Source organism: Pimephales promelas, chromosome 1 (genome assembly GCF_988280905.1).
Source record: "Pimephales promelas chromosome 1, fPimPro1.hap1.1, whole genome shotgun sequence".
Taxonomy (NCBI): Eukaryota; Metazoa; Chordata; class Actinopteri; order Cypriniformes; family Leuciscidae; genus Pimephales; species Pimephales promelas.
The window spans coordinates 52,537,415-52,680,464 of record NC_142769.1 but is presented as its reverse complement, the minus strand read 5'-3'; the positions used below and the strand labels follow the sequence as shown (position 1 = coordinate 52,680,464).

At 40.5% G+C, this 143,050-nt stretch overlaps 3 protein-coding genes across 3 annotated transcripts; 2 read left to right on the top strand and 1 right to left on the bottom strand.

Annotated features, from left to right (window-relative positions):
• Window positions 1–91,678: 91,678 nt before the first annotated feature.
• Window positions 91,679–113,915, top strand: LOC120459384 (uncharacterized). Its single transcript, XM_089127341.1, has 11 exons — window positions 91,679–91,688; window positions 91,967–92,005; window positions 92,283–92,541; window positions 92,618–92,763; window positions 93,129–93,408; window positions 93,496–93,568; window positions 112,437–112,518; window positions 112,844–113,123; window positions 113,211–113,350; window positions 113,465–113,556; window positions 113,811–113,915. Exons 1-11 carry the CDS (start codon window positions 91,679–91,681, stop codon window positions 113,913–113,915), a joined length of 1,506 nt encoding a protein of 501 aa, XP_088983467.1.
• A 2,462-nt stretch (window positions 113,916–116,377) lies between these two features.
• Window positions 116,378–121,188, bottom strand: LOC120461199 (L-selectin-like). Its single transcript, XM_089131777.1, has 4 exons — window positions 121,136–121,188; window positions 118,816–119,163; window positions 117,400–117,485; window positions 116,378–117,280 (listed from the first exon to the last, which is right to left on the bottom strand). Exons 1-4 carry the CDS (start codon window positions 121,170–121,172, stop codon window positions 117,134–117,136), a joined length of 618 nt encoding a protein of 205 aa, XP_088987903.1. The 5' UTR covers window positions 121,173–121,188; the 3' UTR covers window positions 116,378–117,133.
• Window positions 121,189–124,581: 3,393 nt separating this feature from the next.
• LOC148998563 (uncharacterized) lies at window positions 124,582–132,964 on the top strand. The gene is made up of 11 exons (XM_089131775.1): window positions 124,582–124,727; window positions 125,997–126,035; window positions 126,126–126,375; window positions 126,450–126,595; window positions 127,569–127,848; window positions 127,936–128,081; window positions 131,332–131,605; window positions 131,712–131,851; window positions 132,046–132,137; window positions 132,742–132,838; window positions 132,936–132,964. Exons 1-11 carry the CDS (start codon window positions 124,691–124,693, stop codon window positions 132,962–132,964), a joined length of 1,530 nt encoding a protein of 509 aa, XP_088987901.1. The 5' UTR covers window positions 124,582–124,690.
• Window positions 132,965–143,050: the final 10,086 nt, after the last annotated feature.

Sequence of the window (143,050 nt, the reverse complement as noted above, 5' to 3'; positions counted from 1 at the left end):
GCCTCCATTTTTGCACTCAGGTCTAAGTCTCATGGCCCTCTATCAGAATCCAGAGTTTTGGGAAGATTGGAGCAACTTAATTTTTCACCCGAAAAAAAAAACGTAAGGGGTACCACTGTCGTTTTTTTTTCGGGCCGAATTTTTGAGTTTCGATATCTCAGCTCTGGAAGGGGCTAGAGCCTCCATTTTTGCACTCAGGTCTAAGTCTCATGGCCCTCTATCAGAATCCAGAGTTTTGGGAAGATTGGAGAAACTTAATTTTTCACCTGAAAAAAAAAAAACATAAGGGGTACCACTGTCGTTTTTTTTTCGGGCCGAATTTTTGAGTTTCGATATCTCAGCTCTGGAAGGGGCTAGAGCCTCCATTTTTGCACTCAGGTCTAAGTCTCATGGCCCTCTATCACAATCCAGAGTTTTGGGAAGATTGGAGAAACTTAATTTTTCACCTGAAAAAAAAAAAGGAAGGGGTACCACTGTCGTTTTTTTTTCGGGCCGAATTTTTGAGTTTTGATATCTCAGCTCTGGAAGGGGCTAGAGCCTCCATTTTTGCACTCAGGTCTAAGTCTCATGGCCCTCTATCAGAATCCAGAGTTTTGGGAAGATTGGAGAAACTTAATTTTTCGCCCGAAAAAAAAAAACGTAAGGGGTACCACTGTCGGTTTTTTTTTCGGGCCGAATTTTTGAGTTTCGATATCTCAGCTCTGGAAGGGGCTAGAGCCTCCATTTTTGCACTCAGGTCTAAGTCTCATGGCCCTCTATCAGAATCCAGAGTTTTGGGAAGATTGGAGAAACTTAATTTTTCACCCGAAAAAAAAAACGTAAGGGGTACCACTGTCGTTTTTTTTTTCGGGCCGAATTTTTGAGTTTCGATATCTCAGCTCTGGAAGGGGCTAGAGCCTCCATTTTTGCACTCAGGTCTAAGTCTCATGGCCCTCTATCAGAATCCAGAGTTTTGGGAAGATTGGAGAAACTTAATTTTTCACCCGAAAAAAAAAACGTAAGGGGTACCACTGTCGTTTTTTTTTCGGGCCGAATTTTTGAGTTTCGATATCTCAGCTCTGGAAGGGGCTAGAGCCTCCATTTTTGCACTCAGGTCTAAGTCTCATGGCCCTCTATCAGAATCCAGAGTTTTGGGAAGATTGGAGAAACTTAATTTTTCACCCGAAAAAAAAAACGTAAGGGGTACCACTGTCGTTTTTTTTTCGGGCCGAATTTTTGAGTTTCGATATCTCAGCTCTGGAAGGGGCTAGAGCCTCCATTTTTGCACTCAGGTCTAAGTCTCATGGCCCTCTATCAGAATCCAGAGTTTTGGGAAGATTGGAGAAACTTAATTTTTCCCCCGAAAAAAAAAACGTAAGGGGTACCACTGTCGTTTTTTTTTCGGGCCGAATTTTTGAGTTTCGATATCTCAGCTCTGGAAGGGGCTAGAGCCTCCATTTTTGCACTCAGGTCTAAGTCTCATGGCACTCTATCAGAATCCAGAGTTTTGGGAAGATTGGAGAAACTTAATTTTTCATCTGAAAAAAAAAAAGTGTAAGGGGTACCACTGTCGTTTTTTTTTCGGGCCGAATTTTTGAGTTTCGATATCTCAGCTCTGGAAGGGGCTAGAACCTCCATTTTTGCACTCAGGTCTAAGTCTCATGGCCCTCTATCAGAATCCAGAGTTTTGGGAAGATTGGAGAAACTTAATTTTTCGCCCAAAAAAAAAAACGTAAGGGGTACCACTGTCGTTTTTTTTTCGGGCCGAATTTTTGAGTTTCGATATCTCAGCTCTGGAAGGGGCTAGAGCCTCCATTTTTGCACTCAGGTCTAAGTCTCATGGCCCTCTATCAGAATCCAGAGTTTTGGGAAGATTGGAGAAACTTAATTTTTCACCTGAAAAAAAAAACGTAAGGGGTACCACTGTCGTTTTTTTTTCGGGCCGAATTTTTGAGTTTCGATATCTCAGCTCTGGAAGGGGCTAGAGCCTCCATTTTTGCACTCAGGTCTAAGTCTCATGGCCCTCTATCAGAATCCAGAGTTTTGGGAAGATTGGAGAAACTTAATTTTTCACCTGAAAAAAAAAACGTAAGGGGTACCACTGTCGTTTTTTTCGGGCCGAATTTTTGAGTTTCGATATTTCAGCTCTGGAAGGGGCTAGAGCCTCCATTTTTGCACTCAGGTCTAAGTCTCATGGCCCTATATCAGAATCCAGAGATTTGGGAAGATTGGAGAAACTTAATTTTTCGCCCAAAAAAAAAAAAACGTAAGGGGTACCACTGTCGTTTTTTTTTCGGGCCGAATTTTTGAGTTTCGATATCTCAGCCTTGGAAGGGGCTAGAGCCTCCATTTTTGCACTCAGGTCTAAGTCTCATGGCCCTCTGTCAGAATCCAGAGTTTTGGGAAGATTGGAGAACCTTAATTTTTCACCTGAAAAAAAAAAACGTAAGGGGTACCACTGTCGTTTTTTTTTCGGGCCGAATTTTTGAGTTTCGATATCTCAGCTCTGGAAGGGGCTAGAGCCTCCATTTTTGCACTCAGGTCTAAGTCTCATGGCCCTCTATCAGAATCCAGAGTTTTGAGAAGATTGGAGAAACTTAATTTTTCAACTGAAAAAAAAAAAAACGTAAGGGGTACCACTGTCGTTTTTTTTTTCAGGCCGAATTTTTGAGTTTCGATATCTCAGCTCTGGAAGGGGCTAGAGCCTCCATTTTTGCACTCAGGTCTATGTCTCATGGCCCTCTATCAGAATCCAGAGTTTTGGGAAGATTTGAGAAACTTAATTTTTCACCTGAAAAAAAACAAAAAAACGTAAGGGGTACCACTGTCGTTTTTTTTCGGGACGAATTTTTGAGTTTCGATATCTCAGCTCTGGAAGGGGCTAGAGCCTCCATTTTTGCACTCAGGTCTAAGTCTCATGGCCCTCTATCAGAATCCAGAGTTTTGGGAAGATTGGAGAAACTTAATTTTTCCCCCGAAAAAAAAAAACGTAAGGGGTACCACTGTCGTTTTTTTTTCGGGCCGAATTTGTGAGTTTCGATATCTCAGCTCTGGAAGGGGCTAGAGCCTCCATTTTTGCACTCAGGTCTAAGTCTCATGGCCCTCTATCAGAATCCAGAGTTTTGGGAAGATTGGAGAAACTTAATTTTTCGCCCAAAAAAAAAAAACGTAAGGGGTACCACTGTCGTTTTTTTTTTCGGGCCGAATTTTTGAGTTTCGATATCTCAACTCTGGAAGGGGCTAGAGACTCCATTTTTGCACTCAGGTCTAAGTCTCATGGCCCTCTATCAGAATCCAGAGTTTTGGGAAGATTGGAGAAACTTAATTTTTCCCCCGAAAAAAAAAACGTAAGGGGTACCACTGTCGGTTTTTTTTCGGGAAGAATTTTTGAGTTTCGATATCTCAGCTCTGGAAGGGGCTAGATCCTCCATTTTTGCACTCAGGTCTAAGTCTCATGGCCCTCTATCAGAATCCAGAGTTTTGGGAAGATTGGAGAAACTTAATTTTTCGTCCAAAAAAAAAAACGTAAGGGGTACCACTGTCGTTTTTTTTTCGGGCCGAATTTTTGAGTTTCGATATCTCAGCTCTGGAAGGGGCTAGAGCCTCCATTTTTGCACTCAGGTCTAAGTCTCATGGCCCTCTATCAGAATCCAGAGTTTTGGGAAGATTTGAGAAACTTAATTTTTCACCTGAAAAAAAAAAAAAAAAACGTAAGGGGTACCACTGTCGTTTTTTTTCGGGACGAATTTTTGAGTTTCGATATCTCAGCTCTGGAAGGGGCTAGAGCCTCCATTTTTGCACTCAGGTCTAAGTCTCATGGCCCTCTATCAGAATCCAGAGTTTTGGGAAGATTGGAGAAACTTAATTTTTCACCTGAAAAAAAAACGTAAGGGGTACCACTGTCGTTTTTTTTTCGGGCCGAATTTTTGAGTTTCGATATCTCAGCTCTGGAAGGGGCTAGAGCCTCCATTTTTGCACTCAGGTCTAAGTCTCATGGCCCTCTATCAGAATCCAGAGTTTTGGGAAGATTGGAGAAACTTAATTTTTCACCTGAAAAAAAAACGTAAGGGGTACCACTGTCGTTTTTTTTTCGGGCCGAATTTTTGAGTTTTGATATCTCACCTCTGGAAGGGGTTAGAGCCTCCATTTTTGCAATCAGGTCTAAGTCTCATGGCCCTCTATCAGAATCCAGAGTTTTGGGAAGATTTGAGAAACTTAATTTTTCACCTGAAAAAAAAAAAACGTAAGGGGTACCACTGTCGTTTTTTTTTTTCGGGCCGAATTTTTGAGTTTCGATATCTCAGCTCTGGAAGGAGCTAGAGCCTCCATTTTTGCACTCAGGTCTAAGTCTCATGGCCCTCTATCAGAATCCAGAGTTTTGGGAAGATTTGAGAAACTTAATTTTTCACCTGAAAAAAAAAAACAAACGTAAGGGGTACCACTGTCGTTTTTTTTTCGGGCCGAATTTTTGAGTTTCGATATCTCAGCTCTGGAAGGAGCTAGAGCCTCCATTTTTGCACTCAGGTCTAAGTCTCATGGCCCTCTATCAGAATCCAGAGTTTTGGGAAGATTGGAGAAACTTAATTTTTCCCCCGAAAAAAAAAAACGTAAGGGGTACCACTGTCGTTTTTTTTTCGGGACGAATTTTTGAGTTTCAATATCTCAGCTCTGGAAGGGGCTAGAGCCTCCATTTTTGCACTCAGGTCTAAGTCTCATGGCCCTCTATCAGAATCCAGAGTTTTGGGAAGATTTGAGAAACTTAATTTTTCCCCCGAAAAAAAAAAAACGTAAGGGGTACCACTGTCGTTTTTTTTTCGGGACGAATTTTTGAGTTTCGATATCTCAGCTCTGGAAGGGGCTAGAGCCTCCATTTTTGCACTCAGGTCTAAGTCTCATGGCCCTCTATCAGAATCCAGAGTTTTGGGAAGATTGGAGAAACTTAATTTTTCACCTGAAAAAAAAAACGTAAGGGGTACCACTGTCGTTTTTTTTTCGGGCCGAATTTTTGAGTTTCGATATCTCAGCTCTGGAAGGGGCTAGAGCCTCAATTTTTGCACTCAGGTCTAAGTCTCATGGCCCTCTATCAGAATCCAGAGTTTTGGGAAGATTGGAGAAACTTAATTTTTCACCCGAAAAAAAAAAACGTAAGGGGTACCACTGTCGTTTTTTTTTCGGGACGAATTTTTGAGTTTCGATATCTCAGCTCTGGAAGGGGCTAGAGCCTCCATTTTTGCACTCAGGTCTAAGTCTCGTGGCCCTCTATCAGAATCCAGAGTTTTGGGAAGATTGGAGAAACTTAATTTTTCACCTGAAAAAAAAAACGTAAGGGGTACCACTGTCGTTTTTTTTTTTGGGCCGAATTTTTGAGTTTCGATATCTCAGCTCTGGAAGGGGCTAGAGCCTCCATTTTTGCACTCAGGTCTAAGTCTCATGGCCCTCTATCAGAATCCAGAGTTTTGGGAAGATTTGAGAAACTTAATTTTTCACCTGAAAAAAAAAAAAACGTAAGGGGTACCACTGTCGTTTTTTTTTTTCGGGCCGAATTTTTGAGTTTCGATATCTCAGCTCTGGAAGGAGCTAGAGCCTCCATTTTTGCACTCAGGTCTAAGTCTCATGGCCCTCTATCAGAATCCAGAGTTTTGGGAAGATTGGAGAAACTTAATTTTTCCCCCGAAAAAAACAAAACGTAAGGGGTACCACTGTCGTTTTTTTTTTCGGGACGAATTTTTGAGTTTCAATATCTCAGCTCTGGAATGGGCTAGAGCCTCCATTTTTGCACTCAGGTCTAAGTCTCATGGCCCTCTATCAGAATCCAGAGTTTTGGGAAGATTGGAGAAACTTAATTTTTCCCCCGGAAAAAAAAAAACGTAAGGGGTACCACTGTCGTTTTTTTTTCGGGACGAATTTTTGAGTTTCGATATCTCAGCTCTGGAAGGGGCTAGAGCCTCCATTTTTGCACTCAGGTCTAAGTCTCATGGCCCTCTATCAGAATCCAGAGTTTTGGGAAGATTGGAGAAACTTAATTTTTCGCCCAAAAAAAAAAACGTAAGGGGTACCACTGTCGTTTTTTTTTCGGGCCGAATTTTTGAGTTTTGATATCTCACCTCTGGAAGGGGCTAGAGCCTCCATTTTTGCACTCAGGTCTAAGTCTCATGGCCCTCTATCAGAATCCAGAGTTTTGGGAAGATTTGAGAAACTTAATTTTTCACCTGAAAAAAAAAAAACGTAAGGGGTACCACTGTCGTTTTTTTTTTCGGGCCGAATTTTTGAGTTTCGATATCTCAGCTCTGGAAGGAGCTAGAGCCTCCATTTTTGCACTCAGGTCTAAGTCTCATGGCCCTCTATCAGAATCCAGAGTTTTGGGAAGATTGGAGAAACTTAATTTTTCCCCCGAAAAAAAAAAAACGTAAGGGGTACCACTGTCGTTTTTTTTTCAGGACGAATTTTTTAGTTTCAAAATCTCAGCTCTGGAAGGGGCTAGAGCCTCCATTTTTGCACTCAGGTCTAAGTCTCATGGCCCTCTATCAGAATCCAGAGTTTTGGGAAGATTGGAGAAACTTAATTTTTCCCCCGAAAAAAAAAAAAACGTAAGGGGTACCACTGTCGTTTTTTTTTCGGGCCGAATTTTTGAGTTTCGATATCTCAGCTCTGGAAGGGGCTAGAGCCTCCATTTTTGCACTCAGGTCTAAGTCTCATGGCCCTCTATCAGAATCCAGAGTTTTGGGAAGATTGGAGAAACTTAATTTTTCGCCCAAAAAAAAAAAACGTAAGGGGTACCACTGTCGTTTTTTTTTCGGGCCGAATTTTTGAGTTTCGATATCTCAACTCTGGAAGGGGCTAGAGCCTCCATTTTTGCACTCAGGTCTAAGTCTCATGGCCCTCTATCAGAATCCAGAGTTTTGGGAAGATTGGAGAAACTTAATTTTTCCCCCGAAAAAAAAAAACGTAAGGGGTACCACTGTCGGTTTTTTTTCGGGCCGAATTTTTGAGTTTCGATATCTCAGCTCTGGAAGGGGCTAGAGCCTCCATTTTTGCACTCAGGTCTAAGTCTCATGGCCCTCTATCAGAATCCAGAGTTTTGGGAAGATTGGAGAAACTTAATTTTTCCCCCGAAAAAAAAAAACGTAAGGGGTACCACTGTCGTTTTTTTTTCGGGCCGAATTTTTGAGTTTCGATATCTCAGCTCTGGAAGGGGCTAGAGCCTCCATTTTTGCACTCAGGTCTAAGTCTCATGGCCCTCTATCAGAATCCAGAGTTTTGGGAAGATTGGAGAAACTTAATTTTTCCCCCGAAAAAAAAAACGTAAGGGGTACCACTGTCGTTTTTTTTTCGGGCCGAATTTTTGAGTTTCGATATCTCAGCTCTGGAAGGGGCTAGAGCCTCCATTTTTGCACTCAGGTCTAAGTCTCATGGCACTCTATCAGAATCCAGAGTTTTGGGAAGATTGGAGAAACTTAATTTTTCATCTGAAAAAAAAAAAGTGTAAGGGGTACCACTGTCGTTTTTTTTTCGGGCCGAATTTTTGAGTTTCGATATCTCAGCTCTGGAAGGGGCTAGAACCTCCATTTTTGCACTCAGGTCTAAGTCTCATGGCCCTCTATCAGAATCCAGAGTTTTGGGAAGATTGGAGAAACTTAATTTTTCGCCCAAAAAAAAAAACGTAAGGGGTACCACTGTCGTTTTTTTTTCGGGCCGAATTTTTGAGTTTCGATATCTCAGCTCTGGAAGGGGCTAGAGCCTCCATTTTTGCACTCAGGTCTAAGTCTCATGGCCCTCTATCAGAATCCAGAGTTTTGGGAAGATTGGAGAAACTTAATTTTTCACCTGAAAAAAAAAACGTAAGGGGTACCACTGTCGTTTTTTTTTCGGGCCGAATTTTTGAGTTTCGATATCTCAGCTCTGGAAGGGGCTAGAGCCTCCATTTTTGCACTCAGGTCTAAGTCTCATGGCCCTCTATCAGAATCCAGAGTTTTGGGAAGATTGGAGAAACTTAATTTTTCACCTGAAAAAAAAAACGTAAGGGGTACCACTGTCGTTTTTTTCGGGCCGAATTTTTGAGTTTCGATATTTCAGCTCTGGAAGGGGCTAGAGCCTCCATTTTTGCACTCAGGTCTAAGTCTCATGGCCCTATATCAGAATCCAGAGATTTGGGAAGATTGGAGAAACTTAATTTTTCGCCCAAAAAAAAAAAACGTAAGGGGTACCACTGTCGTTTTTTTTTCGGGCCGAATTTTTGAGTTTCGATATCTCAGCCTTGGAAGGGGCTAGAGCCTCCATTTTTGCACTCAGGTCTAAGTCTCATGGCCCTCTGTCAGAATCCAGAGTTTTGGGAAGATTGGAGAACCTTAATTTTTCACCTGAAAAAAAAAAACGTAAGGGGTACCACTGTCGTTTTTTTTTCGGGCCGAATTTTTGAGTTTCGATATCTCAGCTCTGGAAGGGGCTAGAGCCTCCATTTTTGCACTCAGGTCTAAGTCTCATGGCCCTCTATCAGAATCCAGAGTTTTGAGAAGATTGGAGAAACTTAATTTTTCAACTGAAAAAAAAAAAAACGTAAGGGGTACCACTGTCGTTTTTTTTTTCAGGCCGAATTTTTGAGTTTCGATATCTCAGCTCTGGAAGGGGCTAGAGCCTCCATTTTTGCACTCAGGTCTATGTCTCATGGCCCTCTATCAGAATCCAGAGTTTTGGGAAGATTTGAGAAACTTAATTTTTCACCTGAAAAAAAACAAAAAAACGTAAGGGGTACCACTGTCGTTTTTTTTCGGGACGAATTTTTGAGTTTCGATATCTCAGCTCTGGAAGGGGCTAGAGCCTCCATTTTTGCACTCAGGTCTAAGTCTCATGGCCCTCTATCAGAATCCAGAGTTTTGGGAAGATTGGAGAAACTTAATTTTTCCCCCGAAAAAAAAAAACGTAAGGGGTACCACTGTCGTTTTTTTTTCGGGCCGAATTTGTGAGTTTCGATATCTCAGCTCTGGAAGGGGCTAGAGCCTCCATTTTTGCACTCAGGTCTAAGTCTCATGGCCCTCTATCAGAATCCAGAGTTTTGGGAAGATTGGAGAAACTTAATTTTTCGCCCAAAAAAAAAAAACGTAAGGGGTACCACTGTCGTTTTTTTTTTCGGGCCGAATTTTTGAGTTTCGATATCTCAACTCTGGAAGGGGCTAGAGACTCCATTTTTGCACTCAGGTCTAAGTCTCATGGCCCTCTATCAGAATCCAGAGTTTTGGGAAGATTGGAGAAACTTAATTTTTCCCCCGAAAAAAAAAACGTAAGGGGTACCACTGTCGGTTTTTTTTCGGGAAGAATTTTTGAGTTTCGATATCTCAGCTCTGGAAGGGGCTAGATCCTCCATTTTTGCACTCAGGTCTAAGTCTCATGGCCCTCTATCAGAATCCAGAGTTTTGGGAAGATTGGAGAAACTTAATTTTTCGTCCAAAAAAAAAAACGTAAGGGGTACCACTGTCGTTTTTTTTTCGGGCCGAATTTTTGAGTTTCGATATCTCAGCTCTGGAAGGGGCTAGAGCCTCCATTTTTGCACTCAGGTCTAAGTCTCATGGCCCTCTATCAGAATCCAGAGTTTTGGGAAGATTTGAGAAACTTAATTTTTCACCTGAAAAAAAAAAAAAAAACGTAAGGGGTACCACTGTCGTTTTTTTTCGGGACGAATTTTTGAGTTTCGATATCTCAGCTCTGGAAGGGGCTAGAGCCTCCATTTTTGCACTCAGGTCTAAGTCTCATGGCCCTCTATCAGAATCCAGAGTTTTGGGAAGATTGGAGAAACTTAATTTTTCACCTGAAAAAAAAACGTAAGGGGTACCACTGTCGTTTTTTTTTCGGGCCGAATTTTTGAGTTTCGATATCTCAGCTCTGGAAGGGGCTAGAGCCTCCATTTTTGCACTCAGGTCTAAGTCTCATGGCCCTCTATCAGAATCCAGAGTTTTGGGAAGATTGGAGAAACTTAATTTTTCACCTGAAAAAAAAACGTAAGGGGTACCACTGTCGTTTTTTTTTCGGGCCGAATTTTTGAGTTTTGATATCTCACCTCTGGAAGGGGTTAGAGCCTCCATTTTTGCAATCAGGTCTAAGTCTCATGGCCCTCTATCAGAATCCAGAGTTTTGGGAAGATTTGAGAAACTTAATTTTTCACCTGAAAAAAAAAAAACGTAAGGGGTACCACTGTCGTTTTTTTTTTTCGGGCCGAATTTTTGAGTTTCGATATCTCAGCTCTGGAAGGAGCTAGAGCCTCCATTTTTGCACTCAGGTCTAAGTCTCATGGCCCTCTATCAGAATCCAGAGTTTTGGGAAGATTTGAGAAACTTAATTTTTCACCTGAAAAAAAAAAACAAACGTAAGGGGTACCACTGTCGTTTTTTTTTCGGGCCGAATTTTTGAGTTTCGATATCTCAGCTCTGGAAGGAGCTAGAGCCTCCATTTTTGCACTCAGGTCTAAGTCTCATGGCCCTCTATCAGAATCCAGAGTTTTGGGAAGATTGGAGAAACTTAATTTTTCCCCCGAAAAAAAAAAACGTAAGGGGTACCACTGTCGTTTTTTTTTCGGGACGAATTTTTGAGTTTCAATATCTCAGCTCTGGAAGGGGCTAGAGCCTCCATTTTTGCACTCAGGTCTAAGTCTCATGGCCCTCTATCAGAATCCAGAGTTTTGGGAAGATTTGAGAAACTTAATTTTTCCCCCGAAAAAAAAAAAACGTAAGGGGTACCACTGTCGTTTTTTTTTCGGGACGAATTTTTGAGTTTCGATATCTCAGCTCTGGAAGGGGCTAGAGCCTCCATTTTTGCACTCAGGTCTAAGTCTCATGGCCCTCTATCAGAATCCAGAGTTTTGGGAAGATTGGAGAAACTTAATTTTTCACCTGAAAAAAAAAACGTAAGGGGTACCACTGTCGTTTTTTTTTCGGGCCGAATTTTTGAGTTTCGATATCTCAGCTCTGGAAGGGGCTAGAGCCTCAATTTTTGCACTCAGGTCTAAGTCTCATGGCCCTCTATCAGAATCCAGAGTTTTGGGAAGATTGGAGAAACTTAATTTTTCACCCGAAAAAAAAAAACGTAAGGGGTACCACTGTCGTTTTTTTTTCGGGACGAATTTTTGAGTTTCGATATCTCAGCTCTGGAAGGGGCTAGAGCCTCCATTTTTGCACTCAGGTCTAAGTCTCGTGGCCCTCTATCAGAATCCAGAGTTTTGGGAAGATTGGAGAAACTTAATTTTTCACCTGAAAAAAAAAACGTAAGGGGTACCACTGTCGTTTTTTTTTTTGGGCCGAATTTTTGAGTTTCGATATCTCAGCTCTGGAAGGGGCTAGAGCCTCCATTTTTGCACTCAGGTCTAAGTCTCATGGCCCTCTATCAGAATCCAGAGTTTTGGGAAGATTTGAGAAACTTAATTTTTCACCTGAAAAAAAAAAAAACGTAAGGGGTACCACTGTCGTTTTTTTTTTTCGGGCCGAATTTTTGAGTTTCGATATCTCAGCTCTGGAAGGAGCTAGAGCCTCCATTTTTGCACTCAGGTCTAAGTCTCATGGCCCTCTATCAGAATCCAGAGTTTTGGGAAGATTGGAGAAACTTAATTTTTCCCCCGAAAAAAACAAAACGTAAGGGGTACCACTGTCGTTTTTTTTTTCGGGACGAATTTTTGAGTTTCAATATCTCAGCTCTGGAATGGGCTAGAGCCTCCATTTTTGCACTCAGGTCTAAGTCTCATGGCCCTCTATCAGAATCCAGAGTTTTGGGAAGATTGGAGAAACTTAATTTTTCCCCCGGAAAAAAAAAAACGTAAGGGGTACCACTGTCGTTTTTTTTTCGGGACGAATTTTTGAGTTTCGATATCTCAGCTCTGGAAGGGGCTAGAGCCTCCATTTTTGCACTCAGGTCTAAGTCTCATGGCCCTCTATCAGAATCCAGAGTTTTGGGAAGATTGGAGAAACTTAATTTTTCGCCCAAAAAAAAAAACGTAAGGGGTACCACTGTCGTTTTTTTTTCGGGCCGAATTTTTGAGTTTTGATATCTCACCTCTGGAAGGGGCTAGAGCCTCCATTTTTGCACTCAGGTCTAAGTCTCATGGCCCTCTATCAGAATCCAGAGTTTTGGGAAGATTTGAGAAACTTAATTTTTCACCTGAAAAAAAAAAAAACGTAAGGGGTACCACTGTCGTTTTTTTTTTCGGGCCGAATTTTTGAGTTTCGATATCTCAGCTCTGGAAGGAGCTAGAGCCTCCATTTTTGCACTCAGGTCTAAGTCTCATGGCCCTCTATCAGAATCCAGAGTTTTGGGAAGATTGGAGAAACTTAATTTTTCCCCCGAAAAAAAAAAAACGTAAGGGGTACCACTGTCGTTTTTTTTTCAGGACGAATTTTTTAGTTTCAAAATCTCAGCTCTGGAAGGGGCTAGAGCCTCCATTTTTGCACTCAGGTCTAAGTCTCATGGCCCTCTATCAGAATCCAGAGTTTTGGGAAGATTGGAGAAACTTAATTTTTCCCCCGAAAAAAAAAAAAACGTAAGGGGTACCACTGTCGTTTTTTTTTCGGGCCGAATTTTTGAGTTTCGATATCTCAGCTCTGGAAGGGGCTAGAGCCTCCATTTTTGCACTCAGGTCTAAGTCTCATGGCCCTCTATCAGAATCCAGAGTTTTGGGAAGATTGGAGAAACTTAATTTTTCGCCCAAAAAAAAAAAACGTAAGGGGTACCACTGTCGTTTTTTTTTCGGGCCGAATTTTTGAGTTTCGATATCTCAACTCTGGAAGGGGCTAGAGCCTCCATTTTTGCACTCAGGTCTAAGTCTCATGGCCCTCTATCAGAATCCAGAGTTTTGGGAAGATTGGAGAAACTTAATTTTTCCCCCGAAAAAAAAAAACGTAAGGGGTACCACTGTCGGTTTTTTTTCGGGCCGAATTTTTGAGTTTCGATATCTCAGCTCTGGAAGGGGCTAGAGCCTCCATTTTTGCACTCAGGTCTAAGTCTCATGGCCCTCTATCAGAATCCAGAGTTTTGGGAAGATTGGAGAAACTTAATTTTTCACCTGAAAAAAAAAAACATAAGGGGTACCACTGTCGTTTTTTTTTCGGGCCGAATTTTTGAGTTTCGATATCTCAGCTCTGGAAGGGGCTAGAGCCTCCATTTTTTCACTCAGGTCTAAGTCTCATGGCCCTCTATCAGAATCCAGAGTTTTGGGAAGATAGGAGAAACTTAATTTTTCACCCGAAAAAAAAAACGTAAGGGGTACCACTGTCGTTTTTTTTTCGGGCCGAATTTTTGAGTTTCGATATCTCAGCTCTGGAAGGGGCTAGAGCCTCCATTTTTGCACTCAGGTCTAAGTCTCATGGCCCTCTATCAGAATCCAGAGTTTTGGGAAGATTGGAGAAACTTAATTTTTCACCTGAAAAAAAAAAAACATAAGGGGTACCACTGTCGTTTTTTTTTCGGGCCGAATTTTTGAGTTTCGATATCTCAGCTCTGGAAGGGGCTAGAGCCTCCATTTTTGCACTCAGGTCTAAGTCTCATGGCCCTCTATCACAATCCAGAGTTTTGGGAAGATTGGAGAAACTTAATTTTTCACCTGAAAAAAAAAAAGGAAGGGGTACCACTGTCGTTTTTTTTTCGGGCCGAATTTTTGAGTTTTGATATCTCAGCTCTGGAAGGGGCTAGAGCCTCCATTTTTGCACTCAGGTCTAAGTCTCATGGCCCTCTATCAGAATCCAGAGTTTTGGGAAGATTGGAGAAACTTAATTTTTCGCCCGAAAAAAAAAACGTAAGGGGTACCACTGTCGGTTTTTTTTTCGGGCCGAATTTTTGAGTTTCGATATCTCAGCTCTGGAAGGGGCTAGAGCCTCCATTTTTGCACTCAGGTCTAAGTCTCATGGCCCTCTATCAGAATCCAGAGTTTTGGGAAGATTGGAGAAACTTAATTTTTCACCCGAAAAAAAAAACGTAAGGGGTACCACTGTCGTTTTTTTTTTCGGGCCGAATTTTTGAGTTTCGATATCTCAGCTCTGGAAGGGGCTAGAGCCTCCATTTTTGCACTCAGGTCTAAGTCTCATGGCCCTCTATCAGAATCCAGAGTTTTGGGAAGATTGGAGAAACTTAATTTTTCACCCGAAAAAAAAAACGTAAGGGGTACCACTGTCGTTTTTTTTTCGGGCCGAATTTTTGAGTTTCGATATCTCAGCTCTGGAAGGGGCTAGAGCCTCCATTTTTGCACTCAGGTCTAAGTCTCATGGCCCTCTATCAGAATCCAGAGTTTTGGGAAGATTGGAGAAACTTAATTTTTCACCCGAAAAAAAAAACGTAAGGGGTACCACTGTCGTTTTTTTTTCGGGCCGAATTTTTGAGTTTCGATATCTCAGCTCTGGAAGGGGCTAGAGCCTCCATTTTTGCACTCAGGTCTAAGTCTCATGGCCCTCTATCAGAATCCAGAGTTTTGGGAAGATTGGAGAAACTTAATTTTTCCCCCGAAAAAAAAAACGTAAGGGGTACCACTGTCGTTTTTTTTTCGGGCCGAATTTTTGAGTTTCGATATCTCAGCTCTGGAAGGGGCTAGAGCCTCCATTTTTGCACTCAGGTCTAAGTCTCATGGCACTCTATCAGAATCCAGAGTTTTGGGAAGATTGGAGAAACTTAATTTTTCATCTGAAAAAAAAAAAGTGTAAGGGGTACCACTGTCGTTTTTTTTTCGGGCCGAATTTTTGAGTTTCGATATCTCAGCTCTGGAAGGGGCTAGAACCTCCATTTTTGCACTCAGGTCTAAGTCTCATGGCCCTCTATCAGAATCCAGAGTTTTGGGAAGATTGGAGAAACTTAATTTTTCGCCCAAAAAAAAAAACGTAAGGGGTACCACTGTCGTTTTTTTTTCGGGCCGAATTTTTGAGTTTCGATATCTCAGCTCTGGAAGGGGCTAGAGCCTCCATTTTTGCACTCAGGTCTAAGTCTCATGGCCCTCTATCAGAATCCAGAGTTTTGGGAAGATTGGAGAAACTTAATTTTTCACCTGAAAAAAAAAACGTAAGGGGTACCACTGTCGTTTTTTTTTCGGGCCGAATTTTTGAGTTTCGATATCTCAGCTCTGGAAGGGGCTAGAGCCTCCATTTTTGCACTCAGGTCTAAGTCTCATGGCCCTCTATCAGAATCCAGAGTTTTGGGAAGATTGGAGAAACTTAATTTTTCACCTGAAAAAAAAAACGTAAGGGGTACCACTGTCGTTTTTTTCGGGCCGAATTTTTGAGTTTCGATATTTCAGCTCTGGAAGGGGCTAGAGCCTCCATTTTTGCACTCAGGTCTAAGTCTCATGGCCCTATATCAGAATCCAGAGATTTGGGAAGATTGGAGAAACTTAATTTTTCGCCCAAAAAAAAAAAAACGTAAGGGGTACCACTGTCGTTTTTTTTTCGGGCCGAATTTTTGAGTTTCGATATCTCAGCCTTGGAAGGGGCTAGAGCCTCCATTTTTGCACTCAGGTCTAAGTCTCATGGCCCTCTGTCAGAATCCAGAGTTTTGGGAAGATTGGAGAACCTTAATTTTTCACCTGAAAAAAAAAAACGTAAGGGGTACCACTGTCGTTTTTTTTTCGGGCCGAATTTTTGAGTTTCGATATCTCAGCTCTGGAAGGGGCTAGAGCCTCCATTTTTGCACTCAGGTCTAAGTCTCATGGCCCTCTATCAGAATCCAGAGTTTTGAGAAGATTGGAGAAACTTAATTTTTCAACTGAAAAAAAAAAAAACGTAAGGGGTACCACTGTCGTTTTTTTTTTCAGGCCGAATTTTTGAGTTTCGATATCTCAGCTCTGGAAGGGGCTAGAGCCTCCATTTTTGCACTCAGGTCTATGTCTCATGGCCCTCTATCAGAATCCAGAGTTTTGGGAAGATTTGAGAAACTTAATTTTTCACCTGAAAAAAAACAAAAAAACGTAAGGGGTACCACTGTCGTTTTTTTTCGGGACGAATTTTTGAGTTTCGATATCTCAGCTCTGGAAGGGGCTAGAGCCTCCATTTTTGCACTCAGGTCTAAGTCTCATGGCCCTCTATCAGAATCCAGAGTTTTGGGAAGATTGGAGAAACTTAATTTTTCCCCCGAAAAAAAAAAACGTAAGGGGTACCACTGTCGTTTTTTTTTCGGGCCGAATTTGTGAGTTTCGATATCTCAGCTCTGGAAGGGGCTAGAGCCTCCATTTTTGCACTCAGGTCTAAGTCTCATGGCCCTCTATCAGAATCCAGAGTTTTGGGAAGATTGGAGAAACTTAATTTTTCGCCCAAAAAAAAAAAACGTAAGGGGTACCACTGTCGTTTTTTTTTTCGGGCCGAATTTTTGAGTTTCGATATCTCAACTCTGGAAGGGGCTAGAGACTCCATTTTTGCACTCAGGTCTAAGTCTCATGGCCCTCTATCAGAATCCAGAGTTTTGGGAAGATTGGAGAAACTTAATTTTTCCCCCGAAAAAAAAAACGTAAGGGGTACCACTGTCGGTTTTTTTTCGGGAAGAATTTTTGAGTTTCGATATCTCAGCTCTGGAAGGGGCTAGATCCTCCATTTTTGCACTCAGGTCTAAGTCTCATGGCCCTCTATCAGAATCCAGAGTTTTGGGAAGATTGGAGAAACTTAATTTTTCGTCCAAAAAAAAAAACGTAAGGGGTACCACTGTCGTTTTTTTTTCGGGCCGAATTTTTGAGTTTCGATATCTCAGCTCTGGAAGGGGCTAGAGCCTCCATTTTTGCACTCAGGTCTAAGTCTCATGGCCCTCTATCAGAATCCAGAGTTTTGGGAAGATTTGAGAAACTTAATTTTTCACCTGAAAAAAAAAAAAAAAAACGTAAGGGGTACCACTGTCGTTTTTTTTCGGGACGAATTTTTGAGTTTCGATATCTCAGCTCTGGAAGGGGCTAGAGCCTCCATTTTTGCACTCAGGTCTAAGTCTCATGGCCCTCTATCAGAATCCAGAGTTTTGGGAAGATTGGAGAAACTTAATTTTTCACCTGAAAAAAAAACGTAAGGGGTACCACTGTCGTTTTTTTTTCGGGCCGAATTTTTGAGTTTCGATATCTCAGCTCTGGAAGGGGCTAGAGCCTCCATTTTTGCACTCAGGTCTAAGTCTCATGGCCCTCTATCAGAATCCAGAGTTTTGGGAAGATTGGAGAAACTTAATTTTTCACCTGAAAAAAAAACGTAAGGGGTACCACTGTCGTTTTTTTTTCGGGCCGAATTTTTGAGTTTTGATATCTCACCTCTGGAAGGGGTTAGAGCCTCCATTTTTGCAATCAGGTCTAAGTCTCATGGCCCTCTATCAGAATCCAGAGTTTTGGGAAGATTTGAGAAACTTAATTTTTCACCTGAAAAAAAAAAAACGTAAGGGGTACCACTGTCGTTTTTTTTTTTCGGGCCGAATTTTTGAGTTTCGATATCTCAGCTCTGGAAGGAGCTAGAGCCTCCATTTTTGCACTCAGGTCTAAGTCTCATGGCCCTCTATCAGAATCCAGAGTTTTGGGAAGATTTGAGAAACTTAATTTTTCACCTGAAAAAAAAAAACAAACGTAAGGGGTACCACTGTCGTTTTTTTTTCGGGCCGAATTTTTGAGTTTCGATATCTCAGCTCTGGAAGGAGCTAGAGCCTCCATTTTTGCACTCAGGTCTAAGTCTCATGGCCCTCTATCAGAATCCAGAGTTTTGGGAAGATTGGAGAAACTTAATTTTTCCCCCGAAAAAAAAAAACGTAAGGGGTACCACTGTCGTTTTTTTTTCGGGACGAATTTTTGAGTTTCAATATCTCAGCTCTGGAAGGGGCTAGAGCCTCCATTTTTGCACTCAGGTCTAAGTCTCATGGCCCTCTATCAGAATCCAGAGTTTTGGGAAGATTTGAGAAACTTAATTTTTCCCCCGAAAAAAAAAAAACGTAAGGGGTACCACTGTCGTTTTTTTTTCGGGACGAATTTTTGAGTTTCGATATCTCAGCTCTGGAAGGGGCTAGAGCCTCCATTTTTGCACTCAGGTCTAAGTCTCATGGCCCTCTATCAGAATCCAGAGTTTTGGGAAGATTGGAGAAACTTAATTTTTCACCTGAAAAAAAAAACGTAAGGGGTACCACTGTCGTTTTTTTTTCGGGCCGAATTTTTGAGTTTCGATATCTCAGCTCTGGAAGGGGCTAGAGCCTCAATTTTTGCACTCAGGTCTAAGTCTCATGGCCCTCTATCAGAATCCAGAGTTTTGGGAAGATTGGAGAAACTTAATTTTTCACCCGAAAAAAAAAAACGTAAGGGGTACCACTGTCGTTTTTTTTTCGGGACGAATTTTTGAGTTTCGATATCTCAGCTCTGGAAGGGGCTAGAGCCTCCATTTTTGCACTCAGGTCTAAGTCTCGTGGCCCTCTATCAGAATCCAGAGTTTTGGGAAGATTGGAGAAACTTAATTTTTCACCTGAAAAAAAAAACGTAAGGGGTACCACTGTCGTTTTTTTTTTTGGGCCGAATTTTTGAGTTTCGATATCTCAGCTCTGGAAGGGGCTAGAGCCTCCATTTTTGCACTCAGGTCTAAGTCTCATGGCCCTCTATCAGAATCCAGAGTTTTGGGAAGATTTGAGAAACTTAATTTTTCACCTGAAAAAAAAAAAAACGTAAGGGGTACCACTGTCGTTTTTTTTTTTCGGGCCGAATTTTTGAGTTTCGATATCTCAGCTCTGGAAGGAGCTAGAGCCTCCATTTTTGCACTCAGGTCTAAGTCTCATGGCCCTCTATCAGAATCCAGAGTTTTGGGAAGATTGGAGAAACTTAATTTTTCCCCCGAAAAAAACAAAACGTAAGGGGTACCACTGTCGTTTTTTTTTTCGGGACGAATTTTTGAGTTTCAATATCTCAGCTCTGGAATGGGCTAGAGCCTCCATTTTTGCACTCAGGTCTAAGTCTCATGGCCCTCTATCAGAATCCAGAGTTTTGGGAAGATTGGAGAAACTTAATTTTTCCCCCGGAAAAAAAAAAACGTAAGGGGTACCACTGTCGTTTTTTTTTCGGGACGAATTTTTGAGTTTCGATATCTCAGCTCTGGAAGGGGCTAGAGCCTCCATTTTTGCACTCAGGTCTAAGTCTCATGGCCCTCTATCAGAATCCAGAGTTTTGGGAAGATTGGAGAAACTTAATTTTTCGCCCAAAAAAAAAAACGTAAGGGGTACCACTGTCGTTTTTTTTTCGGGCCGAATTTTTGAGTTTTGATATCTCACCTCTGGAAGGGGCTAGAGCCTCCATTTTTGCACTCAGGTCTAAGTCTCATGGCCCTCTATCAGAATCCAGAGTTTTGGGAAGATTTGAGAAACTTAATTTTTCACCTGAAAAAAAAAAAAACGTAAGGGGTACCACTGTCGTTTTTTTTTTCGGGCCGAATTTTTGAGTTTCGATATCTCAGCTCTGGAAGGAGCTAGAGCCTCCATTTTTGCACTCAGGTCTAAGTCTCATGGCCCTCTATCAGAATCCAGAGTTTTGGGAAGATTGGAGAAACTTAATTTTTCCCCCGAAAAAAAAAAAACGTAAGGGGTACCACTGTCGTTTTTTTTTCAGGACGAATTTTTTAGTTTCAAAATCTCAGCTCTGGAAGGGGCTAGAGCCTCCATTTTTGCACTCAGGTCTAAGTCTCATGGCCCTCTATCAGAATCCAGAGTTTTGGGAAGATTGGAGAAACTTAATTTTTCCCCCGAAAAAAAAAAAACGTAAGGGGTACCACTGTCGTTTTTTTTTCGGGCCGAATTTTTGAGTTTCGATATCTCAGCTCTGGAAGGGGCTAGAGCCTCCATTTTTGCACTCAGGTCTAAGTCTCATGGCCCTCTATCAGAATCCAGAGTTTTGGGAAGATTGGAGAAACTTAATTTTTCGCCCAAAAAAAAAAAACGTAAGGGGTACCACTGTCGTTTTTTTTTCGGGCCGAATTTTTGAGTTTCGATATCTCAACTCTGGAAGGGGCTAGAGCCTCCATTTTTGCACTCAGGTCTAAGTCTCATGGCCCTCTATCAGAATCCAGAGTTTTGGGAAGATTGGAGAAACTTAATTTTTCCCCCGAAAAAAAAAAACGTAAGGGGTACCACTGTCGGTTTTTTTTCGGGCCGAATTTTTGAGTTTCGATATCTCAGCTCTGGAAGGGGCTAGAGCCTCCATTTTTGCACTCAGGTCTAAGTCTCATGGCCCTCTATCAGAATCCAGAGTTTTGGGAAGATTGGAGAAACTTAATTTTTCACCTGAAAAAAAAAAACATAAGGGGTACCACTGTCGTTTTTTTTTCGGGCCGAATTTTTGAGTTTCGATATCTCAGCTCTGGAAGGGGCTAGAGCCTCCATTTTTTCACTCAGGTCTAAGTCTCATGGCCCTCTATCAGAATCCAGAGTTTTGGGAAGATAGGAGAAACTTAATTTTTCACCCGAAAAAAAAAAACGTAAGGGGTACCACTGTCGTTTTTTTTTTCGGGCCGAATTTTTGAGTTTCGATATCTCAGCTCTGGAAGGGGCTAGAGCCTCCATTTTTGCACTCAGGTCTAAGTCTCATGGCCCTCTATCAGAATCCAGAGTTTTGGGAAGATTGGAGAAACTTAATTTTTCACCCGAAAAAAAAAACGTAAGGGGTACCACTGTCGTTTTTTTTTTCGGGCCGAATTTTTGAGTTTCGATATCTCAGCTCTGGAAGGGGCTAGAGCCTCCATTTTTGCACTCAGGTCTAAGTCTCATGGCCCTCTATCAGAATCCAGAGTTTTGGGAAGATTGGAGAAACTTAATTTTTCACCCGAAAAAAAAAACGTAAGGGGTACCACTGTCGTTTTTTTTTTCGGGCCGAATTTTTGAGTTTCGATATCTCAGCTCTGGAAGGGGCTAGAGCCTCCATTTTTGCACTCAGGTCTAAGTCTCATGGCCCTCTATCAGAATCCAGAGTTTTGGGAAGATTGGAGAAACTTAATTTTTCCCCCGAAAAAAAAAACGTAAGGGGTACCACTGTCGTTTTTTTTTTCGGGCCGAATTTTTGAGTTTCGATATCTCAGCTCTGGAAGGGGCTAGAGCCTCCATTTTTGCACTCAGGTCTAAGTCTCATGGCCCTCTATCAGAATCCAGAGTTTTGGGAAGATTGGAGAAACTTAATTTTTCACCCGAAAAAAAAAAACGTAAGGGGTACCACTGTCGTTTTTTTTTTCGGGCCGAATTTTTGAGTTTCGATATCTCAGCTCTGGAAGGGGCTAGAGCCTCCATTTTTGCACTCAGGTCTAAGTCTCATGGCCCTCTATCAGAATCCAGAGTTTTGGGAAGATTGGAGAAACTTAATTTTTCACCTGAAAAAAAAAGGAAGGGGTACCACTGTCGTTTTTTTTTCGGGCCGAATTTTTGAGTTTTGATATCTCAGCTCTGGAAGGGGCTAGAGCCTCCATTTTTGCACTCAGGTCTAAGTCTCATGGCCCTCTATCAGAATCCAGAGTTTTGGGAAGATTGGAGAAACTTAATTTTTCGCCCAAAAAAAAAAACGTAAGGGGTACCACTGTCGTTTTTTTTTCGGGCCGAATATTTGAGTTTTGATATCTCAGCTCTGGAAGGGGCTAGAGCCTCCATTTTTGCACTCAGGTCTAAGTCTCATGGCCCTCTATCAGAATCCAGAGTTTTGGGAAGATTGGAGAAACTTAATTTTTCGCCCAAAAAAAAAAAAACGTAAGGGGTACCACTGTCGTTTTTTTTTTGGGCCGAATTTTTGAGTTTCGATATCTCAGCTCTGGAAGGGGCTAGAGCCTCCATTTTTGCACTCAGGTCTAAGTCTCATGGCCCTCTATCAGAATCCAGAGTTTTGGGAAGATTGGAGAAACTTAATTTTTCGCCCAAAAAAAAAACAAAACGTAAGGGGTACCACTGTCGTTTTTTTTTTCGGGCCGAATTTTTGAGTTTCGATATCTCAGCTCTGGAAGGGGCTAGAGCCTCCATTTTTGCACTCAGGTCTAAGTCTCATGGCCCTCTATCAGAATCCAGAGTTTTGGGAAGATTGGAGAAACTTAATTTTTCACCCGAAAAAAAAAACGTAAGGGGTACCACTGTCGTTTTTTTTTTCGGGCCGAATTTTTGAGTTTCGATATCTCAGCTCTGGAAGGGGCTAGAGCCTCCATTTTTGCACTCAGGTCTAAGTCTCATGGCCCTCTATCAGAATCCAGAGTTTTGGGAAGATTGGAGAAACTTAATTTTTCCCCCGAAAAAAAAAACGTAAGGGGTACCACTGTCGTTTTTTTTTTCGGGCCGAATTTTTGAGTTTCGATATCTCAGCTCTGGAAGGGGCTAGAGCCTCCATTTTTGCACTCAGGTCTAAGTCTCATGGCCCTCTATCAGAATCCAGAGTTTTGGGAAGATTGGAGAAACTTAATTTTTCACCCGAAAAAAAAAAACGTAAGGGGTACCACTGTCGTTTTTTTTTTCGGGCCGAATTTTTGAGTTTCGATATCTCAGCTCTGGAAGGGGCTAGAGCCTCCATTTTTGCACTCAGGTCTAAGTCTCATGGCCCTCTATCAGAATCCAGAGTTTTGGGAAGATTGGAGAAACTTAATTTTTCACCTGAAAAAAAAAGGAAGGGGTACCACTGTCGTTTTTTTTTCGGGCCGAATTTTTGAGTTTTGATATCTCAGCTCTGGAAGGGGCTAGAGCCTCCATTTTTGCACTCAGGTCTAAGTCTCATGGCCCTCTATCAGAATCCAGAGTTTTGGGAAGATTGGAGAAACTTAATTTTTCGCCCAAAAAAAAAAACGTAAGGGGTACCACTGTCGTTTTTTTTTCGGGCCGAATATTTGAGTTTTGATATCTCAGCTCTGGAAGGGGCTAGAGCCTCCATTTTTGCACTCAGGTCTAAGTCTCATGGCCCTCTATCAGAATCCAGAGTTTTGGGAAGATTGGAGAAACTTAATTTTTCGCCCAAAAAAAAAAAAACGTAAGGGGTACCACTGTCGTTTTTTTTTTGGGCCGAATTTTTGAGTTTCGATATCTCAGCTCTGGAAGGGGCTAGAGCCTCCATTTTTGCACTCAGGTCTAAGTCTCATGGCCCTCTATCAGAATCCAGAGTTTTGGGAAGATTGGAGAAACTTAATTTTTCGCCCAAAAAAAAAACAAAACGTAAGGGGTACCACTGTCGTTTTTTTTTTCGGGCCGAATTTTTGAGTTTCGATATCTCAGCTCTGGAAGGGGCTAGAGCCTCCATTTTTGCACTCAGGTCTAAGTCTCATGGCCCTCTATCAGAATCCAGAGTTTTGGGAAGATTGGAGAAACTTAATTTTTTACCCGAAAAAAAAAACGTAAGGGGTACCACTGTCGTTTTTTTTTCGGGCCGAATTTTTGAGTTTCGATATCTCAGCTCTGGAAGGGGCTAGAGCCTCCATTTTTGCACTCAGGTCTAAGTCTCATGGCCCTCTATCAGAATCCAGAGTTTTGGGAAGATTGGAGAAACTTAATTTTTCCCCCGAAAAAAAAAACGTAAGGGGTACCACTGTCGTTTTTTTTTCGGGCCGAATTTTTGAGTTTCGATATCTCAGCTCTGGAAGGGACTAGAGCCTCCATTTTTGCACTCAGGTCTAAGTCTCATGGCCCTCTATCAGAATCCAGAGTTTTGGGAAGATTGGAGAAACTTAATTTTTCACCTGAAAAAAAAAAACGTAAGGGGTACCACTGTCGTTTTTTTTTCGGGCCGAATTTTTGAGTTTCGATATCTCAGCTCTGGAAGGGGCTAGAGCCTCCATTTTTGCACTCAGGTCTAAGTCTCATGGCCCTCTATCAGAATCCAGAGTTTTGGGAAGATAGGAGAAACTTAATTTTTCACCCGAAAAAAAAAAACGTAAGGGGTACCACTGTCGTTTTTTTTTCGGGCCGAATTTTTGAGTTTCGATATCTCAGCTCTGGAAGGGGCTAGAGCCTCCATTTTTGCACTCAGGTCTAAGTCTAATGGCCCTCTATCAGAATCCAGAGTTTTGGGAAGATTGGAGAAACTTAATTTTTCACCCGAAAAAAAAAAACGTAAGGGGTACCACTGTCGTTTTTTTTTCGGGCCGAATTTTTGAGTTTCGATATCTCAGCTCTGGAAGGGGCTAGAGCCTCCATTTTTGCACTCAGGTCTAAGTCTCATGGCCCTCTATCAGAATCCAGAGTTTTGGGAAGATTGGAGCAACTTAATTTTTCACCCGAAAAAAAAAACGTAAGGGGTACCACTGTCGTTTTTTTTTCGGGCCGAATTTTTGAGTTTCGATATCTCAGCTCTGGAAGGGGCTAGAGCCTCCATTTTTGCACTCAGGTCTAAGTCTCATGGCCCTCTATCAGAATCCAGAGTTTTGGGAAGATTGGAGAAACTTAATTTTTCACCTGAAAAAAAAAAAAACATAAGGGGTACCACTGTCGTTTTTTTTTCGGGCCGAATTTTTGAGTTTCGATATCTCAGCTCTGGAAGGGGCTAGAGCCTCCATTTTTGCACTCAGGTCTAAGTCTCATGGCCCTCTATCACAATCCAGAGTTTTGGGAAGATTGGAGAAACTTAATTTTTCACCTGAAAAAAAAAAAGGAAGGGGTACCACTGTCGTTTTTTTTTCGGGCCGAATTTTTGAGTTTTGATATCTCAGCTCTGGAAGGGGCTAGAGCCTCCATTTTTGCACTCAGGTCTAAGTCTCATGGCCCTCTATCAGAATCCAGAGTTTTGGGAAGATTGGAGAAACTTAATTTTTCGCCCGAAAAAAAAAAACGTAAGGGGTACCACTGTCGGTTTTTTTTTCGGGCCGAATTTTTGAGTTTCGATATCTCAGCTCTGGAAGGGGCTAGAGCCTCCATTTTTGCACTCAGGTCTAAGTCTCATGGCCCTCTATCAGAATCCAGAGTTTTGGGAAGATTGGAGAAACTTAATTTTTCACCTGAAAAAAAAAACATAAGGGGTACCACTGTCGTTTTTTTTTCGGGCCGAATTTTTGAGTTTCGATATCTCAGCTCTGGAAGGGGCTAGAGCCTCCATTTTTGCACTCAGGTCTAAGTCTCATGGCCCTCTATCAGAATCCAGAGTTTTGGGAAGATTGGAGAAACTTAATTTTTCACCCGAAAAAAAAAACGTAAGGGGTACCACTGTCGTTTTTTTTTTCGGGCCGAATTTTTGAGTTTCGATATCTCAGCTCTGGAAGGGGCTAGAGCCTCCATTTTTGCACTCAGGTCTAAGTCTCATGGCCCTCTATCAGAATCCAGAGTTTTGGGAAGATTGGAGAAACTTAATTTTTCACCCGAAAAAAAAAACGTAAGGGGTACCACTGTCGTTTTTTTTTCGCGCCGAATTTTTGAGTTTCGATATCTCAGCTCTGGAAGGGGCTAGAGCCTCCATTTTTGCACTCAGGTCTAAGTCTCATGGCCCTCTATCAGAATCCAGAGTTTTGGGAAGATTGGAGAAACTTAATTTTTCACCCGAAAAAAAAAACGTAAGGGGTACCACTGTCGTTTTTTTTTCGGGCCGAATTTTTGAGTTTCGATATCTCAGCTCTGGAAGGGGCTAGAGCCTCCATTTTTGCACTCAGGTCTAAGTCTCATGGCCCTCTATCAGAATCCAGAGTTTTGGGAAGATTGGAGAAACTTAATTTTTCCCCCGAAAAAAAAAACGTAAGGGGTACCACTGTCGTTTTTTTTTCGGGCCGAATTTTTGAGTTTCGATATCTCAGCTCTGGAAGGGGCTAGAGCCTCCATTTTTGCACTCAGGTCTAAGTCTCATGGCACTCTATCAGAATCCAGAGTTTTGGGAAGATTGGAGAAACTTAATTTTTCATCTGAAAAAAAAAAACGTAAGGGGTACCACTGTCGTTTTTTTTTCGGGCCGAATTTTTGAGTTTCGATATCTCAGCTCTGGAAGGGGCTAGAGCCTCCATTTTTGCACTCAGGTCTAAGTCTCATGGCCCTCTATCAGAATCCAGAGTTTTGGGAAGATTTGAGAAACTTAATTTTTCACCTGAAAAAAAAAAAAACGTAAGGGGTACCACTGTCGTTTTTTTTTTCGGGCCGAATTTTTGAGTTTCGATATCTCAGCTCTGGAAGGGGCTAGAGCCTCCATTTTTGCACTCAGGTCTAAGTCTCATGGCCCTCTATCAGAATCCAGAGTTTTGGGAAGATTGGAGAAACTTAATTTTTCACCTGAAAAAAAAAGGAAGGGGTACCACTGTCGTTTTTTTTTCGGGCCGAATTTTTGAGTTTTGATATCTCAGCTCTGGAAGGGGCTAGAGCCTCCATTTTTGCACTCAGGTCTAAGTCTCATGGCCCTCTATCAGAATCCAGAGTTTTGGGAAGATTGGAGAAAGTTAATTTTTCGCCCGAAAAAAAAAACGTAAGGGGTACCACTGTCGTTTTTTTTTTCGGGCCGAATTTTTGAGTTTCGATATCTCAGATCTGGAAGGGGCTAGAGCCTCCATTTTTGCACTCAGGTCTAAGTCTCATGGCCCTCTATCAGAATCCAGAGTTTTGGGAAGATTGGAGAAACTTAATTTTTCGCCCAAAAAAAAAAACGTAAGGGGTACCACTGTCGTTTTTTTTTCGGGCCGAATATTTGAGTTTTGATATCTCAGCTCTGGAAGGGGCTAGAGCCTCCATTTTTGCACTCAGGTCTAAGTCTCATGGCCCTCTATCAGAATCCAGAGTTTTGGGAAGATTGGAGAAACTTAATTTTTCGCCCAAAAAAAAAAAACGTAAGGGGTACCACTGTCGTTTTTTTTTTGGGCCGAATTTTTGAGTTTCGATATCTCAGCTCTGGAAGGGGCTAGAGCCTCCATTTTTGCACTCAGGTCTAAGTCTCATGGCCCTCTATCAGAATCCAGAGTTTTGGGAAGATTGGAGAAACTTAATTTTTCGCCCAAAAAAAAAACAAAACGTAAGGGGTACCACTGTCGTTTTTTTTTTCGGGCCGAATTTTTGAGTTTCGATATCTCAGCTCTGGAAGGGGCTAGAGCCTCCATTTTTGCACTCAGGTCTAAGTCTCATGGCCCTCTATCAGAATCCAGAGTTTTGGGAAGATTGGAGAAACTTAATTTTTTACCCGAAAAAAAAAACGTAAGGGGTACCACTGTCGTTTTTTTTTCGGGCCGAATTTTTGAGTTTCGATATCTCAGCTCTGGAAGGGGCTAGAGCCTCCATTTTTGCACTCAGGTCTAAGTCTCATGGCCCTCTATCAGAATCCAGAGTTTTGGGAAGATTGGAGAAACTTAATTTTTCCCCCGAAAAAAAAAACGTAAGGGGTACCACTGTCGTTTTTTTTTCGGGCCGAATTTTTGAGTTTCGATATCTCAGCTCTGGAAGGGACTAGAGCCTCCATTTTTGCACTCAGGTCTAAGTCTCATGGCCCTCTATCAGAATCCAGAGTTTTGGGAAGATTGGAGAAACTTAATTTTTCACCTGAAAAAAAAAAACGTAAGGGGTACCACTGTCGTTTTTTTTTCGGGCCGAATTTTTGAGTTTCGATATCTCAGCTCTGGAAGGGGCTAGAGCCTCCATTTTTGCACTCAGGTCTAAGTCTCATGGCCCTCTATCAGAATCCAGAGTTTTGGGAAGATAGGAGAAACTTAATTTTTCACCCGAAAAAAAAAAACGTAAGGGGTACCACTGTCGTTTTTTTTTCGGGCCGAATTTTTGAGTTTCGATATCTCAGCTCTGGAAGGGGCTAGAGCCTCCATTTTTGCACTCAGGTCTAAGTCTAATGGCCCTCTATCAGAATCCAGAGTTTTGGGAAGATTGGAGAAACTTAATTTTTCACCCGAAAAAAAAAAACGTAAGGGGTACCACTGTCGTTTTTTTTTCGGGCCGAATTTTTGAGTTTCGATATCTCAGCTCTGGAAGGGGCTAGAGCCTCCATTTTTGCACTCAGGTCTAAGTCTCATGGCCCTCTATCAGAATCCAGAGTTTTGGGAAGATTGGAGCAACTTAATTTTTCACCCGAAAAAAAAAACGTAAGGGGTACCACTGTCGTTTTTTTTTCGGGCCGAATTTTTGAGTTTCGATATCTCAGCTCTGGAAGGGGCTAGAGCCTCCATTTTTGCACTCAGGTCTAAGTCTCATGGCCCTCTATCAGAATCCAGAGTTTTGGGAAGATTGGAGAAACTTAATTTTTCACCTGAAAAAAAAAAAAACATAAGGGGTACCACTGTCGTTTTTTTTTCGGGCCGAATTTTTGAGTTTCGATATCTCAGCTCTGGAAGGGGCTAGAGCCTCCATTTTTGCACTCAGGTCTAAGTCTCATGGCCCTCTATCACAATCCAGAGTTTTGGGAAGATTGGAGAAACTTAATTTTTCACCTGAAAAAAAAAAAGGAAGGGGTACCACTGTCGTTTTTTTTTCGGGCCGAATTTTTGAGTTTTGATATCTCAGCTCTGGAAGGGGCTAGAGCCTCCATTTTTGCACTCAGGTCTAAGTCTCATGGCCCTCTATCAGAATCCAGAGTTTTGGGAAGATTGGAGAAACTTAATTTTTCGCCCGAAAAAAAAAAACGTAAGGGGTACCACTGTCGGTTTTTTTTTCGGGCCGAATTTTTGAGTTTCGATATCTCAGCTCTGGAAGGGGCTAGAGCCTCCATTTTTGCACTCAGGTCTAAGTCTCATGGCCCTCTATCAGAATCCAGAGTTTTGGGAAGATTGGAGAAACTTAATTTTTCACCTGAAAAAAAAAACATAAGGGGTACCACTGTCGTTTTTTTTTCGGGCCGAATTTTTGAGTTTCGATATCTCAGCTCTGGAAGGGGCTAGAGCCTCCATTTTTGCACTCAGGTCTAAGTCTCATGGCCCTCTATCAGAATCCAGAGTTTTGGGAAGATTGGAGAAACTTAATTTTTCACCCGAAAAAAAAAACGTAAGGGGTACCACTGTCGTTTTTTTTTTCGGGCCGAATTTTTGAGTTTCGATATCTCAGCTCTGGAAGGGGCTAGAGCCTCCATTTTTGCACTCAGGTCTAAGTCTCATGGCCCTCTATCAGAATCCAGAGTTTTGGGAAGATTGGAGAAACTTAATTTTTCACCCGAAAAAAAAAACGTAAGGGGTACCACTGTCGTTTTTTTTTCGGGCCGAATTTTTGAGTTTCGATATCTCAGCTCTGGAAGGGGCTAGAGCCTCCATTTTTGCACTCAGGTCTAAGTCTCATGGCCCTCTATCAGAATCCAGAGTTTTGGGAAGATTGGAGAAACTTAATTTTTCACCCGAAAAAAAAAACGTAAGGGGTACCACTGTCGTTTTTTTTTCGGGCCGAATTTTTGAGTTTCGATATCTCAGCTCTGGAAGGGGCTAGAGCCTCCATTTTTGCACTCAGGTCTAAGTCTCATGGCCCTCTATCAGAATCCAGAGTTTTGGGAAGATTGGAGAAACTTAATTTTTCCCCCGAAAAAAAAAACGTAAGGGGTACCACTGTCGTTTTTTTTTCGGGCCGAATTTTTGAGTTTCGATATCTCAGCTCTGGAAGGGGCTAGAGCCTCCATTTTTGCACTCAGGTCTAAGTCTCATGGCACTCTATCAGAATCCAGAGTTTTGGGAAGATTGGAGAAACTTAATTTTTCATCTGAAAAAAAAAAACGTAAGGGGTACCACTGTCGTTTTTTTTTCGGGCCGAATTTTTGAGTTTCGATATCTCAGCTCTGGAAGGGGCTAGAGCCTCCATTTTTGCACTCAGGTCTAAGTCTCATGGCCCTCTATCAGAATCCAGAGTTTTGGGAAGATTGGAGAAACTTAATTTTTCACCTGAAAAAAAAAACATAAGGGGTACCACTGTCGTTTTTTTTTCGGGCCGAATTTTTGAGTTTCGATATCTCAGCTCTGGAAGGGGCTAGAACCTCCATTTTTGCACTCAGGTCTAAGTCTCATGGCCCTCTATCAGAATCCAGAGTTTTGGGAAGATTGGAGAAACTTAAATTTTCGCCCAAAAAAAAAAACGTAAGGGGTACCACTGTCGTTTTTTTTTCGGGCCGAATTTTTGAGTTTCGATATCTCAGCTCTGGAAGGGGCTAGAGCCTCCATTTTTGCACTCAGGTCTAAGTCTCATGGCCCTCTATCAGAATCCAGAGTTTTGGGAAGATTGGAGAAACTTAATTTTTCACCTGAAAAAAAAAACGTAAGGGGTACCACTGTCGTTTTTTTTTCGGGCCGAATTTTTGAGTTTCGATATCTCAGCTCTGGAAGGGGCTAGAGCCTCCATTTTTGCACTCAGGTCTAAGTCTCATGGCCCTCTATCAGAATCCAGAGTTTTGGGAAGATTGGAGAAACTTAATTTTTCACCTGAAAAAAAAAACGTAAGGGGTACCACTGTCGTTTTTTTCGGGCCGAATTTTTGAGTTTCGATATTTCAGCTCTGGAAGGGGCTAGAGCCTCCATTTTTGCACTCAGGTCTAAGTCTCATGGCCCTATATCAGAATCCAGAGATTTGGGAAGATTGGAGAAACTTAATTTTTCGCCCAAAAAAAAAAAAACGTAAGGGGTACCACTGTCGTTGTTTTTTCGGGCCGAATTTTTGAGTTTCGATATCTCAGCCTTGGAAGGGGCTAGAGCCTCCATTTTTGCACTCAGGTCTAAGTCTCATGGCCCTCTGTCAGAATCCAGAGTTTTGGGAAGATTGGAGAACCTTAATTTTTCACCTGAAAAAAAAAAACGTAAGGGGTACCACTGTCGTTTTTTTTTCGGGCCGAATTTTTGAGTTTCGATATCTCAGCTCTGGAAGGGGCTAGAGCCTCCATTTTTGCACTCAGGTCTAAGTCTCATGGCCCTCTATCAGAATCCAGAGTTTTGAGAAGATTGGAGAAACTTAATTTTTCAACTGAAAAAAAAAAAAACGTAAGGGGTACCACTGTCGTTTTTTTTTTCAGGCCGAATTTTTGAGTTTCGATATCTCAGCTCTGGAAGGGGCTAGAGCCTCCATTTTTGCACTCAGGTCTATGTCTCATGGCCCTCTATCAGAATCCAGAGTTTTGGGAAGATTTGAGAAACTTAATTTTTCACCTGAAAAAAAACAAAAAAACGTAAGGGGTACCACTGTCGTTTTTTTTTCGGGACGAATTTTTGAGTTTCGATATCTCAGCTCTGGAAGGGGCTAGAGCCTCCATTTTTGCACTCAGGTCTAAGTCTCATGGCCCTCTATCAGAATCCAGAGTTTTGGGAAGATTGGAGAAACTTAATTTTTCCCCCGAAAAAAAAAAAACGTAAGGGGTACCACTGTCGTTTTTTTTTCGGGCCGAATTTGTGAGTTTCGATATCTCAGCTCTGGAAGGGGCTAGAGCCTCCATTTTTGCACTCAGGTCTAAGTCTCATGGCCCTCTATCAGAATCCAGAGTTTTGGGAAGATTGGAGAAACTTAATTTTTCGCCCAAAAAAAAAAAACGTAAGGGGTACCACTGTCGTTTTTTTTTCGGGCCGAATTTTTGAGTTTCGATATCTCAACTCTGGAAGGGGCTAGAGACTCCATTTTTGCACTCAGGTCTAAGTCTCATGGCCCTCTATCAGAATCCAGAGTTTTGGGAAGATTGGAGAAACTTAATTTTTCCCCCGAAAAAAAAAACGTAAGGGGTACCACTGTCGGTTTTTTTTCGGGAAGAATTTTTGAGTTTCGATATCTCAGCTCTGGAAGGGGCTAGATCCTCCATTTTTGCACTCAGGTCTAAGTCTCATGGCCCTCTATCAGAATCCAGAGTTTTGGGAAGATTGGAGAAACTTAATTTTTCGTCCAAAAAAAAAACGTAAGGGGTACCACTGTCGTTTTTTTTTCGGGCCGAATTTTTGAGTTTCGATATCTCAGCTCTGGAAGGGGCTAGAGCCTCCATTTTTGCACTCAGGTCTAAGTCTCATGGCCCTCTATCAGAATCCAGAGTTTTGGGAAGATTTGAGAAACTTAATTTTTCACCTGAAAAAAAAAAAAAAAACGTAAGGGGTACCACTGTCGTTTTTTTTCGGGACGAATTTTTGAGTTTCGATATCTCAGCTCTGGAAGGGGCTAGAGCCTCCATTTTTGCACTCAGGTCTAAGTCTCATGGCCCTCTATCAGAATCCAGAGTTTTGGGAAGATTGGAGAAACTTAATTTTTCACCTGAAAAAAAAACGTAAGGGGTACCACTGTCGTTTTTTTTTCGGGCCGAATTTTTGAGTTTCGATATCTCAGCTCTGGAAGGGGCTAGAGCCTCCATTTTTGCACTCAGGTCTAAGTCTCATGGCCCTCTATCAGAATCCAGAGTTTTGGGAAGATTGGAGAAACTTAATTTTTCACCTGAAAAAAAAACGTAAGGGGTACCACTGTCGTTTTTTTTTCGGGCCGAATTTTTGAGTTTTGATATCTCACCTCTGGAAGGGGTTAGAGCCTCCATTTTTGCAATCAGGTCTAAGTCTCATGGCCCTCTATCAGAATCCAGAGTTTTGGGAAGATTTGAGAAACTTAATTTTTCACCTGAAAAAAAAAAAACGTAAGGGGTACCACTGTCGTTTTTTTTTTTTCGGGCCGAATTTTTGAGTTTCGATATCTCAGCTCTGGAAGGAGCTAGAGCCTCCATTTTTGCACTCAGGTCTAAGTCTCATGGCCCTCTATCAGAATCCAGAGTTTTGGGAAGATTTGAGAAACTTAATTTTTCACCTGAAAAAAAAAAACAAACGTAAGGGGTACCACTGTCGTTTTTTTTTCGGGCCGAATTTTTGAGTTTCGATATCTCAGCTCTGGAAGGAGCTAGAGCCTCCATTTTTGCACTCAGGTCTAAGTCTCATGGCCCTCTATCAGAATCCAGAGTTTTGGGAAGATTGGAGAAACTTAATTTTTCCCCCGAAAAAAAAAAACGTAAGGGGTACCACTGTCGTTTTTTTTTCGGGACGAATTTTTGAGTTTCAATATCTCAGCTCTGGAAGGGGCTAGAGCCTCCATTTTTGCACTCAGGTCTAAGTCTCATGGCCCTCTATCAGAATCCAGAGTTTTGGGAAGATTTGAGAAACTTAATTTTTCCCCCGAAAAAAAAAAAACGTAAGGGGTACCACTGTCGTTTTTTTTTCGGGACGAATTTTTGAGTTTCGATATCTCAGCTCTGGAAGGGGCTAGAGCCTCCATTTTTGCACTCAGGTCTAAGTCTCATGGCCCTCTATCAGAATCCAGAGTTTTGGGAAGATTGGAGAAACTTAATTTTTCACCTGAAAAAAAAAACGTAAGGGGTACCACTGTCGTTTTTTTTTCGGGCCGAATTTTTGAGTTTCGATATCTCAGCTCTGGAAGGGGCTAGAGCCTCAATTTTTGCACTCAGGTCTAAGTCTCATGGCCCTCTATCAGAATCCAGAGTTTTGGGAAGATTGGAGAAACTTAATTTTTCACCCGAAAAAAAAAAACCGTAAGGGGTACCACTGTCGTTTTTTTTTTCGGGCCGAATTTTTGAGTTTCGATATCTCAGCTCTGGAAGGAGCTAGAGCCTCCATTTTTGCACTCAGGTCTAAGTCTCATGGCCCTCTATCAGAATCCAGAGTTTTGGGAAGATTGGAGAAACTTAATTTTTCACCCGAAAAAAAAAAACGTAAGGGGTACCACTGTCGTTTTTTTTTCGGGACGAATTTTTGAGTTTCGATATCTCAGCTCTGGAAGGGGCTAGAGCCTCCATTTTTGCACTCAGGTCTAAGTCTCGTGGCCCTCTATCAGAATCCAGAGTTTTGGGAAGATTGGAGAAACTTAATTTTTCACCTGAAAAAAAAAACGTAAGGGGTACCACTGTCGTTTTTTTTTTTGGGCCGAATTTTTGAGTTTCGATATCTCAGCTCTGGAAGGGGCTAGAGCCTCCATTTTTGCACTCAGGTCTAAGTCTCATGGCCCTCTATCAGAATCCAGAGTTTTGGGAAGATTTGAGAAACTTAATTTTTCACCTGAAAAAAAAAAAAACGTAAGGGGTACCACTGTCGTTTTTTTTTTTCGGGCCGAATTTTTGAGTTTCGATATCTCAGCTCTGGAAGGAGCTAGAGCCTCCATTTTTGCACTCAGGTCTAAGTCTCATGGCCCTCTATCAGAATCCAGAGTTTTGGGAAGATTGGAGAAACTTAATTTTTCCCCCGAAAAAAACAAAACGTAAGGGGTACCACTGTCGTTTTTTTTTTCGGGACGAATTTTTGAGTTTCAATATCTCAGCTCTGGAAGGGGCTAGAGCCTCCATTTTTGCACTCAGGTCTAAGTCTCATGGCCCTCTATCAGAATCCAGAGTTTTGGGAAGATTGGAGAAACTTAATTTTTCACCTGAAAAAAAAACGTAAGGGGTACCACTGTCGTTTTTTTTTCGGGCCGAATTTTTGAGTTTTGATATCTCACCTCTGGAAGGGGTTAGAGCCTCCATTTTTGCAATCAGGTCTAAGTCTCATGGCCCTCTATCAGAATCCAGAGTTTTGGGAAGATTTGAGAAACTTAATTTTTCACCTGAAAAAAAAAAAACGTAAGGGGTACCACTGTCGTTTTTTTTTTTTCGGGCCGAATTTTTGAGTTTCGATATCTCAGCTCTGGAAGGAGCTAGAGCCTCCATTTTTGCACTCAGGTCTAAGTCTCATGGCCCTCTATCAGAATCCAGAGTTTTGGGAAGATTTGAGAAACTTAATTTTTCACCTGAAAAAAAAAAACAAACGTAAGGGGTACCACTGTCGTTTTTTTTTCGGGCCGAATTTTTGAGTTTCGATATCTCAGCTCTGGAAGGAGCTAGAGCCTCCATTTTTGCACTCAGGTCTAAGTCTCATGGCCCTCTATCAGAATCCAGAGTTTTGGGAAGATTGGAGAAACTTAATTTTTCCCCCGAAAAAAAAAAACGTAAGGGGTACCACTGTCGTTTTTTTTTCGGGACGAATTTTTGAGTTTCAATATCTCAGCTCTGGAAGGGGCTAGAGCCTCCATTTTTGCACTCAGGTCTAAGTCTCATGGCCCTCTATCAGAATCCAGAGTTTTGGGAAGATTTGAGAAACTTAATTTTTCCCCCGAAAAAAAAAAAACGTAAGGGGTACCACTGTCGTTTTTTTTTCGGGACGAATTTTTGAGTTTCGATATCTCAGCTCTGGAAGGGGCTAGAGCCTCCATTTTTGCACTCAGGTCTAAGTCTCATGGCCCTCTATCAGAATCCAGAGTTTTGGGAAGATTGGAGAAACTTAATTTTTCACCTGAAAAAAAAAACGTAAGGGGTACCACTGTCGTTTTTTTTTCGGGCCGAATTTTTGAGTTTCGATATCTCAGCTCTGGAAGGGGCTAGAGCCTCAATTTTTGCACTCAGGTCTAAGTCTCATGGCCCTCTATCAGAATCCAGAGTTTTGGGAAGATTGGAGAAACTTAATTTTTCACCCGAAAAAAAAAAACCGTAAGGGGTACCACTGTCGTTTTTTTTTTCGGGCCGAATTTTTGAGTTTCGATATCTCAGCTCTGGAAGGAGCTAGAGCCTCCATTTTTGCACTCAGGTCTAAGTCTCATGGCCCTCTATCAGAATCCAGAGTTTTGGGAAGATTGGAGAAACTTAATTTTTCACCCGAAAAAAAAAAACGTAAGGGGTACCACTGTCGTTTTTTTTTCGGGACGAATTTTTGAGTTTCGATATCTCAGCTCTGGAAGGGGCTAGAGCCTCCATTTTTGCACTCAGGTCTAAGTCTCGTGGCCCTCTATCAGAATCCAGAGTTTTGGGAAGATTGGAGAAACTTAATTTTTCACCTGAAAAAAAAAACGTAAGGGGTACCACTGTCGTTTTTTTTTTTGGGCCGAATTTTTGAGTTTCGATATCTCAGCTCTGGAAGGGGCTAGAGCCTCCATTTTTGCACTCAGGTCTAAGTCTCATGGCCCTCTATCAGAATCCAGAGTTTTGGGAAGATTTGAGAAACTTAATTTTTCACCTGAAAAAAAAAAAAACGTAAGGGGTACCACTGTCGTTTTTTTTTTTCGGGCCGAATTTTTGAGTTTCGATATCTCAGCTCTGGAAGGAGCTAGAGCCTCCATTTTTGCACTCAGGTCTAAGTCTCATGGCCCTCTATCAGAATCCAGAGTTTTGGGAAGATTGGAGAAACTTAATTTTTCCCCCGAAAAAAACAAAACGTAAGGGGTACCACTGTCGTTTTTTTTTTCGGGACGAATTTTTGAGTTTCAATATCTCAGCTCTGGAAGGGGCTAGAGCCTCCATTTTTGCACTCAGGTCTAAGTCTCATGGCCCTCTATCAGAATCCAGAGTTTTGGGAAGATTGGAGAAACTTAATTTTTCCCCCGGAAAAAAAAACGTAAGGGGTACCACTGTCGTTTTTTTTTCGGGCCGAATTTTTGAGTTTTGATATCTCACCTCTGGAAGGGGCTAGAGCCTCCATTTTTGCACTCAGGTCTAAGTCTCATGGCCCTCTATCAGAATCCAGAGTTTTGGGAAGATTTGAGAAACTTAATTTTTCACCTGAAAAAAAAAAAACGTAAGGGGTACCACTGTCGTTTTTTTTTTCGGGCCGAATTTTTGAGTTTCGATATCTCAGCTCTGGAAGGAGCTAGAGCCTCCATTTTTGCACTCAGGTCTAAGTCTCATGGCCCTCTATCAGAATCCAGAGTTTTGGGAAGATTGGAGAAACTTAATTTTTCCCCCGAAAAAAAAAAAACGTAAGGGGTACCACTGTCGTTTTTTTTTCAGGACGAATTTTTTAGTTTCAAAATCTCAGCTCTGGAAGGGGCTAGAGCCTCCATTTTTGCACTCAGGTCTAAGTCTCATGGCCCTCTATCAGAATCCAGAGTTTTGGGAAGATTGGAGAAACTTAATTTTTCCCCCGAAAAAAAAAACGTAAGGGGTACCACTGTCGTTTTTTTTTCGGGCCGAATTTTTGAGTTTCGATATCTCAGCTCTGGAAGGGGCTAGAGCCTCCATTTTTGCACTCAGGTCTAAGTCTCATGGCCCTCTATCAGAATCCAGAGTTTTGGGAAGATTGGAGAAACTTAATTTTTCACCTGAAAAAAAAAAAAAATAAGGGGTACCACTGTCGTTTTTTTTTCGGGCCGAATTTTTGAGTTTCGATATCTCAGCTCTGGAAGGGGCTAGAGCCTCCATTTTTGCACTCAGGTCTAAGTCTCATGGCCCTCTATCAGAATCCAGAGTTTTGGGAAGATTGGAGAAACTTAATTTTTCGCCCCCCCAAAAAAAACGTATGGGGTACCACTGTCGTTTTTTTTTTCGGGCCGAATTTTTGAGTTTTGAAATCTCAGCTCTGGAAGGGGCTAGAGCCTCCATTTTTGCACTCAGGTCTAAGTCTCATGGCCCTCTATCAGAATCCAGAGTTTTGGGAAGATTGGAGAAACTTAATTTTTCACCCAAAAAAAAAAAAACGTAAGGGGTACCACTGTCGTTTTTTTTTCGGGCCGAATTTTTGAGTTTTGATATCTCACCTCTGGAAGGGGCTAGAGCCTCCATTTTTGCACTCAGGTCTAAGTCTCATGGCCCTCTATCAGAATCCAGAGTTTTGGGAAGATTTGAGAAACTTAATTTTTCGCCCAAAAAAAAAAAAACGTAAGGGGTACCACTGTCGTTTTTTTTTCGGGCCGAATTTTTGAGTTTTGATATCTCACCTCTGGAAGGGGCTAGAGCCTCCATTTTTGCACTCAGGTCTAAGTCTCATGGCCCTCTATCAGAATCCAGAGTTTTGGGAAGATTTGAGAAACTTAATTTTTCACCTGAAAAAAAAAAAAACGTAAGGGGTACCACTGTCGTTTTTTTTTTCGGGCCGAATTTTTGAGTTTCGATATCTCAGCTCTGGAAGGAGCTAGAGCCTCCATTTTTGCACTCAGGTCTAAGTCTCATGGCCCTCTATCAGAATCCAGAGTTTTGGGAAGATTGGAGAAACTTAATTTTTCCCCCGAAAAAAAAAACGTAAGGGGTACCACTGTCGTTTTTTTTTCAGGACGAATTTTTGAGTTTCAAAATCTCAGCTCTGGAAGGGGCTAGAGCCTCCATTTTTGCACTCAGGTCTAAGTCTCATGGCCCTCTATCAGAATCCAGAGTTTTGGGAAGATTGGAGAAACTTAATTTTTCACCTGAAAAAAAAAACGTAAGGGGTACCACTGTCGTTTTTTTTTCGGGCCGAATTTTTGAGTTTCGATATCTCAGCTCTGGAAGGGGCTAGAGCCTCCATTTTTGCACTCAGGTCTAAGTCTCATGGCCCTCTATCAGAATCCAGAGTTTTGGGAAGATTGGAGAAACTTAATTTTTCACCTGAAAAAAAAAAACATAAGGGGTACCACTGTCGTTTTTTTTTTCGGGCCGAATTTTTGAGTTTCGATATCTCAGCTCTGGAAGGGGCTAGAGCCTCCATTTTTACACTCAGGTGTAAGTCTCATGGCCCTCTATCAGAATCCAGAATTTTGGGAAGATTGGAGAAACTTAATTTTTCGCCCAAAAAAAAAAAACGTAAGGGGTACCACTGTCGTTTTTTTTTCGGGCCGAATTTTTGAGTTTTGATATCTCAGCTCTGGAAGGGGCTAGAGCCTCCATTTTTGCACTCAGGTCTAAGTCTCATGGCCCTCTATCAGAATCCAGAATTTTGGGAAGATTGGAGAAACTTAATTTTTCGCCCAAAAAAAAAAAAACGTAAGGGGTACCACTGTCGTTTTTTTTTCGGGCCGAATTTTTGAGTTTCGATATCTCAGCTCTGGAAGGGGCTAGAGCCTCCATTTTTGCACTCAGGTCTAAGTCTCATGGCCCTCTATCAGAATCCAGAGTTTTGGGAAGATTGGAGAAACTTAATTTTTCGCCCAAAAAAAAAAAACGTAAGGGGTACCACTGTCGTTTTTTTTTCGGGACGAATTTTTGAGTTTTGATATCTCACCTCTGGAAGGGGCTAGAGCCTCCATTTTTGCACTCAGGTCTAAGTCTAATGGCCCTCTATCAGAATCCAGAGTTTTGGGAAGATTTGAGAAACTTAACTTTTCACCTGAAAAAAAAAAACGTAAGGGGTACCACTGTCGTTTTTTTTTTCGGGCCGAATTTTTGAGTTTCGAAATCTCAGCTCTGGAAGGAGCTAGAGCCTCCATTTTTGCACTCAGGTCTAAGTCTCATGGCCCTCTATCAGAATCCAGAGTTTTGGGAAGATTGGAGAAACTTAATTTTTCGCCCAAAAAAAAAAAACGTAAGGGGTACCACTGTCGTTTTTTTTTCGGGCCGAATTTTTGAGTTTCGATATCTCAGCTCTGGAAGGGGCTAGAGCCTCCATTTTTGCACTCAGGTCTAAGTCTCATGGCCCTCTATCAGAATCCAGAGTTTTGGGAAGATTGGAGAAACTTAATTTTTCGCCCAAAAAAAAAAAAACGTAAGGGGTACCACTGTCGTTTTTTTTTCGGGCCGAATTTTTGAGTTTCGATATCTCAGCTCTGGAAGGGGCTAGAGCCTCCATTTTTGCACTCAGGTCTAAGTCTCATGGCCCTCTATCAGAATCCAGAGTTTTGGGAAGATTGGAGAAACTTAATTTTTCGCCCGAAAAAAAAAAAAACGTAAGGGGTACCACTGTCGTTTTTTTTTCGGGCCGAATTTTTGAGTTTCGATATCTCAGCTCTGGAAGGGGCTAGAGCCTCCATTTTTGCACTCAGGTCTAAGTCTAATGGCCCTCTATCAGAATCCAGAGTTTTGGGAAGATTGGAGAAACTTAATTTTTCACCTGAAAAAAAAAACGTAAGGGGTACCACTGTCGTTTTTTTTTCGGGCCGAATTTTTGAGTTTCGATATCTCAGCTCTGGAAGGGGCTAGAGCCTCCATTTTTGCACTCAGGTCTAAGTCTCATGGCTCTCTATCAGAATCCAGAGTTTTGGGAAGATTGGAGAAACTTAATTTTTCACCTGAAAAAAAAAACGTAAGGGGTACCACTGTCGTTTTTTTTTCGGGCCGAATTTTTGAGTTTCGATATCTCAGCTCTGGAAGGGGCTAGAGCCTCCATTTTTGCACTCAGGTCTAAGTCTCATGGCCCTATATCAGAATCCAGAGATTTGGGAAGATTGGAGAAACTTAATTTTTCGCCCAAAAAAAAAAAAACGTAAGGGGTACCACTGTCGTTTTTTTTTCGGGCCGAATTTTTGAGTTTCGATATCTCAGCTCTGGAAGGGGCTAGAGCCTCCATTTTTGCACTCAGGTCTAAGTCTAATGGCCCTCTATCAGAATCCAGAGTTTTGCGAAGATTGGAGAAACTTAATTTTTTACCTGAAAAAAAAACGTAAGGGGTACCACTGTCGTTTTTTTTTCGGGCCGAATTTTTGAGTTTCGATATCTCAGCTCTGGAAGGGGCTAGAGCCTCCATTTTTGCACTCAGGTCTAAGTCTCATGGCTCTCTATCAGAATCCAGAGTTTTGGGAAGATTGGAGAAACTTAATTTTTCACCTGAAAAAAAAAACGTAAGGGGTACCACTGTCGTTTTTTTTTCGGGCCGAATTTTTGAGTTTCGATATCTCAGCTCTGGAAGGGGCTAGAGCCTCCATTTTTGCACTCAGGTCTAAGTCTCATGGCCCTATATCAGAATCCAGAGATTTGGGAAGATTGGAGAAACTTAATTTTTCGCCCAAAAAAAAAAAACGTAAGGGGTACCACTGTCGTTTTTTTTTCGGGCCGAATTTTTGAGTTTCGATATCTCAGCTCTGGAAGGGGCTAGAGCCTCCATTTTTGCACTCAGGTCTAAGTCTCATGGCCCTCTGTCAGAATCCAGAGTTTTGGGAAGATTGGAGAACCTTAATTTTTCACCTGAAAAAAAAAAAACGTAAGGGGTACCACTGTCGTTTTTTTTTCGGGCCGAATTTTTGAGTTTCGATATCTCAGCTCTGGAAGGGGCTAGAGCCTCCATTTTTGCACTCAGGTCTAAGTCTCATGGCCCTCTATCAGAATCCAGAGTTTTGGGAAGATTGGAGAAACTTAATTTTTCGCCCAAAAAAAAAAACGTAAGGGGTAACACTGTCGTTTTTTTTTCGGGCCGAATTTTTGAGTTTCGATATCTCAGCTCTGGAAGGGGCTAGAGCCTCCATTTTTGCACTCAGGTCTAAGTCTCATGGCCCTCTATCAGAATCCAGAGTTTTGGGAAGATTGGAGAAACTTAATTTTTCGCCCGAAAAAAAAAAACGTAAGGGGTACCACTGTCGTTTTTTTTTCGGGCCGAATTTTTGAGTTTCGATATCTCAGCTCTGGAAGGGGCTAGAGCCTCCATTTTTGCACTCAGGTCTAAGTCTCATGGCCCTCTATCAGAATCCAGAGTTTTGGGAAGATTGGAGAAACTTAATTTTTCGCCCCAAAAAAAAAAACGTAAGGGGTACGACTGTCGTTTTTTTTTCGGGACGAATTTTTGAGTTTCGATATCTCAGCTCTGGAAGGGGCTAGAGCCTCCATTTTTGCACTCAGGTCTAAGTCTCATGGCCCTCTATCAGAATCCAGAGTTTTGGGAAGATTGGAGAAACTTAATTTTTCGCCTGAAAAAAAAACGTAAGGGGTACCACTGTCGTTTTTTTTCGGGACGAATTTTTGAGTTTCGATATCTCAGCTCTGGAAGGGGCTAGAGCCTCCATTTTTGCACTCAGGTCTAAGTCTCATGGCCCTCTATCAGAATCCAGAGTTTTGGGAAGATTGGAGAAACTTAATTTTTCCCCCGAAAAAAAAAACGTAAGGGGTACCACTGTCGGTTTTTTTTCGGGCCGAATTTTTGAGTTTCGATATCTCAGCTCTGAAAGGGGCTAGAGCCTCCATTTTTGCACTCAGGTCTAAGTCTCATGGCCCTCTATCAGAATCCAGAGTTTTGGGAAGATTGGAGAAACTTAATTTTTCGCCTGAAAAAAAAAACATAAGGGGTACCACTGTCGTTTTTTTTTCGGGCCGAATTTTTGAGTTTCGATATCTCAGCTCTGGAAGGGGCTAGAGCCTCCATTTTTGCACTCAGGTCTAAGTCTAATGGCCCTCTATCAGAATCCAGAGTTTTGGGAAGATTGGAGAAACTTAATTTTTCACCTGAAAAAAAAAACGTAAGGGGTACCACTGTCGTTTATTTTCGGGCCGAATTTTTGAGTTTCGATATCTCAGCTCTGGAAGGGGCTAGAGCCTCCATTTTTTGCACTCAGGTCTAAGTCTCATGGCCCTCTATCAGAATCCAGAGTTTTGGGAAGATTGGAGAAACTTAATTTTTCCCCCGAAAAAAAAAACGTAAGGGGTACCACTGTCGTTTTTTTTTCGGGCCGAATTTTTGAGTTTCGATATCTCAGCTCTGGAAGGGGCTAGAGCCTCCATTTTTGCACTCAGGTCTAAGTCTCATGGCCCTCTATCAGAATCCAGAGTTTTGGGAAGATTGGAGAAATTTAATTTTTCGCCCAAAAAAAAAAAACGTAAGGGGTACCACTGTCGTTTTTTTTTCGGGCCGAATTTTTGAGTTTCGATATCTCAGCTCTGGAAGGGGCTAGAGCCTCCATTTTTGCACTCAGGTCTAAGTCTAATGGCCCTCTATCAGAATCCAGAGTTTTGGGAAGATTGGAGAAACTTAATTTTTCGCCCAAAAAAAAAAAAACGTAAGGGGTACCACTGTCGTTTTTTTTTCGGGCCGAATTTTTGAGTTTTGATATCTCAGCTCTGGAAGGGGCTAGAGCCTCCATTTTTGCACTCAGGTCTAAGTCTAATGGCCCTCTATCAGAATCCAGAGTTTTGGGAAGATTGGAGAAACTTAATTTTTCACCTGAAAAAAAAACGTAAGGGGTACCACTGTCGTTTTTTTTTCGGGCCGAATTTTTGAGTTTCGATATCTCAGCTCTGGAAGGGGCTAGAGCCTCCATTTTTGCACTCAGGTCTAAGTCTCATGGCCCTCTATCAGAATCCAGAGTTTTGGGAAGATTGGAGAAACTTAATTTTTCCCCCGAAAAAAAAAACGTAAGGGGTACCACTGTCGTTTTTTTTTCGGGCCGAATTTTTGAGTTTCGATATCTCAGCTCTGGAAGGGGCTAGAACCTCCATTTTTGCACTCAGGTCTAAGTCTCATGGCCCTCTATCAGAATCCAGAGTTTTGGGAAGATTGGAGAAACTTAATTTTTCGCCCAAAAAAAAAAAACGTAAGGGGTACCACTGTCGTTTTTTTTTCGGGCCGAATTTTTGAGTTTCAATATCTCAGCTCTGGAAGGGGCTAGAGCCTCCATTTTTGCACTCAGGTCTAAGTCTAATGGCCCTCTATCAGAATCCAGAGTTTTGGGAAGATTGGAGAAACTTAATTTTTCGCCCAAAAAAAAAAAAACGTAAGGGGTACCACTGTCGTTTTTTTTTCGGGCCGAATTTTTGAGTTTTGATATCTCAGCTCTGGAAGGGGCTAGAGCCTCAATTTTTGCACTCAGGTCTAAGTCTAATGGCCCTCTATCAGAATCCAGAGTTTTGGGAAGATTGGAGAAACTTAATTTTTCACCTGAAAAAAAAACGTAAGGGGTACCACTGTCGTTTTTTTTTCGGGCCGAATTTTTGAGTTTCGATATCTCAGCTCTGGAAGGGGCTAGAGCCTCCATTTTTGCACTCAGGTCTAAGTCTAATGGCCCTCTATCAGAATCCAGAGTTTTGGGAAGATTGGAGAAACTTAATTTTTCACCTGAAAAAAAAAACGTAAGGGGTACCACTGTCGTTTTTTTTTCGGGACGAATTTTTGAGTTTCAATATCTCAGCTCTGGAAGGGGCTAGAGCCTCCATTTTTGCACTCAGGTCTAAGTCTCATGGCCCTCTATCAGAATCCAGAGTTTTTGGGAAGATTGGAGAACCTTAATTTTTCACCTGAAAAAAAAAAACGTAAGGGGTACCACTGTCGTTTTTTTTTCGGGCCGAATTTTTGAGTTTCGATATCTCAGCTCTGGAAGGGGCTAGAGCCTCCATTTTTGCACTCAGGTCTAAGTCTCATGGCCCTCTATCAGAATCCAGAGTTTTGTGAAGATTGGAGAAACTTAATTTTTCGCCCGAAAAAAAAAAAACGTAAGGGGTACCACTGTCGTTTTTTTTTCGGGCCGAATTTTTGAGTTTCGATATCTCAGCTCTAGAAGGGGCTAGAGCCTCCATTTTTGCACTCAGGTCTAAGTCTCATGGCCCTCTATCAGAATCCAGAGTTTTGGGGAGATTGGAGAAACTTAATTTTTCACCTGAAAAAAAAAAACATAAGGGGTACCACTGTCGTTTTTTTTTCGGGCCGAATTTTTGAGTTTCGATATCTCAGCTCTGGAAGGGGCTAGAGCCTCCATTTTTGCACTCAGGTCTAAGTCTCATGGCCCTCTATCAGAATCCAGAGTTTTGGGAAGATTGGAGAAACTTAATTTTTCCCCCGAAAAAAAAAACGTAAGGGGTACCACTGTCGTTTTTTTTTCGGGCCGAATTTTTGAGTTTCGATATCTCAGCTCTGGAAGGGGCTAGAACCTCCATTTTTGCACTCAGGTCTAAGTCTCATGGCCCTCTATCAGAATCCAGAGTTTTGGGAAGATTGGAGAAACTTAATTTTTCGCCCAAAAAAAAAAAAACGTAAGGGGTACCACTGTCGTTTTTTTTTCGGGCCGAATTTTTGAGTTTCGATATCTCAGCTCTGGAAGGGGCTAGAGCCTCCATTTTTGCACTCAGGTCTAAGTCTAATGGCCCTCTATCAGAATCCAGAGTTTTGGGAAGATTGGAGAAACTTAATTTTTCGCCCAAAAAAAAAAAAACGTAAGGGGTACCACTGTCGTTTTTTTTTCGGGCCGAATTTTTGAGTTTCGATATCTCAGCTCTGGAAGGGGATAGAGCCTCCATTTTTGCACTCAGGTGTAAGTCTCATGGCCCTCTATCAGAATCCAGAGTTTTGGGAAGATTGGAGAAACTTAATTTTTCGCCCAAAAAAAAAAAACGTAAGGGGTACCACTGTCGTTTTTTTTTTCGGGCCGAATTTTTGAGTTTTGATATCTCAGCTCTGGAAGGGGCTAGAGCCTCCATTTTTGCACTCAGGTCTAAGTCTCATGGCCCTCTATCAGAATCCAGAGTTTTGGGAAGATTGGAGAAACTTAATTTTTCGCCCAAAAAAAAAAAAACGTAAGGGGTACCACTGTCGTTTTTTTTTCGGGCCGAATTTTTGAGTTTCGATATCTCAGCTCTGGAAGGGGCTAGAGCCTCCATTTTTGCACTCAGGTCTAAGTCTCATGGCCCTCTATCAGAATCCAGAGTTTTGGGAAGATTGGAGAAACTTAATTTTTCGCCCAAAAAAAAAAAAACGTAAGGGGTACCACTGTCGTTTTTTTTTCGGGCCGAATTTTTGAGTTTTGATATCTCACCTCTGGAAGGGGCTAGAGCCTCCATTTTTGCACTCAGGTCTAAGTCTCATGGCCCTCTATCAGAATCCAGAGTTTTGGGAAGATTTGAGAAACTTAATTTTTCACCTGAAAAAAAAAAAACGTAAGGGGTACCACTGTCGTTTTTTTTTTTCGGGCCGAATTTTTGAGTTTCGATATCTCAGCTCTGGAAGGAGCTAGAGCCTCCATTTTTGCACTCAGGTCTAAGTCTCATGGCCCTCTATCAGAATCCAGAGTTTTGGGAAGATTGGAGAAACTTAATTTTTCGCCCAAAAAAAAAAACCGTAAGGGGTACCACTGTCGTTTTTTTTTCGGGCCGAATTTTTGAGTTTCGATATCTCAGCTCTGGAAGGGGCTAGAGCCTCCTTTTTGCACTCAGGTCTAAGTCTCATGGCCCTCTATCAGAATCCAGAGTTTTGGGAAGATTTGAGAAACTAATTTTTCACCTGAAAAAAAAAAAACGTAAGGGGTACCACTGTCGTTTTTTTTTCGGGCCGAATTTTTGAGTTTCGATATCTCAGCTCTGGAAGGGGCTAGAGCCTCCTTTTTGCACTCAGGTCTAAGTCTCATGGCCCTCTATCAGAATCCAGAGTTTTGGGAAGATTTGAGAAACTAATTTTTCACCTGAAAAAAAAAAAACGTAAGGGGTACCACTGTCGTTTTTTTTTTCGGGCCGAATTTTTGAGTTTCGATATCTCAGCTCTGGAAGGAGCTAGAGCCTCCATTTTTGCACTCAGGTCTAAGTCTCATGGCCCTCTATCAGAATCCAGAGTTTTGGGAAGATTGGAGAAACTTAATTTTTCCCCCGAAAAAAAAAACGTAAGGGGTACCACTGTCGTTTTTTTTTCGGGACGAATTTTTGAGTTTCAATATCTCAGCTCTGGAAGGGGCTAGAGCCTCCATTTTTGCACTCAGGTCTAAGTCTCATGGCCCTCTATCAGAATCCAGAGTTTTGGGAAGATTGGAGAAACTTAATTTTTCCCCCGAAAAAAAAAAAAAACGTAAGGGGTACGACTGTCGTTTTTTTTTCGGGACGAATTTTTGAGTTTCGATATCTCAGCTCTGGAAGGGGCTAGAGCCTCCATTTTTGCACTCAGGTCTAAGTCTCATGGCCCTCTATCAGAATCCAGAGTTTTGGGAAGATTGGAGAAACTTAATTTTTCGCCTGAAAAAAAAACGTAAGGGGTACCACTGTCGTTTTTTTTCGGGACGAATTTTTGAGTTTCGATATCTCAGCTCTGGAAGGGGCTAGAGCCTCCATTTTTGCACTCAGGTCTAAGTCTCATGGCCCTCTATCAGAATCCAGAGTTTTGGGAAGATTGGAGAAACTTAATTTTTCCCCCAAAAAAAAAACGTAAGGGGTACCACTGTCGGTTTTTTTTCGGGCCGAATTTTTGAGTTTCGATATCTCAGCTCTGGAAGGGGCTAGAGCCTCCATTTTTGCACTCAGGTCTAAGTCTCATGGCCCTCTATCAGAATCCAGAGTTTTGGGAAGATTGGAGAAACTTAATTTTTCGCCTGAAAAAAAAAACGTAAGGGGTAGCACTGTCGTTTTTTTTTCGGGCCGAATTTTTGAGTTTCGATATCTCAGCTCTGGAAGGGGCTAGAGCCTCCATTTTTGCACTCAGGTCTAAGTCTAATGGCCCTCTATCAGAATCCAGAGTTTTGGGAAGATTGGAGAAACTTAATTTTTCACCTGAAAAAAAAAAACGTAAGGGGTACCACTGTCGTTTTTTTTTCGGGCCGAATTTTTGAGTTTCGATATCTCAGCTCTGGAAGGGGCTAGAGCCTCCATTTTTTGCACTCAGGTCTAAGTCTCATGGCCCTCTATCAGAATCCAGAGTTTTGGGAAGATTGGAGAAACTTAATTTTTCCCCCGAAAAAAAAAACGTAAGGGGTACCACTGTCGTTTTTTTTTCGGGCCGAATTTTTGAGTTTCGATATCTCAGCTCTGGAAGGGGCTAGAGCCTCCATTTTTGCACTCAGGTCTAAGTCTCATGGCCCTCTATCAGAATCCAGAGTTTTGGGAAGATTGGAGAAATTTAATTTTTCGCCCAAAAAAAAAAAACGTAAGGGGTACCACTGTCGTTTTTTTTTCGGGCCGAATTTTTGAGTTGCGATATCTCAGCTCTGGAAGGGGCTAGAGCCTCCATTTTTGCACTCAGGTCTAAGTCTAATGGCCCTCTATCAGAATCCAGAGTTTTGGGAAGATTGGAGAAACTTAATTTTTCGCCCAAAAAAAAAAAAACGTAAGGGGTACCACTGTCGTTTTTTTTTCGGGCCGAATTTTTGAGTTTTGATATCTCAGCTCTGGAAGGGGCTAGAGCCTCCATTTTTGCACTCAGGTCTAAGTCTCATGGCCCTCTATCAGAATCCAGAGTTTTGGGAAGATTGGAGAAACTTAATTTTTCCCCCGAAAAAAAAAACGTAAGGGGTACCACTGTCGTTTTTTTTTCGGGCCGAATTTTTGAGTTTCGATATCTCAGCTCTGGAAGGGGCTAGAACCTCCATTTTTGCACTCAGGTCTAAGTCTCATGGCCCTCTATCAGAATCCAGAGTTTTGGGAAGATTGGAGAAACTTAATTTTTCGCCCAAAAAAAAAAAAACGTAAGGGGTACCACTGTCGTTTTTTTTTCGGGCCGAATTTTTGAGTTTCGATATCTCAGCTCTGGAAGGGGCTAGAGCCTCCATTTTTGCACTCAGGTCTAAGTCTAATGGCCCTCTATCAGAATCCAGAGTTTTGGGAAGATTGGAGAAACTTAATTTTTCGCCCAAAAAAAAAAAACGTAAGGGGTACCACTGTCGTTTTTTTTTCGGGCCGAATTTTTGAGTTTTGATATCTCAGCTCTGGAAGGGGCTAGAGCCTCCATTTTTGCACTCAGGTCTAAGTCTAATGGCCCTCTATCAGAATCCAGAATTTTGGGAAGATTGGAGAAACTTAATTTTTCACCTGAAAAAAAAACGTAAGGGGTACCACTGTCGTTTTTTTTTCGGGCCGAATTTTTGAGTTTCGATATCTCAGCTCTGGAAGGGGCTAGAGCCTCCATTTTTGCACTCAGGTCTAAGTCTCATGGCCCTCTATCAGAATCCAGAGTTTTGGGAAGATTGGAGAAACTTAATTTTTCCCCCGAAAAAAAAAACGTAAGGGGTACCACTGTCGTTTTTTTTCGGGCCGAATTTTTGAGTTTCGATATCTCAGCTCTGGAAGGGGCTAGAACCTCCATTTTTGCACTCAGGTCTAAGTCTCATGGCCCTCTATCAGAATCCAGAGTTTTGGGAAGATTGGAGAAACTTAATTTTTCGCCCAAAAAAAAAAAAACGTAAGGGGTACCACTGTCGTTTTTTTTTCGGGCCGAATTTTTGAGTTTCGATATCTCAGCTCTGGAAGGGGCTAGAGCCTCCATTTTTGCACTCAGGTCTAAGTCTAATGGCCCTCTATCAGAATCCAGAGTTTTGGGAAGATTGGAGAAACTTAATTTTTCACCTGAAAAAAAAAAACGTAAGGGGTACCACTGTTGTTTTTTTTTCGGGACGAATTTTTGAGTTTCAATATCTCAGCTCTGGAAGGGGCTAGAGCCTCCATTTTTGCACTCAGGTCTAAGTCTCATGGCCCTCTATCAGAATCCAGAGTTTTTGGGAAGATTGGAGAACCTTAATTTTTCACCTGAAAAAAAAAACGTAAGGGGTACCACTGTCGTTTTTTTTTCGGGCCGAATTTTTGAGTTTCGATATCTCAGCTCTGGAAGGGGCTAGAGCCTCCATTTTTGCACTCAGGTCTAAGTCTCATGGCCCTCTATCAGAATCCAGAGTTTTGTGAAGATTGGAGAAACTTAATTTTTCGCCCGAAAAAAACAAAACGTAAGGGGTACCACTGTCGTTTTTTTTTCGGGCCGAATTTTTGAGTTTCGATATCTCAGCTCTAGAAGGGGCTAGAGCCTCCATTTTTGCACTCAGGTCTAAGTCTCATGGCCCTCTATCAGAATCCAGAGTTTTGGGGAGATTGGAGAAACTTAATTTTTCACCTGAAAAAAAAAAACATAAGGGGTACCACTGTCGTTTTTTTTTCGGGCCGAATTTTTGAGTTTCGATATCTCAGCTCTGGAAGGGGCTAGAGCCTCCATTTTTGCACTCAGGTGTAAGTCTCATGGCCCTCTATCAGAATCCAGAGTTTTGGGAAGATTGGAGAAACTTAATTTTTCGCCCAAAAAAAAAAAACGTAAGGGGTACCACTGTCGTTTTTTTTTCGGGCCGAATTTTTGAGTTTCGATATCTCAGCTCTGGAAGGGGCTAGAGCCTCCATTTTTGCACTCAGGTCTAAGTCTCATGGCCCTCTATCAGAATCCAGAGTTTTGGGAAGATTGGAGAAACTTAATTTTTCGCCCAAAAAAAAAAAACGTAAGGGGTACCACTGTCGTTTTTTTTTCGGGCCGAATTTTTGAGTTTTGATATCTCACCTCTGGAAGGGGCTAGAGCCTCCATTTTTGCACTCAGGTCTAAGTCTCATGGCCCTCTATCAGAATCCAGAGTTTTGGGAAGATTTGAGAAACTTAATCTTTCACCTGAAAAAAAAAAAACGTAAGGGGTACCACTGTCGTTTTTTTTTTTCGGGCCGAATTTTTGAGTTTCGATATCTCAGCTCTGGAAGGAGCTAGAGCCTCCATTTTTGCACTCAGGTCTAAGTCTCATGGCCCTCTATCAGAATCCAGAGTTTTTGGGAAGATTGGAGAAACGTAATTTTTCCCCCGAAAAAAAAAAACGTAAGGGGTAACACTGTCGTTTTTTTTTCAGGACGAATTTTTGAGTTTCAAAATCTCAGCTCTGGAAGGGGCTAGAGCCTCCATTTTTGCACTCAGGTCTAAGTCTCATGGCCCTCTATCAGAATCCAGAGTTTTGGGAAGATTGGAGAAACTTAATTTTTCGCCCAAAAAAAAAAAAACGTAAGGGGTACCACTGTCGTTTTTTTTTCGGGCCGAATTTTTGAGTTTTGATATCTCAGCTCTGGAAGGGGCTAGAGCCTCCATTTTTGCACTCAGGTCTAAGTCTAATGGCCCTCTATCAGAATCCAGAGTTTTGGGAAGATTGGAGAAACTTAATTTTTCACCTGAAAAAAACGTAAGGGGTACCACTGTCGTTTTTTTTTCGGGCCGAATTTTTGAGTTTCGATATCTCAGCTCTGGAAGGGGCTAGAGCCTCCATTTTTGCACTCAGGTCTAAGTCTCATGGCCCTCTATCAGAATCCAGAGTTTTGGGAAGATTGGAGAAACTTAATTTTTCCCCCGAAAAAAAAAACGTAAGGGGTACCACTGTCGTTTTTTTTTCGGGCCGAATTTTTGAGTTTCGATATCTCAGCTCTGGAAGGGGCTAGAACCTCCATTTTTGCACTCAGGTCTAAGTCTCATGGCCCTCTATCAGAATCCAGAGTTTTGGGAAGATTGGAGAAACTTAATTTTTCGCCCCAAAAAAAAAAACGTAAGGGGTACCACTGTCGTTTTTTTTTCGGGCCGAATTTTTGAGTTTCGATATCTCAGCTCTGGAAGGGGCTAGAGCCTCCATTTTTGCACTCAGGTCTTATTTATTTATTTCAGGTTTATTTAACAGGGACAATGCACACTAATGCTACATGATTAAATGTACAGTGTGCCAGAATTAGCCAGTAGGCTATTTTACATCTGCTGTCCCTGGACAGATCTTGATGTCACACCTAAAACAAAAAAACAAAACAAAAAAACAACAACAAAAAAACCATAAAAACAATATATCTAGGACAATAACTAATGTCAAAGGTTTCCCCTATCTAAACACAAGATAAAACAATGAGCCAGCCAACCACATTGGCATAGCACAGGAGACACAAACAAGCAAACAGACTAATAAAAATAAAGATTGACAACAAAAGACAAAAAAAATAAATAAAAAGGCAGGACAAGAAACAGTGCAGCAGCAAAATTTCATGTCAAGTGTAATGTAAACAGTCCTGACTATCTATTAACCATTTCTTTAAGTTATGTTTAAAAGAAACGTAAGATTTAAAATTCCTAATGTGAATTGGAATGAGATTCCATTCACGAGCTGCCCTTATTGAAAAAGCTGTTTGACCAAGTGCACTCTTCCTAAACGGGACAACGCAGTCACCTCTTGCTGCACTCCTTGTAGATCTGAGAGCATTTGGTGCTGCTGTGCTCACAAACTGGCACAATACAGGAGGAGCCAGTCCATGCAAAATTTTATACACAAGACAGAGATCTGCGTATATAATCAAGTTTTCGAAATTCAATAGATTATATTTTTTTAAAACATGACAATGATGATAATATATAGATTTCTTATCGAGTACTTTGAGAGTTTTCTTATGTAGGGATAACAGTGGTTTGAGAGAAGTGTTGCTAGCTTGTGACCAGGTTGTCAAACAATAGGTGATATGAGATAAAATCATGGAGTGCATGAACATCATGGCAGCCCTTTTTGACATGCAACTACGGACATATCTAAAATTTACCAGGTTAAACTTAACGTGATTACAAACCTTCTTAATGTGTGATTTAAATGTAAGATTGTTATCTATGTAAACTCCAAGATATTTAAACTCTGAGACAACTTGTATTCTCTCCCCTGCTACGACTATATCAGGTTCTACACAGCGGCTTTTAGATTTACTTAAAAACATACATACAGTTTTGGATATGTTCAGTTGAAGACAATTTTGATTTAACCATTCTGTGATCTTTTGCATTGATTTGGATAGCAGATCAGCAGCTTGAGCAGCACTGTTAGCATGTACAAAGACTACTGTGTCATCTGCATACATTTGGGTATTGACCTCAGGGCAAACATTTGGCAAGTTATTTACATACAACGAAAATAAAAGTGGACCCAGAATAGAGCCCTGTGGGACACCAGTAGGTAAGGAAATTATACTTGATTGATGATTCCTAACTCTAACAAATTGAGTCCGTTGTGTTAAATAAGATTCCACCCATTTAATAGTGCCTGTATCAAAATTAAAAGTTTTTAACTTAGATAAAAGAACTCCATGATTAATGGTGTCAAATGCTTTTTTTAAATCTAAGAAAACAACACCAACAACCCCTCCTCGATCCAACTGTGCTTTGACTTTTTCAACGAAATTGCAATTGGCTGTTTCTGTTGAGTGATTAGTACGGAAGCCAAATTGATATGGATGTAGAGAGTAGGAACTGGTATTTAAATAATTTCTCATTTGTTCTGAGACAAGTTTTTCAGCCACCTTGGAAACCACCGGCAGGATACTAATTGGTCTATAGTTGCAGACGGACAAACGATCACCTCCTTTGAACACAGGGAAAACTGCAGCCAACTTCCACACATTTGGGAACGATCCCTGAGCAATTGAAAGGTTAACAATTTTCGTAATTGGGTATACCAATAATTCAGAGAGCTCTTTCAACATAGCAGTGTTCATTCCAATGACATCTTTCGCTCGAGATGGCCTAAGAGATCTAATCACTCTCACTACATCTGCCTCAGTGATATATTCTATGTTGAAAGCTTGCTCTGTTTGTTCTACTTGACACAGAGTATTTTTATATTCAGAAGAAAAACACTTGCTGATATTTTCTACTGAATCAATGAAATAATTATTGAGAGCATCAGCTACTTCAGCTGGCTTATCTCTTAATTTTCCACCAACTAAAACATGTTCAACTGTTTTGGTATTGTTACCATTATGTCCCATCAATTTTCTTAATTGGCTCCAAATAGTTTTAGTATTACCTCCTGCTTTTTCAATTATGGTCAAGAAGAAATTTGCTTTAGCTATCCTTATCTCTTTGACTACTCTATTCCGTAGCATAGTAAAAATATGTCGATCACTGGTTGCTTTAGATTTGATTGCAGATTTTAAGGCCAAATCGCGTTTTTTCATTAAATTTAAAATATTTGTGGTTATCCAAGGAATGGTGTTCTTTTTTTTCCTATGCCGTTGTCTGCATGTAAATGCATCAATTGATCTCTGCAGTTGTTGTGTAAATCTTTGACTGTCTTCTTCCAATGATCTTCCCAAAAGTATGTTATCCCAGCTAATGCTCTGGATGGCACTTATAAACTGGCCCTGCATATTTTTGGGGATATTTGAAGATTCTTGTTCTTGGACAAATGGAGTGAAACGCTTGTTAGTTAGCTTCCTGGCTATTAAGATCATATTGTGGTCTGATAGTCCGGTCAGCATATTAAAGGATTTAACAATTCGCTTTGGTTGATTGCTAAATATTAGGTCTATTTGTGTTCTTGTAGAAGATGTTACTCTGGTTGGCCCATTTATCAACTGTGTAAGATCACAGTCGTCAGTGATCTGTTTTAATGTTTTCCTTACCGATTTGTCTTCCCAATTGATGTTAAAGTCCCCCATAATAATCACCTCCTTATTAAAATTGCATTCCTTTAACATACTTTCGAGATGTTCGTAAAATATATTCTTAGAGGATGGAGGGCGATATAGTGTAATAAGTGAGAAAGACATTGATGAAGATAAAGTTATGTTAAGTCCAATACACTCTAGTTCATTACATGACCACTGTATCTCCTGGCATTGAAAGCGATCTTTTACATAGATTAAAACTCCTCCCCCTTTTGAGCCCACTCTATCTTTTCTATGCACCTTATAACCAGGAACGTATAAAGCTGATGTCTAAGTCTAATGGCCCTCTATCAGAATCCAGAGTTTTGGGAAGATTGGAGAAACTTAATTTTTCACCTGAAAAAAAAAAACGTAAGGGGTACCACTGTCGTTTTTTTTTCGGGACGAATTTTTGAGTTTCAATATCTCAGCTCTGGAAGGGGCTAGAGCCTCCATTTTTGCACTCAGGTCTAAGTCTCATGGCCCTCTATCAGAATCCAGAGTTTTTGGGAAGATTGGAGAACCTTAATTTTTCACCTGAAAAAAAAAAACGTAAGGGGTACCACTGTCGTTTTTTTTTCGGGCCGAATTTTTGAGTTTCGATATCTCAGCTCTGGAAGGGGCTAGAGCCTCCATTTTTGCACTCAGGTCTAAGTCTCATGGCCCTCTATCAGAATCCAGAGTTTTGGGGAGATTGGAGAAACTTAATTTTTCACCTGAAAAAAAAAAACATAAGGGGTACCACTGTCGTTTTTTTTTCGGGCCGAATTTTTGAGTTTCGATATCTCAGCTCTGGAAGGGGCTAGAGCCTCCATTTTTGCACTCAGGTGTAATTCTCATGGCCCTCTATCAGAATCCAGAGTTTTGGGAAGATTGGAGAAACTTAATTTTTCGCCCAAAAAAAAAAAACGTAAGGGGTACCACTGTCGTTTTTTTTCGGGCCGAATTTTTGAGTTTTGATATCTCAGCTCTGGAAGGGGCTAGAGCCTCCATTTTTGCACTCAGGTCTAAGTCTCATGGCCCTCTATCAGAATCCAGAGTTTTGGGAAGATTGGAGAAACTTAATTTTTCGCCCAAAAAAAAAAAAACGTAAGGGGTACCACTGTCGTTTTTTTTTCGGGCCGAATTTTTGAGTTTCGATATCTCAGCTCTGGAAGGGGCTAGAGCCTCCATTTTTGCACTCAGGTCTAAGTCTCATGGCCCTCTATCAGAATCCAGAGTTTTGGGAAGATTGGAGAAACTTAATTTTTCGCCCAAAAAAAAAAACCGTAAGGGGTACCACTGTCGTTTTTTTTTCGGGCCGAATTTTTGAGTTTTGATATCTCACCTCTGGAAGGGGCTAGAGCCTCCATTTTTGCACTCAGGTCTAAGTCTCATGGCCCTCTATCAGAATCCAGAGTTTTGGGAAGATTTGAGAAACTTAATTTTTCACCTGAAAAAAAAAAAAACGTAAGGGGTACCACTGTCGTTTTTTTTTTTCGGGCCGAATTTTTGAGTTTCGATATCTCAGCTCTGGAAGGAGCTAGAGCCTCCATTTTTGCACTCAGGTCTAAGTCTCATGGCCCTCTATCAGAATCCAGAGTTTTTGGGAAGATTGGAGAAACGCAATTTTTCCCCCGAAAAAAAAAAACGTAAGGGGTACCACTGTCGTTTTTTTTTCAGGACGAATTTTTGAGTTTCAAAATCTCAGCTCTGGAAGGGGCTAGAGCCTCCATTTTTGCACTCAGGTCTAAGTCTCATGGCCCTCTATCAGAATCCAGAGTTTTGGGAAGATTGGAGAAACTTAATTTTTCCCCCGAAAAAAAAAAACGTAAGGGGTACCACTGTCGTTTTTTTTTCGGGACGAATTTTTGAGTTTCGATATCTCAGCTCTGGAAGGGGCTAGAGCCTCCATTTTTGCACTCAGGTCTAAGTCTCATGGCCCTCTATCAGAATCCAGAGTTTTGGGAAGATTGGAGAAACTTAATTTTTCACCTGAAAAAAAAAACGTAAGGGGTACCACTGTCGTTTTTTTTTCGGGCCGAATTTTTGAGTTTCGATATCTCAGCTCTGGAAGGGGCTAGAGCCTCCATTTTTGCACTCAGGTCTAAGTCTCATGGCCCTCTATCAAAATCCAGAGTTTTGGGAAGATTGGAGAAACTTAATTTTTCGCCCAAAAAAAAAAAAAAAAATAAGGGGTACCACTGTCGTTTTTTTTTCGGGCCGAATTTTTGAGTTTCGATATCTCAGCTCTGGAAGGGGCTAGAGCCTCCATTTTTGCACTCAGGTCTAAGTCTAATGGCCCTCTATCAGAATCCAGAGTTTTGGGAAGATTGGAGAAACTTAATTTTTCGCCCAAAAAAAAAAAAACGTAAGGGGTACCACTGTCGTTTTTTTTTCGGGCCGAATTTTTGAGTTTTGATATCTCAGCTCTGGAAGGGGCTAGAGCCTCCATTTTTGCACTCAGGTCTAAGTCTCATGGCCCTCTATCAGAATCCAGAGTTTTGGGAAGATTGGAGAAACTTAATTTTTCCCCCGAAAAAAAAAACGTAAGGGGTACCACTGTCGTTTTTTTTTCGGGCCGAATTTTTGAGTTTCGATATCTCAGCTCTGGAAGGGGCTAGAACCTCCATTTTTGCACTCAGGTCTAAGTCTCATGGCCCTCTATCAGAATCCAGAGTTTTGGGAAGATTGGAGAAACTTAATTTTTCGCCCAAAAAAAAAAAAAACGTAAGGGGTACCACTGTCGTTTTTTTTTCGGGACGAATTTTTGAGTTTTGATATCTCAGCTCTGGAAGGGGCTAGAGCCTCCATTTTTGCACTCAGGTCTAAGTCTAATGGCCCTCTATCAGAATCCAGAATTTTGGGAAGATTGGAGAAACTTAATTTTTCACCTGAAAAAAAAACGTAAGGGGTACCACTGTCGTTTTTTTTTCGGGCCGAATTTTTGAGTTTCGATATCTCAGCTCTGGAAGGGGCTAGAGCCTCCATTTTTGCACTCAGGTCTAAGTCTCATGGCCCTCTATCAGAATCCAGAGTTTTGGGAAGATTGGAGAAACTTAATTTTTCCCCCGAAAAAAAAAACGTAAGGGGTACCACTGTCGTTTTTTTTCGGGCCGAATTTTTGAGTTTCGATATCTCAGCTCTGGAAGGGGCTAGAACCTCCATTTTTGCACTCAGGTCTAAGTCTCATGGCCCTCTATCAGAATCCAGAGTTTTGGGAAGATTGGAGAAACTTAATTTTTCGCCCAAAAAAAAAAAAACGTAAGGGGTACCACTGTCGTTTTTTTTTCGGGCCGAATTTTTGAGTTTCGATATCTCAGCTCTGGAAGGGTCTAGAGCCTCCATTTTTGCACTCAGGTCTAAGTCTAATGGCCCTCTATCAGAATCCAGAGTTTTGGGAAGATTGGAGAAACTTAATTTTTCACCTGAAAAAAAAAAACGTAAGGGGTACCACTGTCGTTTTTTTTTCGGGACGAATTTTTGAGTTTCAATATCTCAGCTCTGGAAGGGGCTAGAGCCTCCATTTTTGCACTCAGGTCTAAGTCTCATGGCCCTCTATCAGAATCCAGAGTTTTTGGGAAGATTGGAGAACCTTAATTTTTCACCTGAAAAAAAAAACGTAAGGGGTACCACTGTCGTTTTTTTTTCGGGCCGAATTTTTGAGTTTCGATATCTCAGCTCTGGAAGGGGCTAGAGCCTCCATTTTTGCACTCAGGTCTAAGTCTCATGGCCCTCTATCAGAATCCAGAGTTTTGTGAAGATTGGAGAAACTTAATTTTTCGCCCGAAAAAAACAAAACGTAAGGGGTACCACTGTCGTTTTTTTTTCGGGCCGAATTTTTGAGTTTCGATATCTCAGCTCTAGAAGGGGCTAGAGCCTCCATTTTTGCACTCAGGTCTAAGTCTCATGGCCCTCTATCAGAATCCAGAGTTTTGGGGAGATTGGAGAAACTTAATTTTTCACCTGAAAAAAAAAAACATAAGGGGTACCACTGTCGTTTTTTTTTCGGGCCGAATTTTTGAGTTTCGATATCTCAGCTCTGGAAGGGGCTAGAGCCTCCATTTTTGCACTCAGGTGTAAGTCTCATGGCCCTCTATCAGAATCCAGAGTTTTGGGAAGATTGGAGAAACTTAATTTTTCGCCCAAAAAAAAACAAACGTAAGGGGTACCACTGTCGTTTTTTTTTTCGGGCCGAATTTTTGAGTTTTGATATCTCAGCTCTGGAAGGGGCTAGAGCCTCCATTTTTGCACTCAGGTCTAAGTCTCATGGCCCTCTATCAGAATCCAGAGTTTTGGGAAGATTGGAGAAACTTAATTTTTCGCCCAAAAAAAAAAAACGTAAGGGGTACCACTGTCGTTTTTTTTTCGGGCCGAATTTTTGAGTTTCGATATCTCAGCTCTGGAAGGGGCTAGAGCCTCCATTTTTGCACTCAGGTCTAAGTCTCATGGCCCTCTATCAGAATCCAGAGTTTTGGGAAGATTGGAGAAACTTAATTTTTCGCCCAAAAAAAAAAAACGTAAGGGGTACCACTGTCGTTTTTTTTTCGGGCCGAATTTTTGAGTTTTGATATCTCACCTCTGGAAGGGGCTAGAGCCTCCATTTTTGCACTCAGGTCTAAGTCTCATGGCCCTCTATCAGAATCCAGAGTTTTGGGAAGATTTGAGAAACTTAATCTTTCACCTGAAAAAAAAAAAAACGTAAGGGGTACCACTGTCGTTTTTTTTTTTCGGGCCGAATTTTTGAGTTTCGATATCTCAGCTCTGGAAGGAGCTAGAGCCTCCATTTTTGCACTCAGGTCTAAGTCTCATGGCCCTCTATCAGAATCCAGAGTTTTTGGGAAGATTGGAGAAACGTAATTTTTCCCCCGAAAAAAAAAAACGTAAGGGGTAACACTGTCGTTTTTTTTTCAGGACGAATTTTTGAGTTTCAAAATCTCAGCTCTGGAAGGGGCTAGAGCCTCCATTTTTGCACTCAGGTCTAAGTCTCATGGCCCTCTATCAGAATCCAGAGTTTTGGGAAGATTGGAGAAACTTAATTTTTCGCCCAAAAAAAAAAAAACGTAAGGGGTACCACTGTCGTTTTTTTTTCGGGCCGAATTTTTGAGTTTTGATATCTCAGCTCTGGAAGGGGCTAGAGCCTCCATTTTTGCACTCAGGTCTAAGTCTAATGGCCCTCTATCAGAATCCAGAGTTTTGGGAAGATTGGAGAAACTTAATTTTTCACCTGAAAAAAACGTAAGGGGTACCACTGTCGTTTTTTTTTCGGGCCGAATTTTTGAGTTTCGATATCTCAGCTCTGGAAGGGGCTAGAGCCTCCATTTTTGCACTCAGGTCTAAGTCTCATGGCCCTCTATCAGAATCCAGAGTTTTGGGAAGATTGGAGAAACTTAATTTTTCCCCCGAAAAAAAAAACGTAAGGGGTACCACTGTCGTTTTTTTTTCGGGCCGAATTTTTGAGTTTCGATATCTCAGCTCTGGAAGGGGCTAGAACCTCCATTTTTGCACTCAGGTCTAAGTCTCATGGCCCTCTATCAGAATCCAGAGTTTTGGGAAGATTGGAGAAACTTAATTTTTCGCCCCAAAAAAAAAAACGTAAGGGGTACCACTGTCGTTTTTTTTTCGGGCCGAATTTTTGAGTTTCGATATCTCAGCTCTGGAAGGGGCTAGAGCCTCCATTTTTGCACTCAGGTCTTATTTATTTATTTCAGGTTTATTTAACAGGGACAATGCACACTAATGCTACATGATTAAATGTACAGTGTGCCAGAATTAGCCAGTAGGCTATTTTACATCTGCTGTCCCTGGACAGATCTTGATGTCACACCTAAAACAAAAAAACAAAACAAAAAAACAACAACAAAAAAACCATAAAAACAATATATCTAGGACAATAACTAATGTCAAAGGTTTCCCCTATCTAAACACAAGATAAAACAATGAGCCAGCCAACCACATTGGCATAGCACAGGAGACACAAACAAGCAAACAGACTAATAAAAATAAAGATTGACAACAAAAGACAAAAAAAATAAATAAAAAGGCAGGACAAGAAACAGTGCAGCAGCAAAATTTCATGTCAAGTGTAATGTAAACAGTCCTGACTATCTATTAACCATTTCTTTAAGTTATGTTTAAAAGAAACGTAAGATTTAAAATTCCTAATGTGAATTGGAATGAGATTCCATTCACGAGCTGCCCTTATTGAAAAAGCTGTTTGACCAAGTGCACTCTTCCTAAACGGGACAACGCAGTCACCTCTTGCTGCACTCCTTGTAGATCTGAGAGCATTTGGTGCTGCTGTGCTCACAAACTGGCACAATACAGGAGGAGCCAGTCCATGCAAAATTTTATACACAAGACAGAGATCTGCGTATATAATCAAGTTTTCGAAATTCAATAGATTATATTTTTTTAAAACATGACAATGATGATAATATATAGATTTCTTATCGAGTACTTTGAGAGTTTTCTTATGTAGGGATAACAGTGGTTTGAGAGAAGTGTTGCTAGCTTGTGACCAGGTTGTCAAACAATAGGTGATATGAGATAAAATCATGGAGTGCATGAACATCATGGCAGCCCTTTTTGACATGCAACTACGGACATATCTAAAATTTACCAGGTTAAACTTAACGTGATTACAAACCTTCTTAATGTGTGATTTAAATGTAAGATTGTTATCTATGTAAACTCCAAGATATTTAAACTCTGAGACAACTTGTATTCTCTCCCCTGCTACGACTATATCAGGTTCTACACAGCGGCTTTTAGATTTACTTAAAAACATACATACAGTTTTGGATATGTTCAGTTGAAGACAATTTTGATTTAACCATTCTGTGATCTTTTGCATTGATTTGGATAGCAGATCAGCAGCTTGAGCAGCACTGTTAGCATGTACAAAGACTACTGTGTCATCTGCATACATTTGGGTATTGACCTCAGGGCAAACATTTGGCAAGTTATTTACATACAACGAAAATAAAAGTGGACCCAGAATAGAGCCCTGTGGGACACCAGTAGGTAAGGAAATTATACTTGATTGATGATTCCTAACTCTAACAAATTGAGTCCGTTGTGTTAAATAAGATTCCACCCATTTAATAGTGCCTGTATCAAAATTAAAAGTTTTTAACTTAGATAAAAGAACTCCATGATTAATGGTGTCAAATGCTTTTTTTAAATCTAAGAAAACAACACCAACAACCCCTCCTCGATCCAACTGTGCTTTGACTTTTTCAACGAAATTGCAATTGGCTGTTTCTGTTGAGTGATTAGTACGGAAGCCAAATTGATATGGATGTAGAGAGTAGGAACTGGTATTTAAATAATTTCTCATTTGTTCTGAGACAAGTTTTTCAGCCACCTTGGAAACCACCGGCAGGATACTAATTGGTCTATAGTTGCAGACGGACAAACGATCACCTCCTTTGAACACAGGGAAAACTGCAGCCAACTTCCACACATTTGGGAACGATCCCTGAGCAATTGAAAGGTTAACAATTTTCGTAATTGGGTATACCAATAATTCAGAGAGCTCTTTCAACATAGCAGTGTTCATTCCAATGACATCTTTCGCTCGAGATGGCCTAAGAGATCTAATCACTCTCACTACATCTGCCTCAGTGATATATTCTATGTTGAAAGCTTGCTCTGTTTGTTCTACTTGACACAGAGTATTTTTATATTCAGAAGAAAAACACTTGCTGATATTTTCTACTGAATCAATGAAATAATTATTGAGAGCATCAGCTACTTCAGCTGGCTTATCTCTTAATTTTCCACCAACTAAAACATGTTCAACTGTTTTGGTATTGTTACCATTATGTCCCATCAATTTTCTTAATTGGCTCCAAATAGTTTTAGTATTACCTCCTGCTTTTTCAATTATGGTCAAGAAGAAATTTGCTTTAGCTATCCTTATCTCTTTGACTACTCTATTCCGTAGCATAGTAAAAATATGTCGATCACTGGTTGCTTTAGATTTGATTGCAGATTTTAAGGCCAAATCGCGTTTTTTCATTAAATTTAAAATATTTGTGGTTATCCAAGGAATGGTGTTCTTTTTTTTCCTATGCCGTTGTCTGCATGTAAATGCATCAATTGATCTCTGCAGTTGTTGTGTAAATCTTTGACTGTCTTCTTCCAATGATCTTCCCAAAAGTATGTTATCCCAGCTAATGCTCTGGATGGCACTTATAAACTGGCCCTGCATATTTTTGGGGATATTTGAAGATTCTTGTTCTTGGACAAATGGAGTGAAACGCTTGTTAGTTAGCTTCCTGGCTATTAAGATCATATTGTGGTCTGATAGTCCGGTCAGCATATTAAAGGATTTAACAATTCGCTTTGGTTGATTGCTAAATATTAGGTCTATTTGTGTTCTTGTAGAAGATGTTACTCTGGTTGGCCCATTTATCAACTGTGTAAGATCACAGTCGTCAGTGATCTGTTTTAATGTTTTCCTTACCGATTTGTCTTCCCAATTGATGTTAAAGTCCCCCATAATAATCACCTCCTTATTAAAATTGCATTCCTTTAACATACTTTCGAGATGTTCGTAAAATATATTCTTAGAGGATGGAGGGCGATATAGTGTAATAAGTGAGAAAGACATTGATGAAGATAAAGTTATGTTAAGTCCAATACACTCTAGTTCATTACATGACCACTGTATCTCCTGGCATTGAAAGCGATCTTTTACATAGATTAAAACTCCTCCCCCTTTTGAGCCCACTCTATCTTTTCTATGCACCTTATAACCAGGAACGTATAAAGCTGATGTCTAAGTCTAATGGCCCTCTATCAGAATCCAGAGTTTTGGGAAGATTGGAGAAACTTAATTTTTCACCTGAAAAAAAAAAACGTAAGGGGTACCACTGTCGTTTTTTTTTCGGGACGAATTTTTGAGTTTCAATATCTCAGCTCTGGAAGGGGCTAGAGCCTCCATTTTTGCACTCAGGTCTAAGTCTCATGGCCCTCTATCAGAATCCAGAGTTTTTGGGAAGATTGGAGAACCTTAATTTTTCACCTGAAAAAAAAAAACGTAAGGGGTACCACTGTCGTTTTTTTTTCGGGCCGAATTTTTGAGTTTCGATATCTCAGCTCTGGAAGGGGCTAGAGCCTCCATTTTTGCACTCAGGTCTAAGTCTCATGGCCCTCTATCAGAATCCAGAGTTTTGTGAAGATTGGAGAAACTTAATTTTTCGCCCGAAAAAAAAAAAACGTAAGGGGTACCACTGTCGTTTTTTTTTCGGGCCGAATTTTTGAGTTTCGATATCTCAGCTCTGGAAGGGGCTAGAGCCTCCATTTTTGCACTCAGGTCTAAGTCTCATGGCCCTCTATCAGAATCCAGAGTTTTGGGGAGATTGGAGAAACTTAATTTTTCACCTGAAAAAAAAAAACATAAGGGGTACCACTGTCGTTTTTTTTTCGGGCCGAATTTTTGAGTTTCGATATCTCAGCTCTGGAAGGGGCTAGAGCCTCCATTTTTGCACTCAGGTGTAATTCTCATGGCCCTCTATCAGAATCCAGAGTTTTGGGAAGATTGGAGAAACTTAATTTTTCGCCCAAAAAAAAAAAACGTAAGGGGTACCACTGTCGTTTTTTTTCGGGCCGAATTTTTGAGTTTTGATATCTCAGCTCTGGAAGGGGCTAGAGCCTCCATTTTTGCACTCAGGTCTAAGTCTCATGGCCCTCTATCAGAATCCAGAGTTTTGGGAAGATTGGAGAAACTTAATTTTTCGCCCAAAAAAAAAAAACGTAAGGGGTACCACTGTCGTTTTTTTTTCGGGCCGAATTTTTGAGTTTCGATATCTCAGCTCTGGAAGGGGCTAGAGCCTCCATTTTTGCACTCAGGTCTAAGTCTCATGGCCCTCTATCAGAATCCAGAGTTTTGGGAAGATTGGAGAAACTTAATTTTTCGCCCAAAAAAAAAAACCGTAAGGGGTACCACTGTCGTTTTTTTTTCGGGCCGAATTTTTGAGTTTTGATATCTCACCTCTGGAAGGGGCTAGAGCCTCCATTTTTGCACTCAGGTCTAAGTCTCATGGCCCTCTATCAGAATCCAGAGTTTTGGGAAGATTTGAGAAACTTAATTTTTCACCTGAAAAAAAAAAAACGTAAGGGGTACCACTGTCGTTTTTTTTTTTCGGGCCGAATTTTTGAGTTTCGATATCTCAGCTCTGGAAGGAGCTAGAGCCTCCATTTTTGCACTCAGGTCTAAGTCTCATGGCCCTCTATCAGAATCCAGAGTTTTTGGGAAGATTGGAGAAACGTAATTTTTCCCCCGAAAAAAAAAAACGTAAGGGGTACCACTGTCGTTTTTTTTTCAGGACGAATTTTTGAGTTTCAAAATCTCAGCTCTGGAAGGGGCTAGAGCCTCCATTTTTGCACTCAGGTCTAAGTCTCATGGCCCTCTATCAGAATCCAGAGTTTTGGGAAGATTGGAGAAACTTAATTTTTCCCCCGAAAAAAAAAAAACGTAAGGGGTACCACTGTCGTTTTTTTTTCGGGACGAATTTTTGAGTTTCGATATCTCAGCTCTGGAAGGGGCTAGAGCCTCCATTTTTGCACTCAGGTCTAAGTCTCATGGCCCTCTATCAGAATCCAGAGTTTTGGGAAGATTGGAGAAACTTAATTTTTCCCCCGAAAAAAAAAAAACGTAAGGGGTACCACTGTCTTTTTTTTTTCGGGGGAAAAATTAAGTTTCTCCAATCTTCCCAAAACTCTGGATTCTGATAGAGGGCCATGAGACTTAGACCTGAGTGCAAAAATGGAGGCTCTAGCCCCTTCCAGAGCTGAGATATTGAAACTCAAAAATTCGTCCCGAAAAAAAAACGACAGTGGTACCCCTTACGTTTTTTTTTTTCGGGGGAAAAATTAAGTTTCTCCAATCTTCCCAAAACTCTGGATTCTGATAGAGGGCCATGAGACTTAGACCTGAGTGCAAAAATGGAGGCTCTAGCTCCTTCCAGAGCTGAGATATCGAAACTCAAAAATTCGGCCCGAAAAAAAAAACGACAGTGGTACCCCTTACGTTTTTTTTTTTTTTTCAGGTGAAAAATTAAGTTTCTCAAATCTTCCCAAAACTCTGGATTCTGATAGAGGGCCATGAGACTTAGACCTGAGTGCAAAAATGGAGGCTCTAGCCCCTTCCAGAGCTGAGATATCGAAACCTTAAAAATTCGGCCCGAAAAAAAAACGACAGTGGTACCGCTTACGGTTTTTTTTTTTGGGCGAAAAATTAAGTTTCTCCAATCTTCCCAAAACTCTGGATTCTGATAGAGGGCCATGAGACTTAGACCTGAGACCCAAAAAAAAAAACCGTAAGGGGTACCACTGTCATTTTTTTTTCGGGCCGAATTTTTGAGTTTCGATATCTCAGCTCTGGAAGGGGCTAGAGCCTCCATTTTTGCACTCAGGTCTAAGTCTCATGGCCCTCTATCAGAATCCAGAGTTTTGGGAAGATTGGAGAAACTTAATTTTTCCCCCGAAAAAAAAAAACGTAAGGGGTACCACTGTCGTTTTTTTTTTGGGACGAATTTTTGAGTTTCGATATCTCAGCTCTGGAAGGAGCTAGAGCCTCCATTTTTGCACTCAGGTCTAAGTCTCATGGCCCTCTATCAGAATCCAGAGTTTTGGGAAGATTGGAGAAACTTAATTTTTCACCTGAAAAAAACGTAAGGGGTACCACTGTCGTTTTTTTTTCGGGCCGAATTTTTGAGTTTCGATATCTCAGCTCTGGAAGGGGCTAGAGCCTCCATTTTTGCACTCAGGTCTAAGTCTCATGGCCCTCTATCAGAATCCAGAGTTTTGGGAAGATTGGAGAAACTTAATTTTTCCCCCGAAAAAAAAAACGTAAGGGGTACCACTGTCGTTTTTTTTTCGGGCCGAATTTTTGAGTTTCGATATCTCAGCTCTGGAAGGGGCTAGAACCTCCATTTTTGCACTCAGGTCTAAGTCTCATGGCCCTCTATCAGAATCCAGAGTTTTGGGAAGATTGGAGAAACTTAATTTTTCGCCCCAAAAAAAAAAACGTAAGGGGTACCACTGTCGTTTTTTTTTCGGGCCGAATTTTTGAGTTTCGATATCTCAGCTCTGGAAGGGGCTAGAGCCTCCATTTTTGCACTCAGGTCTTATTTATTTATTTCAGGTTTATTTAACAGGGACAATGCACACTAATGCTACATGATTAAATGTACAGTGTGCCAGAATTAGCCAGTAGGCTATTTTACATCTGCTGTCCCTGGACAGATCTTGATGTCACACCTAAAACAAAAAAACAAAACAAAAAAACAACAACAAAAAAACCATAAAAACAATATATCTAGGACAATAACTAATGTCAAAGGTTTCCCCTATCTAAACACAAGATAAAACAATGAGCCAGCCAACCACATTGGCATAGCACAGGAGACACAAACAAGCAAACAGACTAATAAAAATAAAGATTGACAACAAAAGACAAAAAAAATAAATAAAAAGGCAGGACAAGAAACAGTGCAGCAGCAAAATTTCATGTCAAGTGTAATGTAAACAGTCCTGACTATCTATTAACCATTTCTTTAAGTTATGTTTAAAAGAAACGTAAGATTTAAAATTCCTAATGTGAATTGGAATGAGATTCCATTCACGAGCTGCCCTTATTGAAAAAGCTGTTTGACCAAGTGCACTCTTCCTAAACGGGACAACGCAGTCACCTCTTGCTGCACTCCTTGTAGATCTGAGAGCATTTGGTGCTGCTGTGCTCACAAACTGGCACAATACAGGAGGAGCCAGTCCATGCAAAATTTTATACACAAGACAGAGATCTGCGTATATAATCAAGTTTTCGAAATTCAATAGATTATATTTTTTTAAAACATGACAATGATGATAATATATAGATTTCTTATCGAGTACTTTGAGAGTTTTCTTATGTAGGGATAACAGTGGTTTGAGAGAAGTGTTGCTAGCTTGTGACCAGGTTGTCAAACAATAGGTGATATGAGATAAAATCATGGAGTGCATGAACATCATGGCAGCCCTTTTTGACATGCAACTACGGACATATCTAAAATTTACCAGGTTAAACTTAACGTGATTACAAACCTTCTTAATGTGTGATTTAAATGTAAGATTGTTATCTATGTAAACTCCAAGATATTTAAACTCTGAGACAACTTGTATTCTCTCCCCTGCTACGACTATATCAGGTTCTACACAGCGGCTTTTAGATTTACTTAAAAACATACATACAGTTTTGGATATGTTCAGTTGAAGACAATTTTGATTTAACCATTCTGTGATCTTTTGCATTGATTTGGATAGCAGATCAGCAGCTTGAGCAGCACTGTTAGCATGTACAAAGACTACTGTGTCATCTGCATACATTTGGGTATTGACCTCAGGGCAAACATTTGGCAAGTTATTTACATACAACGAAAATAAAAGTGGACCCAGAATAGAGCCCTGTGGGACACCAGTAGGTAAGGAAATTATACTTGATTGATGATTCCTAACTCTAACAAATTGAGTCCGTTGTGTTAAATAAGATTCCACCCATTTAATAGTGCCTGTATCAAAATTAAAAGTTTTTAACTTAGATAAAAGAACTCCATGATTAATGGTGTCAAATGCTTTTTTTAAATCTAAGAAAACAACACCAACAACCCCTCCTCGATCCAACTGTGCTTTGACTTTTTCAACGAAATTGCAATTGGCTGTTTCTGTTGAGTGATTAGTACGGAAGCCAAATTGATATGGATGTAGAGAGTAGGAACTGGTATTTAAATAATTTCTCATTTGTTCTGAGACAAGTTTTTCAGCCACCTTGGAAACCACCGGCAGGATACTAATTGGTCTATAGTTGCAGACGGACAAACGATCACCTCCTTTGAACACAGGGAAAACTGCAGCCAACTTCCACACATTTGGGAACGATCCCTGAGCAATTGAAAGGTTAACAATTTTCGTAATTGGGTATACCAATAATTCAGAGAGCTCTTTCAACATAGCAGTGTTCATTCCAATGACATCTTTCGCTCGAGATGGCCTAAGAGATCTAATCACTCTCACTACATCTGCCTCAGTGATATATTCTATGTTGAAAGCTTGCTCTGTTTGTTCTACTTGACACAGAGTATTTTTATATTCAGAAGAAAAACACTTGCTGATATTTTCTACTGAATCAATGAAATAATTATTGAGAGCATCAGCTACTTCAGCTGGCTTATCTCTTAATTTTCCACCAACTAAAACATGTTCAACTGTTTTGGTATTGTTACCATTATGTCCCATCAATTTTCTTAATTGGCTCCAAATAGTTTTAGTATTACCTCCTGCTTTTTCAATTATGGTCAAGAAGAAATTTGCTTTAGCTATCCTTATCTCTTTGACTACTCTATTCCGTAGCATAGTAAAAATATGTCGATCACTGGTTGCTTTAGATTTGATTGCAGATTTTAAGGCCAAATCGCGTTTTTTCATTAAATTTAAAATATTTGTGGTTATCCAAGGAATGGTGTTCTTTTTTTTCCTATGCCGTTGTCTGCATGTAAATGCATCAATTGATCTCTGCAGTTGTTGTGTAAATCTTTGACTGTCTTCTTCCAATGATCTTCCCAAAAGTATGTTATCCCAGCTAATGCTCTGGATGGCACTTATAAACTGGCCCTGCATATTTTTGGGGATATTTGAAGATTCTTGTTCTTGGACAAATGGAGTGAAACGCTTGTTAGTTAGCTTCCTGGCTATTAAGATCATATTGTGGTCTGATAGTCCGGTCAGCATATTAAAGGATTTAACAATTCGCTTTGGTTGATTGCTAAATATTAGGTCTATTTGTGTTCTTGTAGAAGATGTTACTCTGGTTGGCCCATTTATCAACTGTGTAAGATCACAGTCGTCAGTGATCTGTTTTAATGTTTTCCTTACCGATTTGTCTTCCCAATTGATGTTAAAGTCCCCCATAATAATCACCTCCTTATTAAAATTGCATTCCTTTAACATACTTTCGAGATGTTCGTAAAATATATTCTTAGAGGATGGAGGGCGATATAGTGTAATAAGTGAGAAAGACATTGATGAAGATAAAGTTATGTTAAGTCCAATACACTCTAGTTCATTACATGACCACTGTATCTCCTGGCATTGAAAGCGATCTTTTACATAGATTAAAACTCCTCCCCCTTTTGAGCCCACTCTATCTTTTCTATGCACCTTATAACCAGGAACGTATAAAGCTGATGTCTAAGTCTAATGGCCCTCTATCAGAATCCAGAGTTTTGGGAAGATTGGAGAAACTTAATTTTTCACCTGAAAAAAAAAAACGTAAGGGGTACCACTGTCGTTTTTTTTTCGGGACGAATTTTTGAGTTTCAATATCTCAGCTCTGGAAGGGGCTAGAGCCTCCATTTTTGCACTCAGGTCTAAGTCTCATGGCCCTCTATCAGAATCCAGAGTTTTTGGGAAGATTGGAGAACCTTAATTTTTCACCTGAAAAAAAAAAACGTAAGGGGTACCACTGTCGTTTTTTTTTCGGGCCGAATTTTTGAGTTTCGATATCTCAGCTCTGGAAGGGGCTAGAGCCTCCATTTTTGCACTCAGGTCTAAGTCTCATGGCCCTCTATCAGAATCCAGAGTTTTGGGAAGATTGGAGAAACTTAATTTTTCCCCCGAAAAAAAAAAAACGTAAGGGGTACCACTGTCTTTTTTTTTTCGGGACGAATTTTTGAGTTTCAATATCTCAGCTCTGGAAGGGGCTAGAGCCTCCATTTTTGCACTCAGGTCTAAGTCTCATGGCCCTCTATCAGAATCCAGAGTTTTGGGAAGATTGGAGAAACTTAATTTTTCCCCCGAAAAAAAAAAAACGTAAGGGGTACCACTGTCGTTTTTTTTTTGGGACGAATTTTTGAGTTTCGATATCTCAGCTCTGGAAGGAGCTAGAGCCTCCATTTTTGCACTCAGGTCTAAGTCTCATGGCCCTCTATCAGAATCCAGAGTTTTGGGAAGATTGGAGAAACTTAATTTTTCCCCCGAAAAAAAAAAACGTAAGGGGTACCACTGTCGTTTTTTTTTCGGGACGAATTTTTGAGTTTCAATATCTCAGCTCTGGAAGGGGCTAGAGCCTCCATTTTTGCACTCAGGTCTAAGTCTCATGGCCCTCTATCAGAATCCAGAGTTTTGGGAAGATTGGAGAAACTTAATTTTTCCCCCGAAAAAAAAAAACGTAAGGGGTACCACTGTCGTTTTTTTTTCGGGACGAATTTTTGAGTTTCGATATCTCAGCTCTGGAAGGGGCTAGAGCCTCCATTTTTGCACTCAGGTCTAAGTCTCATGGCCCTCTATCAGAATCCAGAGTTTTGTGAAGATTGGAGAAACTTAATTTTTCGCCCAAAAAAAAAAACCGTAAGGGGTACCACTGTCGTTTTTTTTTCGGGCCGAATTTTTGAGTTTCGATATCTCAGCTCTGGAAGGGGCTAGAGCCTCCATTTTTGCACTCAGGTCTAAGTCTCATGGCCCTCTATCAGAATCCAGAGTTTTGGGAAGATTGGAGAAACTTAATTTTTCACCTGAAAAAAAAAAAACGTAAGGGGTACCACTGTCGTTTTTTTTTCGGGCCGAATTTTTGAGTTTCGATATCTCAGCTCTGGAAGGGGCTAGAGCCTCCATTTTTGCACTCAGGTCTAAGTCTCATGGCCCTCTATCAGAATCCAGAGTTTTGGGAAGATTGGAGAAACTTAATTTTTCCCCCGAAAAAAAAAAACGTAAGGGGTACCACTGTCGTTTTTTTTTTTCGGGACGAATTTTTGAGTTTCAATATCTCAGCTCTGGAAGGGGCTAGAGCCTCCATTTTTGCACTCAGGTCTAAGTCTCATGGCCCTCTATCAGAATCCAGAGTTTTGGGAAGATTGGAGAAACTTAATTTTTCCCCCGAAAAAAAAAAACGTAAGGGGTACCACTGTCGTTTTTTTTTTGGGACGAATTTTTGAGTTTCGATATCTCAGCTCTGGAAGGAGCTAGAGCCTCCATTTTTGCACTCAGGTCTAAGTCTCATGGCCCTCTATCAGAATCCAGAGTTTTGGGAAGATTGGAGAAACTTAATTTTTCCCCCGAAAAAAAAAAACGTAAGGGGTACCACTGTCGTTTTTTTTTCGGGACGAATTTTTGAGTTTCAGTATCTCAGCTCTGGAAGGGGCTAGAGCCTCCATTTTTGCACTCAGGTCTAAGTCTCATGGCCCTCTATCAGAATCCAGAGTTTTGGGAAGATTGGAGAAACTTAATTTTTCCCCCGAAAAAAAAAAACGTAAGGGGTACCACTGTCGTTTTTTTTTCGGGACGAATTTTTGAGTTTCGATATCTCAGCTCTGGAAGGGGCTAGAGCCTCCATTTTTGCACTCAGGTCTAAGTCTCATGGCCCTCTATCAGAATCCAGAGTTTTGTGAAGATTGGAGAAACTTAATTTTTCGCCCAAAAAAAAAAACCGTAAGGGGTACCACTGTCGTTTTTTTTTCGGGCCGAATTTTTGAGTTTCGATATCTCAGCTCTGGAAGGGGCTAGAGCCTCCATTTTTGCACTCAGGTCTAAGTCTCATGGCCCTCTATCAGAATCCAGAGTTTTGGGAAGATTGGAGAAACTTAATTTTTCACCTGAAAAAAAAAAACGTAAGGGGTACCACTGTCGTTTTTTTTTCGGGCCGAATTTTTGAGTTTCGATATCTCAGCTCTGGAAGGGGCTAGAGCCTCCATTTTTGCACTCAGGTCTAAGTCTCATGGCCCTCTATCAGAATCCAGAGTTTCCAGAGTTTTGGGAAGATTGGAGAAACTTAATTTTTCCCCCGAAAAAAAAAAAAAACGTAAGGGGTACCACTGTCGTTTTTTTTTCGGGACGAATTTTTGAGTTTCGATATCTCAGCTCTGGAAGGGGCTAGAGCCTCCATTTTTGCACTCAGGTCTAAGTCTCATGGCCCTCTATCAGAATCCAGAGTTTTGGGAAGATTGGAGAAACTTAATTTTTCGCCCAAAAAAAAAACCGTAAGGGGTACCACTGTCATTTTTTTTTTCGGGCCGAATTTTTGAGTTTCGATATCTCAGCTCTGGAAGGGGCTAGAGCCTCCATTTTTGCACTCAGGTCTAAGTCTCATGGCCCTCTATCAGAATCCAGAGTTTTGGGAAGATTGGAGAAACTTAATTTTTCACCTGAAAAAAAAAAACGTAAGGGGTACCACTGTCGTTTTTTTTTCGGGCCGAATTTTTGAGTTTCGATATCTCAGCTCTGGAAGGGGCTAGAGCCTCCATTTTTGCACTCAGGTCTAAGTCTCATGGCCCTCTATCAGAATCCAGAGTTTTGGGAAGATTGGAGAAACTTAATTTTTCCCCCGAAAAAAAAAAACGTAAGGGGTACCACTGTCGTTTTTTTTTCGGGACGAATTTTTGAGTTTCGATATCTCAGCTCTGGAAGGGGCTAGAGCCTCCATTTTTGCACTCAGGTCTAAGTCTCATGGCCCTCTATCAGAATCCAGAGTTTTGGGAAGATTGGAGAAACTTAATTTTTCGCCCAAAAAAAAAAAAAACCGTAAGCGGTACCACTGTCGTTTTTTTTTCGGGCCGAATTTTTGAGTTTCGATATCTTAGCTCTGGAAGGGGCTAGAGCCTCCATTTTTGCACTCAGGTCTAAGTCTCATGGCCCTCTATCAGAATCCAGAGTTTTGGGAAGATTGGAGAAACTTAATTTTTCACCTGAAAAAAAAAAAGTAATGGGTACCACTGTCGTTTTTTTTTTCGGGCCGAATTTTTGAGTTTCGATATCTCAGCTCTGGAAGGAGCTAGAGCCTCCATTTTTGCACTCAGGTCTAAGTCTCATGGCCCTCTATCAGAATCCAGAGTTTTGGGAAGATTGGAGAAACTTAATTTTTCCCCCGAAAAAAAAAAAAACGTAAGGGGTACCACTGTCGTTTTTTTTTCGGGACGAATTTTTGAGTTTCAATATCTCAGCTCTGGAAGGGGCTAGAGCCTCCATTTTTGCACTCAGGTCTAAGTCTCATGGCCCTCTATCAGAATCCAGAGTTTTGGGAAGATTGGAGAAACTTAATTTTTCACCTGAAAAAAAAAAACGTAAGGGGTACCACTGTCGTTTTTTTTTCGGGACGAATTTTTGAGTTTCGATATCTCAGCTCTGGAAGGAGCTAGAGCCTCCATTTTTGCACTCAGGTCTAAGTCTCATGGCCCTCTATCAGAATCCAGAGTTTTGGGAAGATTGGAGAAACTTAATTTTTCTCCCGAAGAAAAAAAAACGTAAGGGGTACCACTGTCGGTTTTTTTTCGGGACGAATTTTTGAGTTTCAATATCTCAGCTCTGGAAGGGGCTAGAGCCTCCATTTTTGCACTCAGGTCTAAGTCTCATGGCCCTCTATCAGAATCCAGAGTTTTGGGAAGATTGGAGAAACTTAATTTTTCCCCCGAAAAAAAAAAAACGTAAGGGGTACCACTGTCTTTTTTTTTTCGGGACGAATTTTTGAGTTTCGATATCTCAGCTCTGGAAGGGGCTAGAGCCTCCATTTTTGCACTCAGGTCTAAGTCTCATGGCCCTCTATCAGAATCCAGAGTTTTGGGAAGATTGGAGAAACTTAATTTTTCGCCCCAAAAAAAAAACCGTAAGGGGTACCACTGTCGTTTTTTTTTTCGGGCCGAATTTTTGAGTTTCGATATCTCAGCTCTGGAAGGGGCTAGAGCCTCCATTTTTGCACTCAGGTCTAAGTCTCATGGCCCTCTATCAGAATCCAGAGTTTTGGGAAGATTTGAGAAACTTAATTTTTCACCTGAAAAAAAAAAAAACGTAAGGGGTACCACTGTCGTTTTTTTTTCAGGCCGAATTTTTGAGTTTCGATATCTCAGCTCTGGAAGGAGCTAGAGCCTCCATTTTTGCACTCAGGTCTAAGTCTCATGGCCCTCTATCAGAATCCAGAGTTTTGGGAAGATTGGAGAAACTTAATTTTTCGCCCAAAAAAAACAACGTAAGGGGTACCACTGTCGTTTTTTTTTCGGGCCGAATTTTTGAGTTTCGATATCTCAGCTCTGGGAGGGGCTAGAGCCTCCATTTTTGCACTCAGGTCTAAGTCTCATGGCCCTCTATCAGAATCCAGAGTTTTGGGAAGATTGGAGAAACTTAATTTTTCGCCCAAAAAAAAAAAAACGTAAGGGGTACCACTGTCGTTTTTTTTTCGGGCCGAATTTTTGAGTTTCGATATCTCAGCTCTGGGAGGGGCTAGAGCCTCCATTTTTGCACTCAGGTCTAAGTCTCATGGCCCTCTATCAGAATCCAGAGTTTTGGGAAGATTGGAGAAACTTAATTTTTCGGCCAAAAAAAAAAAAAACGTAAGGGGTACCACTGTCGTTTTTTTTTTTTGGGCCAAATTTTAGAGTTTCGATATCTCAGCTCTGGAAGGGGCTAGAGCCTCCATTTTTGCACTCAGGTCTAAGTCTCATGGCCCTCTATCAGATTCCAGAGTTTTGGGAAGATTGGAGAAACTTAATTTTTCACCTGAAAAAAAAAAACGTAAGGGGTACCACTATCGTTTTTTTTCGGGCCGAATTTTTGAGTTTCGATATCTCAGCTCTGGAAGGGGCTAGAGCCTCCATTTTTGCACTCAGGTCTAAGTCTCATGGCCCTCTATCAGAATCCAGAGTTTTGGGAAGATTGGAGAAACTTAATTTTTCGCCCCAAAAAAAAAACCGTAAGGGGTACCACTGTCGTTTTTTTTTTCGGGCCGAATTTTTGAGTTTCGATATCTCAGCTCTGGAAGGGGCTAGAGCCTCCATTTTTGCACTCAGGTCTAAGTCTCATGGCCCTCTATCAGAATCCAGAGTTTTGGGAAGATTGGAGAAACTTAATTTTTCGCCCAAAAAAAACAACGTAAGGGGTACCACTGTCGTTTTTTTTTCGGGCCGAATTTTTGAGTTTCGATATCTCAGCTCTGGGAGGGGCTAGAGCCTCCATTTTTGCACTCAGGTCTAAGTCTCATGGCCCTCTATCAGAATCCAGAGTTTTGGGAAGATTGGAGAAACTTAATTTTTCGCCCAAAAAAAAAAAAACGTAAGGGGTACCACTGTCGTTTTTTTTTCGGGCCGAATTTTTGAGTTTCGATATCTCAGCTCTGGGAGGGGCTAGAGCCTCCATTTTTGCACTCAGGTCTAAGTCTCATGGCCCTCTATCAGAATCCAGAGTTTTGGGAAGATTGGAGAAACTTAATTTTTCGGCCAAAAAAAAAAAAAAACGTAAGGGGTACCACTGTCGTTTTTTTTTTTTGGGCCAAATTTTAGAGTTTCGATATCTCAGCTCTGGAAGGGGCTAGAGCCTCCATTTTTGCACTCAGGTCTAAGTCTCATGGCCCTCTATCAGATTCCAGAGTTTTGGGAAGATTGGAGAAACTTAATTTTTCACCTGAAAAAAAAAAACGTAAGGGGTACCACTATCGTTTTTTTTTCGGGCCGAATTTTTGAGTTTCGATATCTCAGCTCTGGAAGGGGCTAGAGCCTCCATTTTTGCACTCAGGTCTAAGTCTCATGGCCCTCTATCAGAATCCAGAGTGTTGGGAAGATTGGAGAAACTTAATTTTTCGCCCAAAAAAAACAACGTAAGGGGTACCACTGTCGTTTTTTTTTCGGGCCGAATTTTTGAGTTTCGATATCTCAGCTCTGGAAAGGGCTAGAGCCTCCATTTTTGCACTCAGGTCTAAGTCTCATGGCCCTCTATCAGATTCCAGAGTTTTGGGAAGATTGGAGAAACTTAATTTTTCACCTGAAAAAAAAAAACGTAAGGGGTACCACTATCGTTTTTTTTTCGGGCCGAATTTTTGAGTTTCGATATCTCAGCTCTGGAAGGGGCTAGAGCCTCCATTTTTGCACTCAGGTCTAAGTCTCATGGCCCTCTATCAGAATCCAGAGTTTTGGGAAGATTTGAGAAACTTAATTTTTCACCTGAAAAAAAAAAAAACGTAAGGGGTACCACTGTCGTTTTTTTTTCAGGCCGAATTTTTGAGTTTCGATATCTCAGCTCTGGAAGGAGCTAGAGCCTCCATTTTTGCACTCAGGTCTAAGTCTCATGGCCCTCTATCAGAATCCAGAGTTTTGGGAAGATTGGAGAAACTTAATTTTTCGCCCAAAAAAAACAACGTAAGGGGTACCACTGTCGTTTTTTTTTCGGGCCGAATTTTTGAGTTTCGATATCTCAGCTCTGGGAGGGGCTAGAGCCTCCATTTTTGCACTCAGGTCTAAGTCTCATGGCCCTCTATCAGAATCCAGAGTTTTGGGAAGATTGGAGAAACTTAATTTTTCGCCCAAAAAAAAAAAAACGTAAGGGGTACCACTGTCGTTTTTTTTTCGGGCCGAATTTTTGAGTTTCGATATCTCAGCTCTGGGAGGGGCTAGAGCCTCCATTTTTGCACTCAGGTCTAAGTCTCATGGCCCTCTATCAGAATCCAGAGTTTTGGGAAGATTGGAGAAACTTAATTTTTCGGCCAAAAAAAAAAAAAACGTAAGGGGTACCACTGTCGTTTTTTTTTTTTGGGCCAAATTTTAGAGTTTCGATATCTCAGCTCTGGAAGGGGCTAGAGCCTCCATTTTTGCACTCAGGTCTAAGTCTCATGGCCCTCTATCAGATTCCAGAGTTTTGGGAAGATTGGAGAAACTTAATTTTTTACCTGAAAAAAAAAAACGTAAGGGGTACCACTATCGTTTTTTTTTCGGGCCGAATTTTTGAGTTTCGATATCTCAGCTCTGGAAGGGGCTAGAGCCTCCATTTTTGCACTCAGGTCTAAGTCTCATGGCCCTCTATCAGAATCCAGAGTGTTGGGAAGATTGGAGAAACTTAATTTTTCGCCCAAAAAAAACAACGTAAGGGGTACCACTGTCGTTTTTTTTTCGGGCCGAATTTTTGAGTTTCGATATCTCAGCTCTGGAAAGGGCTAGAGCCTCCATTTTTGCACTCAGGTCTAAGTCTCATGGCCCTCTATCAGAATCCAGAGTTTTGGGAAGATTGGAGAAACTTAATTTTTCGCCCAAAAAAAACAACGTAAGGGGTACCACTGTCGTTTTTTTTTTCGGGCCAAATTTTTGAGTTTCGATATCTCAGCTCTGGAAGGGTCTAGAGCCTCCATTTTGCACTCAGGTTTAAGTGTCATTGCCCTCTATCAGAATCCAGAGTTTTGAGAAGATTGGAGAAACTTCATTTTTCGCCCAAAAAAAAAACCAACGAAAGGGGTACCACTGTCGTTTTTTTTTTCGGGTCGAAATTTTGAGTTTCGATATCTCAGCTCTGGAAGGGTCTAGAGCCTCCATTTTTGCACTCAGGTTTAAGTCTCATTGCCCTCTATCAGAATCCAGAGATTTGAGAAGATTGCAGAAACTTCATTTTTCAACCCGAAAAAAAAAAACGTAAGGGGTACCACTGTCATTTTTTTTTCGGGTCGAAATTTTGAGTTTCGATATCTCAGCTCTGAAAGGGTCTAGAGCCTCCATTTTTGCACTCAGGTTTAAGTCTCATGGCCCTCTATCAGAATCCAGAGTTTTGGGAAGATTGGAGAAACTTAATTTTTCGCCCGAAAAAAAAAAAACGTAAGGGGTACCACTGTCGTTTTTTTTTCGGGCCAAATTTTAGAGTTTCGATATCTCAGCTCTGGAAGGGGCTAGAGCCTCCATTTTTGCACTCAAGTCTAAGTCTCATGGCCCTCTATCAGAATCCAGAGTTTTGGGAAGATTGGAGAAACTTAATTTTTCACCTGAAAAAAAAAAACGTAAGGGGTACCACTGTCGTTTTTTTTTTCGGGCCGAATTTTTGAGTTTCGATATCTCAGCTCTGGAAGGAGCTAGAGCCTCCATTTTTGCACTCAGGTCTAAGTCTCATGGCCCTCTACCAGAATCCAGAGTTTTGGGAAGATTGGAGAAACTTAATTTTTCACCTGAAAAAAAAACGTAAGGGGTACCACTGTCGTTTTTTTTTTTGGGCCGAATTTTTGAGTTTCGATATCTCAGCTCTGGAAGGGGCTAGAGCCTCAATTTTTGCACTCAGGTCTAAGTCTCATGGCCCTCTATCAGAATCCAGAGTTTTGGGAAGATTTGAGAAACTTAATTTTTCACCTGAAAAAAAAAAAAACGTAAGGGGTACCACTGTCGTTTTTTTTTCAGGCCGAATTTTTGAGTTTCGATATCTCAGCTCTGGAAGGAGCTAGAGCCTCCATTTTTGCACTCAGGTCTAAGTCTCATGGCCCTCTATCAGAATCCAGAGTTTTGGGAAGATTGGAGAAACTTAATTTTTCGCCCAAAAAAAACAACGTAAGGGGTACCACTGTCGTTTTTTTTTCGGGCCGAATTTTTGAGTTTCGATATCTCAGCTCTGGGAGGGGCTAGAGCCTCCATTTTTGCACTCAGGTCTAAGTCTCATGGCCCTCTATCAGAATCCAGAGTTTTGGGAAGATTGGAGAAACTTAATTTTTCGCCCAAAAAAAAAAAAACGTAAGGGGTACCACTGTCGTTTTTTTTTCGGGCCGAATTTTTGAGTTTCGATATCTCAGCTCTGGGAGGGGCTAGAGCCTCCATTTTTGCACTCAGGTCTAAGTCTCATGGCCCTCTATCAGAATCCAGAGTTTTGGGAAGATTGGAGAAACTTAATTTTTCGGCCAAAAAAAAAAAAAACGTAAGGGGTACCACTGTCGTTTTTTTTTTTTGGGCCAAATTTTAGAGTTTCGATATCTCAGCTCTGGAAGGGGCTAGAGCCTCCATTTTTGCACTCAGGTCTAAGTCTCATGGCCCTCTATCAGATTCCAGAGTTTTGGGAAGATTGGAGAAACTTAATTTTTCACCTGAAAAAAAAAAACGTAAGGGGTACCACTATCGTTTTTTTTTCGGGCCGAATTTTTGAGTTTCGATATCTCAGCTCTGGAAGGGGCTAGAGCCTCCATTTTTGCACTCAGGTCTAAGTCTCATGGCCCTCTATCAGAATCCAGAGTGTTGGGAAGATTGGAGAAACTTAATTTTTCGCCCAAAAAAAACAACGTAAGGGGTACCACTGTCGTTTTTTTTTCGGGCCGAATTTTTGAGTTTCGATATCTCAGCTCTGGAAAGGGCTAGAGCCTCCATTTTTGCACTCAGGTCTAAGTCTCATGGCCCTCTATCAGATTCCAGAGTTTTGGGAAGATTGGAGAAACTTAATTTTTCACCTGAAAAAAAAAAACGTAAGGGGTACCACTATCGTTTTTTTTTCGGGCCGAATTTTTGAGTTTCGATATCTCAGCTCTGGAAGGGGCTAGAGCCTCCATTTTTGCACTCAGGTCTAAGTCTCATGGCCCTCTATCAGAATCCAGAGTTTTGGGAAGATTGGAGAAACTTAATTTTTCGCCCCAAAAAAAAAACCGTAAGGGGTACCACTGTCGTTTTTTTTTTCGGGCCGAATTTTTGAGTTTCGATATCTCAGCTCTGGAAAGGGCTAGAGCCTCCATTTTTGCACTCAGGTCTAAGTCTCATGGCCCTCTATCAGATTCCAGAGTTTTGGGAAGATTGGAGAAACTTAATTTTTCACCTGAAAAAAAAAAACGTAAGGGGTACCACTATCGTTTTTTTTTCGGGCCGAATTTTTGAGTTTCGATATCTCAGCTCTGGAAGGGGCTAGAGCCTCCATTTTTGCACTCAGGTCTAAGTCTCATGGCCCTCTATCAGAATCCAGAGTTTTGGGAAGATTTGAGAAACTTAATTTTTCACCTGAAAAAAAAAAAAACGTAAGGGGTACCACTGTCGTTTTTTTTTCAGGCCGAATTTTTGAGTTTCGATATCTCAGCTCTGGAAGGAGCTAGAGCCTCCATTTTTGCACTCAGGTCTAAGTCTCATGGCCCTCTATCAGAATCCAGAGTTTTGGGAAGATTGGAGAAACTTAATTTTTCGCCCAAAAAAAACAACGTAAGGGGTACCACTGTCGTTTTTTTTTCGGGCCGAATTTTTGAGTTTCGATATCTCAGCTCTGGGAGGGGCTAGAGCCTCCATTTTTGCACTCAGGTCTAAGTCTCATGGCCCTCTATCAGAATCCAGAGTTTTGGGAAGATTGGAGAAACTTAATTTTTCGCCCAAAAAAAAAAAAACGTAAGGGGTACCACTGTCGTTTTTTTTTCGGGCCGAATTTTTGAGTTTCGATATCTCAGCTCTGGGAGGGGCTAGAGCCTCCATTTTTGCACTCAGGTCTAAGTCTCATGGCCCTCTATCAGAATCCAGAGTTTTGGGAAGATTGGAGAAACTTAATTTTTCGGCCAAAAAAAAAAAAAACGTAAGGGGTACCACTGTCGTTTTTTTTTTTTGGGCCAAATTTTAGAGTTTCGATATCTCAGCTCTGGAAGGGGCTAGAGCCTCCATTTTTGCACTCAGGTCTAAGTCTCATGGCCCTCTATCAGATTCCAGAGTTTTGGGAAGATTGGAGAAACTTAATTTTTTACCTGAAAAAAAAAAAACGTAAGGGGTACCACTATCGTTTTTTTTTCGGGCCGAATTTTTGAGTTTCGATATCTCAGCTCTGGAAGGGGCTAGAGCCTCCATTTTTGCACTCAGGTCTAAGTCTCATGGCCCTCTATCAGAATCCAGAGTGTTGGGAAGATTGGAGAAACTTAATTTTTCGCCCAAAAAAAACAACGTAAGGGGTACCACTGTCGTTTTTTTTTCGGGCCGAATTTTTGAGTTTCGATATCTCAGCTCTGGAAAGGGCTAGAGCCTCCATTTTTGCACTCAGGTCTAAGTCTCATGGCCCTCTATCAGAATCCAGAGTTTTGGGAAGATTGGAGAAACTTAATTTTTCGCCCAAAAAAAACAACGTAAGGGGTACCACTGTCGTTTTTTTTTTCGGGCCAAATTTTTGAGTTTCGATATCTCAGCTCTGGAAGGGTCTAGAGCCTCCATTTTGCACTCAGGTTTAAGTGTCATTGCCCTCTATCAGAATCCAGAGTTTTGAGAAGATTGGAGAAACTTCATTTTTCGCCCAAAAAAAAAACCAACGAAAGGGGTACCACTGTCGTTTTTTTTTTCGGGTCGAAATTTTGAGTTTCGATATCTCAGCTCTGGAAGGGTCTAGAGCCTCCATTTTTGCACTCAGGTTTAAGTCTCATTGCCCTCTATCAGAATCCAGAGATTTGAGAAGATTGCAGAAACTTCATTTTTCAACCCGAAAAAAAAAAACGTAAGGGGTACCACTGTCATTTTTTTTTCGGGTCGAAATTTTGAGTTTCGATATCTCAGCTCTGAAAGGGTCTAGAGCCTCCATTTTTGCACTCAGGTTTAAGTCTCATGGCCCTCTATCAGAATCCAGAGTTTTGGGAAGATTGGAGAAACTTAATTTTTCGCCCGAAAAAAAAAAAACGTAAGGGGTACCACTGTCGTTTTTTTTTCGGGCCAAATTTTAGAGTTTCGATATCTCAGCTCTGGAAGGGGCTAGAGCCTCCATTTTTGCACTCAAGTCTAAGTCTCATGGCCCTCTATCAGAATCCAGAGTTTTGGGAAGATTGGAGAAACTTAATTTTTCACCTGAAAAAAAAAAACGTAAGGGGTACCACTGTCGTTTTTTTTTTCGGGCCGAATTTTTGAGTTTCGATATCTCAGCTCTGGAAGGAGCTAGAGCCTCCATTTTTGCACTCAGGTCTAAGTCTCATGGCCCTCTACCAGAATCCAGAGTTTTGGGAAGATTGGAGAAACTTAATTTTTCACCTGAAAAAAAAAACGTAAGGGGTACCACTGTCGTTTTTTTTTTTGGGCCGAATTTTTGAGTTTCGATATCTCAGCTCTGGAAGGGGCTAGAGCCTCAATTTTTGCACTCAGGTCTAAGTCTCATGGCCCTCTATCAGAATCCAGAGTTTTGGGAAGATTTGAGAAACTTAATTTTTCACCTGAAAAAAAAAAAAAACGTAAGGGGTACCACTGTCGTTTTTTTTTTTGGGCCGAATTTTTGAGTTTCGATATCTCAGCTCTGGAAGGAGCTAGAGCCTCCATTTTTGCACTCAGGTCTAAGTCTCATGGCCCTCTATCAGAATCCAGAGTTTTGAGAAGATTGGAGAAACTTAATTTTTCCCCCGAAAAAAAAAACGTAAGGGGTACCACTGTCGTTTTTTTTTTCGGGCCGAATTTTTGAGTTTCGATATCTCAGCTCTGGAAGGGTCTAGAGCCTCCATTTTTGCACTCAGGTCTAAGTCTCATGGCCCTCTATCAGAATCCAGAGTTTTGGGAAGATTGGAGAAACTTAATTTTTCGGCCAAAAAAAAAAAACGTAAGGGGTACCACTGTCGTTTTTTTTTCGGGCCGAATTTTTGAGTTTCGATATCTCAGCTCTGGAAGGGGCTAGAGCCTCCATTTTTGCACTCAGGTCTAAGTCTCATGGCCCTCTATCAGAATCCAGAGTTTTGGGAAGATTGGAGAAACTTAATTTTTCACCCGAAAAAAAAAAACGTAAGGGGTACCACTGTCGTTTTTTTTTCGGGACGAATTTTTGAGTTTCGATATCTCAGCTCTGGGAGGGGCTAGAGCCTCCCTTTTTGCACTCAGGTCTAAGTCTCATGGCCCTCTATCAGAATCCAGAGTTTTGGGAAGATTGGAGAAACTTAATTTTTCGCCCAAAAAAAAAAACAAAAACATAAGGGGTACCACTGTCATTTTTTTTTTCGGGCCGAATTTTTGAGTTTCGATATCTCAGCTCTGGAAGGGGCTAGAGCCTCCATTTTTGCACTCAGGTCTAAGTCTCATTGCCCTCTATCAGATTCCAGAGTTTTGGGAAGATTGGAGAAACTTAGTTTTTCACCTGAAAAAAAAAAACGTAAGGGGTACCACTGTCGTTTTTTTTTTCGGGCCGAATTTTTGAGTTTCGATATCTCAGCTCTGGAAGGGGCTAGAGCCTCCATTTTTGCACTCAGGTCTAAGTCTCATGGCCCTCTATCAGAATCCAGAGTTTTGGGAAGATTGGAGAAACTTAATTTTTCGCCCAAAAAAAAAAAAACGTAAGGGGTACCACTGTCGTTTTTTTTTCGGGCCGAATTTTTGAGTTTCGATATCTCAGCTCTGGAAGGGGCTAGAGCCTCCATTTTTGCACTCAGGTCTAAGTCTCATGGCCCTCTATCAGAATCCAGAGTTTTGGGAAGATTGGAGAAACTTAATTTTTCACCTGAAAAAAAAACGTAAGGGGTACCACTGTCGTTTTTTTTTCGGGCCGAATTTTTGAGTTTCGATATCTCAGCTCTGGAAGGGGCTAGAGCCTCCATTTTTGCACTCAGGTCTAAGTCTCATGGCCCTCTATCAGAATCCAGAGTTTTGGGAAGATTGGAGAAACTTAATTTTTCGCCCAAAAAAAACGTAAGGGGTACCACTGTCGTTTTTTTTTTCGGGCCGAATTTTTGAGTTTCGATATCTCAGCTCTGGAAGGGGCTAGAGCCTCCATTTTTGCACTCAGGTCTAAGTCTCATGGCCCTCTATCAGAATCCAGAGTTTTGGGAAGATTGGAGAAACTTAATTTTTCAACTGAAAAAAAAAAAACGTAAGGGGTACCACTGTCGTTTTTTTTTCAGGCCGAATTTTTGAGTTTCGATATCTCAGCTCTGGAAGGGGCTAGAGCCTCCATTTTTGCACTCAGGTCTATGTCTCATGGCCCTCTATCAGAATCCAGAGTTTTGGGAAGATTGGAGAAACTTAATTTTTCACCTGAAAAAAAAAAACGTAAGGGGTACCACTGTCGTTTTTTTTTTTCGGGCAGAATTTTTGAGTTTCGATATCTCAGCTCTGGAAGGGGCTAGAGCCTCCATTTTTGCACTCAGGTCTAAGTCTTATGGCCCTCTATCAGAATCCAGAGTTTTGGGAAGATTGGAGAAACTTAATTTTTCGGCCAAAAAAAAAAAACGTAAGGGGTACCACTGTCGTTTTTTTTTCGGGCCGAATTTTTGAGTTTCGATATCTCAGCTCTGGAAGGGGCTAGAGCCTCCATTTTTGCACTCAGGTCTAAGTCTCATGGCCCTCTATCAGAATCCAGAGTTTTGGGAAGATTGAAGAAACTTAATTTTTCACCCGAAAAAAAAAACGTAAGGGGTACCACTGTCGTTTTTTTTCGGGACGAATTTTTGAGTTTCGATATCTCAGCTCTGGGAGGGGCTAGAGCCTCCATTTTTGCACTCAGGTCTAAGTCTCATGGCCCTCTATCAGAATCCAGAGTTTTGGGAAGATTGGAGAAACTTAATTTTTCGCCCAAAAAAAAAACCAAAAACGTAAGGGGTACCACTGTCGTTTTTTTTTTTCGGGCCGAATTTTTGAGTTTCGATATCTCAGCTCTGGAAGGGGCTAGAGCCTCCATTTTTGCACTCAGGTCTAAGTCTCATGGCCCTCTATCAGATTCCAGAGTTTTGGGAAGATTGGAGAAACTTAATTTTTCACCTGAAAAAAAAAAACGTAAGGGGTACCACTGTCGTTTTTTTCTTCGGGCCGAATTTTTGAGTATCGATATCTCAGCTCTGGAAGGGGCTAGAGCCTCCATTTTTGCACTCAGATCTAAGTCTCATGGCCCTCTATCAGAATCCAGAGTTTCGGGTAAGATTGGAGAAACTTAATTTTTCGCCCAAAAAAAAAAAAAACGTAAGGGGTACCACTGTCGTTTTTTTTTCGGGCCGAATTTTTGAGTTTCGATATCTCAGCTCTGGAAGGGGCTAGAGCCTCCATTTTTGCACTCAGGTCTAAGTCTCATGGCCCTCTATCAGAATCCAGAGTTTTGGGAAGATTGGAGAAACTTAATTTTTCCCCCGAAAAAAAAAAACGTAAGGGGTACCACTGTCGTTTTTTTTTCGGGACGAATTTTTGAGTTTCGATATCTCAGCTCTGGAAGGGGCTAGAGCCTCCATTTTTGCACTCAGGTCTAAGTCTCATGGCCCTCTATCAGAATCCAGAGTTTTGGGAAGATTGGAGAAACTTAATTTTTCGCCCAAAAAAAAAAAACGTAAGGGGTACCACTGTCGTTTTTTTTTTTGGGCCGAATTTTTGAGTTTCGATATCTCAGCTCTGGAAGGGGCTAGAGCCTCAATTTTTGCACTCAGGTCTAAGTCTCATGGCCCTCTATCAGAATCCAGAGTTTTGGGAAGATTTGAGGAACTTTTTTTTTTCACCTAAAAAAAAAAACGTAAGGGGTACCACTGTCGTTTTTTTTTTTGGGCCGAATTTTTGAGTTTCGATATCTCAGCTCTGGAAGGAGCTAGAGCCTCCATTTTTGCACTCAGGTCTAAGTCTCATGGCCCTCTATCAGAATCCAGAGTTTTGGGAAGATTGGAGAAACTTAATTTTTCACCCGAAAAAAAAAAAACGTAAGGGGTACCACTGTCGTTTTTTTTTCGGGCCGGATTTTTGAGTTTCGATATCTCAGCTCTGGAAGGGGCTAGAGCCTCCATTTTTGCACTCAGGTCTAAGTCTCATGGCCCTCTATCAGAATCCAGAGTTTTGGGAAGATTGAAGAAACTTAATTTTTCACCTGAAAAAAAAAACGTAAGGGGTACCACTGTCGTTTTTTTTTCGGGCCGAATTTTTGAGTTTCGATATCTCAGCTCTGGAAGGGGCTAGAGCCTCCATTTTTGCACTCAGGTCTAAGTCTCATGGCCCTCTATCAGAATCCAGAGTTTTGGGAAGATTGGAGAAACTTAATTTTTCGCCCAAAAAAAAAAGTAAGGGGTACCACTGTCGTTTTTTTTTTCGGGCCGAATTTTTGAGTTTCGATATCTCAGCTCTGGAAGGGGCTAGAGCCTCCATTTTTGCACTCAGGTCTAAGTCTCATGGCCCTCTATCAGAATCCAGAGTTTTGGGAAGATTGGAGAAACTTAATTTTTCGCCCCCCAAAAAAAAAAAACCGTAAGGGGTACCACTGTCGTTTTTTTTTCGGGCCGGATTTTTGAGTTTCGATATCTCAGCTCTGGAAGGGGCTAGATCCTCCATTTTTGCACTCAGGTCTAAGTCTCATGGCCCTCTATCAGAATCCAGAGTTTTGGGAAGATTGGAAAAACTTAATTTTTCACCCGAAAAAAAAACAAAAACGTAAGGGGTACCACTGTCGTTTTTTTTTTCGGGACGAATTTTTGAGTTTCGATAACTCAGCTCTGGGAGGGGCTAGAGCCTCCATTTTTGCACTCAGGTCTAAGTCTCATGGCCCTCTATCAGAATCCAGAGTTTTGGGAAGATTGGAGAAACTTAATTTTTCGCCCAAAAAAAAAAAACGTAAGGGGTACCACTGTCGTTTTTTTTTCGGGCCGAATTTTTGAGTTTCGATATCTCAGCTCTGGGAGGGGCTAGAGCCTCCATTTTTGCACTCAGGTCTAAGTCTCATGGCCCTCTATCAGAATCCAGAGTTTTGGGAAGATTGGAGAAACTTAATTTTTCGGCCAAAAAAAAAAACGTAAGGGGTACCACTGTCGTTTTTTTTTTTCGGGCCGAATTTTTGAGTTTCGATATCTCAGGTCTGGAAGGGGCTAGAGCCTCCATTTTTGCACTCAGGTCTAAGTCTCATGGCCCTCTATCAGAATCCAGAGTTTTGGCAAGATTGGAGAAACTTAATTTTTCGCCCGAAAAAAAAAAAACGTAAGGGGTACCACTGTCGTTTTTTTTTTTTGGGCCAAATTTTAGAGTTTCGATATCTCAGCTCTGGAAGGGGCTAGAGCCTCCATTTTTGCACTCAGGTCTAAGTCTCATGGCCCTCTATCGGATTCCAGAGTTTTGATAAGATTGGAGAAACTTAATTTTTCACCTGAAAAAAAAAAACGTAAGGGGTACCACTGTCGTTTTTTTTTTCGGGCCCAATTTTTGAGTTTCGATATCTCAGCTCTGGAAGGGGCTAGAGCCTCCATTTTTGCACTCAGGTCTAAGTCTCATGGCCCTCTATCAGAATCCAGAGTTTTGGGAAGATTGGAGAAACGTAATTTTTCACCTGAAAAAAAAAAAACGTAAGGGGTACCACTGTCGTTTTTTTTTTCGGGCCGAATTTTTGAGTTTCGATATCTCAGCTCTGGAAGGGGCTAGAGCCTCCATTTTTGCACTCAGGTCTAAGTCTCATGGCCCTCTATCAGAATCCAGAGTTTTGGGAAGATTGGAGAAACTTAATTTTTCGCCCAAAAAAAACAACGTAAGGGGTACCACTGTCGTTTTTTTTTCGGGCCGAATTTTTGAGTTTCGATATCTCAGCTCTGGGAGGGGCTAGAGCCTCCATTTTTGCACTCAGGTCTAAGTCTCATGGCCCTCTATCAGAATCCAGAGTTTTGGGAAGATTGGAGAAACTTAATTTTTCGCCCAAAAAAAAAAAACGTAAGGGGTACCACTGTCGTTTTTTTTTCGGGCCGAATTTTTGAGTTTCGATATCTCAGCTCTGGGAGGGGCTAGAGCCTCCATTTTTGCACTCAGGTCTAAGTCTCATGGCCCTCTATCAGAATCCAGAGTTTTGGGAAGATTGGAGAAACTTAATTTTTCGGCCAAAAAAAAAAAACCGTAAGGGGTACCACTGTCGTTTTTTTTTTTCGGGCCGAATTTTTGAGTTTCGATATCTCAGCTCTGGAAGGGGCTAGAGCCTCCATTTTTGCACTCAGGTCTAAGTCTCATGGCCCTCTATCAGAATCCAGAGTTTTGGCAAGATTGGAGAAACAAAATTTTTCGCCCGAAAAAAAAAAAACGTAAGGGGTACCACTGTCGTTTTTTTTTTTTGGGCCAAATTTTAGAGTTTCGATATCTCAGCTCTGGAAGGGGCTAGAGCCTCCATTTTTGCACTCAGGTCTAAGTCTCATGGCCCTCTATCAGATTCCAGAGTTTTGGGAAGATTGGAGAAACTTAATTTTTCACCTGAAAAAAAAAACGTAAGGGGTACCACTATCGTTTTTTTTTCGGGCCGAATTTTTGAGTTTCGATATCTCAGCTCTGGAAGGGGCTAGAGCCTCCATTTTTGCACTCAGGTCTAAGTCTCATGGCCCTCTATCAGAATCCAGAGTGTTGGGAAGATTGGAGAAACTTAATTTTTCGCCCAAAAAAAACAACGTAAGGGGTACCACTGTCGTTTTTTTTTCGGGCCGAATTTTTGAGTTTCGATATCTCAGCTCTGGAAGGGGCTAGAGCCTCCATTTTTGCACTCAGGTCTAAGTCTCATGGCCCTCTATCAGATTCCAGAGTTTTGGGAAGATTGGAGAAACTTAATTTTTCACCTGAAAAAAAAAAACGTAAGGGGTACCACTATCGTTTTTTTTTCGGGCCGAATTTTTGAGTTTCGATATCTCAGCTCTGGAAAGGGCTAGAGCCTCCATTTTTGCACTCAGGTCTAAGTCTCATGGCCCTCTATCAGAATCCAGAGTTTTGGGAAGATTGGAGAAACTTAATTTTTCGCCCAAAAAAAACAACGTAAGGGGTACCACTGTCGTTTTTTTTTTCGGGCCAAATTTTTGAGTTTCGATATCTCAGCTCTGGAAGGGTCTAGAGCCTCCATTTTTGCACTCAGGTTTAAGTGTCATTGCCCTCTATCAGAATCCAGAGTTTTGAGAAGATTGGAGAAACTTCATTTTTCGCCCAAAAAAAAAAACAACAAAAGGGGTACAACTGTCGTTTTTTTTTTCGGGTCGAAATTTTGAGTTTCGATATCTCAGCTCTGGAAGGGTCTAGAGCCTCCATTTTTGCACTCAGGTTTAAGTCTCATTGCCCTCTATCAGAATCCAGAGATTTGAGAAGATTGCAGAAACTTCATTTTTCAACCCGAAAAAAAAAAACGTAAGGGGTACCACTGTCATTTTTTTTTCGGGTCGAAATTTTGAGTTTCGATATCTCAGCTCTGAAAGGGTCTAGAGCCTCCATTTTTGCACTCAGGTTTAAGTCTCATGGCCCTCTATCAGAATCCAGAGTTTTAAGAAGATTGGAGAAACTTAATTTTTAGCCCGAAAAAAAAAACGAAAGGGGTACCACTGTCGTTTTTTTTTCGGGTCGAAATTTTGAGTTTCGATATCTCAGATCTGGAATGGTCTAGAGCCTGTCGTTTTTTTTTTTTTTTTTTGGGGGGGGGGGGTCGAAATTTTGAATTTCTCTGATCATCTTGAAACTCTGGATTCTGATAGAGGGCCATGAGACTTAGATCTGAGTGCAAAAAATTATGCTCTAGACCCTTCCAGAGCTGAGATATTGAGTTTTTATAATGGCATAAATGCTACGTGGGATCTCAACATCTCAGCTCTGGAAGGGTCTAGAGATTCCATTTTTGCACTCGGGTCTAAGTCACATGGCCCTCTATCAGAATCCAGAGTTTTGAGAAGATTGGAGAAACGTATTTTTTCGCCCCAGAAAAAAAAAACGACAGGGGTACCACTGTCGTTCTTTTGGGGGGGGGGGGGGGGGGGTCGAAATTTTGAGTTTCTCTAATCTTCTTGAACTCTGGATTCTGATAGAGGGCTATAAGACTTAGATCTGAGTGCAAAAATGAAAAGATTGGAGAAACTTATTTTTTCTCCCCAGGAAAAAAAAACGACAGGGGTACCACTGTCGTTTTTTTTTGGGGGGTAGAAATTTTGAGTTTCCCTAATCTTCTTGAAACTCTGGATTCTGATAGAGGGCCATGAGACTTAGTTCTGAGTGCAAAAATGAGAAGATTGGAGAAACTTTTTTTTTCGCCCCAGAAAAAAACCCGACAGGGGTACCACTGTTGTTTTTTTTGGGGGGGGGGGGGGGGGGATTTTGACTTTCTGTAATCTTCTTGAAAATCTGGATTCTGATAGAGGGCCATGAGGCTTAGTTCTGAGTGCAAAAATGAGAAGAATGGAGAAACTTTTTTTTTCGCCCCAGAAAAAAACCCGACAGGGGTACCACTGTTGTTTTTTTTTTGGGGGGGGGGGGGGGTCGAAATTTTGAGTTTCTCTGATCTTCTTTAAACTCTGGATTCTGATAGAGGGCCATGAGACTTAGATCTGAGTGCAAAAATGAGAAGATTGGAGAAACTTATTTTTTCGCCCCAGAAAAAAAAACGACAGTGGTACCACTGTTTTAAGAAGATCAGAGAAACTCAAAATTTCGGCCCCCCCAAAAAACGACAGTGGTACCCCTGTCGTTTTTTTTCTGGGGCGAAAAAATTTGTTTCTCCAATCTTCTCATTTTTGCACTCAGATCTAAGTCTCATGGCCCTCTATCAGAATCCAGAGTTTCAAGAAGATCAGAGAAACTCATAAATCCCCCCCCCCCCCTCATTTTTTCGCCCCAGAAAAAAAACAACAGGGGTACCACTGTCGTTTTTTTATCTGGGGCGAAAAAATAAGTTTCTCCAATCTTCCCAAAACTCTGGATTCTGATAGAGGGCCATGAGACTTAGACCCGAGTGCAAAAATGGAGTCTCTAGCCCCTTCCAGAGCTGAGATATTTAGATCCCACGTAGCATTTATGCCATTATAAAAACTCAATATCTCAGCTCTGGAAGGGTCTAGAGCATAAATTTTTGCACTCAGATCTAAGTCTCATGGCCCTCTATCTGAATCCAGAGTTTCCAGAAGATCAGAGAAACTCAAAATTTCATCCCCCCCCCCCCCCAAAAAAAAAAAAAAAACGACAGTGGTACCCCTGTCGGTTTTTTTTCTGGGGCGAAAAAATGAGTTTCTCCAATCTAGACCCGAGTGCAAAAATGGAGTCTCTAGACCCTTCCAGAGCTGAGATATTGAGATTTTTATAATGGCATAAATGCTACATGGGATCTCAATATCTCAGCTCTGGAAGGGGCTAGAGCCTCCATTTTTGCACTCGGGTCTAAGTCTCATGACCCTCTATCAGAATCCAGAGTTTTGAGAAGATTGGAGAAACATATTTTTTCGCAACGAAAAAAAAAAACGACAGGGGTACCACTGTAGTTCCACTAAGTCTCAAAAGAAAAAAAAGATGGGTACCACTGTCCTTTTTTGGGGGGGGGGATTTTGAGTTTCTCTGATTCTCATATTCTGTTTATTTGTAGTGTACTGATAATAGTTTTATATAATTAGTTTGTTAATTAAACTAATAATTATAAATAATTGATTTCCCTATAAAATAATACTACAAACACTTAAAAATAAACAGATTAGTGCCCTGTTTTGAGAACAAGAAATGAAATCCAATGCGGTATGATGAATGTCTAAAAGATGGAACTCTGTAATGGCCACTTAGTGTTCAGTAGTGTTCATGACATGTTGATATGCCTTTAAGATGACTTCTATGGCTTTCGTTATTGTATGCGTAATGTTGTTATGTGAGCGCGCACGCTCAGTGAGAGTGAGAATGCTCGCGCAAAGAGGAAGAATATGACCGATCTATCGCGGGATGTTGTTTTGATACAATGCGTTTACTTCCACTTTGATTTGTAGCGTTTTACAGAGTGTTTTCTTTAACCTGTTAACATCCGCTCTTTCGACATGTATGTGAAGAGTGTGCTTAACTGAAAGAAAGCAACTATAAAAGGACTCGTGGAACAACCAGTTCATTTGCACTGTCTTTCCTATTCTTCTGGGACCTCAAACTCTGACAGACGTTACAACACACGGACTGTTTCAAACAGGGCTTGGATACATATGTTTTGCTACACAAATATAAGTAAACACTTTGCAGACTGAATGTTGTCTTGTATGAACAAAATGACATATGTTTTTCATAACTCCACTGTTTGATTGCACCCGCGCGTCTCACACACAGGTTACGTTACCCTGTAGAAAATATTTGACCTGGCTGGCAGAACGATTGCCTTTGCCTGCATCTTTGCGGTGACATGACTAACATATTTAAGACCTATCCAATCTGAATTTAAGACAATTTAATACTTTTTAAGGCCTTATTTTTAGGAAAATTGATTTAAGACTTTTTAATACTTTTTAATGACCCGCGGCCACCCTGTTAATAGTCTTAGATTTTGTCCCCACAGCAATCTTAGTTTGGCGTGTAATAGGCACCAGATTAGACAGGTTTGCTGTGCAGCTTTTGAAGGCCTTAGATTTTCCATCATGCAATTTAACAGCAATAGAGAAACATTCAAGCCCACTGGGTTCCCGCTAGTTTTGTAAACATTTAAAAAAGTTACTGTTATCATAGCGGGGACCCGACACATATCACTGAGAGCTGGTATCAGTTGTTTTTGGTTCACCTCGAGCCGATGGAGGAGGGTGTGGGCAGAGGCTTTGGTGGTTGTGCCAGGCAAAAGATTCACAGGAGCGTCTTGATCTTACTTCAGATGACAGTATTTTTCATGATGCAAATTATTGTCAATATGTCAGTAGTTTCCTCCATCTTCGCTATTAGTTAATACACAGATCAATGTTTTACAGTGCCTTTATCATGCAGATGATGTGCGATGACTATATCAAAGTGAATTATTTGGAGAAAAGTTTTACGAGCTGCAGCTTCTTGTTATGAACTCATTTAAATCATTTTTTTTCCTCAGGGCTTTTACTGATTCAAGAAATGGTGAATGGATCAGAAGGTAAGCGTCTCTCTCTTTGCTTTCAAATAGGTTTTTATCTTCTGCCAGATAGAACCGTTATGTGCCAGACAGAATTTTAGTATGCCATTTGGATTTAATTTCTTTTCAATATATATTTTTAGTGGTTTAGGTTTAGTTAATAAGCTAAGGATAACAGATAAAAAAATACTTAAGCATTTTAGTTCAGTTAAATGCTTTTAAAGACCTACTTTCCTAATGTTCAACAAGAATTAATAAAACTTCTTTTAAAAAAAGTATTTTACTGGTCTTATTTCAGAGAACGTAGCATTAAGGCAAACATCCACCCAATCATCCATGTACGACAACAAATATCCTGGAAAGGCAGTCGATGGTGTGCTGGAAACCTATGCCCACACTAACACGGAGACCGACCCGTGGTGGAGAGTGGATCTGATGAAAGTATACAAAGTCTACAGAGTAGCCATCACTAACAGAGTGACCCCCTCTTTTTATACCAGGATTAACGGGGCAGTGATTCGCGTCGGGAACTTTCTGGACATTTACAACAACACCATGTGAGTCTTCCTTTGACTGTTTTGATGAATGTGGCTGCAAATACACAGAAACTGATAACAGATTATCTCTCTGTAGATGTGCTGTAATTTCCACTATTCCATCTGGAGCCACGGCCAATTTCTCATGCGGCGGGATGGAGGGACGTTACGTGATTCTCCATATTCCTGGAACTCAGAAGACTCTTACTATTAGTGAGGTTGAAGTTTATGGGTATTTAGCAGGTAATTCATTGTTGTAGAACACTTTCAATATATCATGCCATACAAGACTGATAATTGTTACACTTTATTTATACCCTCCCAAAGCATTCCAACTCTATTGCCAGTGATCTGACTCTTTTACTGTCAGATTAGTCAGACACATGCATGTGTCCCTGTTGTGAGGATGGTCAGTGTTTGTTTAATTCTAACTACAGGAAGTGGGGAAAATGTTAACATAGAAAGTACAAAAAAGTTAGCGCGGAAATGACTCAATTCACCTCAAGTTGGTGTTCATCAATAATCCTGTAGCTCTCAAATCTCATTCACACAAGTGCATGTTCAAACTATCAGTGTCGAGACATGTCAGAACTTTATTCTTTTCCCAGGAAATCTGGCGTTAGATGGAGCCGCTACACAGTCATCAACATCTGGGAATTGGTTTGCTGGAAACGCCATTGATGGTAATCGAGGTCTCCAGCAGTTGTACACGGGATGCTCCTCAACCCTTAATCAGACTAACCCGTGGTGGAGGCTGGATCTGCGTCAGATTTACACAGTTAGTAATGTGGTCTTCACTAACAGACGAGACTGCTGTGCAGAACAAATAAACGGAGCGGAGATTCGCATCGGGAACTCTTTGGAGAACAACGGCAACAACAATCCCATGTGAGACTCTTGAGGTTGAAAGAATATGAGAGTAATGCAAAGATTCAACACACTATCTCCTTCATCGGTTTCTCTCTCTGTCTGTAGATGTGCTGTTATTCCTGATATTCCAGCAGGCGAGTCCTACAACTACTCATGTGGTGGGATGGAGGGACGTTATGTGAATCTGATCATTCCTGGAGACATGAAGACACTCACTATCTGTGAGCTGGAGGTTTATGGAGAAGGTGAAACATATTAATAAAAATAAATTAATGAACACAGTCAACTAATTCATATATTTACATGTATGAATGTATCTTTGTTCAGGTCCCGCTTTAAAAAGATCATTTGTAAAAATGCAGTTTAACTCCATCAATGATCTGACTGACCCTTCAATGAGAGAAAATGTTCTGAAACAGGTGGGAGAAAGAAACCAATTCAACCTTAAAGAGCTACTGGTATGTTGCAGTAATCATGGCAATTAAAGTTTGTTTGAGGCATTTCTTTGAGATTTGAGCATTATCATCATATTCTGAGGCTGACTTTAAAACGTTCTGACCAGTCTTGAAGAAGAAATGAGTTAACTGACTTGTAAGACTAGTTCAAGCAGTTTATGCATCTGGCCACTGTTCTAATCATTTTATTATGAATGTTATTTTCAGTTGGGATCTGCTCTTGCTGATCGAGGATTCACAAATATGACACTGAGATGGACTCAAACTCCTGAACGGGTGATCCAGGGGAACGATGCTAAACGTGAGTCTTAATGACTTATAAAATAAGCTGCACAAATAGGAATGTTCAATTGGTAAGAGATGTAATAAGCAAATGTTTTATTTACAGGTCGTTGTGTTAAAGAAAATTAACACTCTGGAGATCAACACTTTCTTCAGTTCACTCAATTCACAAAGGCAAGGGTGAGTTGATTGTGAGGATCCTGAATATTGCCCTGATTCACACCTGAGAAGACAATTACACACATAATGAGCTGCGTAATGATCCTTTCACACAGGTGTGTCACTTGGTACCGAAGAATGAAGACAAAAAATAAAATAAACTTGTTAAGAGATGTTGAAACATCTTGAAAAAAATTGTCGTTTTCCACCGGGTACCACAAGAAAGAATGCAAGGACAAAAATAAAATAAATATATATAGTCACAAATTGTGTATGCATGCAAATTGTATAATATTCAAGGTAAACATTTCTTGTAATTGTTTAGTTAATTCTCATTCTGTATTTTTAGAAAGGTATCCTCAATAATAAAACACAAAAAAAGTTACAACAACCATTGCAATTTTACTAACATTTCAAGTGTAATGTTTCTTTGTAAAAAAAAAGTATATATTTTATCATATGTAGTGTATCTGGGTCGTGCCAGGGTGAATCATGCATTTCAACACGCTGAGGATTGAACCAGAACCTTTATGGCTTTGCAATCCTCGCCAGAGACCATCATAATAAATGTATTGGCATGCATCTATTTTTCCATCTTATAATTTTCCTTTCATGTGTTTTGGCCTATGTATTCATTCTCTCTTCTAAACTATTTTGGGTTTGAGACATGACTTGCATGCTATGATTAACCCAAAATCACATGTGTAGCATGTTTAGTCTCTATAAACTCCAATCTTCGTAATTTGGATAAAACCTAATTTTATCGTTCTGTGGATATTATCCTCAATGATAAAAACTTCCCCTGAAAACATTCCTAAGACGTACATAAAGCAGATTGCAGGGTCATAAACACACTGGCCAAAAGGTCATAACCCCCCCCCAATCCTCATATCCTGCCAAAACCATAAATCAGGGGGCCATAAATCATTTTGACATAAGCTAAAGTACTCTTACTACTCACAGTCTTTCACACACGTGTGATCCACTGTTCCCACAGATAAAAAAAACAACATTCCTAGTTTGGAGAAGTAGTGTTACAAAAAAGAAAGCAAGTTATGTCCTTATGATATGTTCTTATTATTTAGTTGTTCCATATCAACGTTCAGAAGTTATACATGCAAGAGTAACAACGAAACGTGTAAAAAAAAAGGGATTCTGAAACATTTTAGCTGGATGTTCAGTTGTTCACTTACATTTGTTTTAATGTTAATGCTTGTTTCAGAGAACATTCAAAAGAAACATTCCCATTTTGTTTGGAAAATGAAATGTTTCCTCACTGTTCGCACAGCCAAGGAAAAAAATTTTAAAACACTGGATGGTCATTTAACCAAACATGTCATTAGTTGGGCTTCTTTTCACTATATTTTGCATTTGGCAGCTGAAGGGTCATTAGTTGTCAGGGAAAGTTCATCTGTTAAAATTGGCCAGACACAGCTTGGGTGTCATGAAAATGGAAATCTCTGCTGACGCTCTTTTGAATATTATTTTCAATGTAAAATATGCATGTCTGCAGACACTTCACATAAAAACAGACCACAAAAACCACAACCTTTCTTGTCCCTGAAAAGAGCAGTTCAGTTGTGCATCAGTGTTCATTTGTTGGCGTTTCATCATGATGAGGATTGATTTGATCTTTGTGCTGTTGGCAGGTGAGTTTATGATATTGAATCTGTATCTTAAACGAGTATGAATATGATTTTCAAGAAATTAAATAATGGGTTATGCAGGGATTCCCAATTTGTTTTTGTCAGATGGACCCTTTTGACTTAAAATATTTACCCTTGGCCTTGATAGGGGTGGGTGATATGGCAAAGTCTTATGTTGTTTTCGTGAAATAAAATTTCTTGTATCTTGTTATATCACAACAATATGTTTGCTTTAAATAAGGTTTTTATGATAATTTTTAAGCCATTGAAATATCACAATTATTATCACCGTTCTAAATATCACAAAAACTATTAACCAAAGTATTAATAAAGCAAGCTCACTGAAGAAGACAAGTAAACCGTGATAAAGAAAGACCAAAGAAATGAATTACAAGTATATAGGAAAACAAACTACAATGGAACAAACAGGCTCCTACATAAATTATATAAAGTAAGTAATCAAATGTATAAAAACACTTATAAAATAAGTATATATTTATTCTTGTTAAAATTACAAAAGTGAGAGCTGAGCTGTGAGAGATTTTCTCCCTTGTTTGTTTAAAATTAATAACGAAAGCAGGTTTATTAGGATGGGACAAGTTCGATATTTTACACTAAAAGCCCTGTTTTAAGATAGTTTCTGATGAAAACGTATACATAACGGTTAAGATTGAAATCTCCTGCTGCCCCATCCAACCACAGACCCCTGAAAATTCTCGGGTCAGTAGCATGTCTCTAAATTTCAATCTTAACCATCCTATTCGTTCAGAAACGGTCTTAAAACAGGGCTTTAAGTGTAAAATACTGAACTTATCCTTTGCGACTGACTGCACAGACCTAGTATACTTGTGCGTTTTCTTTCTCAACTGTTTGACTTGAGACAGCGATTTCAAACCGTGTGTTTTTAACACTGTCTTTGGTTCACTGCAGTTTTAAGCAGAAAATACTCAGCAATGCTGTCGACTTATGAATTTATACATGGTTCGTCTTAAAGCGTATTAAAAACAACACCACATGGACACATAAACAACAATAAAAACGTGATTTTCATTCCTACTTCAGTGAAGGTCCGCTGACATGGGGTTATTTTATTATTTTATAATGTTTCCTGGGTTGCCCTCCTATGTTTTTTTAGATCAAAAATAGTCATAATTTATAAATAAAAGGCATTTTTCCTACCCTGATTTTAGCCTCTGATTTGAACACTCTGTGCTGTAACTGGCCTCTGCTGACATTGCATATGAAATAGCTACATATTACAAAACTCTCTTGAATACTTACTACAGCTAAATACGTTTTTACTATTACAGATATCGAGATTATTGAATCGTGAGAAGTTTTTGAAGTATTTAGATAAAATAATGATGAGCATTGAGCAGCAGATGACAGTCTGTCAATCGCGAGAATGAAGATCTTATTGAATAATCATGCAGTTTCTGCACTCTCTGTCTTCACCAATGCAGACACGATGATGTACAGTTAGAGCTTCGTTGTGCAGTGTACGTTCTCTCTAAAGCCCGAAACTCTTCCGCTCTCGTCGAGGTAACAAGCTGCACTTGAACTCACCGAGAGAACTGCAGCTGATTGTCAACTATAGATATATACACTAGACCTCACCAGGGGGTTCTAAGCATGCGTCAAAACCGCCGCCATCTTGGAACAGGGGTCTTGTCATAGGAAAGTAGCTAGGTAACGCTGCTATCTCTGCCTTTACTTCGAATTCATTGATGGTGGTGGACTTTTGTGCACCGTATGAAATTCACGGATGAAATCTGAACTAGGAAGAATGTTTAAAAAAAAAAAAAAATTTTTTTCTTTCTGGAATCAATGATAAATACATGTCTGACCATTGGAACAAACAAAAAAAACAAGAAAAATCGCATTCATGATGATTTAGGGTGATTTTATTTGGGTTAGACCTGTGTCTACTACATTGACGCTGATGAATTAAAGTGGAGGGGCTCCCCTGTTTCAAGATGGCGGCTCTATTGACGCATTCGTTCCAATGAACTGCCGTATCCAAGGTGAGGTCTAGTGTATATGTCTATGATTGTCAACTATAATGAAGCCAACTGTCTATTTCTGCAGATATATTAGTCTATATTCGTCATTCAAAAAGGAAAACCGACGCCGCCGGCTAACGTAAACAAAGCAGCGCGTGCTTACCACTTTGAATATCAATCCTGCTAAACACTCTCTTTAAATATGATTATTTTCATCCTACTTAAAGAAACGGTGTGAAGTTGATATTGGCTTGACTTACTGATGCATAAACAGTATCGAACGATTTTGAGAGAAAGATTAACTTACCTGTCTCCTAGCCATACAAAACTTTGGGAGTTGAGTCGGCGCATTTCCACAGAGAGAAAATAAAATTAACCCATTGTTTCTTCAGAGGCTCGGATGAAGGAACTAAAAAATACTTTTGTGTTCATTTGTACATCCGAACACTAGCAACTGCCATGCTTCGCTCGTTTGCAAGCCATATCTCTCGAGGAAAAACTCTCAAAGCTATTTCTCTAGGCTGCGTTCCAGTCCACTTTTAGACACGCACTGGGCTTTATGCACAGCTTCACTACTTCCTGAATTTCAGCCAGCTCCTTGTTTCCTGTCTGCCATTATTGGACACATTGATTAATTCAGGTGTGCTTGCCCTCAGTAGTCATGGCAACAATAATCAGACACACCTGAATTAATCAATTTTGCCCAATAATGTCATACAGGAAGCAAGGAGCTGGCTGAAGTTCAGGAAGTAGTGCAGCTATGCATAAAGCCCTGCCGCCATTTTGAAGTGCGGTCCACTTCGTGAAGTGAACGAGGGAAGTTTATAAGGACAGATCTCGTTCCCTCGATTTAGACCAAGGGAGCGAGTCTACTTCATATGCATCTATATATCCCACAATGCAGTACGATTGTGACGTAACCACAGATCGTCTAATCACCACCACAACAAACACTCTATGATATATTCATTATAATTTATTTATTTAATTTATTAATTTATTTATTTATTAAACAAATTCGTGAAGGGGAAAAAAAGTAAATAATAACCCAGATAGCAAACTGACATTGAATCAACGCGGAAATATGACATCGAAACAACGTCGATCTGACATTGTTTTGCTCATCGAATTAACGTTGAACCAACGTCAGACGCGTCATTCTTTCAAAACTAACGGAAAATCAACTTAAAATCAACGCGTTGTTTCAACGTTATGAAAGCAGTTTTCGATTTTCATTTAGCTTTGAAGAATGCCGCTTCTGACGTTGGTTCAACGTTAATTCGATGAGCAAAATCAACGTTGTTGATGTCGTTTCCATGTTGATTCAATGTCAGTTTGCTGTCTGGGAAATCAACTCATAGCTGATTCAAAGTGATCAAGGGCTTAGGACGTTCCAGTTCAGCTCATTGGTTTCCACTAGTAGTGGGCACTCGTGCAACGTAAGCAATGAGGTACATCCGAGTAAACGAGATGGCGGGAAGTTAGCGAGTGAAGGGCATGACAATTTTGGACTAGAACGCAGACTAATTCGTGACCTGTGTTTTGTTTTGCTCTATTCTCTTTGCTTAATTGCTCGTCAGTGCGTCAGGTCACACTTTTTCAGGAATTTTTATACATCCATTTCATGCGCTTTTTGGGCTTCAAATCTCAGGTACCATACAGTACTATTGTTAAGCACGGAAGAGCCAGAATATTTTTTTAATATAACTCTGATTGTGTTTGGCTGAAAAGAACGAAGTCATATAGACCTAGGGTAGCTTGAAGGTGAGTGAATTATGGGATAATTTAACATTTTTGGTGAACTAAACTTCTAAAAATGAACGTTCTCAGACGTTTACTAACGTTCTGGCATATATCTCTGGCATATGGTTCTCTCACATGTCAAACGTCATTGAACATTAATTTGTGGAAAGGAATTCTGAAACATTTTAGCTGGATGTTCAGTTGTTCACTTACATTTATTTTAATGTTAATGCCTGTTTCAGAGAACATTCAAAAGAAACATTCCCATATTGTTTGGAAAATGACAAAAGGAAATGTTTCCTCGGAAAAATATTTAAAACACTAGATGGTCATTTAACCAAACATGTCATTAGTTGGGCTTCTTTTCACTATATTTTGCATTTGGCAGCTGAAGGGTCATTAGTTGTCAGGGAAAGTTCATCTGTTAACATTAGCTAGACACGGGTTGGGTGTCATAAAAATGGAAATCTCTGCTGACACTCTTTTGAATGTTATTTTCAATGTAAAATATGCATGTCTGCAGACGCTTGACGTAAAAAGTTTCCAAACAGAGCAGCACAGGCTTTACAAAGTGGACGGATCCCACACAACCTTTCTTGTCCCTGAAAAGAGCAGTTCAGTAGTGCATCAGTGTTCATTTGTTGGCGTTTCATCATGAAGAGGACTGATTTGATCTTTGTGCTGTTGGCAGGAGAGTATTAATATGATTTTCAAGAAGTTCAATAATGGGTTATGCAGGGATTCCCAATTTGTTTTTGTCAGATGAACCCTTTTGACTTAAAATATTTACCCTTGGCCTTGATAGGGGTGGGCGATATGACAAAATCTTTTAACAAGATACATTCACGAAAACAATATATCAGGACAAAGACTTTTTCCATCTCGAAATTCTCTAAGGTGATTGGTCATTCACCCCGAAGGAGTTGTGAACTCTATTGTCCTCAAAAGGATGAAATGCCAGTTTCCTCACTCTCTTCAACTTCTTCAAGATCTGTCCGTTTAGTTCACATTTACATTTATTCATTTAGCAGACGCTTTTATCCAAAGCAAGAACAACAGAAGCAGTTAAACTAACAGTAGGACACAACATTCCTTGAACCAGGTTATCGAACAGATATGGGGCCAACTTGGCAGCCCACCTATGCTCGCAAGCATCCAGTTTCGGCTTTGTCGAGATATATGTCAGTGGGCTGTTATCGGGCCAAGATGAGAGCAGGGATTCTTTACAGTTTCAAGGGATGTAGACTAAAAAGAAAAAGACATTCCAGTATGTAGTTCCTAAACTGTTGGTATAGGGACAGTGTTGAGGAGGGTTCATGATGATGCTGGTCATCAGGGCCAACAAAGGACAATGTATCAGGTAAGACAACATTTCTGTTGGCATAAACTTGAGAAGGATGTGAGAAACTATGTAAAATCTTGTGTCTTTTGGAAATCCCATGAGCCAGAGACTAGGGCTCCTCTTGAAAACATTGTCCCATCTGATCCATTGGAGCTTGTGTTGACTTTTGGTCAACTGAGGACAGCAGGAATAAGCCAGTAGATGTTCTTGTTGTCTCTGATCATTTTACAAAGTTGGCACATGCTTTTTATTGCCCAAATCAGTCAGCCAAAGCTGTTGCCAAACAGTTATGGAATGATTGCTTTTTAATATATGGTTTCCCCAAACAAATTCACTCCGATCAAGGAGCAAATTTTGAAAGCGCTTTGATTTCCGAGAAAAACTCATACACCACTCCGTATCACCCAATGGGCAATGGAGGGGTGGAAAGATTTAATAGGACTCTCGGAAAAATGATTTGGCATCAAAATCAAATGTGGCATCGAAAGCTCAAATCACAGACATTTGTGTACAATTGTACGATTCATGAAACTACTGGATATGTGCCTTTTCGACTGGTGTTTGGCAGAACTCCAAGACCCCCTGTTGATGTGGTGTTTGGGTCAGTTTCGCGAGACAATGATGTTGTTGACTATGATGAGTATGTTGGAGATTTGCTAAAAGACCTCAAACAAGAGATCACAATTGCGAGAATGACTGCTGAAAAGACACGCTGCTCTTTATAACAGAAAGATTAAGGGTGCTCCGATAGATGTTGAGGATTGGGTCCTGTTGGGAAACAAAGGGTGAGCGTGGGGAACGAAAATCGTCCGACCGCTGGGAGAACAGTTGTAGTTGACAAGAATGCTGAAACAAATACTTATAAAATTGAGAATGCCTTCACAGGCCAAGTGAAGATTATTCACCGCAACTTGATCACGCCTGTAAATTTTCCTTTGAGTGTGGAAGGCTGCGTTGGGAGTGAAGAAACCCAAACTCTAGAGCACTTACCTATGCTGGTGGTGAGAGAACAGTGCTATGGGTTTCAGAGCTTGAATGTTCAAGAGGTTCTGAAAAGTGGCCAGAGATGTTTGAAGATGAGGTTGGTAGACAATTAATGATTGGTAGTCATGATGGTTCCAGTGACTTCAGTGATCTGGACATGAATTCAAATTTGACTGCATTGGATCGGACACCTTCAGATGTTGACGGTCAAAGTGATGTAGCTACTTAGCCTGACTTCATCATACTCATATTCTATTGAGAATATGAGTCTGAAACTGCTCCATTGGGCTTTGATTATGAGGCGTGTCTTAACCGAACCAGGAAAAAAAAACCTCTGCACTCAATTGGATAGTCGGTAGACCTACAACCAATCAGAGCAACGCAGTAAGGCAACTCCTTTGCATAGCGCAGTTTTCAACTAGAACTTACTTATTTTAGGAGTTAAATAACGATTGTTGCTTCTTTTACTTGGTCTTCCCAACGCATTCTCATCCTTTAACGTCATATAGAACGCTATATGCAAAAACGGCGCTATACTACGCACATGGCACCCGTTATCGTTAATATAACACGCGCTGTGAGGGCTAAGTTTTGGTGTGGGGTGGGGTCTGCGCGTCATATTCACGCTAAAGGATTTATGACGTCTTGGGTTCGCGTGTTATATTAACGATAAAGGGTGCCATGTGCGTAGTATAGCGCCGTTTTTGCATATAGCGTTCTATATGACGTTAAAGGATGAGAACGGGCTGGTCCTCCATGAGTGCCACCAAAGGAGAAACCGCAACGACCACAGGCTTTTCATTACGTCCCATCTTCTTAGCGACCGTCAGAGCCAGCTGATAAGGTACACTTTTGCCGAATCACGTTGGAAGGACGCCAAAAATATCTTTCCGATCGACAAATGCCTTGAGTTTTCTGTTTGTCTATTAAAATTAATGCACTGCCGATTTATTTTACAACAGACGCGACAGCAGAATCTATACATCTCAATTCTCCAGCTGCAGTCATCTCTGAGGGAAACCGGTTAGCGCTCTTTGATAACGTGATGATTACGTCCCTGCAGATCATCTGTCCATCATCGTATAAAGCCCGCCCTGGCAATTTGGTTGGCCCGTTCATTTTTTGACTGATCATAATTACTCCTCAATGGATCGAGTCCAGACCGAACTTCCCGACCAAAAAATGTTGTGGGCGGAGTTTGGGCTGGCATCCAGGCTAGTAGCTACTGTAATGCCAGTTCAATCAGTTAACCAAAATGATGTTGGAGGTTTGATGACTTCAGTAGTGTAAATTAAGTAAACCAACATGTAATTGAAAGGAATGCTTACGTGTTGAGTGAGTGTACTAAACATGTGACAGGCATGTCGACCTATGAGTTTGGAGAGGCGTAGCTAACCTCTCCTTCCTCTAATTCATTAGAATAGTCTATAAACTGGAGTACTCATCGACATTTGTTATTCTTCTAAGAGACGTATTTGCATTGGCATTTGCATTCAATTTCATTTTTTTATATAGAAGTATATATAGATCAGTTACTGATGTTCTTTGTACCTGAGTGTTAATTGATTAGTTGTGGGTGATGTATTATGCCATGATACTTTAATTTTGTTTATTTGCAAGTAAAGTTCAGAAGGGGAGAATGCAACAGCATTATTTATATAAAGTGTGTGTCTCCCCTTGCTAATAATGATATGTTAAATAGTCACACTGAAAGATGATTGGATAGAATAAGGGTTAACATGGTTTCCTATTGGCTGGCTATTGTAACTGAACAATTATCAGTTCAAGTGTGTAAGCCAGGAGTGTCTTATGCTGAATTATATCAACTCACAATGTTTTCTCAGTGAATACATTGATGGAAGAAGATTTCTTTAAGTACGAGCTTCATTACACAATGCAGAGGGGACAAGAGACCAGCTACAGGTTCACATTTTTAACATTTGGGGGAAACTGACAATTTCCAAAGTCAGTGAAACTCACCTGATAACAGCACAAAGATCGAATCAATCATGATGACAAGCCTCGATGATCACACTGATGCACAACTCAACTGAGGGACATCAGGGACATCACTTTGTAAAGCTTGTTTCATGAGTGTTTGATAGTGACACATCTGTCGATACTTGTTTTACATTGAAAATAACATTCAAAGAATTTCAGCAGAGATTTCCATGTCCACTTAAATCACACTATCTTTCTCTAGCGATGGATGCAAATCAGGAGCAAAACTGCAGCCTTCTGACATCCTTGCCATATTCGCCATTTATCATTAATGAAATACTTCATTTACCAAAAATTGTTGAGCACCATTCCTAACTTTACCAAACTATGTGATAAAGGTAGTTGACATATACTGGAACTTGAAATGTTATGAATGGGGTTAGGGCCAATATACAAAAAACCAAAAGTTGAATGTTGAGCACATTGTTGTGGACAACAAAACGTGTTTCATAATCTAACCATTTTGATCAATTATTTTGTGAAAATAAGCGACATCTGGACTTTGTAGACGTGTAGGTTGGGTCCCAATTTAAATTGTAAATTGAGTAGTATTAACTCTTCTTCTCTTATTTCACTATCATTTGAGTATCTCTGCTTTGGTTTAATTGGAATTAATTTACAAAAAATGATTTGCATTGTGTCCTACATGAGAATTCTGAATTAGGGATGAGGTAATAGTCAAAGGAGAAGATGTAGGGAAACAAGTCTCACAAAGCATTACCCAGATAGCAAACTGACATTGAATCAACGTGGAAACATGACATCGAAACAACGTTGATCTAACATTGTTTTTCTCATCGAATTAACGTTGAACCAACGTCAGGCGCGTCATTCTCTCAAAACTAACGGAAAATCAACTTGAAATCAACGCGTTGTGTCAACGTTATGAAAGCAAACCAATTTTCGATTTTCATTTAGCTTTGAAGAATGCCACGTCCGACGTTGGTTCAACGTTAATTCGATAAGCAAAATCAACGTTGTTTCAATGTCACGAGAGACGTCGTTTCCACGTTGATTCAATGTCAGTTTGCTGTCTGGGTTATTATACACTCACTAGCTATGATCATGTCACATCATGTTCTGGACTCCCCTTGTATGATTTTGATTTGAACCTTTTGCCTGGATTACCCCAATAATAAACTGCACTTGGATCTACCTTTTTCTGTGTAGTGACAGATCTTCTCCACCCAAACGATTTGAGTCTTTCCACATTTTGCTAAAAGCTACAGTTTGCAATTTTTGGCCGTCTATCTCTCAAGTCTGCGAACTTTCAGTTCTTTATCCGTCCTTGTTTAGAGTGCAGTTAAATGAATCCAGTGTAAACGAAGAGAGATTGTAGATCTACATCAAGCAGGTTAGTTTAAAAAAAGAGAAGAGAATGGATTACAGACACATGATACTTAACCTTCCATTCATTCATACGATGAAGACAAGCGTTAAGCCAATGAGATCTCCATAAAATCCTGCTCAGTCCTAAACGTCCAGTGAATATTGGTTTGATTTGTCGACGCATTGCAAAGTTGTACAGGTTGACCTAACGCTGTTGAACACAATGTCCAAGCTCAACGAAACTTGGCACAGATCGACAACAGGACATTCTGACGATGTACACACCAAGTTTATTACAATCCTGCCACTAGGGGGCTTTACGACCAAAAAATCATAATAACTCTAGTCTGCAAACGGATGATCCAGGAAATTGAACATTTGCATACATCGTCTATGGTGGACGTCCTAACATATCCTGTAATGTGACTTGTAAGCTTAAAAAAAAAACATGGCAACTAGAAGCCAATCAAACTGTTGCGGCTAATTACAGCATATCTGAATGGCCCACCTTTACAAAAAATCGGTAGCGTGTGCACATTGTGTGTAAATGAACATATGTACCAAATTTTGTGAAAATCTGCCACACATACACCACATTTTGATCAAACCCTATAAATACCCTTGCAGGTATGTTTTATTTTAATTTTGAAAAAAAAAAATGTATTTAAATTCCTCCTGATAGCCAATTATCTATATCGAGCCATTAAATCAATTTAATTTAGTCTGTCTGTTGTCTTTGGTCTGTATGGATTTTGGACTCGTTTTTTAGTCTGTATGTATTTTTGGAATCACAGTTGCTGATAGCCTATTCAGAACAACATAAAGGTCCATTTTAATACAAATGATATTTGTCAAGCAAACATAAAAATGTTTATGAATATGTTTATTTTGTTTATGAAAATGTTTAGAATATCAAACATTTTTTAAATCTAATTGTGCACTATTAGAGTAACTAAATTTTAACTCAAAACCATATGTTCGATGCTTTGTGTGTGTGTGTGTGTGAGAGAGTGAGAGAGGTTGATCATGTGATGCACATTTAAATGGTTCATCCTCCATCCTACACAAATATATATAACTCGCACACACTCTCCATGACTAAAGACAGACAGACACCTTTGATCAACCATGATGAAGCTCTTCAAGTGCCTGTGGATCTCACTGGGTAAAGTACAATATTCATGCACAGTTTATGACCAGTGGGACACCATTGATGTGTTTTTGCAGACGGTCCCTTCAGATCCATTTAGCCAATATTGTAAAGCTCGTTTTGAGGGAAATTTGGTTTAGGTTGTAGCTACTGTGATTAATATGTATAATTTGTGTTTTAACAACGTTTAACTCACGAGTTATTGATCATGAATTTACACTATTAGTTAATAAAATGTTATTAAGGAATTAATACACAAGGACACATTGAATTAATAGCAATTTTCATGTATTACTTAATCTATTAATCATACTGATGCAGTAATCATTATTGGTTCTTTATTAGTTATACATTAACACATGATTATCTATAGTTAAGCCCGAATTAAAGGATATTAGTATTGTAAAGTGTTACCCAATAAATAAATTGCAAATTCACTTCATCACTGGATCTCTGGACTTTTTTTGTTACTTCGTTATTCAAGTTTTGCTTTACAAAACAAATCTTGAAATCTGTGCTTATTTGTGTATGCAAATGATTTCTCAATAAAGTTGTGATTCTGTCTTGATCTCACTTCGGATGACAGTGTTTTGCATGATGCAGATTATTGTCAAAATGTCAGTAGTTTCCTCCATCTTGGCCATTCAGATCAATGTTTTACAGTGCCTTTATCATGCAGATTATGTGCGATTTATACGTGACTGTTAAAGTGAATTATTTGGAGAACAGTTTTACTTTAATTCACAGAGCTGCAGAGGTTATCTGAACTCATTTAAATCAGTTTTTTTTTCCTTAGGGCTTTTACTGATTCAAGAAATGGTGAATGGAGTGGAGGGTAAGCATCTCTTTGCTTTCAAATAGGTCTTGATATTTATTCTATTCTTTTTGTTTGAACTGCCAGATATAATCGTAATATTCGTTTGCCATTTGGATTTGATTTTCTTTTTCAGGGACTTTTTCTTCCCAAAACACATAAAACACCAGTATTCATTGGCTCACACTCAAAGTTGATAGGGCTCCCTTAAGGAACATTTAGAACGAAACTTCATCTTATTGTGCTTGTACAATGACAAATATTATTCTACTCTATTAGCTTATTCTCTCTTTGTATGTAACAAGCCATTGCTTGGACAAATTCAATATTTTAATTAAAATCAATTCTTAGTTCAAATAGTTCAAAACTAGGGCTGGGCGATATATCGCACGATATTGTTATGCGCATCTAATCAGTAAAGCCGGTTCCTTGATTAGCAGTAAATCTCCTTCACCTGCTTTCAAATGGACGATATGAGTGTTAAAATTAACACTCAAGAGTGTTAAAGTTAATGAGATAATTAAGTGATTAATTTAGTGATGATTGAGCATTATTGAAGACACCTGATGATCACAAGCAGAATCGCTGAAGGAGAAAATCACAAATTGTAAACCACCATTATGGAGATCAGTGTTTGCTTTCATTTTAAATTTAGTTTATCTGCTGTTATTAATTTATAACAGTCAAATGAACAAAGAAAACTGTGATCTGATAGTGTTGGTTATGTTTTGACATCATGATGCTGTGATCTGAAAAAATGAAACTTATTCAGATGTTTTGGTTTAACTTGTTAGTAATAGCAACATTTTAATGATTATACAGCATATCTGTCACAGTCTTCGTCTGCACCGTCCTGTCTTGTCATCAGCACTACACTTCCCATGATCCTCTCGTCTGCACACCTGAACTCACTCCCTCATCAGCCTCCCGTTCAGCGTCCTGTTCATCTGTTTCACCTGTCTTCACCTCATTATGTTTGATTCCTCTGTGTATTTAGTTCTCCCTCCTTCAGTCTGTGTTTGTCGGTCAATGTTTAATGTTATCCTGCGTGTACGTGAACCTTGTCTTCCGTCCTGTATTTGGAATAAATATCATTGTTATTTGTATCCTGACTCCTCGTCCTCTTCAGCCTGCACCCACGCCCGTGACAGATTGACCGACCCCAAAAAACAAACAAAAAACCAACAACTGAGAATTATGGACCTTCCAGCGGTAAGCCTCCTCTGTCTGGACCAGGAAGACCGCTCCCTGGAATCCCATACCAGGGACTTTCTGGAGTTGGCGTGCCTCACTCACTATTCGGACCGCTCGCTGTGTGTTTTCTACATCGCCAGCCTCAGCGAGCGGTCCCGGGCACGCCTCCCAGGGAGCGGCCCAGAAGATAATTTCCTCGCCTGTGTGGAGTGGGTGCTGGTGTGCTGTGAATCCCCATTCTCTGTGGAAGAAGTCACCAGCACCACTCCAAAACCTAAACCCTCATCTCCACAGCTCACAGTCAGCCCTGCCGAGCCTGCCCTCACCATCAGCCCTGCCGAGCCTGAGACCGTCCAGCCCGCTCCAGAGACCGTCCAGCCAGCGCCAGAGACCGTCCAGCCAGCGCCAGAGACCGTCCAGCCAGCGCCAGAGACCGTCCAGCCAGCGCCAGAGACCGTCCAGCCAGAGCCCGAGACCGTCCAGCCAGAGCCCGAGACCGTCCAGCCAGAGCCCGAGACCGTCCAGCCAGAGCCCGAGACCGTCCAGCCAGAGCCCGAGACCGTCCAGCCGGAGCTCGAGACCATGGTCCCTCCCAGCCTCCCTCTCCCACCTCCTCCTAACCATCACATTTGGACTGTTCATCCACCACTGCTGGTCATCCCCTCTGCTCACTCAAGCCCCTCCAGTAAGGCCGAGTTCAGGTCTACACTTCTGTCCTCAGAGCCCACACCTTCATCTCACCCTGTCAGCCCTCCGCCTTCGCCTAGACCCGCCACTCCCTCATCGCCTCCGCAGTCCGTCTGCCCGGAAGCTCCGCTGGGCTCGAGCGCCACGCCAGGTCGGCCCTCGTTGCTCGACGCCCAGTACCAGCCACGGACTTCCGGGATTCGGGCTGCACCCTCACCCTGCACCCCTTCGGCATCCCTGGACTCCTCCCTTCCTCTGGTCTCCCCGTCGGCCTCCCTCGCCTCATCGTCACTCCGGTCACCCGTCCCCGCGTCGCCTCTTCGGTCCCGTGGCTCTACGGCGCAGCTTCAGCGTGCCAGGACTTCGTTGGCGTCATGGTTCTTCGGCCTTTCAGTTCCGCCGTGGCCGCCTAAAGGGTCTTCTCCGCCGTGGCCGCCTAAAGGGTCTTCAACGCCGTGGCCGCCTGAAGGGTCTTCGCCGCCGTGGCCGCCTGAAGGGTCCTCACCGTCGTGGCCGCCTAAAGGGTCCTCACCGCCATGGCCGCCCGAAGGGACCTCACCGCCATGGCTGCCATGGCCGCCCTGGCCACGCCCTCAGCCTGCTCCGCCCTGGTCTCGCCCTCAGCCTGCTTTGCCCTGGGGACACCCTCAGCCTGCTCCGCCCTGGCCACGCCCTCAGCCTGCTCCGCCCTGGTCTCGCCCTCAGCCTGCTCCGCCTTGGCCACGCCCTCAGCCTGCTCCGCCCTGGGGACGCCCTCAGCCTGCTTTGCCCTGGGGACGCCCTCAGCCTGCTCTGCCCTGGCCACGCCCTCAGCCTGCTCCGCCTTGGCCACGCCCTCAGCCTGCTCCGCCCTGGTCTCGCCCTCAGCCTGCTTTGCCCTGGGGAGGCCCTCAGCCTGCTCCGCCCTGGCCATGCCCTCAGCCTGCTCCGCCCTGGCCACGCCCCGCCCAGCCCCCAGTTCGTCCCCCCTCCTTCCTCTGTTATGCGGCGTGAGGTCACGCCTCCCGGGAGGGGGGAGTTCTGTCACAGTCTTCGTCTGCACCGTCCTGTCTTGTCATCAGCACTACACTTCCCATGATCCTCTCGTCTGCACACCTGAACTCACTCCCTCATCAGCCTCCCGTTCAGCGTCCTGTTCATCTGTTTCACCTGTCTTCACCTCATTATGTTTGATTCCTCTGTGTATTTAGTTCTCCCTCCTTCAGTCTGTGTTTGTCGGTCAATGTTTAATGTTACCCTGCGTGTACGTGAACCTTGTCTTCCGTCCTGTATTTGGAATAAATATCATTGTTATTTGTATCCTGACTCCTCGTCCTCTTCAGCCTGCACCCACGCCCGTGACAATATCCATATTTTTCTTATAAACTAAAATATTTAATAAAAATGATTCTGATGAAATCACTATCATCTTTATTTAAAAACTCAGACATCAATAATCAGCCTGTGTGTATCAACCATGGTGACAATAATAATCCTTGTTGCCACCAATCACAACTCATTAATGGCTCCCATCATGCATTGCAGTATGAATAAATTATGATCTGAATTGTCTATGTAATAGACTTTTCCTACTTGAATATTCTGCTCGCTACCACTGTTGAGATGCATTGACTGAATCTTGAGGTCTGTGTGTGCCTATAAGAAAGTTTTTGTTTTTTTTAAACAACTTTTAAGAAATCCATTATATTATATGTAACATTCTGGATATTTATGCACAATCTCAGTTATGGTGTAACCAACAGAATAAATCACAAACATAAATTTCAAATGATGAATGTCATACTCTAACCAACACCATTATATAAGTTTTTAATTTTCTTTTTCTTTGTTCATCTGGCAGGTATAACTCAACAGCCAATTAAAATCTAAAGTTAATAATATAAGGGTCAAGAGCCCTTACAATTTTAGATTTAGGTGGCTTACAATTTTAGATTTTCTTGTGATTCTGCTTTAGGTGTCTTCAATAATGCTCAATCATCACTCATTTAATCACTTAATTATCTCATTAACTTTAACACTCTTGAGTGTGGATTCATATACACTCCCAGGTGTGTTAGTTTAACACGGGAGATTTGGCTGTGTACAAAGAACCGTAGTTAACTGACAAGCTGAGCCATATCGCATTAAATATCGCTGGCAATACGTCCTCGATTTTAACTCGATTTGGCTCAGCTTGTCAGTGAACTACGGCTCTTTGTAGTAAATGCCGCTCCATCTGAAAAGCAGGTGTAGGTGATTTACTATTAATCAAGGAAACAGTTATGCGAACCAGTTAACCTCAGTTATTCGCATCTTGTCAGTAAAGCCAGTGCCAGATGAACAAATGCCAGATGATTGGCATTTGTTCATACAGCATAATTTATTCATACCGCAATGCCATTGGGAGCCATTAATGAGTTGTGATTGGTGGCAACAACGATTATTATTGTCACCATGGTTATCTCAACCATGGTGACAATAATAATCGTTGTGATACACAGGCTGATTATTGATGTCTGTGTTTCTAAATAAAGATGAGAGTGATTTGATCAGAACAATTTTTTATTATAATTTTAGGTTATAAGAAAATGCGGATATGCTGTAGAACCACTAAACTGTTGTTAACAAGTTAATCCAAATCATCTGAATAAGTTTCATTTGTCAAAACATAATCATAAAACAAACTTAATGTGTATTTCTGACTTTTTTCACCACAAGTCTGAAAGAGGACATGTTATTGAAGACAAATATCCCAAAATCTCAAAATTGACCTGTGAAAAAAAACTATATTTTTTCCTGCCGTGTCTCGCCTTGAAGACCCACTTTCCTAATGTTCAACAAGAATGAATAAAACTGTCTTTTTACTGGTCTTCTTTCAGAGAATGTAGCATTAGGGCAAACATGCACCCAATCATCCACATTCGATTTGCAAAATCCTGGAAGAGCAGTCGATGGTGTAATTGACACCTACACTCACACTAACACGGAGACCGACCCGTGGTGGAGAGTGGATCTGATGAGAGTATACAGAGTCTACAGAGTAGCCATCACTAACAAAGTGACCCCCTATTATTATACCAGGATAAACGGGGCAGTGATTCGCGTCGGGAACTTTCTGGACATTTACAACAACACCATGTGAGTCTTCCTTTGACTGTTTTGATGAATGTGGCTGCAAATAAACAGAAACTGATAACAGATTATCTCTCTGTAGATGTGCTGTAATTTCCACTATTCCATCTGGAGCCACGGCCAATTTCTCATGCGGCGGGATGGAGGGACGTTACGTGATTCTCCATATTCCTGGAGATCAGAAGACTCTTACTTTTCGTGAGCTTGAAGTCTATGGGTATTTAGCAGGTAATTCATTGTTGTAGAACACTTTCAATATATCATGCCATACAAGACTGATAATTGTTACACTTTATTTATACCCTCCCAAAGCATTCCAACTCTATTGCCAGTGATCTGACTCTTTTACTGTCAGATTAGTCAGACACATGCATGTGTCCCTGTTGTGAGGATGGTCAGTGTTTGTTTAATTCTAAGTACAGGAAATGGGAAGTACAAAAAAGTTGTTACGGAAATGACTCAATTCACCTCAAGTTGTTGTTTAGTGCATTCACACAAGTGCATGTTCAAATTCCGAGTGTCAAGACATGTCAGAACTTTATTCTTTTCCCAGGAAATCTGGCGTTAGATGGAGCCGCTACACAGTCATCAACATCTGGGGACTGGTTTGCTGAAAAGGCCATTGACGGTAATCGAGGTCTCCAGCAGTTGTACACGGGATGCTCCTCAACCCTTAATCAGACTAACCCGTGGTGGAGGCTGGATCTGAGTTACGTTTACAGAGTTAGTAATGTGGTCTTTACTAACAGACGAGACTGCTGTGCAGAACAAATAAACGGAGCGGAGATTCGCATCGGGAACTCTTTGGAGAACAACGGCAACAACAATCCCATGTGAGACTCTTGAGGTTGAAAGAATATGAGAGAAATGCAAAGATTCAACACACTATCTCCTTCATCGGTTTCTCTCTCTGTCTGTAGATGTGCTGTTATTCCTGATATTCCAGCAGGCGAGTCCTACAACTACTCATGTGGTGGGATGGACGGGCGTTATGTGAATCTGATCATTCCTGGAGACATGAAGACACTCACTATCTGTGAGCTGGAGGTTTATGGAGAAGGTAAAACATCATCATATTTTTTTTTGTCTGCACGACACAGTGAAACTTTTTAATGAACACAGTCAACTAATTCATATATTTATTTCATATATGTATGAATGTATCTTTGTTCAGGTCCTGTTTTAATAGGATCAATTTTAAAAATGCAGTTTTACTCCGGCAATGATTTGACTGACCCTTCAATGAGAGAAAATGTTCTGAAACAGGTGGGAGAAAGAAACCAATTCAACCTTAAAGAGCTACTGGTATTTTACAGTAATCATGAAGGTCTTATGGCAATTAAAGTTTGTTTGAGGCATTTCTTTGAGATTTGAGCATTATCATCATATTCTGAGGCTGTCTTTAAAACGTTCTGACCAGTCTTGAAGAAGAAATGAGAGAACTGACTTGTAAGACTAGTTCAAGCAGTTTATGCAACTGGCCACTGTTCTAATCATTTTAGTATGAATGTTATTTTCAGTTGGGATCTGCTCTTGCTGATAGAGGATTCACAAATATGACACTGAGATGGACTCAAACTCCTGAACGGGTGATCCAGGGGAACGATGCTAAACGTGAGTCTTAATGACTTATAAAATAAGCTGCACAAATAGGAATGTTCAATTGGTAAGAGATGTAATAAGCAAATGTTTTATTTACAGGTCGTTGTGGTTAAAGAAAATTAACACTCTGGAGATCAACACTTTCTTCAATTCACTCAATTCATATTCGAGACAATGAATCTGATACTAAATACATTGGCGGAAATATCTTCATAATTATGTGTTTACAATATAAAGACTCTTAAAGGACTTCTGCTTGCTTTCCCATTAGCACATCATTGTAGAACACAAAATCCAGGGGGCGGAGTTTGATCCAGTTCTAAGGGTTCAGGGGGCGGAGATGGGTAGGATTTGGGGTGGGGTTAGAGATCAGGGGGCGGAGATGGGTAGGATTAGGGGTGTGGTTAGAGATCAGGGGGCAGAGATGGGTAGGATTAAGGGTGGGGTTAGAGATCAGAGGCAGAGATGGGTAGGATTAAGGGTGGGGTTAGAGATCAGAGGCAGAGATGGGTAGGATTAGGGGTGGGGTTAGAGATCAGGGGACGGAGATGGGTAGGATTAAGGGTGGGGTTAGAGATCAGGGGGCGGAGATGGGTAGGATTAAGGGTGGGGTAAGAGATCAGAGGCAGAGATGGGTAGGATTAGGTGTGGGGTTAGAGATCAGGGGGTGGAGATAGTTAGGATTAGGGGTGGGATTAGAGATCAGGGGACGGAGATGGGTAGGATTAAGGGTGGGGTTAGAGATCAGAGGCAGAGATGGGTAGGATTTGGGGTGGGGTTAGAGATCAAGGGGCGGAGATCAGAGGCAGAGATAGGTAGGATTTGGGGTGGGGTTAGAGATCAGGGGGCGGAGATGGGTAGGATTAAGGGTGGGGTTAGAGATCAGAGGCAGAGATAGGTAGGATTAAGGGTGGGGTTAGAGATCAGAGGCAGAGATAGGTAGGATTAGGGGTGGGGTTAGAGATCAGGGGGCGGAGATGGGTAGGATTAGGGGTGGGGTTAGAGATAAAGGGGTGGAGATGGGTAGGATTAAGGGTGGGGTTAGAGATCAGGGGGCGGAGATGGGTAGGATTTGGGGTGGGGTTAGAGATCAGAGGCAGAGATGGGTAGGATTTGGGGTGGGGTTAGAGATCAGGGGGTGGAGATGGGTAGGATTAAGGGTGGGGTTAGAGATCAGAGGCAGAGATAGGTAGGATTTGGGGTGGGGTTAGAGATCAGGGGGCGGAGATGGGTAGGATTAAGGGTGGGGTTAGAGATCAGAGGCAGAGATGGGTAGGATTTGGGGTGGGGTTAGAGATCAGGGGGCGGAGATCAGAGGCAGAGATAGGTAGGATTTGGGGTGGGGTTAGAGATCAGGGGGCGGAGATGGGTAGGATTAAGGGTGGGGTTAGAGATCAGAGGCAGAGATAGGTAGGATTAAGGGTGGGGTTAGAGATCAGAGGCAGAGATAGGTAGGATTAGGGGTGGGGTTAGAGATCAGGGGGCGGAGATGGGTAGGATTAGGGGTGGGGTTAGAGATAAAGGGGTGGAGATGGGTAGGATTAAGGGTGGGGTTAGAGATCAGGGGGCGGAGATGGGTAGGATTAAGGGTGGGGTTAGAGATCAGAGGCAGAGATGGGTAGGATTTGGGGTGGGGTTAGAGATCAGGGGGTGGAGATGGGTAGGTTTAGGTATTTGTAAGGTTCCCTGGATTTCGTATTCTGGGCTGTCTCTGCTTTCCTGTTACTGTTATTCAAATATCTAAGAATTTTATAACACCATGTGTAATTGTGTTTTGTCAACAATCAGACATAGGAATAAATGTAATGAAAAAAGTAAATACAGTAAATGTCAAATTTACGTAACACGTAATCACGTAATCATTTGTTTTGTTTTTAGTGGTTGTGTTAGTTATTTTGTTAACTGCTCTGATTAGCTTTATCTTGCAATTTTTACATACTGTTGTCTTTTTATGTATTTTATGGAAAGCGCTTTGTGCACCTTTCTGGGTGTTGTAATGGCGCTACATAAATAAAGATTGAATTGAATTGAAAATTTACATTCACACAATCCACAAGTTGTTACGATCCGTTTCAGGTCTGGAAGGAAAGGAAGGTACACTGTAATAAAATATTGTTGGTTTAACTTAAAAAGTAAGTAGCCTGGTTGACTTAAAATTTTAAGTTGATTGAACTGGAAAAAGTGAGTTCAGACAATGAAGGAGATTAATTTAATCATCAGAAACTCAAAATAATAAGTTATCTCAACTACATAAATTATTTAAGTCGATTTGATAAAAGAAAATATGTTGTGATAACAAATCTTGAAAATATATATTTTACATTGTAACAAAAGAGAGTTTCAGTGAGAGAGTGAGAGATCTCCCGTCTCCAGGTCCCAAGACAAGCACAAATTACAAGGACACCAGTTTATAAAGTCAAAAGATTTCACAAGTTTTTTTTTTTCATTATCAGTGGGATATAAAGACAGAACTTCAGGAGTGGAAACGGCCTAATATAACAAACAAAAGAAATCCTTCATAAGGGTTTTTAGAAATAACTTACCTATCATCAAACATAAAACACTTCCTATCTATATAAAACAGGAGAAAACACAAATGCTCAAATAAATTGGTATCCACACCCCTCCAAATTATCCCACTAACGATAAAACCAAACATTAAATTAACTTATAAGAAAAAACAATCCAGTAAGATGATGTCAACTATAAACACAACATTGCCACAAAATAGTGCTGGTAAATTCAAAACACTGCTTCATGAAGCAATTCGAAGCCTTTACAAATCGTTTGTTCTGAATCAATGGTTCGGAGCGTATCAAACTGCCAGAGTCATGTGGTTTCAGTAAACGAGGCTTCATTAGTATAATTAAAATGAATAATGGTAGTTAACCCTCCGGGGTCTAAGGTGTTTTTGGGGTCCTTGACATGTCCTGACATTTGTGCTTTTTCAGTTGCTTATAAACATATTAATAGTGCAGGTGAAATTACACTCTATTTAGCACAACCAGGGCTACCATAATATATGAGCAACATGTATGTAAATGTTTGTATTTTTGAGAGAATATTGTTAATGCATGGTTATTGAAAAAAACAACAACTAAAAAATGTGTTTTATTTGGCATATTAACGTGGTGTAACAATAACTATAAAGACAAAGACAAGACTGTGAGAGACTTCTCCCCAGTAATCCGCTTAAATGAGTGAATAATGTGTCACACAAATATGTTTAGTTAGTTAAGTGCTAATGTTTTTTTCCCTCAGTTTTTAAACAAGTTTGTTTAGTGTTAGTCATCTGGTACTTCTTTTGGAAGACGTTCCCATTGGACTGGGTTCTGAATGAAAGTTTAGCATATTGTGCCAAACCCTTCTCCTTCAATGTCCGCTCCATCTGAAGAACAGAACGAGACTTTGTATTCCCCCTTCTTGTTCATTCTCTTGCAAATTAGAAACAATTCCAAGTGAGTTTCTGGTGACGTGTGTGTGTGTGTGTGTGTGTGAGAGACTCACCTTCTCCAAAATCTCCTTCATCACCACAGGATCATTCACATTTTGTCCCGATTTCACCTCTACTCTAATTACCTGTCTCTTCTTCTCTGCGGGACACACACACACAGAGTCATTTTGCAGTAGTAGAGGAAAATGACTTGAAATGAAATTACTCAATTAATAAGAAATGTCTGGTAATGCTTTAGATTAAAGCCTGCAAAGTACAAATTTACAGCGTAACGTTCGGTAATTATAGTGTATAGTACTTACATGTTCGTGTAAGGAAACAATATCAACAACCAGGAGAATTAACTAATTATATACAGTGTTATTATTTTACAACCAATGTTTTCTTATTCTACTATTAATCTTACATTTGTAATAATAATGTAGCAATACATAGTTTGTTTGTGTTTTTCAATTAAAAGGTTCATATCTGTGCATTTATACTTTTAACAAGAGTGTTACGGCAACTTTTGCTGAAATACTACTGAGGAGATGTACTCTTTTTCCATGTAGGGTTAGACTTTATTTTAAGGTGTCATGGTTACAATGAAATTATACATTTAAGTACTTATTATAATATTAATGATTTTGAAGGATTGGGATTTGGCTGTGGGTTAGTTGCGTGTAATTTTTCATAATTTACCATTATTACTATGGTAAGTACATGTAATACGCAGCAAGGTTACCCAATATTTTTATTTTTACTAGCATTGAAACATGTAAGCATAAATAAAACATGCGCTTTTGCCATCAATAAATAAATGAAGAAACTGTATAAATGCACAGATATATGTACCCTTTTTAAAATCATATACAGGATGTTTTGGTACACTATTATTAAAAAAAAATTATATAGTATGCAATGTATGCCCTCACTTAATAGAGTGCCGAAGTTACGACGTCACTCTGTAGGCCAAAACGTGAAAGTGAGTTAGCATTTAGCACTACCTGTTCCCTCGCGCTAAAGTCTATGGGTTTTTTTAATTGGGGTTTTACTAAATCGCCTGAAATAAGGTCTGTGGTGAACAAAGCCTCTAAATATTTTCACGTTTTGATCTATGACACAGAACACACAGTTATAACCTGCTTGTGTTTGTTTAAACTTTATTGTGTCTGCTTGTGTTTTAAAAAAAAACCTTTATAGGCTTCCAAATGTATACATTTTGGATTAAGAGTCACAACTCTTTGTTGAACACAGATCTTTTTTTGCCATTTTCCAAAAGTCTATGGAGAAAATGCATAGCTTTTCGATCGAGGAAACCCATGCGCCGCTAGCTTCCGCGTTGTCCGACCGAAGTGACGTCATCACTTCGGCACTCTATTAAAGCACAAACTAAGCAAAACATTTTATATTTAAATATACATTATTTAAAACATTACAATAAAAGTTGACCAGCAGGTCAGAAAAAATTAAATAATACAAAAACTCACCAATGTAACACGCAAAAGGAGCATAGTCTTCACAGTCGCGGTCATACCAGTTGCCATTATAAGTATTAACACACAACTGAGCATTCGGTTGTCCAAAATTCCATTTTCTGAACGAGGAGCTTCTCCGATCTGACCAGACAAAGTAGCCATTACCTTGAGTCCGATGTAGTCCAAGCCAAACGTTTCCCATTCCAGCAGTTTTCTGCAGTTCATCAAGATCCGCCTGGCCATTAATGGTGATGAGATCTGTGTAACGCTGTCTACAGTACTTCTGTGCGTCCGTCCAGTTCACAGACACCGGCACATAGACATACTGACGAAGCTGTGCGAATGTCCTGTGCAGCAGAGCTGAAGAAAACATGGTTTAACGTCACATATTGTGTCATTTCGCTGGAAAACGATGTCAAAATGATGTTTTTAATAAGTGAAACCTATGAAGCACCATACAATTTACAGAGAAAAACAACTGCGTCTGTGTTATACTTTACATGTATTGTTTATAGTTTTTTCATCTGTAATGTACATTAGGCATTTTGTGTTACACTTGAAGTTATTTAGTGTCACTTTAGTGTTATGTTTGTCAACACGATTGAAAATGCATATCTATAGCACGAAAAAAAAAGTTTTTATGTGCATTCGATACACACTGTAAACCCCTTGGTGTGGAGTATATGTACTGTACGTATCACACGACATAAAGTGGACGTGAAATCATTTGCATGTGAAAACTCTCACTATAAATTGAGGCGTTTGTGGCGTGGTTTTGCGAAGTTTGTAGGAATCAGCGAGCTGTGCGGTGAGTAAGTAGGCGAGGAGAGACCGCATATATATGGGATTGAGGCCCTGTTTACATGAGAACGTTCGCGGGTGAAAACGTAAAAATATTTTATCGGATGTGCCTTTCGTTTACACGGCGACGGCGTTTTGGGGCTTAAAAATGCAAAAAAGTGAAACCACCCTCCAGAGCGGAAATCTTAAAAACGCTCCACCGCCGTGTTCCCGTGTAAACGGTAAAAACCGGTAAAAACACTAAAGTCTACTTGACAGTGAAGGTTCGGACTTGGCGTTGTTATGTGGCAGTGCTCCACATCGCCACCTAGACGCCTGGAGTGCATACTACATTGAATTTCACACACTTTTGCGTCACGTGGATTTCCCACCCAAAACGCTCGTCTAAACGCAGAATAAAAAGTGATAATGCGACACCACTTTTGCGTTTTCTCTTCAGAATTGTTTCCGTGTAAACATTGTATTAATCCTGCCATGATTCAAAAGTGAAAATAAAGTTCTAAAAGGTTGAAACTAGTGTTGTAGTCTCGAGACCAATTTTTGATGGACTCTGGATTTTTTTTTCAAGACCATAACTGTGAAAATATCACTAATTTGCCAGTATATTGACTAATTTTTTGTTAACATCCTTGCTTTTATTGCATGTAAAACATACTGATTCAAATCTAAGCATTAACGTGACTCATTGGTCATTGCTAATTATGTATTTTTGTAACGGCTACCTGTCACCTACGTATTCATGTTCATGTGTTGTTAATAAAAGGCGGAGAAAAGTGAAGACTTATTTTACATTCTGTATGAAATGATGGAAGTCACCCAGGAGTATTGAATAGAGATGGTTTATTTCAGCTTTGAGTGTTAAATATCTCTGTTTTTATGGGAATGTGGATCTTTCAGATCAATCTCTTTTGATCCTGTTTCACATTTTATTGTGTCATGTAGTGTGGGGCGCTGGTCTTGGTCTCGGTCTCTTGGTCTTGGGTTAGATGGTCTTGACTACAACACTAGTTGAAACTAAGTGTTCGAAAACTCAAACAATAAAAAAGTTTTGCAACATCGAAAAATAAGATTTGCAAGCTTGCAAAATGTAAAAAAATAAAAATATCTCTGCAAACGTTGTTGTTGTTGTTTTTTAGATTTCCTTCTTCAGAGCTGCAACATTTTTTTTTTTTTACAAATTTTTTCAGAGTTTCAAATTTGTCAGTGTTGTCCCACTGTATTAGTTTGTTTTCCAGCTTTGAAACCTTGTAAATGGTGATCTAAAAACTGGTGCGCAAATGTGTTAAAAAAAGTTTTGAAACTCGCCATTTTAACAGCGAATATCTGCCATACACCCCCAGTATATTGTTTTTCAGGTTGTAACTTAAGACAACAAACCTGATTCAGCAGTTGAGAAGTAAATAAATACAAACTGTGTATGCCGTCCGTGAATTTTGAGGCTGAATTGAGTGCGATGAGATAAAATGACTGTGTACCACAAAATTATGACAAATCATCCTACATTAGGAATTAAACATCTACCACAACTAACCTGACAAAAGCAGCAGCAAGAGTTGATCAATCCTCATGATGAGTGATTAACCTATGAGGAAAACACAAAAACACACCTGGATAATATCAACCCCCTAAATATTTAGACCAAACCTCATTGACTGATTGCGTTACACACTTTAAAATGTGTTTATACTGCTAAATCACGAACGGGCCAATTACAGTAATTTACACTTAAAAAATGCTGTAAAATAACAGCCAAATTCTGAGAATAAAATACTGTTTATACAAGTGTCTTTTCGCCCAATAATGACATGCAAATATGACATTGTTTGAGATGTCTTTGTTATGACATCTTGACATAAACCAATACATCATAACCTCACAGTGTCAAACTGTCAAGTGAACTGTACAATCTAACAGTTAAATTTACTAAACTAAACAATTTCATTTGACTAAATTAATAGTGAAGGTTAACTGGAAAAAAGTCTATACCTGATCAGGAGAGTAAATGGGATAAAACTGAAGTGTTGTACCTAAGAGTTATGTTATGTTTAATATAAATTGAACTAATAAGGCCTAATCCTGGCTTAATCTAAAACCAGACCATCAAGCGTTTGCAGTTTAATTTTGTATTAAGAAATAAATGAATTCAAGTTCACATTACTAACACTGTATACATTTTAGTTTTTAAACTTGAATGATTTGAAGCAATCAGTTTCCCAAATGAAAAGAGTTAACTTCCACAGTGTTATTACAGTAAGATGTAAAAGGGAGCTGTAATACAACCACTCTTCAAAATTACCAAATTAAAACACAGTGTAAACATCCAGCAGAACTGCTTCGTATGCAATGTTTACAGGATCCAAATCCATCAAAACTTCTATAGTATCACTAGAATGTCTGTTCCTTCAAATCTGAAATTTAACCTCAATAATTACAGAAAAGGATAAATTACCTGCAGCGGCGGACTGACTGGAGGTTGATGGCGACTGATTCAGCATCCAGATTTGACTCAAGTTCTAAAGATTAATGCAAAACCTGTCGTCTGTCACAGATGCAAAGCATGAAGACATCAATTTCCATTTGAACTTTGCTGCAACATACGGCTCTTCTTTAGAATAATGGCTATGAAAATACCCAGTGACTTACTGTATCACGTATATCTTAAAAGGCAACCATTAACAAATTAAATGATGGATGTTCTGGGATTCGGTCACATAGTTAGATTCAGACACTCGGTGGTTTCATTTAAATGTACAAACAGAAGACTAGGAAATCAGGATACAACTCAACAGCTTAAACTGGACTAAACACCAAAAACACGACTAATCCCAGAACAAAGGGTGAAGCAGGACTTGTGCAAAGAAGGGGAACTAAATGAGGATACTCAAATCATTCTGTAACCACGGTAACAAACAGACGGGGTAAACTGAGGGTGTGCGTTTACACGACAACAATGTCTTAAAAACAGACGACAACGTTGTCAAAACAATCCCTGTTCACAAAAATGACTGCATTATGCCCCCTGTTGGGATCAGGATAATGCTGTTTTTTGGATCAAATTATCCAAATCCCACTGACAAGTTTTGAACAACACAAACTGAAGGTTTGATCCAGATTAAAACTAGGATTGGATTCCCTGATCTAATCTGATTTCAGATTCCTTCTTTCCCGTTTGAACAACCCATTTTCAAGATCTGATCCAATCCGATAACCAAAATCTGATCAGCTTACCTTTGAACAACTGGCCCTTGAGGATTTGGGATTGGGAAATTTGGGATTTGGGATTGGGATTTGAGGACTGAGGAGTGTACGCATCTCTCTACTGTGGATTTATAGCATATTGTTAAGAATTGAAATTTCTTGCCAAAAAAAACCCTAAATATTCTAGATTAGAATATTTGCTTGGTTCGACCAATTAGAAGCAAGAAGCAACAACTTGCTTCGCCCAATCAGAAGCTGCACTGTGATGTTCCGGTGTCCTTTTATAGACCCCTTTTGCGCCGACGTCACAGTTACGTCACGGCGCTAGCTGGAGGCAAAACAAAGTGAAAACTGGAGGCGCCCAATACAAAACAGCACAGATTCGGCTACATAATAATGAGCTTAAATAATTGTTACTATTATTAAATGTCATCTTGTTGTGTTGTTTGGTGCAAGAATTGATGAAAAATGAATATGCCGTATCTGGAACTTTTATTTCTAGAAAATATTTACATAATTAAAATCGCACTGTAATGTCACTCTTTACATTGTCGTGGTCTCGGCAGAACTGCGGATCGTAACGTTACACACAAGTCTTGTACAGAACCATATAGGCATCTAAAGATTTATATGCCCTCAGTTTCTCTTCATGATCGGTTTCTCCATAAGGTAGGTGTAGAAGTCAGGCCACTCAACCGAGGTAACGTACATTAATCCTGTCAGATCGTCCATGCATTGAGTGAGCGTGTAGGCGGCTACGGGTCGGCCAATCTGGTTCCGTCCGTTAAAAATAACTTTTGGAAATAACAATCGCGGTCCTGGACACTGAGTGACCTTACACATTAAGATAATATCGGATTTTCTCCAGTCATTGTTAAAAACAAGCTAACAATCCTTGCTAACTAACGTTAGTGAAGCGGCCAGATGGATCTTTCTGCCTCCACCTAAGCTCCGCCCACAAAAAACGTCACCATGTTTACCAACTGTAAAAGGGTCTATAGCTTCTGCACCACCATCACATGCGACGTCACGGGTGACGTCATTACACAACACCAATCAAGATTGGACTGGTTCCACACAGGCTTCAGACGCGTCACGCTGAAGGCGTTCCTCAATGTGTCGAGTTACAGTCAGAACCCAAGACGTTTTCTACCCAAATTTTTTTGGCGGTAATTTTTTCCAGTTTTTGGTAGCTTTTGTGGTTAAACTGTATTTTGCCAGTTTTAACAGGAGGACTTAAGTTTATCTAAAAATATTAACACATGGATGATGTAAAAATGGTCCTTTTATAGTGGAAAAAGCTTATTTAAATTATTAAAATGTTCTTCATTCTGAGAAAAAAATGCTCTTTTAAGAACTGATCACTGAAAGGTTATTTGGTAAACCAAAATGGATCTATGGCATCTCTGTGAAAAACATATTTAAAACCCGGCTTGCTTTTTTTTGTGCACATTCAGACCATCATTTGTTTTAGTGCAGCAACATAAGTTACATGATCATCTTTCACGGGCTGACATGCTGTAGGATTAAAGTCCAGATGGCTTATTTGAAGCTTATTTGTTTGTCTTTGTTTTTCAGCTGATTTGGGAAGTCTGTGTAAACTTAAAGGCATTTGTACACAGCACCCTGAAAACACCCTGAACATCTGTGCTGAACACAACGATGATCACCAGTCTTGACTTTTTTGCCTTTCTAAGTCTCTTTTTGACAAGTTTTTTTTGGGATTAACTGAGAAGTGTAACTATATTCTCTGTATTCAAAATAATGGAGATGGAAGGGAAGATAGGCAAGATGATCTTGAGATGCAAATTTAAATGGGTTGTCCTCCATAAAACATAAAACTAACACTCTCCATCCCTAAAAGAAAGACCAACGCCTTTGATCAACCATGAAGAAGCTCTTCAAGTGCCTGTGGATCTTACTGGGTAAAGTACAACATTCATGATCTGCTATTTTACTAGGATGTGGATTTGTAGTTTAGTCTTTACTTTGGATTCATAGCAGTATTGGCATTGGCATCAAACAAATATTCTAGATCAGTTGTTACATTGAATCTTTTGCATAATGATGTCATTATTTTTAAACCCCCAACATTTTTATCATGGTTTGCATTTTATCATGGTTTGCATTTGCATTACAGTCTGGCGTCTGTAATATTTGTCATGTTTTAAATGGGTTTAAGTAGATTAACCTTTTTGACATTTAGGGGTCAGAGCAAAAACAGGACCCCTGTAAATGTAAATGATACGTTCTGTATATGTATGTTTCCCAATTCATATTAGTCGAGTTATAATTTCCTAGTGTACCGGGGGAACTCAAGTGCTTGTAATTATGCATTCAGGTGAATCTTTGTATTCCTATTATGTGTATATGTCTTCTTGGTATCGTTTTAACCCTCTCTAGCTCACGGAGTTAGACACATACAGGAGATTACAGTAAAATGTATGATTATATGTGCAACTGCTTTCTGGTTTGGAGAACCCAAATGAGGAGTGAACTCTATTGTCCTCAAAAGGATGAAACGCCAGTTCCTCTCCCGTCTTCAGTCCTCTTCATCCATGGTCTTCAGTCTTCAGATCTTCAACTTCTTCTCTTCAGTCCGTTAGTTTAGTTTTCTTCCCCCCCCGTTTCGTATTCTACTTTGTTCATTTCCATTTTCTTTGAGTAACTTCACTTCAAGGAACCTTTAAATCCGCCGTACGCCGGAAGAACCACGGAGAATGCGTTACGCTCTGAATAGATGCTCATTTGTGTATGTATAGTTTGACAGCTTACATGATTGTGTTTGTCAAGTAGTGATTCCACAGAAATGTGACGTTAAATTCAAATAGAGTGTTCGTTGCTGACTGTTATTATTGTGTCAGTAGTTTCCTTCAATATGATCATTATATGATCAATGTTTTATGTTTCCCTTATCATTTGGTTTATTTTGTGTTCGTAACAATATTAAAGTAAATTAACTACAAATCTCAAGTTTAAGTTATTTTATTTGTACCGGAAGGTAGATTTCGTTTGCAGTAGAATCCTGTGGAAAAACAAGGAGAAAACATATCACGCATCATTCAAACTTAAGACAGTAAAAATTCAGAAATGACGAAAATTTAATTTAAATAAAATAAAACAGAAATAAAATTTCAGAATGCGATTCAACAAATCTTGGTTCTCTGATACTCACTTGAATATTGGTTCCACAGGGATTGTATTGATTGTGGAAAGAGCAAATGGACAAGAAGGTAAGAACCTTTTTTTTTTTTTTTTACCTTTGTCTTCATTTTGTTTTTCTGTTTGACAAATGTTGCCTTTGCCTTTGAAAACTTTTCCAGAGAATGCAGCACTTTGGGGCGAAACTACTCAGTCATCAGTGTTTTTAGGCTCTCATTCTGGACTTGCGGTGGATGGTTTGGCCAGCTGGACTCACACTAACACGGAGACCAACCCGTGGTGGAGAGTGGATCTACTGAAGGTATACTTCGTGAACAGAGTGACCATCACTAACAGAAACACCTTTCCCTTGAGGATAAACGGAGCTGTGATTCGCGTCGGAAACTTCCCTGACATTTACAGCAACACCATGTGAGTCTTCCTTTGACTGTTCTGATGAATGTGGCTGTAGATGAACAGAAACTGATAACAGATTATCTCTCCAGATGTGGTGTAATTTCCAGTCTTGCGGCCAGCGCTACGGCCACTTTCTCATGCGGCGGGATGGTGGGACGTTACATGGTTGTTCATATTCCTGGAAGTCAGAAGATTCTTAGTCTTGCTGAAGTTGGAGTCTATGGGGATTTGGCAGGTAATGTTCGTATAGCACTTTTCAACATCGTAAGTAATAAATCATTTTTATTCCACAGCTGAAATGCTTGAACCTGATTGGTCAGCCAAGACATAACCCGAGTTTGGAATAACGGCATTTAAATGAACGGTGTTAGGTAACAATGTTATTTTAGTAACGGGGTAATCTAACCAATTACTTTTCCCGTCATTACATGCCTGGACGCTAAATGCGGTGCGTTATAACGGGCGTTAGTTTGGTTTGAAATGTGCTGGGGACAAAGATGCATTCAGAAGTGCTGGTACAAACTAGTCAAACTGTGCAGGCTCTCTGCTCAACCCGTAAATACATCCATTGATGTTGTTTGAGTTCTTTAATGGTCTGGTGGTGGATCTTTTGCCAAACGTGTCAGAGGTTACGGGTTGTAAAGCCTATTTTTTTCTTTTTTTTTCTCATCAAAACTGAAAATGCCCATCACTGGTTTCAGTCAATATAAAGCAGGGAGTGCATTTTATTTTGTGATTTCATCAGAATGAATAGAAAGTCTCCACAATGGCGATAGATTCCGAGTGAAGACTGTGCGAGCCACAAGAGGACACTGTATCCATGACACTGATAGCAGCGGCAACGACTTCAAAAACAACACATTAGCGCTAGATCTCTAATTTAATAGAGAACTAAATGAATGCTCTGCTAGTTAAATGGGGATGTTTTATTTGAATTAGGTACATCCGTGCCTGTGTTTAAATGTTTAAAAAAATGACTCACGCCGAAATCGAAATCGACGCCTATGTGCATTACTATGCATTGATTGAATAAACTGTAATCTGAACCCCTGGCTCACACAGCTAGGTATATTTGCAGCAGTTTTGATAAGCTCTGTAGAAAGGGAAAGACTTTTATTTTCACCTTTGCTCGCTCAAAGACAGAGTGTGGGTGAAAGTTGAAGTCAAAAATAAAGATAAGTCAAGACAGGTTTTTATTAATTTTCTAGGAAATCGGGCAGTAAGAGGAGCCGCTACACAGTCGTCAACATCTGGGAATTGGTTTGCTGAAAAGGCCATTGACAGTAATCGAGGTCTCCAGCAGTTGAATACCGGATGCTCCTCAACCCTTAATCAGACTAACCCGTGGTGGAGGCTGGATCTGCATGATGTGTACCGAGTTAGTAATGTGGTCGTCACTAACAGACTAGACTGCTGTACAGAACGAATAAACGGAGCGGAGATTCGCATCGGGAACTCTTTGGAGAACAACGGCAACAACAATCCTATGTGAGACTCTTGAGGTTGAAAGTACATCAATACTTCACATCATGTGAATGTGAAGATTATAGTTTCTTTATCTCCCTCTTTTTGTAGATGTGCTGTTATTCTTGATATTCCAGCAGGCGAGTCCTACAACTACTCCTGTGACGGGATGGACGGACGTTATGTGATTGTTCATATTCCTGGAGATCAGAAGATTCTTACTCTTTGTGAGGTTGAAATCTACGGGTATTTGGCAGGTAATTCAATGTCTTACAGCATTATATTCAATAAATTATACCATATCAATTGGGAGTAGATTTGGTTTGAAGTGTACTGCATTTTAGCAGAATCCTGGCCAATTCTCCCTTGAGATTTTTTGTTTTGCTAAACATTTATTTGTGGAAGCGCCCAGATAGCAACATTTTGTCAAGAGAGAGAGCCTCATCGGATCCGCCCCATCATGGCCACCAGTCCAGAGTCTCATCCCACCGACACCACCCTTCCAGAGTCTCTTCACATCAGTCCTGCCGAGCCTAAGATTCAAGTCAGTCCTGCCGAGCCTAAGATTCACATCAGTCCTGCCGAGCCTAAGATTCACATCAGTCCTGCCGAGCCTAAGATTCAAGTCAGTCCTGCCGAGCCTAAGATTCAAGTCAGTCCTGCCGAGCCTAAGATTCACATCAGTCCTGCCGAGCCTAAGATTCACATCAGTCCTGCCGAGCCTAAGATTCAAGTCAGTCCTGCCGAGCCTAAGATTCAAGTCAGTCCTGCCGAGCCTAAGATTCACGTCAGTCCTGCCGAGCCTAAGATTCACATCAGTCCTGCCGAGCCTAAGATTCAAGTCAGTCCTGCCGAGCCTAAGATTCACATCAGTCCTGCAGAGCCTAAGATTCAAGTCAGTCCTGCCGAGCCTAAGATTCACATCAGTCCTGCCGAGCCTAAGATTCAAGTCAGTCCTGCCGAGCCTAAGATTCACATCAGTCCTGCAGAGCCTAAGATTCACATCAGTCCTGCCGAGCCTAAGATTCACATCAGTCCTGCCGAGCCTAAGATTCACATCAGTCCTGCCGAGCCTAAGATTCACATCAGTCCTGCCGAGCCTAAGATTCACATCAGTCCTGCCGAGCCTAAGATTCACATCAGTCCTGCCGAGCCTAAGATTCACATCAGTCCTGCCGAGCCTAAGATTCACATCAGTCCTGCCGAGCCTAAGATTCAAGTCAGTCCTGCCGAGCCTAAGATTCACATCAGTCCTGCCGAGCCTAAGATTCACATCAGTCCTGCCGAGCCTAAGATTCAAGTCAGTCCTGCCGAGCCTAAGATTCAAGTCAGTCCTGCCAAGCCTGAGACTGTTCACGCCAGGTCAGCAACACCTGAGAGTTTGTCTCTGGCCAATATGGCCACCGCCATGCAGGGTCTCGTCTCGTCTCGAGATGGCCGCCAAACCTTGCTCTCGTCCCGAGATGGCTGCAATGTCTGGGCCTCGTACCAAGATGACCACTATGCCTGGGTCTTGAGTCGCCATGCCTGAGTCTCATCCCGACATGGCTGACTCTACTCATGTGTCTCTGGATAAGATGGCAGCTTCAACCCTTGAGTCTGCGGACAAGATGTCTGCCTCTGCACCTGACCAGCTGGCACCGCCATGGCCCCCAGAAGTGTTGCATTCATCTGGAACCGATCCTGAAGTGGGGGGTTCTGTCATGATTCCAGTCTCTGTTCCCGTGTTTGGCAGCTCCCCTTTCTGTTTATTAGTCTCCCCAGGTGTTTCCTATCAGCCACAGTCTCTTGTTATCTTGTTTAGCCTGTCTGCCTGTTGTTTGTTTTGTTGGTTTCCCAAGTCTTGTTCCTGAGTCAGAGTCACTTGTGTAGTTTTGATTTTATTTGATAAAAGAATGCTGCACGTGGATCCTGCTTCCTCCTTTGCTTCAACTAATCGTGACACTTTTGCTTCAGGATGTTGGGCAGACCTTTGGCCTAAAACACTCTTCGTTTTCTTCCAGTTTGAAATGGTGAATACAGACTTGGAGGTTTTTCAGATTTATCTTTGGGGCGTGCTCTCCGTATTTACGATTCTTTGCAGCCTTTCGCCGATGCCTACAACTCGCTGGGTCCTTCACTGAAAACCCAGAGTAATTCTATCCTGCTAAATGTTTGCTCTTTGAAAGAATTTGAACAATGCAAGTCTACACCATTATGACTAAAAGTTTGCTGAGTAGTACTTTCTACTAAAGCAAGGCCGTATTTGACCCTGGTAAGTAGTGTTGTCACGGTACCAAAATTTCAGTATTCGGTACCGATACCAGTTAAAATTCACGGTTCTCGGTACCAATTTCGGTACCAAAGCTTAGTTTAAATTTACATATATTTAAGTGTTTATCACGGTTACAAGTATGGAAACTGTACATTCGTATTATAAACACTTTAGAAAAAGATTAGGTAAAATGACCTAAAATAAACAATAGTATACACTAACACATTTTTAAAGTTGTTTGTAAAGTTTTAATCCATTATTTATTTAATGCACAATGAATTAAGTGAACAAACATGAACAATCAGGTGTTTGTAATAAATAACATTTTCAAACATGAATTAATGTTGTAAAAAATATATTGTTCACTCAATGTGTTGATAACTAAGTAATGTTTATGAATGGTATCTTTGTAGCATTACCATAAAACATGTTTTATTTGACTTGACTGTCCTTTTATTAATCTAAAACTGCATTCATATTTAATTTTAAAAAGGCTTTTTAAACCTGCTGAGTTATAAAGGCAAGAATACGCCTAGAACTGGCACTGACATTAAATGACAATACTAATACCAGTAGCCTACTCTGGTGTCGGGTGGATACTACTGTGCTCATGTACTCGTAAAACTACCCCGAAAGCACTTTAGAGGCCGTTCACATGTCGCGCGTGTTTTTTAATTATATTTTTGCGCGTGCTTATTCTTTCCAAAGCGCTTGCTCTCACGCGGCGTCTGTCGTTGCTATGCAACGCCAACGAGTTTTTTTTAGGAGCGCGCTTGAATCACGCCTATATTTGAAATTGCGAATTTGCATGTAATCGGCCTCTTATGGCAACGTGACATTAGCCTAATCCAAAATATTTCATATTTCATCAACATATGTGGCTCTTTCCTCCTTTCGTTTCAACAAGTGGATTCAGAGAGAGAGAGCATATCAGCGTTATGAAGAGGACGCAACTGTGCACGTTTCAGACATCGCGTCTAGAACAGAACTGGATTAACCTGGTACTCGGTACCTAGAAAAGCTGGTACCGTAACATTTTTTTTTTTTAGTACCGACTTGGTACCGAAGTACCGAGTTTTTTGACAACACTACTGGTAAGTCTTTGTCTTGCGTTGAATAAAGCAAATTCTGCCCTCTGAGTTGACAACTGATGCAATGCCTCTCAGAAATGACTCTCAAGTCATTGTTCGCTAATAATAACAACAAACTTTGTGTATCAATGTAAATTAATTGTTTTCATAATTGTGTTTTAGAAAATCTGGCAGGAGATGGAGTTGCTACACAGTCTTCAACATCTGGGGACGGGTTTGCTGAAAAGGCCGTTGATCGAGGTCTCCAGCAGTTGTACACGGGATGCTCCTCAACCCTTAGCCAGACTAACCCGTGGTGGAGGCTGGATCTGAGGCATATATACAGAGTTATTAAGGTGGTCGTCACTAACAGACGAGACTGCTGTGCAGAACAAATAAACGGAGCGGAGATTCGCATCGGGAACTCTTTAGAGAACAACGGCAACAACAATCCCATGTGAGACTCTTGAGGTTGAAAGTACATGAGAGTTTGAATACAAATGTAGATTTGAATAGTTGACAGTATCTTGATCTACTTCATCTGTTTCTCTCTCGGTTTGTAGATGTGCTGTTATTCCTGCTATTCCAGCAGGCGAGTCCTACAACTACTCATGTGATGGGATGGAGGGACGTTATGTGAATCTGATCATTCCTGGAGACATGAAGACACTCACTCTCTGTGAGGTGAAGGTCTATGGAGAAGGTAAACACTCATATTGGTTTATAATGTCAGATAATAATAATGTCTTCACATCGTCATATTTGTCAACAAGACACAGTGAGGAACAGGGAAATGCTTTAATAAATGCCAATGAGTAGGTTCCAATATTTAAAATATTTCATTGTTAATTGAATTCAAAGTTTTATGTATTTACATGCATGACTGTGTTTGTTTAGGTCCCGCTTTAAAAAGGTCATTAGTAAAACTGCAGTTTAACTCCATCAATGATTTGACCGACCCTTCAATGAGAGAAAATGTTCTGAAACAGGTGAGAGAAAGAAACCAATTCAACCTTTGTGATAACTGTGAGAAGCAGAAATATTTTATATTAGGCCAAATTGTTCTCACGTCAGTTAAAGGTGCATAGCGCAAGTCTCTGAGTTTTCGCAGAACTACGCCCCCTCTGGCAACAAGCGAAACTGCAACCAGAGGTGTGCACACTCATGGACCACACACACACACACACACGTTCTCACACAAGCTGTTTATAACCAAAGGAGCATCAGCCGCACAAATCTTTTGTTTCAGTCGTAATGTCTTTAGAGGTAATAAAGTTATAAATCTGCAAGTCACTTTAAATATATGAAAGGAAAGCCATTTTAGTAAATGACACACTTTTGTGTGTGTGAGGGAAAAAAATGAGGGTAGTAGAAAACTTTCCAACTTTAGACTTTCCATGACTCTCCATGTTGAACTGTTATGCGTATCCACTTATGATTGTATTATTATAGAAACACGTTCATGAACAATACAAGTTATTACTTTGTATAGGACCCGCTTGAGCCCTAGAGCAGCCCTAGAGCTCGTCTTATTCCGACGCCTGGCACTATTATATTCTGATCTAATCATTTTATTATGAATGTTATTTTCAGTTGGGATCTGCTCTTGCTGATCGAGGACTCACTGATGTGACACTGCGATGGACTCAAACTCCTGAACGGGTGATCCAGAAGGGGAACGATGCTGAACGTGAGTCTGTTCTCTCGACTGTAAAATAACATGTGAAGCTTATTTCATAAATTGAAATGATTATAGATTTCATAGATTTATACATTTTCATTTACAGGTCACTGTGAGAACAGAAAATCCCCTTGAAATCAACACACACATTTATATTGATTTGATTCTAAATACACAAAATTAAATTTCTTCATAAATACGTGTTTTCACTGTAAAGACTGTTAAAACACCACTTTGGTCAATAATTGTATCCTTAAAACTCATATTTAATCACCAAAATGACATATTTAAACTTTTTTTTCTTAAAAAAATTCTTCATGCCTTAAAATATCTTGAATGTAACTTGACACCCTTGCCTCATTTAATAAATGTGGTTCTATGAATATGCAAATGAGCCCCGCCTCCACTCACTCACTCAGAGATCCACTGGTTGACGATCACACGTTGATCTGATTGGTCACAAGGTCATTTGTGATGTCCGAAACACCGGCAATTTTGAGACTGTCTTTGGTTCACTGCAGTTTTAAGGAGGAAATACACCACAATGCTGTCGATATAATTTACACATGGTTTGGTTTGTCTTAAATCATATTAAAAACACCACATAGACATAACATTAAAAGCTTCATTTTCACTGCAGGGGGACATTAAATCACTCCTGCCTTACCGTTTCTGTTGATTCAAACCTTTAAGAACCAGAAAACATTGTACAATGTCAACATATAGCATTAAAAAAATAGTAATAAATATAAAATTTTATACAAGTTACAGCCGTATCCTAGACGTTTTCTCTGTTTCTGTTAGTCTCTTAGGTTGAAAATGGTTTGATTAAGTGCCCTCTTGTGTTGCATGTTTCTTTGATTGTTTTTTCCCTCTTTTCTTTCAGTTCTTTGTCAGTTTTACTCAATGTTTTAAGTTCCTTTGTTAATGAAACGTTAATAATAAACATTATCCTCACTGTTGCAACCCATTTGTGTAAATCTATATGTTCATTTTGAGTGAGAAACGTGGTGGAATACTATGGAGTTAATATTGTGTCATAATTAAACAAACGAATCCAGCATTTTGCAAAGAAACTCGATCTGCTTTGCAAAGGAAAACTCGACTCGGAAACAAACAGAAAGCTTCAAGATTAATTCGAGTGAAAATGCAGAGAAGTAACAAATACATAAATATAATGAGCCTAGATAATATTTATCAAATAAATACACACCATCCTACAAATTGCACGTACAAATTCCTTTGAACAAACACCAAATCTAGTGCATACAAATGCATATCTGTCTGTTTTGATTATGAGACACTGGCTTTTTTTACTCACGGCTCAATTTTACTCACAAATACAAGCGACTGAAACTCGCTAAATGTGTATTATAGAACTAGACATAAATCCACATTAGCACTTAATAGCACTTCACTCTCTCTAGGATAGGGCAATCTAGAAGCATAAAGCTTTGCCATCATATGTTGCTTTTTTACATTTTCTCTACATTGGACGGGTGCGAATTGACTAAATTAGTGATTAGTGTGAGTTGAAAATTAGCTATAGCTATAAACTTTATATGCAACACTTCAGTGACATGCTTGATCTTGACACTATGTTTGTTTGCATTGTCCCTGTCAAATAAATAAATAAATAAAATAAAAATGTCTGCTGAACATTTCATTTAATTGAAAGGAGAGGGTTTTTTTTTTTTGTCCAAAATATTTCAGTTACTAATCTGTACAGTTCTGTGAGACCATCCACAATACTCTCAGGAAGAGAAATCTGATCAGAAAATGCACTAAACAACACCATCTCCGATTGAGAATGCGCTGAAGTCGAGGTTGAAGCCGCTACCTCATTAGGAGAACACTGGACGGACACAGACAGATACCTATTACAATTAGAAATGCAATATGCTAAACATTAATGAACACTTGTAAATGGATTTATTTCATGTTAAAAGCATGTTTGAATTTAATTTTGCATAGCTGTTCAAAAACGCAGATTCATTTAGTAATGAAACATTTATGCTGCCCGCCCGGATACAAGCGATGGCTGTACTGTTTCACCAATGAAAATTATTCCTAAAAGATCCAGAGCCAAAATCCTAAGTCTAAAATGTTGGTCAAATATAATATTAATTTCTTGTTTATTGAGCTGTAAAAATACTAACATTTGCCAATGTGCGGATATTCGAGAACTCCTCGTTTGGTTTTTCTTAAAGGGATAGTACAATTAATACAACAAAGCTTGTTTCTAGAAGAAAATTGCGTCAACGTCCACCTTAAGACAGACCAATAATATTGTAGAATATTAAAAACTCTAGTAATACTCTAATCAGAGCAGACATGCAAGTGCAATGTTACTTAGTCAACAGAATGTTGGGGACCATCAAAATATATGAATATATTGTAAAATATATATTCATTGTAAAAATATATTCATCTATGTGAATATATTGTAAAATGTAGTCTAATTTATTCCTGATGTGAAAGCTGTATTTTCAGCATTATAACTCTAGTAGTCTTCAGTGTTTTACTGATTCGAAACTTTTGAAGGGTTGATGTCACTTGATCTCTAGGATAGTATTTCTCAGTTTATTTTTTAGATCTACTTTACTAATCAAATCGTATGTTGAATAGATGCTCCTTTGTGTAGGTAAATAGTTCGACAGCCGTCTTGATGTTTGTGTTGTCAGGCAGTGATTCCCCAGAAACGTCAGGTTGTTGCAGATGATTATTAGTGTGTCTATAGTTTCCTCGATTCATTATCATTCAGATGATGTTTTCTGATTTGGGTCACTATCTGTTTCAATGTCAGCATCTTGAATTTCAACTTCATGACTGAGAGATTCAGGAAACCCCCTCTATAGCTTCCTTCGCTAAAAGAGTTTTCACTTCTTGCTCCATCAAGTTGAAACGTGGTGGACGAGAACCGAACTGGATTCTGTACCCTTTCTCGACTATATGCAGGAGCCACTGAGATATATTTGGCAGAAGCTTCCATTACGATAAATATAATAATAGATTATTAAGATGTTCTTCATTCTAAAAAAAAAAAAAAATTGCTCTTTTAAGAACTGATCACTGAAAGGTTCTTTGGTAAACCAAAATGGATCTATGGCATCTCTGTGAAAAACATATTTAAAACGCATCACATAAATAACACTGCTGTTTTTTTGTGCACATTCAGTCCATCATTTGTTTTAGTGCAGCAATAGAAGTTACATGATCATCTTTCAGCGGCGGACAAGCCAGGATTAAGGTCCAGATGGCTTATTTGAAGCTTATTTGTTTGTGTAAACTTAAAGGCATTTGTACACAGCAGAAAACACCCTGAAGATCTGTGCTGAACACAATGATCATGATGATCACCAGTCAGGACTTTTTTTTGCCTTTCTTAGTCTCTTTTTGAAACGTTTTTTTTTTGTTTTTTTTTTTGTTTTTGTTTTTTGGGGGGGGGGTTAACTAAAACGTGTAACTATATTCTCTGTATTCAAAATAATGGAGATGGAAAGGAGGAGAGACAAGATGTTCTTGACATGCAAATTTAAATGGGTTGTCCTCCATAAAACATAAAACTAACTCTCTCGATCCCTAAAAGAAAGACCAACGCCTTTGATCAACCATGAAGAAGCTCTTCAAGTGCCTGTGGATCTTACTGGGTAAAGTACAACATTCATGATCTGCTATTTTACTAGGATGTAGATTTGTAGTTTAGTCTTTACTTTGGATTCATAGCATATTGTAAAGTATTGGCATTGGCATCAAACAAATATTGCAGATCAGTTGTTTCATACATTGAATCTTTTGGATAATGAATACTCTGGGTCCCCAGCCTCAAAGAGATCAGTATCTCCTTAACTCCAGTCTGTGAGAAAGGAATGCTACCCCGTAAGACCTTCGTTCAACATCGAAACACAAATGAAGATATTTTTTATTAAATTTGAGTGGTGGATCACTCCTCTATAGGCTCCCTAAGGGATTGAAAGTGGACGGCCCAGAAAGTCATTGAAGAAAATGTTTAAATATTCCATTGGCTCAAGTAGAAAAGTTCATCAAGCGACGAGAATACTTTTTGGCGGGAAAAAACACACAAAAAACGACTTTATTCAACTATTCCTTTTCTTCCTTGTGGGCCTGAGACGAGAGTTCAAGAGATTTCCACGACGTATGCGCGAGAACTGCTTGCTGACATTGATTGTAAACAAACAGAAAGTTTTGCGCTTCCAGCTATGTCAGCACGTCATACAGTAGGTGGCGGTAATACTCCTAAGCCGTGAGCAGCTAGTAACGAGAAGTAGTAGAAGAAGAACAATCTCTTCTCAGTTCTAGCACATGTGTCGTGGAAATCTCTTGATTGATTCAAAATGTGTTCGTTCGTCTTGATATCGATTCAAAATGTGTTCGTTCGTCTTGATATCGATTCAAAATGTGTTCGTTCGTCTTGTTATTGATTCAAAATGTGTTTGTTGCTGATTAATTATTATTGTGTCAGTAGTTTCCTTCAACATGATCATTATACAGATCAATGTTTTATATTTCCATTATCATTCGGTTTATTTTGCATTAGTGACAATATCAAAGTAAACTTAACTACGTTAGGTTAACGTAGTTAACTACGAATCTCAAGTTCAAGTTACTTTATTTGTACCCGAAGGTAGATTTTGTTTGTACGAGTCCTCATACACACATATGGTACATAAAACATATCACACATCACTCAAACTTCTGAAATGGCAAAAATTTAATTTAGATAAAAAATAAAATTTCAGAATGTGATTCAACAAATCCAGGTTCTCTGATACCAACATGACATCATGACTTTTGCATAAACATACACGTAGTTTTCAAGTCAAGTGGCGTGTTATCTATACACATTTTGAGCTATCCGCGTCTATGCGTGTATGTCTACACCGTTAAATGTCCGAGTGATTCCGCGTGTATGTACACGCCGTTAAATGTACGATCAAAAACGAAGCAAAATGTACATCTACATCTTAGGAGCAATATTTTTTTCATAGGATGGTAGGGGAAGACTCATAAATGCTATTAACCCCAGTGACGGGTAGGTTTAGGGACGGGGTTGGGGTCTGTCATATATTTATATATACATGAGCACACTTTCACATAGAAGATCTTTAAACTTTAAAATATAAGATATGTTTGAAAATTTGCTCCTGTAATACTAAATATTACTATACATGGGTTCATGAATCATCTGTAAATTCATGTTATGTGATCAAAATTAGACATCATAGTGACAAGTGATTAAGAGCTGATCTTTTATCTTTTTGCCTCTTGCACCATTCATCAAAGCTCAGCACATCACTGGAGGAATGCATATTCATGTAATTGTCATATGCAGCACGTTGCAAAATGTACAATGCAGCCTCTGTTACTTCTCTTCGTATGAGCAACATGGGCCACTTTTAAGAAAGAGTCAGCTGTGCCTGTAATGTCTGCTTGAACAAGAGCCTCAACCCAACCACTTCCTTGGTCCTCAAGAATGCCATCTCAATGTGGAGACCCCCAAAAAGAATCACAATTTCACCATATCTATTTGGCCACTTCCACTGTATTTGCTTGGCCAAGGCAAATAGTGGCTGGTCAAAGGGGTTCACAGGGGTTTGCTCTGGATGCAAATGATTAATTGCATTTCTGATGACATCCATTGAGTGCCTGATCATTGCAACTGTGTGCATGATGTAATGCAGGTGGCATCAATGTCCAGTGACTGCTGAGTTGCATGGTATGCAGCCCGTGACAAATCACTGAGATCTCCAGCTTTGTCACTTGTTGATCTGACATATTCTGTCCATTCAAACTCCTGCTTAATATACCCAGCATTGTGCCTGCTCAAGGACTGAACATGGGATGATGGTACAGATGAGGTCTTAATGTTGTAGTTGACAGGGAAGACATCTGTATAGTTTTGAGGCAAAAGGTAGATTGTTTTTGAAGAATCGTGGCTTATGAGATGAAACAATGTTTCGACGCTCTCCTTTCCTCTCTGAAGACGGATGTTGAAAGAGGGAGATGGAGGTTCCGTGAAAAGAATTCTTAGCTGTTGTTGAATGGATCATGATCAACATTATCAATAGCTGCAGTTGTGAATAGATTTCCACATGACAGGACAGACCACATGTGGACAGTTTTCATCTCTGTAAAGACTACAACATGATATAGCCAGCAGCCATATCACCCTGTAGCCCAAGACTGGTTGCCCACTGAAGCTAAGCAGGGCTGAGCTTGGTTAGTACCCAGATGGGAGACCTTCTGAGAAAGCCAGGTTGCTGCTGGAAGAGGTGTTCGTGAGGCCAGCAAGGGGCACTCACCCTGTGGTCTGTGTGGGTCCTAACACCCCAGTAAAGTGATGAGGACACTATACTGTCGCGATGAGACGTTAAACCGAGGCCCTGACTCTCTGTGGTCATTAAAAATCCCAGGATGTCTTTCGAAAGAGTAGGGGTGTAACCCCGGCATCCTGGCCAAATCAAATTTGCCCAGTGGCCTTTGTCCATCATGGCCTCCTAATCATCTCCATATATATATATGGAGATGATTAGGAGGCCATGATGGAGATTCCCCTCTCTATTTAAAGCGCTTTGAGTGCTGAAAAAAGCGCTATATAAATGTAATGAATTAGTATTATTAATTAAGTTATGCAAAGGACTAGTCACATCTGGTCCTAACTGCTCTTCACCTGGTGAGGTGTCATTTGGGATCTAGCTCTATTTTACAAAGAGGCCAAACATTTGGAATGATACTTGGCCTCTAAAGCCAACATGTCACCTCCACTGAGCTGTGCCAGAAGCTTGATGTCATTGAGGACAACGGCACACTTTCGAACTTTTTCATCAATTTGAAATGTAGCAGCCTTATGAAAGTCTCTCATTACCTGCAGGTTCTCTCCACATTAAGTCTTATCGATGTCATCACTGAATGAGGTTTTTAAAACTAATTTTATTCATTTTCTAGTGTCATGCTCATCAGTTGTAGAAGCTCTCTTCTCAGCTCTTTGTAGCATTTGATTGTTGAATCTAAGGCGACATGTATAATTTGTGATATTTTGCATTGTTCCTAATAAATGTGGCCTCTATACCTTGCCCTTTATCTAACTGTGCAATCTGTAAAGATATCGTTGTTTAAGTTAATCAAATTTTAATAGATTAATAGATAAACCTACTTTATTTCACAGAATCCCAACTCTAAATTCATGCAGACTAAAATCTATTTCATGTTATATTTGCCTGTCTGAGTTATGTTTGCTTACTTGCAGTATTAGCCTACACTATTTTTACTGAGTAACAGTGAGAAACACAAACTGACTTTGCCTTTATCTCACTTGTAGTCAAGAGTAAAACATCTCACCAGTTCCCTAGATTTTAAAGAGAATAATATTTAACTGTGGCCACCACAAGATGAAACCTACTGACTGAATAAAAAGGAGTCCCTGACAAACTACCCAGTAAAAATAGTATATGCTCACAATTTAATATTAAATATTTAAATGTACATTTAAAAAGTACATAATTTCTGATAGATATCATAACCTCTTTTCCTTTTTGTTTAAAAATGAACTAGATTGTTTAATAATCAAATGTGCAACTTTTTTAATTGTTAATTTCTGTCGTCTATCCATTATGACATTATGAAATCCATATTTGGCGGCCATTTTCAATTTTTTTTAAACATATCTTATATTTGAAAGTATAAAGACCTTCTATGTGAAAGTGTGGTCATATTTACATGTATTTATGGTGAATTGTGTAATTGCATTTTAGGTTTCTGGCAGCTTTAAATTCATTTTCGCATTAAGAAATCCATATTTGGCGGCCATTTTGAAAAATGCCCGACATGGCCCCCAGGGGCCAAATTTTGAGCGCCTACGGTCCTAAATCTGATCAGACCCCCTTTGTGAGCCTTCGTACCAAATTTCATGCTTTTATCGCAAAGTGATCGATTCTGATGAAAATCTGCGCTTAGCCGCCCCACTATACGGGCGTTAGTTTGGTTTGAAATGTGCTGGGGACAGAGACGCATTCAGAAGTGCATTTTCAGAAGTGCTGGTACAAACTGGTCAAACTGTAGATCCATCAATCCGCAAATGTTGTTTGAGTTCTTTAATGGTCTGGTGGTGGATCTTTTGCCAAACGTGTCAGAGGTTACGGGTTGTAAAACCTAGTTTTTTTCTCTCTCATCAAATCTGAATATGGCCATCACTGGTTATAATCTAATTTTCTAGGAAATCGGGCAGTAAGAGGAGCCGCTACACAGTCGTCAACATCTGGGAATTGGTTTGCTGGAAAGGCCATTGACAGTAATCAAGGTCTCCAGCAGTTGTACACGGGATGCTCCTCAACCCTTAGTCAGACTAACCCGTGGTGGAGGCTGGATCTGCATGATGTGTACCGAGTTAGTAAAGTGGTCATTACTAACAGACTAGACTGCTGTGCAGAACAAATAAACGGAGCGGAGATTCGCATCGGGAACTCTTTGGAGAACAACGGCAGCAACAATCCCATGTGAGACTCTTGAGGTTGAAAGTACATCAATACTTTACATCATGTGAATGTGAAGATTATAGTATCTTTATCTCCCTCTGTCTGTAGATGTGCTGTTATTCCTGATATTCCAGCAGGCGAGTCCTACAACTACTCCTGTGGTGGGATGGACGGACGTTATGTGATTGTTCATATTCCTGGAGATCAGAAGATTCTTACTCTTTGTGAAGTTGAAATCTACGGGTATTTGGCAGGTAATTCACCGTTGTACAGCATTATATTCAATAAATTATACCATATCAATTGGGAGTAGATTTGGTTTGAAGTGTACTGCATTTTAGCAGAATCCTGGCCAATTCTCCCTTGAGATTTTTAGTTTTGCTATTTGTGGATTTATTTGTGGATGCGTCCCAGATCCGGCCTACATCTGGGACATGTGGAATGATGATCTGGCCCACATACCGCGTGGAATGATGGCACTTAGGTGGACCACTACTGTTTGCCAGATCTAGGCCACGCCAATCTAGCAAACACATTTACGTTGTGGCATCATCGGCGGCTCGTTGCATTTCTGCTATGGCGGTCTACGTGCTCGCAATATTGTAACAACATAGAATTGACATCATGACTTTTGCGCAAACATACACGCCACTTTCAAGTCAAGTGGCGTGTTATCTATACACATTTTGAGCTATCCGCGTGGATGCGTGTATGTCTATGCCATTAATGTCCGAGTGATTCCGTGTGTATGTAAACGCCGTTAAATGTCGGAGCGAAACGAGGCAAAATGTAGATCTACATCTGGGGAGCAATATTTTTTTTCCTAGGATGGTAGGGGAAGACTCATAAATGCTATTAACCCCAGTGACGGATAGGTTTAGAGATGGGGTTGGCTCATATATTTATATATACAGTAATAACGTTAAGTCAATGGCGTTCATAAACACGCTGAAAAGCGATTATGCGTGTTGATAGCACACCAATAATGGAAATACGAATTGGCGTGTCATACATACGCAATTTCATGAGATCAGTCTGAAGCCTGACTCTACTCGTGTGTCTTTGGATAAGATGGCAGCTTCAACCCCTGTGACCAGCTGGCACCACCATTTCCCCCAGAAGTTTATTTCTTTATTTCCTTTACAAAGATACATATAAAGTTTCTCCTCTATTAAAAGCTGTGCACGAAATGTGTCTCATAATACCACATTAAAAATCTATCTTTGTGAATGAAAGTGTTGTCCTCACCTTGTGGTAGCTTAAAATTCTAAGGGGAATCTGATATGCATGTTTAGATGGAGGTCGGATGTCTTATGCATCTGATTTAAAACCAAATTTGGAAGTGGCTCAATGTAAATTCATTGTTTTCATAATTTTTTTTTAGAAAATCTAGCAGGAGATGGAGTTGCTACACAGTCATCAACATCTGGGGACGGGTTCGCTGAAAAGGCCGTTGATCGAGGTCTCCAGCAGTTGTACACGGGATGCTCCTTAACCCTTAATCAGACTAACCCGTGGTGGAGGCTGGATCTGCGTCAGATTTACACAGTTAGTAATGTGGTCGTCACGAACAGAAACGATTGCTGTGCAGAACGAATAAACGGAGCGGAGATTCGCATCGGGAACTCTTTGGAGAACAACGGCAACAACAATCCCATGTGAGACTCTTGAGGTTGAAAGAATATGAGAGCTTGAGTACAAATGTAGATTTGAATAATTGACAGTATCT

Excerpts from the sequence above, each read along its gene's own strand:
- LOC120459384 (XM_089127341.1), top strand. Across the intron at positions 92,542-92,617 it reads GACATTTACAACAACACCAT|ATGTGCTGTAATTTCCACTA; the intron begins GTGAGTCTTCCT and ends ATCTCTCTGTAG. Across the intron at positions 93,569-112,436 it reads GTGGGATGGAGGGACGTTAT|GGACGTTACGTGATTCTCCA; the intron begins GTGAATCTGATC and ends GGCGGGATGGAG.
- LOC120461199 (XM_089131777.1), bottom strand. The coding sequence starts at position 121,172 with ATGAGGATTGATCAACTCTTGCTGCTGCTTTTGTCAG. Across the intron at positions 119,164-121,135 it reads CTTGCTGCTGCTTTTGTCAG|CTCTGCTGCACAGGACATTC; the intron begins GTTAGTTGTGGT and ends TGTTTTCTTCAG. Across the intron at positions 117,281-117,399 it reads TGAAGGAGATTTTGGAGAAG|ATGGAGCGGACATTGAAGGA; the intron begins GTGAGTCTCTCA and ends TCTGTTCTTCAG.
- LOC148998563 (XM_089131775.1), top strand. The coding sequence starts at position 124,691 with ATGAAGAAGCTCTTCAAGTGCCTGTGGATCTTACTGG. Across the intron at positions 124,728-125,996 it reads GTGCCTGTGGATCTTACTGG|GGATTGTATTGATTGTGGAA; the intron begins GTAAAGTACAAC and ends TTGGTTCCACAG. Across the intron at positions 131,606-131,711 it reads AACGGCAACAACAATCCCAT|ATGTGCTGTTATTCCTGCTA; the intron begins GTGAGACTCTTG and ends CTCGGTTTGTAG.